Source organism: Cyprinodon tularosa, unplaced genomic scaffold (assembly GCF_016077235.1).
Source record: "Cyprinodon tularosa strain WSP-4 unplaced genomic scaffold, ASM1607723v1 ctg5, whole genome shotgun sequence".
Classification (NCBI taxonomy): Eukaryota; Metazoa; Chordata; class Actinopteri; order Cyprinodontiformes; family Cyprinodontidae; genus Cyprinodon; species Cyprinodon tularosa.
In genome coordinates, this window is record NW_024039229.1 from 2,663,656 (window position 1) to 2,807,025 (window position 143,370).

At 38.3% G+C, this 143,370-nt stretch overlaps 7 protein-coding genes across 11 annotated transcripts in view; 3 read left to right on the forward strand and 4 right to left on the reverse strand.

Moving 5' to 3' along the window:
* Positions 1 to 1,820: 1,820 nt before the first annotated feature.
* zbtb22b (zinc finger and BTB domain containing 22b) lies at positions 1,821 to 10,179 on the reverse strand. The gene is made up of 5 exons (XM_038302844.1): positions 10,021 to 10,179; positions 7,001 to 7,216; positions 5,406 to 6,113; positions 5,038 to 5,316; positions 1,821 to 4,024 (listed from the first exon to the last, which is right to left on the reverse strand). The coding sequence occupies exons 2-5, from the start codon at positions 7,214 to 7,216 to the stop codon at positions 3,047 to 3,049; spliced, it is 2,181 nt and encodes a 726-aa protein (XP_038158772.1). The 5' UTR covers positions 10,021 to 10,179; the 3' UTR covers positions 1,821 to 3,046.
* A 2,360-nt stretch (positions 10,180 to 12,539) lies between these two features.
* On the reverse strand, positions 12,540 to 21,777 carry kifc1 (kinesin family member C1). Of its 2 annotated transcripts, none has more exons than XM_038302850.1 (17): positions 21,659 to 21,777; positions 19,988 to 20,077; positions 19,355 to 19,454; positions 19,216 to 19,269; positions 19,021 to 19,095; positions 18,599 to 18,797; positions 18,351 to 18,516; positions 18,021 to 18,188; positions 17,778 to 17,891; positions 17,603 to 17,689; positions 17,304 to 17,501; positions 17,050 to 17,214; positions 16,815 to 16,953; positions 15,523 to 15,662; positions 15,361 to 15,434; positions 15,141 to 15,216; positions 12,540 to 13,545 (listed from the first exon to the last, which is right to left on the reverse strand). In XM_038302850.1, exons 2-17 carry the CDS (start codon positions 20,069 to 20,071, stop codon positions 13,501 to 13,503), a joined length of 1,884 nt encoding a protein of 627 aa, XP_038158778.1. In that variant the 5' UTR covers positions 20,072 to 20,077; positions 21,659 to 21,777; the 3' UTR covers positions 12,540 to 13,500. The 2 variants fall into 2 exon arrangements, with proteins under 2 accessions (XP_038158778.1, XP_038158779.1); XM_038302851.1 differs by having other exon boundaries at positions 21,664 to 21,729.
* A 1,596-nt stretch (positions 21,778 to 23,373) lies between these two features.
* znf384a (zinc finger protein 384 a) lies at positions 23,374 to 36,947 on the reverse strand. 4 transcript variants are annotated; one of them, XM_038302847.1, is made up of 11 exons: positions 36,783 to 36,946; positions 35,142 to 35,209; positions 34,195 to 34,519; positions 32,271 to 32,393; positions 31,903 to 32,057; positions 31,746 to 31,822; positions 31,436 to 31,660; positions 28,076 to 28,243; positions 27,474 to 27,552; positions 27,225 to 27,383; positions 23,374 to 25,175 (listed from the first exon to the last, which is right to left on the reverse strand). In XM_038302847.1, the coding sequence occupies exons 2-11, from the start codon at positions 35,202 to 35,204 to the stop codon at positions 24,768 to 24,770; spliced, it is 1,782 nt and encodes a 593-aa protein (XP_038158775.1). In that variant the 5' UTR covers positions 35,205 to 35,209; positions 36,783 to 36,946; the 3' UTR covers positions 23,374 to 24,767. The 4 variants fall into 4 exon arrangements, with proteins under 4 accessions (XP_038158775.1, XP_038158774.1, XP_038158777.1 ...); XM_038302846.1 differs by lacking the exon at positions 36,783 to 36,946 and adding an exon at positions 36,434 to 36,619; XM_038302849.1 differs by lacking the exon at positions 35,142 to 35,209 and having other exon boundaries at positions 36,783 to 36,947.
* Positions 36,948 to 38,889: 1,942 nt separating this feature from the next.
* On the reverse strand, positions 38,890 to 48,439 carry flot1a (flotillin 1a). Its single transcript, XM_038302866.1, has 13 exons — positions 48,285 to 48,439; positions 47,780 to 47,843; positions 47,447 to 47,522; positions 46,799 to 46,889; positions 46,032 to 46,175; positions 45,831 to 45,950; positions 45,654 to 45,749; positions 45,321 to 45,473; positions 45,050 to 45,231; positions 44,656 to 44,701; positions 44,090 to 44,227; positions 42,157 to 42,318; positions 38,890 to 42,067 (listed from the first exon to the last, which is right to left on the reverse strand). Exons 2-13 carry the CDS (start codon positions 47,820 to 47,822, stop codon positions 42,047 to 42,049), a joined length of 1,272 nt encoding a protein of 423 aa, XP_038158794.1. The 5' UTR covers positions 47,823 to 47,843; positions 48,285 to 48,439; the 3' UTR covers positions 38,890 to 42,046.
* A 2,386-nt stretch (positions 48,440 to 50,825) lies between these two features.
* Positions 50,826 to 61,450, forward strand: LOC119795039 (tubulin beta chain-like). The gene is made up of 5 exons (XM_038302864.1): positions 50,826 to 50,986; positions 54,002 to 54,110; positions 54,982 to 55,092; positions 55,298 to 55,542; positions 59,083 to 61,450. Exons 1-5 carry the CDS (start codon positions 50,930 to 50,932, stop codon positions 59,893 to 59,895), a joined length of 1,335 nt encoding a protein of 444 aa, XP_038158792.1. The 5' UTR covers positions 50,826 to 50,929; the 3' UTR covers positions 59,896 to 61,450.
* A 2,489-nt stretch (positions 61,451 to 63,939) lies between these two features.
* On the forward strand, positions 63,940 to 106,390 carry LOC119795033. The gene is made up of 10 exons (XM_038302853.1): positions 63,940 to 64,336; positions 71,572 to 71,631; positions 71,927 to 71,947; positions 72,026 to 72,301; positions 73,076 to 73,163; positions 75,250 to 75,476; positions 82,091 to 82,378; positions 84,740 to 84,918; positions 100,164 to 100,256; positions 104,432 to 106,390. The coding sequence occupies exons 2-10, from the start codon at positions 71,586 to 71,588 to the stop codon at positions 104,861 to 104,863; spliced, it is 1,650 nt and encodes a 549-aa protein (XP_038158781.1). The 5' UTR covers positions 63,940 to 64,336; positions 71,572 to 71,585; the 3' UTR covers positions 104,864 to 106,390.
* A 21,419-nt stretch (positions 106,391 to 127,809) lies between these two features.
* Positions 127,810 to 143,370, forward strand: part of tcf19l (transcription factor 19 (SC1), like) — a 15,908-nt gene continuing 347 nt past the window's right edge. The window contains exons 1-6 of the mRNA XM_038302852.1: positions 127,810 to 128,023; positions 131,390 to 132,251; positions 136,304 to 136,473; positions 137,803 to 138,190; positions 138,272 to 138,785; positions 141,641 to 143,370. The exon at positions 141,641 to 143,370 is cut by the window's right edge and continues 347 nt beyond it. Coding sequence (XP_038158780.1) covers positions 131,975 to 132,251; positions 136,304 to 136,473; positions 137,803 to 138,190; positions 138,272 to 138,785; positions 141,641 to 141,971 — 1,680 coding nt within the window. The 5' untranslated portion in view covers positions 127,810 to 128,023; positions 131,390 to 131,974 and the 3' untranslated portion in view covers positions 141,972 to 143,370. The remainder of the gene's footprint in view (positions 128,024 to 131,389; positions 132,252 to 136,303; positions 136,474 to 137,802; positions 138,191 to 138,271; positions 138,786 to 141,640) is intronic.

Below are 143,370 nucleotides of genomic sequence, written 5' to 3' on the forward strand. Positions count from 1 at the left end.
TTCTGTTTTGTTTTATTATTGGATCGGGCTTTAAAGGGATAAGAAAATGCCCTCTTGTGGATCAAACAGTAAAACAATAAGTTTATTACCAATTCTTGGTAAAATAAGAGAAAGATCTGTTTATGAACAGATTCCTTCTTATTTTATGAATAATGATTTTAATACAACTTTTCAGCATGTATATAAAAGAAATGAACAGCCGCTGCCCTGACTCAGATAGTTGATGAACGGTTCAAGGAGGAGAACTGAATTAAATGAATGCAGACCAGCCTGGTGATTTTTAAAATAATTTATTAGTCCATTATTTCAGTAAAGAGATTAATATTGATGCACTGAACCTTTTTTTTTTTTTTTTTACATGATTAGTTCCACGCCTGTTTTCTGTACAACAATCATCTGGTCAAACAGAGGACGTCTGAGATGGAGCCGTTTCATTTACAAACAAATGTTTTATGATTTTTAGAGGCAGATTTTAGCTCCAGAAACAATAATCTACACATTTATTCTCACACAGTTCTTTTAACAGGGGGACCAGGACTGCAGCAACCTTAAACTAATTAACTTAGGATCCATCTTTGGTTTAGGATTCATTTTCCTACGATTTCATTTTTGTTTATTTAAAAAGACCCTCCATGTGTTGCAAATTTGGAGATAAAATTTTTAACTCTCATTCGGCTGCAGACATTGTGTTCAGACAGAAACTGATGCTCCGTTTTATAGAAGTGACCTGGTTGCATCATTTCTCACATTAATCTCTATGCAAATGTTAAGAGCATAAGAACTCTGAGATGTTCACTCATCAGACACATTTTAGACATTCAGGTTCTTCTTCTGTGGAGAAAAACACAGATTAATCATCCTTTAGTATTTATTGACTGATGCTGATCTCCAAACCTGCAGGTAAAACATTCAAACTAAACCTTCACAGAAGGCAAAACACAAATTAAGCAGCTCCAAACTTAAAGCATCTCTAAAGGCTTTATAAGGGTTGCAGAGGTCCTGGATGATAAATGTTTGGTTTAAATAAAAAAAGATATTTTACATTCAAATTTTAGCTAATAAAATGATTTATTTAAATAAATACTAAACACAAACATAAAAACGGCCCCTTAACTTTGTGTATGTGATCTATAAATGGAGAAAATCCAGCTAAACCTGACAGGTGTTCACAACAGTCATTCGACTGAATGATAAACAGCACCCTCTAGTGGACAATCCACAGCGCTACAACTAACAAAAATCAAATCTAGTTAAAATAAAACAGACTGTTGCCATGGTTACGTGTGATTTAATGTGCTGATATAATAAAAAGTCTGATTTAAAGATATGAAAATATCCAATTAAAGGTATGAATTTAATTTGTGATCCTGTTACGATGTGTGATTTATTAATGTGGGTATTAATTAAAAACAGATTTTCAAATTAAAAGATACAGTAAATTCAGTCATATTGTTTATACTGTAACTTTTTTTTCAAAAGAACCTGATTACTGCAAACTTTGATTTAATTTTAATAAGTGACCTTTACACTTCAAACAACCAACTTTTTTAATATGGTCAAATATGGTACCTGAAATCAAATTACACATTTTTCAACAAACGTTAAACAAAATAAAAATAAAAAAATATGGTGCAAAAACACTTATCGATTCTAGTTTATATTATAAATTAAGTTATGTATATAAGAAAAGATACAGGAATCTATTTAGACTATCTCTAATGAGGCCAAATATCAGTCGGGAAAAAAAAAACTGCAAAATATTTAACTGCTAGTATTCTGGAAACTGTCTGGTTAACTTTTGCTCTTTAATAATTTTAGATCTTTTTAAGAAACATAATTAATCAAGAAGATTAGTTTAAAAACCAAAATATAAACATATTATTTTCTTCATACATCTGTGCTGCATACATGCCTTTTATGATAAAATAACTTTTATACTGAAATACAGTGTTAATGATGTAAACCAGACCCTGAAAACTCATCTAGGATCCCAGAGAATCCTGGATATAAGAAATAAAAATAAAAATACTGAACAAAAACAGATACATTTATAGTCAGAAAAGCCTTGGAGAGCATTCGTTTTTATTTACTGATGATTTCTGAACAGATGCATCCAGCTGACTTTAATAAATCACTTCCAAATAATTAAATATGAGATCAAAACAGAAACTGAACAGTGAACAGCTTATAATACAGATTTAAATATGTATAAAATTAAGATAAATATTCTTTTTAAGTAGCAAAAACATAGAGGACTGTAAAGAAAAAAAAGGTGCTCCGTCGCCCCCTAAAGGTTAAAGATAGAATTATTCTGTAAGATTTTATTTCTAGCAGCGATTTATCTTAATGTAAAGTTGGAATATTTAGACAATCAACATTAACAAAGTGATTCTGTGAGGAATATCTGAAGTTTTTGTTTAATTAAAATGTGTAAATATCTCAGATGAATCATAAATTATTCATAAACCTGAATCTCAGCCCCAGTGTGACCAAAATCTGTTAGGAAAATCATCAATATGAACCCTGCTGTCCTGTAGTCTCTTATAGAAACATGAATTTTTATATTTTTCTATTTCTAATCACTCTAACAGACATTTATCTGAACACAGCAACAGGTCATGTTATGAACTGCAGAGAAGTTACAACATCTGGACCGTTTCTCTGCTCCTTCTGGAAGGTTCCCGCAGAAACCAACAGTGCTCTGGTTTCCTCACAACAAACAAACGCTGTTTTAACAAACAAAAAACGTCTTAAATGATTCAAACTGAAGGCGTACTGTGAGGCAGCAGGTCCGATTTTCAAATCTGTGCAAAAACTTGATGATTTGAGACAAAGTGAAACTGAACGGCAGCAGTTTTAGTCTGAATCTAGAGAACTGATCCATCTGGAGAGTCTGGGTCAAACAGAAGCTCCAACAAAGTGCTCTCTCTCTCTCCCTGTTTTGGAAAATATTCTGGATTCTCCCAGGTAATAAATAAAAGGCAGTAGGAATCATCAGAACCATCAGAACCATCAGAACTGAGCTCCTGTTGGGTCAAACTCAGCTTTAGGTCACGCTGCTTTCATCTGCGCTGACTTCACACACATCTTCCTCACACACACTCCGAGCCAAACCCAGACCTCCAAAAATCCCTGACACCTGATCTGGACCCAGTAGCCCTCCTGCAGCGGCCATGTTGTTTCCATGGTGACTGCTTGCTGTGGAGGAGGAGCCGCCGTGTTGCTGCGTCAGAGCAGCAGCAGAAACAGAAGCTCCTCCTCTGGTTCCGTCTCCCTGCCCTTCAGGTGCAGACAGGAGGAGGTGGGTGGAGGTGCTAAAATCCGGCCCCTCCTCTCCTCCTCGTCTCCCTGCGTCCCCGCCTCCGTCCTCCCCCGGCCCGCTGCGCCTCTCGCAGTGCGAGCGGTGCCTCATGAAGCTGTCGCGCCACATGAACTTCTTGCCGCAGCTGAGGCAGTCGTAGGGCTTGAGGCCGGTGTGGGTCTTCATGTGCTCCGTCAGGTGGTGCTTCATCTTGAACTTCTTGGAGCAGACGGGGCAGTGGAACGGCCGCAGGTCCAGGTGCATGTTGATGTGGCGATCCCTCATGCTCTTATGGGTGAAGGTTTTCCCACAGTGACACATGAACACCTTGGTCGTCCCTCCGGAGCCGCCGCCTCCACCTGAAGCGCCACCGCCGTCCGACCCATCCGCCCCTAACCCGGTCTGCATCTGGACCGCACCGTGCTCCAAACTGGGAGCCTTGAAAGAGGCTCCGCCCATCATTCCCAGCGGAGGAGTAGCGGGATCCAGGGGGAGCCCGGAGGCCTGGCTGTAGAGCAGGATCTGGTTCCCCTGCATGTCCAGAGGGAAGAGCTGAGCCCGGGCCGAGGCTGCAGACTGGACCTGACCCAGCAGAGCCGACACCGCCCGGCTGGTACTCTGGTTCTGACCCGCAGCGTTGTCATGAAGGTGCTGAGCTAACGTCTGTTCGATCAGGCTGCCTTCAAACTTGAGGTAGTCCTCTGATGACTGGCAGTAGTCCACCTGCAAAAACCAGAACTCAGATTATCGCAAACAGACTAAATCAAAGAACTATTATAGAAAACTGTCAACATGCATCAAATAAATGATAAAACAATTCAATTATTTTATTCTATAAAATAAATACTTTTAATTGCATCTTCTGTGGGTTTATTATCATTGAAAAAATTATCATTTTGCTAAAAATTTTTCCTGCTATGACCTTTAAACACCAAAACACTGAAATTGTTGCTCATCATTTATTAACAGCTGAAGTTTAAACTGATTCTAAGGAATCATCGGGGGCAAAGTCTGTTTAGTTTTTATATTAACTTCATTTCCTTTATTTCTGCATTAATCAATTAATCATATTGATGTAGATTCTCAGTCAACCTGGACAAAATACACATTATTGCATAAAAGGAAACTGAACATCATGTGCTCTTCATTAACCCATTAGTCAATTCAATCCCCCCATTAGTGGAATTGATCAGATTACAGCTAATAAATCTGCTACTTTTCTGAAAATTTGGCAAAAATATCTCCATGAAACAAGAGAAGAATTTCAGTCATCTTCACCTTAGAAGATAGAGAGCAGCTGTAAATAGAAACATTTTTTCAGCCTAGCTAAAGATTCTCAATTAGAGCTAGGTCTGGATTAGGTCTGAAACAATTAATCGGATAAATTGTGATTAATTGATTATTTAAATAATCTTTAACTAATCTAGTAATCATTACCTGGAGTGTAGAGACTCTGAGATATTACTTTTGCTGACAGAGCAGCAAGATTGTAAAAAATATTTAAAGATTTTGCATTTGAGGTTGTGAAAAAAGTCAGTTAATCGTCTATCAAGAACTCAAGTGTTAAAGTTTTAGATTCACCAGGTTCAATTTTGTGAAAAGTCTTCTTTAAGGGATCTGGCTATGCAATTATTATTTGGAAAAATCAAATCAAGAGAATTATTTTTAAAATATACATTTTTAAGGGGTGTGAAAACTAAAACTAAAAAGACAGAGAACCTTCGTGTTCTCCTCACCTGTGAGTCCATGTCGCTCTCCGCTCGGCTCGCCAGCTCAGCCGAAAGGCTCCTGATGTTGGAGATGTTGAAGTTCCCTCTCTCCCTCTCTCGCGCCAGCTCCATCTCCCTCTCATCTTCGTCCTCCTCATCCTCTCCCCCCTCCTCTCCTGACACCACGATCAGGTCGTCGTCCTCCGGACGCTCGGTTTTCACCACCACCCACTGTTTGCGCGGCATGATGCTGGGCTGGCTGTAGGTCGGACGCTTCTGCAGCGTCTCCTCTGAGTCCTCCCCGTCCTGCAGAAGGATTATTATGGGATAGAAAGTATTTAACTAAAATTAAACAGTTTAATATAAAATTATTTAATAATTAGAGAGAAACGGACCTGATAGGAGGAAACCCCAAAGCTGTCGCTGACACCGACTTCCTGCTCCATCACTGAGCTCCCCTTCTTCCTCCTCCCGCTGCCTCCTCCTCTTCCTCTCTTCCTCTGGTGGTACATCACCTCCTCTTCCTCCTCCTCTGCCTCCTCTTCCTCCTCCTCTATCAGCAGGGCCTCCTCTCCTCCTGATGGCATGCAGTAGCTGGGGGTGTTGCTGGCTCTGCCTCCATCCAGAGACGCTCCTCCTGCAGCTGCTCCTCCTCCCAGGAAGCTGCCGCCGTCTCTGGGGCTGAAGTAGTTGGTGCTGCTGGGGGACTGGCTCTCGCTCACTGAGGGGCGACTGGAGGGTTGGGGGGCTCGCTGGGGGTCGTTGGGCTCTACCGCCGGGGCTCCCCCTGAGCTTCCAGCTCCATCGTTACCAGAATCGGCATTGCTGCTGCTGCTACACCTGGGATTGGTCGAACTCCCGCTTGTTCCAGCCTGCGCTCCTCCGCCGCCTCCCGCCGCGGCCGCTCGGCCCTCCCTCAGCAGCTCGGTGCATTTGTCCACTATGTGCCACATCTGCAGCACGCTGCCCACCGTGAGGTAGTTAACGATGTCGTCACGCAGCATCCGGAGCTGACCGGTGTAGGCGCAGCTCAGGACGCTCTCGAACGCCAGCGGGTCCATCACTGCGGGGATGGAGACGGTCGACATGTTCTTCAGCAGAACCTGGATGAAGGAAGGAAAGGTTACAGGATAAAAACCTCAAAACCTGGATCCCTTCAACCCTCCAGACCACTCAGATCTTCTGGCTCCAGCCTGCTCTGCATACCTAGAACCAGAACTAAACATGGAGAAGCAGCATTTAGTTCCTATGCTCCACTTATCTGGAACAAACTTCCAGAAAACTGTAAAAGTGCGGAAAGCCTGAGTTCCTTTAAATCAAGACTAAAAACACATTTGTTTGGGATTGCCTTCGACTGTTCTAGTTAAACAGTTCAACTAAAACATATTTTCTTTAGTCCAACTGTTTTTAATATTTTTTTTTGTTTCTGCATTTTTTACTTTATTTATTTATTTTTTTTTTTCCTACTTGCTTTGATTCTGTTTTATCTTCCTGTATTTTAATCATGTAAAGCACTTTGCATTGTCTTTGTACTGAATTATGCTATACAAATAAATTTGCCTTGCCTTGCCTTGCCTAAAGAATTAAGAGGGAACCTCCAGGTTAGAAACATAGATAATTAACCACTTATAAAGCGAAGTCTTAAACACTGGAAAAACAATCTAGAAATAAGTAAAAATTTCTTAAATTAAGTTTACCCTTAATTTAAGTAGGTAAGTGAGATAGTTTGCCAATGAATTAGCATTTTTACTCTTAAAATAAGTAAATTATATAATATGCACTTGAAATAAGACAATATAATTTTGTTTTCCTATTTTAAGTGTACATTTTCTTGTTCCATTGGCAAAATGTCTAATTTACCTCCTCAATCCAACACAATTGCACAAATGCACTTATTTTAAGAAAGAATTACTTATCTAAATTTTGATTTTTTCCATAAATCTGCTGCTTATTAAATCCTCTAAGAGCTCTGCTGGGCCGTATCGCCCACCTGATCATGGAAGTACGGCGAGGACGCAGCCAGGACGCAGCGGTGGGCCTTGAACACGTGTCCCTGGACGTGGATGGACAGATCGCAGAGACTGCCGTCCTCCCTCTGTCGGTTCAGGCTGTCCAGCACTGAGGTCTGAGCGCTGGGGAAGCTCACCTCCACCACTGATCCACCTGAACTGCTGCTGCTTCCCACCTCCATGGCAACCGACTGCATCTGGATGGAAGGAAAACTTTAGGATCATCATACTGCAGTAATTATATCAGTCATACTTCAAACTAAAACATGACAACAAACAAACAGCTGAGGACAGTAAAATGACTTGGTCATTTAAGGCTTTATATGTGAGAAGGAGGATTTTAAATTCTATTCTTGATTTAACAGGAAGCCAATGAAGAGAAGCCAGGATAGGAGAGATATGATCTCTCTTTTTAATTTTCATCAGAACTCTGACTGCAGCATTTTGGATCAGCTGAAGGCTTTTAACTACAGTTTGTGGACTTCCTGATAGTAAAGAATTACAATAGTCCAGCCTTGAAGTAACAAATGCATGGACTAGTTTCTCAGCATCACCCCTGGACAGGAGATTTCTAATTTTTGCAATGTTCCTCAGATGAAAGAAGGAATTTCTAGAAACCTCTTTGATATGGGATTTAAATGACAGGTCCTGATCAAAAACAAAACCAAGATTTTTTACTTTAATGAAGTGACTGACTAATCAGCTTCTTTTTCAGATGCTCTGGTCCAAAGAGTATAATTTCTGTCTGCATTCAGACAAAATAAGCATTATAAGCATGAACGATTTTATTATTACTACTCTATACTGTCGTAGGGGATACCACAAGGCTTAATCCTTGGTCCTTTTCCTTTCTACCTGCTCTCACTTGATGCTTTTTTAATATTTGCAATATTTGACCACATTTTTAAGATTACAGCTACAATAATCTAATCCTCTGCAGAAAATCACCAACTGTTCTGATCACCCTCAGGCTAATGCTCATAAAAATTAACTTCAGTTTGATTAATTAGGCGTAAATAATGTGGTTTAGGTCAGACTGGAGTACCTGGGAGGGCCCACATGAAGATGTACAATCAATGACAGGAATTAAACACATAATCTTCCTGCTGCAAGGCAACAGCGTGACCCAGTCACCATCATGTGCTCTGCTTAAATCACTAACACTAAAGGTGTCCAGATTCAATGTTAATATCAGTCTGATACTAACCAACATCTAACATTTGTTTATATCCACCTGCATCTAAAATCATGCTGATAAAAACACTCTGCTTATCTTTAAAGTCACTGTGCTTTCATACCTACTGCTGTTGACTATTGTTCTGTTTTAGTATTCTAACTTGATCAAACCATTTCTACCATTCTACAGAGAAAAATAAGCAATAAAAGCTTGAATGATTCATACCGATATTGTATCAGGTCTATATCGTTATTGTACTGCCATTTCCTAGAGATTCACAATTATGCCTTATTATGAAATCCTTTAACAAAACAGGGAGAGCTTAAAGGGGTATGAACACATTAACAAACCCACAGAGAAACTACCTCATAGTGGAGGTCTCAGAAATATGTCTATTCTTTAGTAAAAGGACAAATAACCGTGTGGGAAAAAGCACTGACTAATGTATAAATACTACTGACTGAATATTTTCTTTTAATTAATTACAAGTTAAATTGTATTTGTCCAATTGTAAAAATAAGATTTTGCCTTAAGTGATACAAAAAACTTTAAAACTGACTTTCAAAAAAAAAAGAGAAAATACAGCAATTAAAGCAGAACCTAAAACAATCAACAGGTACATTTAAAATCTAATAAAAGAGGGAAAGATGGCAAACGTTTTTCAAAACAAACAGGGCTCCAACTGAAAAGCTATTCTTCCTGCTCTTGATTTTCTTTCTATTTGGTTGAAGCTGCTGTTGTTTTCAATATTTATAGAATTAACAAGCCCAGTTGGAGAAATTATAAACAGATATTTGTATTTAAAATGAGTGAGTAAGAGTAAAAAGCAGGGGGATTTACCATTAAACAATACTAGGCAATTTTCTAGGGCCCCATGTTCCTGGGGGCCCCATAAAACTCTGTGTACATGTATGGTTAATAAAACTATTCCTTCTTTGTCCACATTAATTATGTTTTTGATAAAAATCCTTTCACTCAAGTTCCATCAGAACGCTTATAATATTAAGTGTGTCTCTTTTTTTGTTGTCTTCTTAATTCAGAGCCCCCTTGCCTGTCTTTTAGTAAAAATTCAGATTGCAGTTTTGCTTTTTTTCCCAATATATTGTGCAGCAGTAACATCTGTTTTTCAATCTCTAGCAACACATTTAAACAATCTCTAAATCTTTCCACAAAATAGTTATTTCTTACTTATTGAAAATCAAACATAAAACGTGAATCATAATTATCTAACTTAAGTGTAATTGAATTAAGTTTCATTTCTTAATTTTCTTTTATATTTTTGGGAAAAACAATAAATGCAGATTTTATTTCCAGTTTATTAAACCTAACCCTAACAGAAACAGTTTACCTGCTAATGGTTCTTTGTGTATTTAAGGCGATCAGAGTTTAACTATAATAGTCTGCAGATAATTTTTCTCTGTCAAACAGACAATCAGACTCATTTCTTTCTCTCCAGGTGTTTCCTGACTCTGCAGGCAGATCAGTTCCTCAGTGAAGCTTCAACCATCAGGTTTTCCTCAGTGACCTGCAGCTTAGAACTGGTTTAACAGGTTGACTCTTCTGAACATCTTCTCTGTTTTCAGTCACAGAAAACAAACATATAAAACATTTTACAGCAAAGTGCATCAGAAAAGCGGCACCATCCAACAGACAGGCTGAGCATTGATCACATCCTGAGGAGGCAGTGAGCCTCATTCTGACCGCAGACAGGGAAACATCTGTGGAGCATCTGTATCACCGCCAGGCTCCATCACAGCTGTGGCGTTAGCCTGTTAGCCGCCGTTAGCTCCCAGAAAACAGCGGAAAGCAGCAGCTTCGGCTCACCGTTTCAGTCCCTGCGGCCCTCAGAGGTCCGGTCGGTGGGGGGGCTGGGGGCAGGAACCGCTGCCAGGTCGCTCCGAGCCCGAACTTCCAGGCGCATTTTCCCCGAACCGTCAGTCCGTCAGATCCCTGCGGCGGCAGACAGCGGTACTGCGCCTTTAAGGCCGAGCCAGACAGGCGAGCCAGACTTTAGCCGACAGAAAATCAAATACTGGAAAAAGCTTTAAGAGAAGGACCTGATGGAGGAGGAGGAAGGTTTTTATTTATTTATAAAATCAAATATTGAAAACTTAAAGATGATTAATTTATATTTCTTAATGCAGTATATATTTAACACCAAAATATTAGAATATTTATATTAAAATAACTATATATATATATATATATATATATATATATATATATATATATATATATATATATATATATATATATATATATATATATATATATATATATATATATATATATATATATATATACATACATATATATATATAGTTATAGAATATACTGTATAACTATACTATAGTATAGTGTAGTATAGTTTTATATATATATACATATATATAGTTATAGAATATACTGTATAACTATACTATAGTATAGTGTAGTATAGTTTTATTTATATATATATATATTAGGGTTGTCACGATACTTTTCAACTCGATACCGATACTAAGGAAAATATTCGATACTTGATACCATTTTCGATACCACAAGGATAAAACAGACTCCAAAATTCAACAGAAATATTTTCATTAACAAATAAAATACAATAAATAAATACAATAAAGGTTGTTTGCTGTGCACAATATCAAGCAAGCTTGATAAAAAACTTATAAAATTTAAATTAAGTGTTCCTTCCTTGGCTATGCTTTGCACACATAACAATGACACTAGCCAAACCAGTTAAGAAACAAAAATAATTCTCAGCAGCTGCACCTCTTACAAAAAAAGTGTGAAACTGAAAAGTGCACAGAATGAATCAATCCCACAGTGTTCAGAAAGTGCATTTTCCTCTATTCTGCACTTAAGATGAATGACTGCTTAGGTGCCACAGGTGGTGGCACTGTATCAATACTTTTAAAAACGAGTATTGTATCCGGATACAACATTTCAGTATCGATACTTTTTTGAGTATCGATACTTTTGACTACCCTAATATATATACTATAACTATATATATATATGTATATATAGTCATAGTATATATATGTATATATACTATACTATATATACTAGGGCTGAAGCTAATGGTTATTTTAAAATCGATTAATCTGTTGATTATTTTTTTGATCAGTTGATTAATAATCACATGGCCAAACGTGCCTTAAAGATTTTTTTTACTAAATTAAACCACTTGAGAAATTCTGGATAGAGCATTTTGATGGATGAAAACGTTTTTATCTTAAATGCTAGATGTTTTATATATTCTTATAACATTTTTGGTAGAATTGCTGCTCTAAGTGGATTTCTCTGTCAGCTAAAAGCATTTTTTAGAGTCTCTAGACTCCAGTTAATAATTAATTGGGTACTAAATCAGTGGAGGATTAATTTAATAATCAATTGATTAAATACATTTGTTCATGAAATGGATATATCCAAGAGATTGCACAAAACCCATCTATTTCCCTCAAAATGTTCAGAAGCAGTCTGAAGCATTCTAGGTCATCTCATCTTTTAAAAGATAAACTGTGTAAACTCCAGACTGTTTCTCACAGCACACACCTTGACCAACCATCCTGCATTTGAACCAGAACATCTTTTATCATCACAAGTTTCCTGGAGCCAAAGGCAGAATGTTAATGTTCCCAACTTGCAGCTGCAAACAGTATCTGACTGTATGCAGTTACTTTCAAGGCCAACTCTTATCCGTCACATTGATAACAAACTTTGTGTTCCTGCAAACAATGTTGCACGCATTTATCAGCTACATAGAGTAAAATGTTGTGTTTTTTTTGCAATAATTTTGTGACTTAATCAAATAGTATAAATTCTACATGCATCTTTTCAGTGGCAGTTCTAGACTACTTTTACCACATAGTCCAGGGTTTTATATGTGGGCACAAGCAAAATAATGAAATTAACAGAGCAACATGTTTTGTATCGAGACAAAAAAAAAAAAAAAACTACTCTCAGCTCTGCAGACCCTCATCTTGCAGAGTTTGACTGAGATTCTTTCTAAATATGGCTGAAGCTAAAGGTGTAACACCTTCATTTTTAAATCATTGCTAAAGTAAACCTGTTAAAATTTAAGTTATTGCTCAGTGCATATCATATATAATTTGGTATTAAGTCTTTAGAAGGCCTATTAAGGAGCCAGATCCAGTTCTATAGGCCACTGGCCTGTTTGCTGCTCATGCAGTTTTGCTCTGATCCCCATTTATGACATTTGATTTTTGTCTGTCCAGAGTTGACTCTGGGTACCAAAGCACTCTGAGAAACCTTTTTCTGCTGTAATGAATTTATTGGGAGTTATAACCACAGTTACATTTCATGTGAAACAGACCTTTCTGCAATTGTCTCTGGTTTTTAGGTTTTTAATCAGGGAAAAAAAAATCAGACAATCAGAGAAAGAAAAATGGAAAATATTTCTATAAAACTATGAAGTTTTGGCATGTTTAAATACAATTACTACAAAGCATGACCATATTATGGTAAACATCCACCCATTTTCCGTCACACTTTATCCCTGCTGGGGTTGGGAGGGGTGCTGGTGCCCATAGACTGTGCCCTCCGACAGTCTATAGGCGAGAAGCGGAGTCCACCCTGGACAGGTCGCCAGTCCATCGCAGGGCAACACAGAGACAAACAACCATTCACACACTCCCCCCTAAGGAGCATTTAGAGAAAGCATTTAATCTAACAGTCATGTTTTTGGACTGTGGGAGGAAGCCAGAGTACCAGGAGAGAAACCATGCATGCTCAGGGAGAACATAAACATAAAATAAAAATCATTTATAGTTTAATAAATGTTACAGAGGAAGCAAACCTTTAGGTTATCGTTTCCGTTATATTTTACAGTGAGACCTGATAGAAAAGTTCTGGGAACTAAATTACAAGAATAAAAAGAAAAGCACCACGTTTGTTTGCAGTCACTCTGCATTTATTCATACTGACAATACAGGATCAAGAATATATGGATAATATGGATGTTTTTCCCAAACAGACATGAATGAATGATATCTACTGTATGAGTAAAAAACTGAAGAATTTAAAAAAGCCGACAAACAAATATGTACAGGTACACAAAGGCTTGATGTAAAGAAGACGGGTGAAAAAAACCCCATTAAAATACAAGTTTTAATGATTTGTAATCAGAGCCTGAGAATTTACAAAAAAATCTCAGGACTAAGAAATTTGGCCCTACATTAAAGACCAAACTCCACAGATATTACAGGTTCAAAACTTCACATGGTGTAAATGATAATAGAAAAAAAAAAAAAAAGTTTGACATGGCAGTTATCCAAAAACTTGGATCTACTTCTTGTTGGAACTCGCTGTCCCGATGACACAATCATTCACCTGGAAGAACAGAAATAAAAAAAGGTTTAAAAGGTGAATCTGAACGTTTGGATCTATTTAAACAGCTATTAAAGGTATAGAGGAGGATTTTTGCAAAGTTTGGAATTTGGAAAAGACCCGCCGTCTCCACTTAAACACTTAACCCCAGTATGTATTTATAGAAATGGCCAAAACATGGTCACATGGCGTTTCATCCACATGCTTTTCAAAATGGGTCTTTAAATTTTCTATAACATGTTTCAAAATGATTTTTTCACCAATACTTTTTTTTTTTATAGCTGTGTAAACAGATAAAATGAGATTTAAAATTCCATCTGACATGTCTGACTCTGCTAGAGTAATGCAACAGCAAGTATTAATTTTCAACAACACCCCCTAATGGCTGGAATCATTGGAAACTAGAGGCTCAGATCTTTCCACGTTGTTTTAATGTGGGTAATAAACTACTTTGTTATGATAAACTACTTATATTTATTTTTATAGTCGGAAGGATGTCCTGAAACCATTACAAATACAGCAGGCCAAGTCCCCTGCCACGGCTGAGACTTCATTCTCTTCTAGGTGAGATTTCTATTCTGCAAAGATCTGAATAAATACATATATTAGTTCTGATGTATCATAATTTCCTTAGATTTATATTCCTATTATGATTAGAAGTTAGTGTCAAATACAGCTACAGTGTTATTGTTGTTTTCAGAGGAAATATATTTTTCAATACATATTTCATGATTGCCAGCCACCTTCCAGGCTGCTATGTTCAGCCTCAAGCCTCAACATTGGAAAGAACACAAATGAAAATGCAGACAGGATAGTAGCTGGCGGAAAGAAAATCAAATGGTCACACCTCACAATTGAAACATTTTTAGCAATTTTTTTCTACATAATAACAATTTGCAAATATTTTGCATATTTTCTTAGCAGAACTCTCTGATTCAAATTAATTTTTACATTTTTGTACAGTTTTCAGATTTCTAATTCTGTTTTTCAATAAAATAAAATGTTAAGTAACAAAAATTAAACAATTCATCTTATTTTCTATTCAGCAGGCTTTGCCTTATGCAGAAGGTCTCCAATAATGTACATCAGCATATTTGTCGGGTCAGATTCCCTTTTATGAGTGGAAAAATGCATTTGGCACAATTTGGCCACTTCTGACTAAAAATCCCATTTCCATCAAACACAATGCACACTAAAACCTTTGTGGAACAAACATGCTTCAACGTATTCAACCTAAATTTGCTTGAGTTATAGTCAAAATTTGGATCTATAAAGTCTGAGTTTCAAAAGGGGTTTCATGGTGTTTTGCAGTGTTTATTTTGGACAAAAAATTAGCAAGACTAAAAATGTCCTCTTTTTTCTGTTTAATTACCTATAATTTAGCCATGGTGACATTTACAATTGTGGTTCCATCTGAAAAATATTCCAAAATGCCTTTCTGTCAAACAAATATAACCAATTGGGTTTCCAATTTATAGTTTGGGAGCTGCACTTAATTTAATTCACATATGTCATTTCAGGCAGAACTTGCCCCTAAGACCCTCTGTGCTTAATAAAGTTGTATTTATTTCAGACTTTATTAACAGACACATACTGACCTTGCTTGCAAACCTCAGAGAGTTCAGAGTTTCTCCAAAGCTGTCCGGCTCAGGGGAAATGTTCACAAACATCAACCTAGAGAATCAAAACCACAAAAATCATTGGAAACTTAACAGATTCTGAGAAAAGTGACTCAACACGAGTTTTGAATCAGGATTTGAAATAAACCACGCTTTAAACAGGTGAGTGCATCTATAGGGGATCCGATGAAGGACTCACGTTTTGCTGTTTCCTCCGAGGCAGTTCTGCAGCAGGTAGGTCAGCTTAGAGTTCCTGTAGGGAATGTGGCTCTCCTGAAACGGTTTTTAATGAGAGACAGGTCAAACACCAAATTAATGCAGCTTTTCAGTCATTCGCTGTGAATAGATCAGCCTCACACACCTTATTGGCCAGAGAGGTGATGACGATGCCCAGGTTGGACAGGGAGCTGTTGATGCAGGTCATCTCTTTGAAGCGCTCTCCCTGAGACTGACTCTTCAGCATTCGCTCGCTGCCGGCCAGATCCACCAGACACAGAGTGGCTGAAAACGTGGAGAGCAGGAGAAACAGTCAGGAAAAACAGCTGCTTCAATTAATGTCACAGCTTCTTTATAATCCATGACTTTTATAGAAATCCTCATGACATGTAACTTATCTCTCTAAGAGTCTTTGGTTATATTTAGGTTTCCATAATAGCAGCAAAGGCGACAGCAATGCACCAAGGCTTAGGGGTCACATTTTAAACTGTTTGTAGCATCTTATATTAACCATTAGCGCAATTAGCACAGCTAGCGTTGAAAAAAAAAAAAAAAGGTTTTTGATAGACTTGATAGAAACCAAATCCATCTTTTGGTTGATTTAGGAAAAAGAAACAAATGGAGGATTGGTTACCAGGCATAGAACCATGCAGCCATCAGCTCCTTTGAGCTCTGGAGCCGAGCACCAACGTTCTCAAAGTACTTTTAATATGAAATTATTACATAATGTTAAATAAATGATAAGTATTTTTAATTCAGAGTAATTTTCATTTGAATGTGCTTTACTGGAGGCATCCATGTTTGTCAAAGAACACTACTGCCACCTACTGGTTTGTGACGTCACGGTGCGGTATCGGCTGTTGATCAAGTCCCAGTGCTGTATCTGGTGTTTGTCACAACGCGCTATTATCCAAGTCATCTTGAAAACATTCTTCTTCCAAATGTTGGCTACATATTACGGGTTTTTTCTCTGGCCAGAAGTTCGATGGCAAATCCTCCCTCTTCAAGTTGGCGATCCAACGACCAACCCGTCCGTGGAGGATCAGGAATCAGAAAGATGAGATAAGTCTTTTTTTTTTCCTCTTTACTTTTACCCGATGTATTAAAACATCCAACTGCCATGCACGGGGGCATTGTCAGTTTAATGGTGAGGTCCTCTGGAAATCTTCAATAATTCTTGGTGATTGTCGTCTAGTAGTTCACATTGATTTTGTAAAGCGGGGAGAATCATCCCAAAGAGTGTTGTTACTGGTTGTCTGTGGGTGTGCTCAATGACTGGTAGTATTTTTCAGATCTGAATGACTGGTTTTAGTCATCCGCTGCTTTCTAAGCATATCAGTGTTTAACTAAAGTTCTGCTTTAAATGTGCAGTAAAAGATGACCGTCCAAACAAATCAAACCTCAAACCAGCTCCACTGTTCATGATTCAACACTCACACTTGCATTTGATGTCCCTGCCAGCGTTGACTCCCTCGATCTGCAGCTGAAACACAGAGTGGGAGCGGGAGGAGCGGTCGTTCTGGGCCGTCATGGCGGTGGAGCGGTTCTGTTTGGCCAGAGCGATCAGACCGAGAACCTGCAAGGAAAAAAAAAAAAAAAAAAAAAAAAGGAAAAATGAGTCTTCACTGCGTCATTATGTGGTCTACGATGGTGGAGCCTCGGGAAGCCGTACCTGATCCTCAGTGTAGACCTTTTCGTAGGTCAGGTTGGTGACAGACACCTCGTTGTTGGCCGTCTTCCGGATCTCGTGTTCTGGTCTCTTGCTGGCCTTGCCCTTGTACAGGAGGTCTCGCAGGGTCTCGTTGTAAATCTCAACAAAACTGGCTGTGAAGGTGAACTGAGACGGAAACAGTTCAGATGTTAGATTTGATGCAATCGAGGAGGACAGAGCCTCACAAGGTAAAACCTTTAAGCAGCTGAACCAACCTCCCAGCCTTGTGACTGCAGCTTGTCTCCAGCTTTAAAGATCTGCTGCACGGCTCTGGGAATGACGCCCCTCGTGTCGTCGATTTCCTCCCCCTCCATGGTGTAGGTTTTCCCACTTCCAGTCTGACCGTAGGCGAAGCAGCAGACGTTGTATCCATCCAGAGCCGACTGAACCAGCAGGGAGATCTCATCAAAGATCTGAAAATACATTTTCCAATCAGGCTTTTTCCTCTGTAGCAAAAATAACACAACAGATATAATCACAGTGACTGTTCTTAACGAGCACAGATTTCATTAACCTCCTGCTGCGATGACTGAGGCCCAAACACCCGGTCGAAACTGAAGTGATAATTCTTCTGAGTGTCTGCAGATTTCCCTGTATGAGACTGAAGGGCAGAAAAGGCAGATCTCAGTTTAAACCAACAGCCTGATGGTTTTATTTGAACCATGACAGCATTTCAAAAATATTCCCACCTCCTCGCTTTTGGCCAGCATGATGGACTTGTTGTCGCTGGCTGCCAGCTGGATGTGTTTACTCAGGCCTCCATCCTCTAGAGGGCGAACTCTGCAGAACACCCTGATATTACCCTGGAACAGAAAATTATTCCCTTTTTAATGTTCCTGAAGATTAGAGACTGTGTCCAGTCACAGATCAGATCTTTCAGGGATATATCATCACTGGGCCATGAGGAGTTGTGTTATCATGCAGGGACCCACCTTTAGCTCTTGGATGGTGTTATGGAGGCGCCGGCGCTCCATCTCCCCGGCGTGAAGCTCGTCTTTCTGCTCCGCCACCATCTCTTTCAGAGAACTGACTTCTTCTTCTGTTTCCTTCAGGGTGGCCTGAAGTCTGGCCAAAGTCGACTCCTGAGCCGACAGCTTCATCTGCAGGAAAACATTAAAATGAAGGGAGTAATTATTCATTTCTCTTTCAGTAGGCAGGAGATTGGATTCATCTTTAATAAAGTTCTTAGCTAACAGGTCTGGCTGCTGTCAGTCGTTTGGACCCGTGCAGAACCAGCCGGTCTGAGGAGGAGAGCGTCTGACCTTCAGAGTCTGCAGCTCCGTCTCCTGGCTGTCCCTCAGAGTCTCGATAACTTTGTATTTCTGTTCCAAGTTGGAGAGCTCCTTCTGGAGAACGTTCTTCTCACTCTGCTCTTTCTCAAGCTCCTTCTCAACTCCAGATAACTTCTTCAGCTCCCCTTCATATTCACTAATCCAGCAAGAAAAAATATAAAGTTCAAAACCACCAATTTTGAAACCCAACTCATTCTCCAACAAAACAAACTTCCTACCTGATCTTCCTTTTCTGGCTCTGGACTTCTCTCTCCAGTTCAGCCACTTTAGTTTGACTTTGTGCCACGGATCCTTTCAGCGCCTCGTTCTCCTCGTTCACAGACTTGAACTTGGTCTGGTAGGTGCGGATCTTACCCTCCATGTCGCTGACCTTCCCCTTCAGGTCCCATGGCTGACGACGGGTGGCCCCAGTACCGCCTAAGCACAAAAACTTTATTAGCCTCAAGATCCTACAAACAAAACTAAAAGTGTGATTTAAGTCCACTAATCTTCAGGTAATTTTAAATTGTATAATGCAGCGTCACCATCTCCAACTAGAACATCAACGCTCAATTGTTTTGCAAATTACTGCAAAAACTGGACCTAAAACCGTTTTTCGATGCTTTCATGTCAAAGATGACTGAAGATAAAAGTTTCTCACCAGGTTTGGTTGCTGCAGCTTGTTTGGTGTTTGAAGCTTTTGGAGCAGTAGAGGCTGCAGTCGGCCTCAGGACTCCTGGCAGAACAATACAAAACCATTAAGCTACGACATGTTCCTTCAGAAGCACCAAGTTTTATAAACAATGAGCTATTGGGGTCATATTTAACCCATCAGGCCGCAGAGAGGGCATCTTACCTCTGGAAGGAGCAGCAGCCACAGTAGCAGCTCCTGCACCTCTGACTGGTCTATCTGTGAGAAAAAGAAAAAAATAATATTTTTTTTATGCAATTGAAGCAGAAATATGATCTGCTTAGATGGTTAAAACATGACGTACAGAGAGACGCTCTGGCTGCTGCAGCAGGAGGCCGCTTGTCACCAATGATTGTTGCAGCAGCCTGAGGTTTATGTTGATCCTGCTCCTTACGCATCTTCTTCTGCAAAATTACAGTGCAAAGTGTCAGCTTCTGATTTACATACAATAACTTAAGTGCAAGAGAAGGGAATTCACCTGAGATTCAGGGAATTTAACTATAAAATTTTAACATTAATTTGACTTAAAGGACCAACAACAGACGGTCGCCTGCTTCAAAAGTCACAGGTCTTATACCTACAAGGAGCCCAGCAAAGGTACAGATGTACAACTTCTCCAAAATGGAGCAAAGCTAAAGTAATACAGAAGATGATCATTTCTATATTATCCTCTCCTCCTGCAGTTCTTTTTTCTCAGACTCAACATTTCACAGTAAAATAATATCTCACAGAAAACAGTTGCAGTAAATTAGTGCTTCTAAGAGGATCGGCTTCCTTCCACTGATCTGACCAGTATAACATGCTGACTTTGACGCCCACAAGGCCTTCCTCTGCTGCAGCTGCTTCTTGGTCTTTGTCTGACTTCATCTTATACACAGCGTAACACATCTTTATGGTTACAGAATAGAAAATATCCCTATGTGCTTTTATTACAAACCTGCATGGGAGCCATTTCCTGGGAATTCTCAGAGCTGCTGCTAGTGAGAACCCTTTTTGTTGACATGACTGGTAGTCTGGACATATTCAGCTGAGGAGAGAAGAAAATGAAAGGGTCACAAAGACAGTAAACCAAAAAAATTAACGGTGAACAGAGGAATGTGGCCCCTCCCCGATCTGTTGCTGCTCACTCCTAGTTGGCTTCTGTTTTCTTACAACAAAGATGCACTTGCATACTTGACATTTTTAACACCTAAGAAGACATTAACTTCCATTCTTTAAGCTAAGGAAGAAGCACACCTCACTGTTATAGTTGTGAAAGGTTAAAAGCAGCCTAAGAAGATGAGACTGATTTACAGTGTTGCACCGATACCGGACGAGGCCCCAATCCAGCACTAAAATGATGGTATCGGCAAGTCCCAACAAAAAGGGCACAGATACCATTTTGAGAGTCAAACATGTATTCAACTATTTTCACCCATTCCAGGTAGGCAATAAAAAGTTCTACTGGATTCACTCTATGGTAGTCTTTTTCCTGCTTCACAAAGGTAGGCAGCAGCTTCACAAAGCCATGATGGCAATTATTTTAAATCCAAGTAGAATGCAGTTCTTTATATACACACACATATCAATTTCAAACAGATGGTATCGGACGATACTGCACAGCCAGGTATCGGGTATCAGGACCAAAAAATTACATCGGTGCAACACAATTTACAGCTGATATCAGCTTCTCACTGTTTTGTTTTTCTGCAAAGAGCTGAAATCAAAGTAACTAAATGTAGTCAGAGTTCATCCTACATGTCTACTTAAATCTTGACAAACAGGGTATTATATTGTTAATAAAACTATCATGGATAACATCATTGTAATATCATTGAATAATCAAAGTATTGAAACATTCAAGACACAATAATCAATGGTGTTTCCATGTTTCTGTGTAAATGTGAACAAACATGCTATCAGTTTAGAGAGAAACTGATCAAGAAGCTGATCTAAATTCATCTTGAAATAGAAATACCTTTATTGCCCCACAGAGGGAGAATTCAGGTAAGAGACACAAAACAAACAAAGCCTACAGGTACAAACAAGTCTGAATAATATGGAAAACAGTAGAAAAAGAGAACAAGAAAACATCAGCTTTGTATTCTGAAATTAAGCCACAAGGTAAGAGGTGGAGTTAATTTAAAGTTGAAAGTATAAGTAACATACTTTGGAAGACACTCCAACTTATATAGGCTAAAAATAATATAATAAAAGATTAGGCTAAAAGTCCCAAATCAAGGCTAAACATGCATATTAGCAGAAGAAAAAGAGCATATCGCGATATCTCCAGACCAATGGGACTGGGTTCTATTGTTTTAGGTAGTTTTTAAGGTTCATTGTTTACAGATGGAATTTAACTCAAGTTCTGTAAATCACACTGTTAACTTGTACATGCATCAACTCACTCTGAAACATTTCGATTTTAAATTTGCTCGGAACTGATTATTTGTTCCGTGTAATCCGTACGAGATTAGCAACCAACGTCCGCGTTGTTGGCGTTCAGCTTTTACCCTGAGTTAAAACTGCGCAGCTAACATAGAAAGCGACTATATAATAGTTTAAATGTGATTCTTAAAGGGATATTAAAAAGCTTGGATGATTAGAGTCATCCTTTTAATACTAATACCTTACAATACGTCAGAGTATTCGCTGAATGTCCTCCCGTTTCGCCGTCTCAGTACGTTTGAATTTGAAATCAAACTGTTTTGGTGAGCGCTTCGGATTCTCTACCGTGATTGGCTGAGAGGGTGTAAACCCCGCTTCCGGTCGTGTGTACGCTTGTTATGGCTCACGGTCTGTCTTGCTTGGGCGGGATACATAGTCTTTGTATGGTAAACTCCGCCCCAAGAGAGATAAAGGTTTGATTATTTTTCCTCTAAATTCTTTTACCCACAAATAACACATGTCCAGGGTTTAAATTGAAGTCTGGCAAGGCATAGAAAATGATGAAATTTGTTAAAGAAATCTTTGTTTAATTTTCAAAACAAAAATGTGATATGATTTTGTGAAACACTTATATATATATATATATATAGGAAAGAAGAGATTGAAGTTATTCTAAACACAAAGCATAATTTCGACACTAATAAACACAATAAAAAAGTATTGAAAGTTAAGAATTCTGAAACAGAAAATCTTAAGGATACCTAAGGGTGACATTATTTAATAGAGAATAGCTTTATTTTGACCATAGGTGAAAACTTAAATTAAGACACGTTTAAAAAAAAAAGAAGGTATTTTTACTTTGCTAATGGCATTTGATCGATAGGATGTACGCAAACACTGAACTAAATTGACTTTTGCACAAAGCATGAAATATCCCATGTATTTGGATTTTCAAATCACATTACAATGTGTTGTATTCCAGCGCAAAACTAGAAAGCATTTGTATCATTGCAATAAAACATTTTATGCAAATAAACAATTATTAGATTTTTTCTCACCTGAAACTGAGAACTATCAATTACCGGTATAACATAAATCTGAAATTTGTCCATAAAAGTAAAAACCCTGCTGATTAGATTTTAGTGATCAGTTTATCAAAATGAGCTATTAGTTGATTATTCAGAACCATTCATTGGGCCGGTGTTGATCAGGTTTTCTGTTTACATTTATGCCCGCAGCTTCACCTGATGAGCTTTTTTCATGTCCTTATATTTGCTGATTAAAATGATTAAATATTTGAAACTTAACCATACAAGGATTTTACAATAATAAACCAGTCATAGCCTTTTTTCATAAACAGTTTTTGAGTTTTATTCTCCATAAGGGAAGAAGAAACAGTCTGTTCCGATGTGTAAGAGGTTTAACTGTGCATACAGTATGCAAGAGTTTAATATAGGACAGTAAATAACTGTTTACCAGGAGCATTGCTAGGTTACTTTTTCATAAAAACACACAGACTTACAAAGTTGAGCATACATAAGGACTGTTGCTTTGTTGTACAGCCTGGTAGGACATTTTGATTGGATAGAGACAGTGTCCCAGGTCATCATATCATTTAATGCTATATCAACAGGTTTAGGTCAATTAGGAGTCTGACTGCAGCGTCTTTATTTTTACACAGCACCATTAAATATATTAAAACAATCAAAACAGGCCAATAGATGTCTTGTAAAACAGGATATTTCCTGTTTTTGTTATACGACTCATAAAAAATGCTTTAAACTACCTAAAAACAAACAGTATTTGTTCTAATTAGATAGTTTGAGCATCTGTCGTTATATTTAATAGGTCAAAAAGATTTATTTTGGTTACACAGTAATCATTCATCTGCTCCAAAACATATTTTTTTGTTTTAAAAGCTGTGACTCCTTATAATTATTATTTTTGTTTGCAGTGGTCTGGACCTGGGACACTGTCTGGGATTTGGATCTGTTCTCATAGATTCTGTACACAACACATACTTCCCTTTTACAGATGAAAAAGTCTTTTCTATCTATTGTATGTACAGCATACTGCAATAGCATAATGCCTCAGAGTGAATATACTGTGGATAACATTTGCACTACAGGTTTAATGAAAGTAATAATAATAATATGTATGAAAAGTTCTTAAAAAAAGGTTGATAACAGTACCTGTCAGCCGTGTTAATCACACAATCATAATTTCCCATCAGCCCCCCTGATAGCAGCCGGGTGGGCTCTCATCACTCGCAGGAGGATGCTGCTCTGAATAACCAAACTAATGAGATCTTTCTGTCACTATCATGCAATCACTCTTCCTCTCTGTATGATCCTCTGTCCGTAGAAAAATACAAACATGATTTATAGGTTTAAAAAAAAAAAAAAGACAAACAATGACAAACATAGGCGTGAAGTACGAGCTTCATCAAGTGCTTTCTGTAGGACTCCACCGTCCTGCTTTTCTCCAACGTGTCGCTCTGCTGCGGATTCCTCACGTTTACTACATTCTTGTAGAACTTCTTTTGTTCCGGACAAAACGGTTCCTTAAGTCCTCGATCCTCTGATGTGAGTTTAAGGAGAACATGACTGCCATCTGTGAATGAATCCTTTGAAATTTCGATGGAGAGTTTCCTCACTTATAGATAATTTCTCCTTAATTCAATGAAATGTTTTCTTCAGCGTTCAGATTAATTAAGTGGTTCCATTTTGGTGCCGGTTCCCAAAATCTTTTTTCACTCTTCCTTGTGTTGGCTTTGCCAAATTGCTGGAGCTTTTTTTTTTTTAAGGGGATTTAATCTGAATACCAACAAAGTTACCTTACTGTAAAGAAATCAGGTTGAATCATCTTTGATTTTACAGATAATTTACTGTGATCTCCAAATCGTATTTTTGAGCAGGGCTGTTGATTCAAAACCTTTTTGAGACAGGAAATGTCCGAACCCCAAACCAGCGTTCTCACTTTGAGGTTCCTTAAATCAACACTTTGTAGATTATCTGTAATCCAAGCACGGATCTTTAAGCTGATCTCAGTATTAAAGCTCCAGAATCTGGTGATCTAAGCTTGTTTCTTTGATTGTTTTGCAATATCTCACTGATCCCTTTCTAAACGTCCTTCAGAGCTACTTGACAGTGAATATAAGCACAGCTCTGCTGGAGTCGGTGTCAGAGCCGGATGGCTGATGAGGATGGTAACAGTTTCTCCTTTCATAGCCGTGTCTTTGTTTTTTTTTAGTTTGAAGAAGACTGTAAAGATGAATGACGCTGAATCAAATGGAGCTTTTTACACTGCAGATTATTAGTAATGTCCTAAACGGAGCCGGAGGACGCGGCCTACGAGTTCATGTGCTCCACCTGGATGGCTGACGTGGACACGGTTAGACAGAGGTCCTTATGGGTCACCGGCAGGTCGCCAACAGCGACTGGTTTGTACTGAATCTCACTGGCCGACACCGTCTTGTACTGGTGCAGATCGAATGGACAGGGAACCACGCCTTCAGAGGGTTGCTGGGTCGCCTGGTAGCTGCCTGGGGGTCCAGGATTCTGGTTCTGATTGGTGTTGTTTGGGTTGTTCTGGTTCTGAAGCTGGCTTCCTCTGCCGCCGCCTCTGCCTCGACCGCGGCCTCGGCCCCGGCCCCCTCCTCCCGGGGTGAGGCCCTGGGCCTGCTGGGCGGCTACTGTGGCTGCCACAGTCAGCGGGTCGGGGTTGTGCTTCCGCATGTGTTTCATTAGATACGTCTCCTGGAAAAAGACGAAAAACAAAACATTATTTGTTAACTTTTAGAACAAACCGTTTTAGGGCCCATTTTAAAGGCCATTATAAGATATTAACACTCGCTACCAGTCAAAACTTTGTACTCATCTTTGTCATTTATTGGTTGTTGAATGAGGACATCAGAAAATTATAAAATAACCTGAGCTTCTTCAGGTCGGCACCTAAAATGCTTTTCTGAAAATCTGACAGATTTTGCCAGAGCATCAAAGGTAACCACAGAGATGGGGGATCTGGATTTAATAAGTCATCTCTATGTGATTTATTTGTTCAGCTTAGCCACAGAACAGGGTGAGTCCAATCTGGTTTGACCAGTGCAGATTGGGGAGATCAAAGACATGACATAGAGATGACTTGTTTACTCCACATCCACCATCTCTGGGTATCCAGACTTTCACTCAGTTTATGTAAACATGTTTCATCTCCCTTCCAGAAGTTGGTCAGCCTTTGCAAAGTCGGCCAAAAATCTGCCAGACAGAAAAAAGCAGCTTCTAACAGCCATTCCACATGTTGTCACAGTAGCTGAGAAACTCTGGAGAATCTTCTCACTGAAACTAATTCCTGAAAAATTCCACAAATGGTTTCATTGGGATCCAGGTAAACAACTGGAACCAAACAATAGACTCTAATGACCCATTGGGGGGAGAGGCAGATCGTTCATTTGCATCCGATTCAGAACACTCTATGGAAAATGGGAATCCATGTGTTTAAAAAAGCAGCTCGAAACTGCAGGTTGCCAAATAATCCAATAGATGTAGCAGTGGGATGTTGAGGCAATCAATGGATTCATTGATGGAGAAACAGTAAGATGGAAAGATTCAACTTTAAGACAACATGGAGTCTAGAAACAGCTGCAAAGTAATATCTCTACATAATCCAATTTAAATATTCATTACAATTAACCATCATTTTCCTCACTTTAACATCTTGATCAGTTAGATTTAAATCAGATGCAGTCATTCAGGACAAAGAAACTATCTGAATGGTTGAATATATTACTGGTTTGGATGAATGGCACTTCAAGCATTAAAGATAACTGAGTACTAAGGCTGGGTGATTAATCACATTTCTTTGTTTCTAAAAAAAATCATTTGTGAAAAATCTGCTTTTTTTTTCTTCACTAATACACTTATTGGTCTCCCATAGATAAAAGTGAAATCAGTTCATCACTCTCTGTGTTTAGATATGTGCCAATCCCACTAACTGTACATATTTAGTTATATTTTCATGGTTTGATGTGAAATATTATTTTATGAAGAAAGTTTGACAGCTTAAATTTTGTTCCAGGGGGGATTTGTCATATTTTATTATTGAACTTTAAAAATGAAATTAAAATTAATTGAGATCAGACTTTTAAGCTATATCCCCCAGCCCCACTGTATACTGCATCCAAGCAGCCCTTAACAGTTAAAATATCACAATGATAATGTGAAAATCACTTCAATTTGTCCATTTCTAGGGTAATTTCTAGGTTAAGGTAGAAAATTAATATGGTTATATAAAAAACATAAAATACGCTAAAATAAGCTTCATATAACCGAAAGACCATCAGGAAGGAATGAGTCATTCTGCTCTGAGAAACAGTGGAAGACTTTTCCTAAACAGAGAAACAATAAAAAGTTTCCAAATGTTTAAAACATTTTCTGAAATAAGTTTTAGACTGACGAGAGAGAGCAGGAGAGTAAAGTTAGGGCTTTGTTCAGTTTAAATATTTTTAGAACCAAATGGCAGACCTATTGAAATCTATTGGGGAAAATATGTCACTGCAGAAATGAACAGAGGCAGCAGCTACGTAGAATCATTGCTGGTGAATTTAGGCACAAATGAAATGAAGGGAATTTTTTACTGCATCGATATTTTAATTATCAAAGTGGCTCTGATGTAATTTATTATAGTGAATAATGTCTGTTTTTAATTGCCATGGACCAGAACCAGAACTGGAAAATCCCAGCCACTGACAGAAAACGTTTGAAAGCATTGATCGTCTAAATCTTAGAGCTGAAGGTCTGAAAGCGTACCGATGTGTAAGATCTGTTGCAGAGGCCGCAGGAGTACAGCTTGGCATGTTTAACGGTGTGCGTAGACAGGTGTACTTCCAGACTGGCAGCGTCTGTGTAACCACGGTTACAGTTATGACACTTGAAGGGCTTATCTTTGTTGTGCTGCCGACGGTGAGACTGTGAAGAAAGAAAGACACAGATTTAACCAAAAACACGGCAGAGAGTCAATTTTATGCCTGGGAGCATAAGAGAAATGATTTCACAGACCTGTAGGTTGGACAGCTGAGTGAAGGCTTTTTCACAGCCCGGATGGTTACACTTGTAAGGTCGGTCACCAGTATGGATTCTGGGAAAAGAAAACAACAGATTAGTCCGTTTCACTTGGATATATTTACAAGATTTTTATACAAAGTACGATACAAAGTAAAATGTAAGAGCAGATTTAACTCCTCTAAAGTCCAAATGAAAACATTCGTAAAGCAGCAGTGATGGGATTTTGTCCCTTCATGTCTAATGCTCATGTTTCTTCTACTTTCACTTCCACAAAACGTTTATTTTTGGTTCAAGGCTGCATGACCTACTCTGATCTTTGAACTGGACGCCTGCAGATTCTGGTCTTTAACAGTTTTAGATGGATCATTCATCCAGAAACATCCAGATGAATGAATCAATCATGATTAAAGTCAAATTTATTGTTATGAATTCATAAAGAAAAATAATAAAAATTGAGTTTTCCTGCCACGCTGGAAAGATTCCAGAAATAATGACCCTTCACAACGACTTAACACTCGATCTCCACCAACCTGCTCCAAACATGCACACATAAGAACCCAGTTGATGACTGGAAACCCAGCCCCCCATCCCAGTACCGTGTGTGCTGCTGTAGGTGACTGAGCTGCCTGAATGTTTTCTGGCAGTAGGAGCAGGTGTAGGGCTTGGCCCCCGTGTGGATGCGGATGTGCTGGGACAGGTAGCTGGAGTTGGCAAACGACTTGGAGCAGTGGGGGCACTTGTGGGGCTTGGCCTCAGTGTGGTTTCTAACACGGAAAACCGGGATCGGAGGGAGATGGAGGGGAGGGGGATGGAGAGAGAGAAACACAAGAGAGAGAGAGAGAGAAACAGCGAGAGATTTTTAAGCTACAGCATGACCAAAGTTCCCAACGAACCCATGCGTTAGAGGATCTCCAATCAGCTGCTGATTGGAGATGGTTAAGTTTGACAGTGTGCTCTTTGTGCTGCGTCTGAGTTGTGAAAACACAGAACAAACATACAGCAAGCACAGTCACGCTTTCCTTTCTCTCTCTCTCTCTCTCTCGCTCTCTCTCTCCGTTCGGTGTGTCCTGCAGTAAATGGGGTGTATTGCTGTAATATGGATCGAAACGCAATGGAAACGGGTGGCAGGAACAAAGACGGCGATGGAAAACCAAGAGCAGAGCAGCGAGTCGCACAGAAAAATAAATGAAGAGGTGAAAAGCTCAAACTAAAAATAAAAACATCCTTTTGAATGACGGCGGCATGGATGAATAAAGGTGGTTTTATTTCATGCAAATTCATGCAAAATTAGTAAAAAACATTAGATTAGTAGCTGTTAGCCTACTGGTTTAGTATATCAATCATGCATTTATATCAAACTAAATGTGTAGACACTGGGAGCTTCTTTCACTGCAAAAAACGGACCTAAAATTAAGTAAACATAAAGTGTATTTGCCCTTAATTTGAGCAGGTAAATACAGGGTTTATACATAAATAAGTAACTCTTATTTAATGCTTTTTAATGCTCTTAGAAATAATCTTAATGCCATCAACAAGTACCCATGACTTATATATATATATATATATATATATATATATATATATATAAAAATCCTTCGTCATCTTCACCGTGGACAGGCTGCAGCCATGTCCCGAGTTCCTCGTTTTCCCGCCATTTTGATTCAAATTTGCATTTTTCCCCCATTCTCTAGCCTTTTCTCCGCCTCAAGCTTCTTTTCCGAAGCATTTTAATGCCACAATTATCAAATTTAATTCATTTTAATGCCAATTAAGGCCTTAATTAAAAAAATTATAATTTAATGACTTTTAATGACCTGCAGAAACCCTGAAATAAGAATAGCTGCCAATTAAATTAGTGTTTTTGTCCTTAAAATAAGGCAATCATTAGATATTATGTACTTGAGATAATATAATGGGGTTGTTTTTTTCTTTTTTCAAAGGTAAATATTCTTCAGTTTGAAAACTGTCTTACTTACCTGCTCAAAACAAGGGAAAATACAAATGTTGCTGTATTAACACTAGCAAACCAAGTAAAAAAAAAAAAAGTAAATAATATTGTCGCTTGAGGCTCCAAGTTAAGGACAGAAAATACTACTTTCACTTTTGAAATTCTAATTTTAAGTCTCTTATCAACAGATCTGCACCATGAGACCAACAGCTCAGAGAGATAAGGACAATAAATGTGCCTTTTAATCTGTTTGGTTATGTAACAGAGCCCAAACGTGTGAAATGACTATTTATATTTGTGAATATTAAGAAGGATCTATAAGTGCTGAACACATCAAGCAGCAGAGATTATTACCTGGAACTGAAGTCATGAAAATCCTGATTAGACCATCCTTGTTTTCTTTTTCATTTAAGGTTATAAATTTGTTATACACACAGAATGCAATGACCACAATAATTAAAATAAATAAAACAAGGGTGCTCTTTTAATTCTATCCATGATCATGTTTGTTCTGTTTTAATATCATTAAATTAGTAGCATAAATGATCCATGTCGGCTGTAGTCACCACTGAAAATAAAGCTCCTTAGTGCTTAAAAGCCAGATCTCTGCTCATCTCGATGGATGGAAAACTGCATGAAGGAACCGTCTTTCCCCGATTTGCAACCGTAAGTCACCATTATCGGCCCTTAAAGACAAACCTGCACTTTTACAGATGTTTTCCTCTAAATGAAGAGCTGAAAGAGTCCATCTTCAATTTAAAGGACAATTTGAGTTTTTTTTTTTTTTCATAAAGAAGCATAAAACCAAGGAGTGATGTCTGAAGTTTAGTCAGGAAAGAGATTATAAGGGATGACCAGATAGATTCACTGTAAGGATTAAGGTCATTGGATCCATTGGGCCAAGTCAGCTTTGATCTAAGTTGTGTTTTTCTGCCGTGTCCTAAAAAATGTAGCAGGATTATAAGAGCAGTTTTAATCTGCAGAAATATCCCCAAAAAAACTAGCAGCAGTAGGAAATGACTGTTTGGACAACATGAGCTACCTAACATGTTTCTGGCATCTGGAGACCAAACTCCACATTATGGACTAATATTCAGCTGCAGCTGAAACAGAGTCCAGAAATCTTCAGGTTTCACATGGTGCAGGAAGCAAATATTAGTAACACGAGTGAGGAGAATGTGGGTTTATAGCAACTGATGCTGACCCTGCAATATTTCCCAATAATAGTTGCAATTAAATTATGGAACTGGATGGAACAGAGCTTCTCTTTATTTTTAAAGATGAATAAGATACTTCATAAGGAGCCTAAAGATTGAACTAATAGTTTGAATGAATTAATCCTACAGGATGTTGGATATTCCTGCTGAACATAATGGTTCAACATCCAGCAACAACGTCCTTTATCTGATGGGAGCCAGTTCTTCTACTCTGACAGACGATGTTAGGAAGTCTTTAGGTTAATATCATATCACTAAATGCAAAGACAGGCCTTTTCTGTTTGCTCTGTAGGATCATGCAGGAAAAGTAAGAAACTTAATGAAAGAAATTCTAGTTTGAAGTGTGGCCTGCATCACTCATCCTTCAGCTCACACGGGCTCCTCCAGCCCAGCATCACTAAGTGACTTTCTGTTACAGCTTTGATGCATTTATGGCGTGCTGTTTGCAAAGATGTGAGAAAATGAAAGTATCAGATCGAGAAATCTGCATGAATATAAATGAAGGCATGCAAAGCAGGAACATACGGCTGCTGCATGATGGTACAGCCTGATAAACCTCCTCAAACAGGCCGATCTCCAGAACATGAACTGTTTTATCAATCTAATCGGAATTAGGTTTACTGTGAGCTTTGATCATGATGGTTGGACTGTGCATAAAGAGCTTCACACTGTCAAAACTATTCCAAGAGTCTAAAGCTGACCCCCCCCATTTCTCTGTGGACTCATGGTTACACAGAGGGAACAGAGATCAGAGGCACAAACGGAACCTCTCCATCTAGGCGGCCCAGTACCGTGTGTGCTGCTGTAGGTGACTGAGCTGCCTGAATGTTTTCTGGCAGTAGGTGCAGGAGTAGGGCTTGGCCCCGCTGTGGATACGGATGTGCTGGGACAGGTAGCTGGAGTTGGCAAACGACTTGGAGCAGTGGGGGCACTTGTGGGGCTTGGCCTCAGTGTGGGACTTGGCGTGGATCTGCATGTCGGACTTGCTGAAGAACGTCACTGCACACATCCGACACCTATTTAAAAAAGATCTGACTGTAAACAGGAGCTGAAGGAATGAGGACAGAGTAGTTTTCTCTTTACTAAATATCGGTCCAGTACCTGTAGGACTTGGGTCCATCTTTACTGGTATGATCATCTTCATCATTTGATAGATCATAAGGGTCAGCAGAGTGGTGCTGCGACACATCAAGAGAAATTTATGAGAATAAAAGAGAATTATAAGTCAATATTTGCATGACAATCCAAAGAAGCTCACCTGTCCACCAGCAGCAAGATGAGCTAAAATTAACGCATCACTTCCTGGAGGGAGAATCCCGCTGACTCTGCTCATCGCCTGTTTGCTCTTCCTGCCCCGTTTTGACGGGGTCTGCATGACGATGGCTGGAGGAAGACCAACATCATCCTTTTTATCTGGAAGAAAAGAAAGAAGAGCTTTTATTCACCAATGTTTGCTTGGAAGCAGACGCAAAAACACAAAAAATCAGAAGCTAATTCTTTGAAAATGTATTTCACAGAAAAATGAAAGAGAAAATACAAACAAAACTAGAGCAAAAAACAGAAGACAGATGAAATAAATCACTGCCCATTAATAAACCCGACTGAATAACTGGGGATGAAGTGCACCTGTGTTTGAGGGGTGCACAGCAGACACTATCATGGTGGTAGCAGTGTGGGGTCCGCTCACAAATGACTGCGTGGAGGCGGTTGGTACCAGAGTGCCTTGAGGGGTGGTGATCACTAACCCCGCTGAGACGAAAAGACAAACAGTAAACAAGCAGTTTATTCAACACCATTAAACACTTCTAACATCTGCAGAGACAGAAAACATCTTTCCTAAATTACAGCTAGAGTGATGTTTATGTTTTTAGCTTGTTAAATCAGATGCTATTAATGCCAAAAAAACTGACCGTGGTCTCGGTAGGTTCCTCCAGAGAACAGATCATGATATGATCATTTAAGTCATAATGGAAGCATTTTGTCCTTGCAAACAATCTTATGCATACATAAAACAGGTGATTGTCACAGAGAAAGTAAGCTCTCAGTCTCTGCATTGTTTAATTTTATTTAGTATTTAATAGAAATGTTATAACACAGGATAAACAAGTTAAATATGCAGAAACTACATTAAGAGCACGGTTTATGGTTTGGTGTGGACATGGCTTCGAAAAAATTGTTTGGATTTTCAGTATTTTCAGTAGGGAAAGCTGTTTGTAAAAAGTGCAGAGCAGTTTGGAGTGAATAAAACTGGTTTCACTGGTGATTAGTGTTGGACGACATGGCAAAAACTTATATCACGATACATTTCGTAATTTCGGCTTATTCAGCAAAATTCCTATATTCATATAAAAGAAAGAATAACAAAAAACCTCAGAAAAACAGAAAGAAATTCCCATAACTAATACCTGTACACAGTTATGACATTTCTACAACACATTTTAGAAATATTTGCTTAAAAAAAGAAAAACACATAAAACCCAATAAACCTACTAATTAAGTAAATCACTAATGCTGTGATAATAGAGCATAACATATACTAAAATATAAAAAATTTCCTTAAAAATCATTAAAATAATTAACTCATATCCTGATATTGATATATAGCCATACTGGCTTCAATATCTAGGGCCCTATAATTTCCACGATCACGGAACCGCGGATGGAATTGCGTAATTGGCAAATTAACGCGTAATCTAGTGTAAACGAGGAATTTCTACATTTGAAATGAAATTCTGTTTTTGTGTATGGGGACATATGTTCATATGTCGGGGGCAAATGCACACCGGGGGACACAAATCTGGGTGACATAACCCCTACCGCTCCATCATTTCCGCTCACCCTCCCCCATCAAAACATTGAAAAAATGGCGAAGGCTCTCCACAGCTCCGCTTTCGGCGAAAAAGTTGAGAAACACGACGCTAAGCCCTAAGTACAGAGCCGAGCAGTTCCCTCGTGACTTTTACGTGTCGGGTGAACTATTGTTTTGCAAGTTTTGTCAACATTCCATTCATTGGAAGCGCAATAAATACATACATAAAACGGAAAAAAAATTAATTTTAGAAAATTAAAACGGAAAAAAAAGGAATTTGGGAAAAAATAAAACGGATTTTATTGGGCCCTAAATATCCTGAATGTCAGGAAGTCTGTCTTTGTGATGGAGAGAAACATTCAGCCTGTTGGATGAAGTCTGATTGCAACAGATACCTGCAGGTTTGCAGTAACAAAGATGATAAAGTCTAAAGTGTTGGAAGCATTGTAAGAAACGAAGATAAGCAATATTTGAAACATTAAGAGTATATTCTAATATTACGCTGCTGTTATACTGATATCAGAAATGTCAAATGCACAGCAAATGTTTTTACTGAAAGTTATAGAAGAACCAGAATCAAAATTCTGCTCCTTCTCAACTCTGAGATGCTAGAGCTGTTAGACTGAACTAACCAATCAATCGACTTTAAAACACTCGACTTAAAGGAGTTTGAAAAAAATAAAAGGATAGAAAGATGTAAGTTTGGGTCCAAGTGAGAAAGAAGCAAAAACTTTTTCTCACCTGCGGTCATGATCCCAGTGGAGGGAACAGGCACGACCGTGACGTTCTGGGAGGTGTGTGACTGGTGCAGATGTCCCCCGACTCCACTCAAGCTTCCATTACCGCTGTTGCCCCCCCCTCCTCCTGACGAGTTGCCACCTCCTTCCTGTTTGGGGACCACCCGCACCCCAGGCCCCGCGTCCACTGAACCCGGGATGGCGAGCACAGCGGTGGGGTAGTGAGGGGATGAGGTGGAAGACGTAGAGGAGTGAGGGAAGGGAGATGCGTTGGCCTTGTCCTGACCCAGCTGATCCTTAGTCTTGTTGAGGAACATGGCGTTCTCAATCTAGACAGTGGTGGAAAGTATAAAAGGTGGAGTAATAAAGGGGCGAGGTGGTATGTTGAAGGTAAAATGGTTCATGAGGGATAATAGAGGAGGTGAAAATAGAAGAAGAATGAAGAATGGTGAAAAAGGATTTATGGTGCACAGTACAACCAAAAAAGTTCAGATAAGAGTAGGAAGTTAGTAAAATTTTTAAAAAAGAGGTTAAGTATGAGGAGGAGAAGAAAAGTGTGGGATGTGAGGCCAAGATGCCACAAGGAAAAGGACAGAGGAGGTGATATAAATGATAACATTCAGGTTAAGAAAGGGGACCAACATGGGGAGGGGGTTAAAGGAACAAGTGATTGGATTAGTGAGGAGAAAGAGAATCAGAGAATGAGAGAAAAAAAGAATACAAAGGCATGGTGAGATGCAAAAAGTAAAGGACCAATGAGAAAATAAAGAGATAAAAGAGGAGAGGGACAGGAGCGACCATGTGATCAAGTGAATGCATCAAGAGATGTTACAAAAAAAAGTCACTGTTCTTGAATTCATTCAAGAGAATCCTTAAAGAAGCAGTCAAAGTGATAACCCCATTATAACCATGTGCATTTCAAGACATTTCCAACAATAAGGTTGTCTCTACCTGTCCTTGTACAGTGGGGACGGGAGACCAAAAGTATGATGAGTTGAAATGGGAATCGTCCATTATTTCTGTAATTAAAAAGCAACACACTTAGAAAACACCTGTCCTTCCCCTCTTCACTGATTTCTTTTCTTTCAGTGTTACATAAAGGGAGACCATGCATGGCTGTATTCCCTTCAGTACATCCTCTCCTCCAAAGACTTTGATACAAGCATATACCTTTAAAAGAAACTTAAATATAGGGACCAGCTGAAAAACAAATCCATCTTCTTACAGAAAATTTTATACCAAACTAGGTGATGTTTTAAGGCTGATTTCAGCTTCATGATCAAATTTGCAAAGAGGATGTGAAAGGAATCTAAGCAAAGATGTTCATCCCAAATAGGGATGGTGACAGCAATAATATAAGGTTAGCAAATCAGCATGTTCTCATGTTTAGCACCACACCCCCCCATGCACTTCTTAATTTATCTCTTAAATTTGTGTTGCTGTGATAAAAAAAAAATACAATATTGGACAGGTTATTATGGAAATTAAATGTGTAAGTTGTTAAATTATTTAATGCACGTGTGTGATTTTCTTTATTGGTAGGAAAAACCTTCTTTCCATTAAATTTGTCAACACACCATGCATTTATATGCTACTTAGCATATATAATGTTGCAGCAGAGTTAGTTTTGAGGCACAGCTTTTTTAAATGCATGTGAAGAATTAAAATGCCATGCAGTCATATATTACCTCCTTTCACACCTTAGCAAAATGCATGCAATTAGTTACATGTTAGTAAAGCTTATCCCTGTGGGTTATAACAAAAAAATAGTTTCCAAAGAGGCTGGGAAGCCAATGACAAAAACCCCACCATAACAAATCCTTGGCACATTTCATGCAGCACAAGTCAGGGTATGTTTGTTTTTCATGTGCCACCTCTGATCTCTGCTGCAGCTAATTAATAAAATATGGGGAGAAACCAACAAGCCAAATCAATTCATCCGCCATGCTCTAAGTGATCCACACATCCGCTTTAAAAACAGAGGGGCTGTCACAGCGCTGCAGAAAAGTCGATGTTTCAGTGCTCTGAGAGCCATTTTTGAACGACCGGGCACAAACTGGCTCCAAACTGTGGCTAGCGGCGGGCTAACGTTAGCAATGAGGGAAGCTTGCAGGGATAAAATCGGTGTAAACTCGTATTAATTCGGATGAGATGTTTGAATGTTCTGGTGTGATTTGCTGCAAGCTAAAGCGGGCTGAGGGTGTCATCGGAATAGCACACAAACATGGCTAACGCTAACTTGCCTCCATTAATTTTCTCCTTTTGTTCGTTGGCTTGTTCACTCAAGCTAAAACTAGAGGCCTGGCTGTGTTCAAAGGTTTGACCTGAGAACACAAACATCATCCGTCCCTACGCCTCCATTCCTCACTCCCTGCTCATCTCTCTCAGAGAAAATAAAAAAAAAGAAAAAAAAGTGTCGAATAAAAAAAAAAAAAAAAAAAAAAACAAGAGAGAAAAAAAAACGTCGACGCCGTAGCCTCTGTTGGAGACGCAGCTTCATGCAGACTTCCGGCGAAGGGGACGACGGTGCTCTCAGACACACTGAAAATAAAAATTGATTTACAACCGAATTATAACTCCATAGTTAATTACCGGTGAACTGGACTCCCTTTCAACCCCCCCGAAGATTCCTCGGGACGGGAAAGTGGGGAAACTTTGTCCAAATCCGCCCCTCAAAGCTCTCAGTTATGCCTTTTTTTCCTTCGTTTTTTTTCTCTTTTTTTTCCCTCCAGTTCTTTTAGTACTAGCAAAGCCGCACCATTTAACTGCTGCGTTTCCGGTCAAATCCTTCAAAATAAAACAGAAACGGACGCGTATAAAATACCTTTATTCCGTGGAAGTTGTGTTTTTTTTCGTAGGTTATTTAGGATTTTACTTACATACTTTTTGATAACTGAAATCCACATACTTAGGGTTACACATGTATTACATGGGATCAAATTAATAGGAGAATAAATTATTTTTAAAACATTTTTTTTTACTTCCGGTAATAAAGCTGTACTAGATACGGATACATTTTTAGACGGTGTTTCCCGTTTATCTTTATCCCGCACCTCTGCAGGACTCTGGCTTGTATTAAGACATATAACATTACAAACTGTTTATTATTGAACTGTACAGTATTGTTAAAAAATATCGATGTACTGTCTTAAAATATTCTATTTATAATTAAATGCTTTCATTACCAGCCTTTATATATATATATATATATATATATATATATATATATATATATATATATATATATATATATATATATATATATATATATATATATATATATATATATACATATATATATATATATATATATATATATATATATATATATATATATATACATATATAAATATATATATATATAGCTTTTAATGTAATTATTATTGGATTTATTTATGTTTATATATATCTATATATATCTATCTATATATATATATATATATCTATCTATATATATATATATATAGATAGATATATATAGATATATATATACACACACAAATATATGTATATAAAATTATATAGATTTATTTATATATATATATAGCTATAGTAAAAAGCTATATATATATATATATATATATAGCTTTTAATGTAATTATTATTGGATTTATTTATATATATCTATATATATATATATATATATATATATATATATATATATATATATATATATATATATATACACACACACAAATATATGTATATAAATTTATATAGATTTATTTATATATATATATAGCTATAGTAAAAAGCTATATATATATATATAGCTTTTAATGTAATTATTATTAGATTTTTTTTATCTTTATATATATATATATATATATATATATATATATATATATATATATATATATATATATATATATATATATATATATATATATATATATATATATATATATATATATCAACCAATATTTAAATAATTCCTAAAGTTCTAGTTGATCATACATCTGAAAATGGAAAGGGACAGGGATACAAAGCACATGTTTGAGAACTTGCTGAAAGGAAAGCTATTCATGGCCAGAGTTATGTAAAACAGCCAAAATAAAATGTTTTTCCTTTATGTTATTTACTAAATGTGTAGCAGAGACCATGCCTCACATAATGCTACAGGGAAACTTTTATCAGCAGTTACAGGAAAGCTGGGTGGCTGGGAAGACAAATGGTGGTAAATACCAGCTGATTCCAGAGAACAAGCTGGTTGTTCAGGCTTAATAAATCTGTGACAAAAATTGATGTTCATAAATACTTTCCATTCAATGTGATACAACTTTAGCAATTGTGAAAAACAGAGCAAAAATGAGCAAAAATGAAATGTCCCTCTAAAGCTATAAAAAACAACTTTTCTTTTAGTCTTTGTTTACATCTTTGAGTGCTCATATGTGATGTATCAAATAACATGATTACATTTTCTAAGTCAATTTTCCATTCTGATAGAATCAGAACATTGTTTTGTACTTTTGATGTAAAATGTTGAACTCAATTATCCTCAGAAACACAACTGAAAAAGGACAGTTTTGAGTTATAGTTATACGGTTCAAAACATAGAGGGATGCAGATAATTCTAAGACTTATAAAACATAAAACAAGGAAAATGAAACAAAAGAACCAAAATATGTACAAACCAGACAAAAAAAAAAAAAAAAAAAAAATCAAATTAAACAATAAACCACAAACATGCAAAAACGTATGTGTTTCCTTTAGAAATTTATTCAGTGTTTTGGATACAGGACAGTAGATTTTATTAAAACACAAAATACCAGAAATGCTCAAACAGCAATAATATTTTCCATTGTGATTCTATCTGATCTTTTTCACAAAAAAAGCCAGAACATAAATAAACTCAGTATAGATTTATTACATTTATACTCACACATAGCTTATCTTTAAAGTTAGTAGAGTTACCCAAAGTCAACATGTGAAACAGACAATGCTACATGGACACCGTACCAAAGATAATCTGCATAAAGTACATATAATCCTCACATAGTGCCTCTTCTATACGACTGAACTGTGAGCATGAAGCAAAAGAACATTTCCAGGAAACGTTTTAAATCCACAGTGACGCTTGCCAGCTGTGTTTTAGCTATAAACATAGTTTCTAAGAATACAATACAGTTCAATTCAAGTGTTATAGGTGTTGATGCATGCACTAAAGCGACAACATAGAAATAGAATATTCAGTTGAAGAGCCATTTGATTTGGTTTGGCTTCAGTGTATTCAGCAGTGCAAAGTTTACACAGAACAAGAAGAGGCGTCAGGACTGGAGGGGAGGGACAAAGAGGCAGACATATTTGGAATACATTTTGCATACAGCTCTTTTAAACATAAATTTACGATATAAATAGGAAGGAAAATTGCAAAATTAAGAGAGCTAGAAGCTAACAGGTTTTAACTTAGAGAATGCATTAAAAGATGACCATACATAGTTTAGTATTTCATGCAACTGGTTCTATAGTTGAGGTAGAGGCTGACGGTCAGACAGGTTTATGATTTAAGGCATGTCAGCTTATCTGTCATGACTAAAGTGATGTTTCAGGATTTTCCAGGGGTAGATGCACTAAATAATAACACATTATTCATTTAACTCATTTAAACTAATTATTGAAAACATTTACAGATCCTCATTAAAGAGATGTTGGTTTCTCCCATTAAGCTGCAGCACATGACCGGTTTATCACTTTAGTCTCATAATTCAGAGTCTGGGCTTCACCTCTGTGGTGATTTTAACAGAGTTAACTTTAATTATCAATGCAATGCTCTAACATCCACATCACATATGTTTAATAAATGCATCTTTTGTTTGTGAGGATCCAAATGTTTCAGAACTGCAAAATAACTTGACCTTAACTAGAAGTTCCTCCTTTGTGTTCTGTAGATTAGTTAAACCAAACTGCAGAAAAGTTAAAAACTGATGAATGTCTTAAAAATAAATATAAATCACATGTCCAAATTTCTATTTGTTTTTTTTCATTTCTGTTGCTCAACCACAAACATTTAGTAAATAAATCCTATTCCAAGTCATTTGTAGGGTTTTCGCCATAATTATGTTTTAAACAATATTAGAAAATATTCAACCCTGTAATACCATAAATTAAAGAAAAATGTAACAAATTAAAGGTATTAAAACTATTTTTTATCAATATGAGTAACTTACTTTTTCTCACTCTCAAAATCACTGAATCAATGTTCAATAACAGTGCAAAAAATTGAAATATAAATAACTCCGACATAAAACTATTTGATAACATTTTAAGGTTGTCTTGGGTATTATTTAATAATCTGCAAATAATCCAGGAATCTAAAATTAACAATATATAGCTAAAATATGCAAAAATCACCTATTTAGTTAAAACATCACTTCTAATTATTGTTATATCCAGAAACAGCTTTTGAGCATTGATTCTTTTTTAAGTTTTTTAAGTACCGATGTTTCTGACAACCTTTCATTTTTTCTGTTTGATTTTTGAAACGAGAAATGAATTTCCTGAACTATAAAATGCTTCTTTAATAATGGTTTTGAACAAATAACATCTACATTAAAGGAAAACATTAAGGTAATGTTCCTGATTATTACAGAGTTTCTCATCAAATGTCTGGTGGCAGGAAAAATCTTGCAGAGAATACGATATTTGCATCGTATAAAGTCTGATTGAAAGTGCAGAGTTTTCATTTGAAGCTTCGGTGAACCTGGAGGAACTTATTCAAACAAATAAAGAACAAAAAGCAAACAGATCACAAATGATTACAGACTGACTTGAACATTTCTGTTTAACTTTCGGAAAAACTTAAATGAGTAAATAAATAATTCTGACCATCAGAGAAAAGATTAAAAAAAAACAGCTGAAATTGAGAAGAGGATGTTTTCATGTTAGTATGAGACGTCCATGCTAAGATGCACTTAAGGTTTGGCAGCAAGGCAGTAGACAGGGAGGGGGGGCAGTGTTAGAGGTAAACACACACAGGCCTGGTTTAAGCACATAGAGGGGGCCGAAAAACAAGCAAGTGGCAGAAAATGAAAGAAAGAAAAGAATCTTAAAAAAACAGAACTTTAATGAGCTACATTTGTTGAGTATTCCTTCATCACAAAGATCGATTAATCAGAAAAGAACAATAAAATCTGCAATTAGATTAAATCTATCATGATAAAAGTGTTTGACAGAAGAGAGAAAAAAAATTGCATATTAAGATGGTAAACATATAAAAAGACGTGCTGTAAACATAACCCTCTGAAAATAAAGCAGTAAAACAGCCCTGTGAAAAAGTCTGAGCTACCCTTTATTTCTATAAGTTCCATTTATGAGCAAACAGACCTTAGAACCGTCTTCATCAACCTTCTGAAGGTTCTTCTTTGGATTTCTGCAGTTTTCTTTGACTCTTTTTCAGTCTAATATCTAAACATTTACAGATTAATCATTCTCCTTTCACCATGAATCATCCACAAAAATAAAAACTAAAGGTTTAACAGCTTTAAACTCTTCTAGAAATGACTAAAAAAGTAATTTTTAGTGCTGCAAACACCTGAACAGACCACTAAAGTGTCTGGATTCTGTAATCTAACAAAGTAAAGGGTAGTTACAGACTTTAACACAGTGAAGGAAGTTTGCACCATTTGCCACTTAAACCATAAACATCAGCTATAAATGTGATGCCAGTAGTTTAATCATTTATCTCAGATAAAGCTCGACATCATTAACCATAATATACAGGGGGAAAAAAAGTTTCCTAAATGATCAACATGATAAACCAGGAGGGATGGAGCTACAGAGGATCAGAGTAGGGGATCAAGACAGATGCAGACAGACAGAAATCAGATCTGTAAGCAAGGTCATCGGTTTGATTCCCTTCAGCCTGTCCGAGAAGTAACCTGGATGATGGAGAAGAAAGGAAAATATGGGAACAGCTTATAAGTTAGTTCTTCATGGATGGAGGGCAGCTTATGGTTGAATGAGTCACCTGAGAGATGTTGACTCCGGTCAGTTTCTCCACTGCTGCAGGGAGGCGAGTCATGATTTCCAGAACCTCTCCAGACAGCTTGGCTGCTCCTACATCTCCTCCACTGGACACCATGGTCACTTTGTTGGCCTCACACAGAGGCCTGCTGATCTCCTCTGCCATCTGGTGGAGAACAGATGTCATAACATCTTAAAACTGAAAATCATCAGAGGTTCTAAACCATATTTCTAATTTCCATGGAAAAAAATTATTGACCCAAAGTACTAAAAAACAAAAAAACAAAAAATAAACTTTCCAATATCGATTAAACAGGAGTATTACAGCAGTCCAAAAAGCATTAAAGGGGAACAGCTTTTTTTTTTACATTTGGCCCTTGATTTTACGTTATTACATCAGTTTCTACTCTCCAATATGAGTTTTGTGTCATTTGGAGCCGTTATGGAGATATTCCGTTAGGTTATATCTAAGTAATGTCTTCCTATGGGCAACGAGTTGAAGGCACAAACTAAACTGTTCATAATTTATTCTTTATGGTACGCCAGCATTCAGAATATGTAGGCGAATAACTGTCCCCCACACAGCCACAGTTAGATTTTTAATATTTTTTATCTTTTAAAAACGAAGTGGCGCATGTATGACATCATCAGCGCGCCGGCTACCGTTCATTCATCCTGTCCGCTGAACTGCTGCTAGTTTTCCTCACATGCCTGGAAGATGTCTACACTGGAAATATGATCTAGAAATAAGTAAAAATGTCTTAAATTAGGCGTATTTACTCTTCATTTGAGTAGGTAAATAAGATAGTTTGGCAATGGAATGAGATCTTTTACTCTTACAATAAGATAATTCGATAATATGCCTTTGAAATAAGACAATGCAATTGAGTTTTCTTATTTTAAGTGTAAATTGTCTTGTTCCATTGGCAAAATGTCTTTAACCTCCTCAATTCAAGAACAAATTTTAAGAAATGATGACTTATCTAGATTTAGATTTTTTCCAGTGTAGTGCTGCTACCACAGATGATCTCGCTCTCCAAATGGAATCGAACGATTCAGATTAGCTCGCCGAATGAATAGAAGGGGTAGAGCGTAGCCGCCTGTGGCCCGGGCCTCCTGTTAAGACTCCAGTGCGCATGCGTGGCTGACATCAAACACACTTCGCTTTGTTTTTAAAAGATATAAATATAAAAAATGTAACTGCGGATGTCTGGATGTCAGTGATTCACCTACATGTTATGAATGCAGGCGTACCATAAAGAATAAATTATGAACAGTTTAGTTTGTGCCTTCAAGTTGTTGCCCATAGAAAGACGTTACCTGGATATAACCTAACGGAATATCTCCATAACGGCTCCAAATGACACAAAACTCATATTGGAGAGTAGAACATGATGTAATAACGTAAAATCAAGGACCCAATGTAAAAAAAAAACGGCATTCCCCTTTAAGCTCCTATATATATTGTTCTAGAATTGTTCTAGAATAGATTAGTATAGAAAATCTCTTTTTTTCCCATAAAGGGGAAATTCAGGTGTTTCCAGCAGCAAAAGATTATAGAAAAAATTGTCACACAAATGTGGACCTTAAAAAATGTATAAGAATAACGTTCTAGTGAAGAGTTAAAAGATAACCAATAAAACACTGTACTGCAAAGTGTTTTAACAATATAAAACTGACATTTAGCTCTTTATAGCTTAAATATGCCTTTCCATAATCATTTAGTTACTTTTTATTTGAAAGTATGAAAAATCTAGCTTTATTTCTATAAAGCATCTTGTTGATATGTGACCTGAAGTAACCCTGAGTCTGGAAATCACTTGTTTAATAAAACAAAAAAGACAAAGTAAGAATAACTGGGTAGAGCTACATAAGCTATTCAAGATGTTTTAAATTAAAATCATTTTAAAGATGTTTAGAAGAAATGTGTGTTTCACCAGAGGCAGTTTCTCCAGCAGCATGTCCACCATGGCTCCATCTTTATACTGGCTGAAGGCCTCGGCCTTCTTCGCCATCTGCTCCGCCTCGGCACGACCCTTCGCCTCGACAGCGAACGCCTCGGCCTCACCTTTAATCTGAACAGGTAAACAAGAAAGAGAAACTTACCGACACAGAATTTAACTGAAAAACACCTGAATCTGGAAGAACGGATCAATAATGGACAAAACCTGAGTTTAATGAAAGAAAATCCCACAATTGAGAGGAAAACATTGGGCTGTTCTGAAAGGGCCTCTATGAGCCCTGACCTAAATCCTATTGAGTATCTTTAGAAGGAGCTGAAACCGACCATCTAGAAGAGACACCTGGATCAGTTTGCTCATGAAGAGTGAACCAGAATACCCTCTGAGTGGAGCAAACGTCTAATTGACGGTTACAGGAATCGTTTGATTGCAGTCATTGCCTCAAAAGGTTGTGCAACTAAATATTAAGTCAAGGGTACCATTATTTTCTAAGAATCTGCCTGCTGTTGCTGGATGTCAGCGAGTGATGATCAGTGACTCACCCTTATAGACTCAGCTTCAGCCTCTGCCTCCATGATCATCTTCATACTGGAGGCGAGAAAAGCATAAATGGTCAAAGCGGCAAGTTCAGAGATCCTGCATTACTCCCAGTCAGAGGAAACCAGTTTTATGGCCCATAAACACGTCAATATGTGAGATCTATCAAATAATAATAATAATAAAAAACCTTTTGACAGATTTGATACAAAAAAAATCAGTAGGGAATTACTTTCCAATCTTAAAAACAAATACTTTGACTTTTTTTGGTTCCTGTTATTACAGTGAAGTTTGGTGCATAAAATGCAATATTTCAATATTGCAATATCTCTGATAAAAACCTGACCGTAAAGTCCGTTTCTCTCCAGCAGGTTCTGTTAGAATAAAGCTGCTGCTCACCGCTGAGCCTCGGCCAGCTTCTCCAGACGGTACCGCTCAGCCTCTGCAGGTTTCTTCACCTTGGCCTCAAGCTCCTTCTCCCTGCGGATGATCTCCTGCTCCTGCAGCATGATCTGCTGCGTCCGCTCCACCACCTGGACCTGCATCGTCTCCTCCTCGATGCGTTGCTTCGTCTTCGCAACCTGGAGCAAAGAAAAGAAGGAAATCAACATGCATTCATATGTAATATGTAATAAACTCCATTTTAAAGCGCTGCAGATCTCCTTCACACCTGAAGCTGATACGCCATCTCTGACTCGGCCTTCTTGGTGTTCACTTCCATGTCGTAGGTCGCCTTCTTCAGCTCGTAGTCCCGCTGGGCCTTCGCCATGTCGATCTCGTTCTTGTACTGAGCTGAGATCTTTACCTGCATAGCGTGAGCCTCCTGCAGGGGAGATGGGAAGAATCAACAGGATGTCAACAACAGGGGAGAAGGAATAAAAGGACCACCATGTTCACAGCCTTTAGAAACAAGCCGACCAGAAGGCAGAGAACATCCATCACATCTTCCATCATAATAACTCTGAGCAGTAAGGATGAAGCTGCAGGCGTGCAGTAATCTCACCCTGATCACTGCGTCTCTCTTGTTCTGAGCTTCTCCAATGCGGGCGTCCTTCTGCACCTGAGCGGTTCGAGCTTTTCCCAGCGAGTGCAGATAATCCTGTGGATCCCAAATGTTTAGATGCCGATTTCCTCTGATTAAATTTCAATATTTGGTCAAAAGGAAACAGAAGTTTGAAACCTGATCATCGTGGACGTCCTTCAGGGTGTAGCTGACCACGCTGATCCCCATGTTGAGCAGATCAGAGGACGCCACCTTAAAAACCTGCTCTGAGAACTTCTTCCTGTCCTTGTAGATCTCCTATATTAGGTCAAGTTATTGTTATCTTAGGAGCAGAGGTGTTAAGTAAAAAATAATTAGATGAGGAACAGGTTGCTTTACCTCCACAGTCAGGTGGGCGATGATGGCCCGCTGGTGTCCTTCCAGCGTCTCCAGGGCGATCTGAGCGATTTCAGCCTCAGACTTCCCCATGAACATCTGACAGGCTGCAGCCAGCATCTGCTTGTTCTGGCCTTGGATCTTCATCTGCAGGAAAAAGTTGGACATTTATTAAAACAGGAAGTAGATCATTAAACAGAAACTCGGCTAACAGTGACATTTATCCTCCTAAAGATGCAGATTTTGAAACAGCAATTGTTTTTCTATCCTAACTTCCATTAACTGCTTTAAAAGATATTACAAAACTTAATATTGGGTCATTTTTAGAAACAAACTCCTCTACTAGATGTAAACATATTGAACTGATTGCTCCGATGACTGATAAAAAAAACACCTACACTGGAAAAATGACCTAGAAATAAGTAAAAATTTCTTAAAATAAGTGTATTTACCCTTGATTTGAATACGTAAATGAGATAGTTTGCCAATGGAATGAGCATTTTACTCTTAAAATAAGATATTTCGATAATATGCACTTGAAATAAGACAATGCAATTGTTTTTTTTCTTATTTTAAATCTAAATTGTCTTGTTCCATTGGCAAAATGTCTCTTTTAGCTCCTCAATTCAAGAACAAATGCACTTATTTTAAGAAAAAATGACTTATCTAGATTTGGATTTTTTCCAGTGTATAAGAAGGTTTAAAGCTGTTTTTTCCTCCTAAACCAACCTACTGTGCTACATTGCGCCGTCTGAAACCCCCTGACTGACCTGAGCGATCCCAGTTACAGAGATGGGCACCCCGTGGCGGGTGTAGACCTTATCGCTCTTCACATTCAGAGTCAGAGTGTTCAGAGAAATCCTGGAGGAGCAGACAGAGGAAACACTGATAGAGTGGAAGTGGCTCTAATGGATGCTGTTACTGTTGTTCATTTCCGCTTCCTTTCTGCCATTGGTGCTAACAGGCACTTAGCAGATGGAGATAGAAACCAGCTGCCACACAGAATATTAAAATGATCTTTATGATTACATTGTGAAATATGTAAATGATAAATAAAATGGGACAAAATGTGAAATATAGACCTCCAGACGCCTATGGGATCCATTTCAACCATCATTTTAAAGGAGGAAATACAGGGTTGATAATAACAGTTCAAATAAAGATGGATGTTTTAATAATTACATAAATACAGATTGATCCTATACAAGGCAGGTCTACCACTTCTAATAGAGAATCAGTCCATATTTTATCTTTAAAATCAATTTATTTTAGAAGTTGTTGAATTTTGTGCTTCATTCAAACTCTGTACCGTTTACATCCTTTCTGTTTGAATTGTTTTAGCAAAGACCAGTGATGTTTAATATGAGTTTAAGACACGTTAACATGAGGAATTTTATCAAAGCTGAGTTTATTTCTACCTCTGTATCTTTTGAATGCAGGGGATGACAAACACTCGGCCTCCAGGGATCATCACCGGAGGAGAACGGCAGAAACCTGAGAGGAAACAGAATTATAAATCATATAAAAATATACACAGATATTAGGTTATTTATGAACAGATTCATCCTAAACCACAAGTTTTATCACCTTTCTGGTTCTCTAATATTAAACTTTGAATAAAAAAAGGAGCCAATAAAACCACTTTAAGTCAAATGTGTAAAATAATTAGATTTATCCCACAGGAAGGAAAAGACAGCTGCGGTTCTATTAGAGGTAATAAATATTCATGCAGACATAGATAGAGGTGTTACCTGACACCACCATGGCTTCATTGGGACCACAAGTGTAGAACATGTCTGTTGATCCTTTTTCTGACTAAAAAAGAAATTAAATAATAAAAATAATCCAAATTAACTGGTTATCTTTAGACATGTCAAAGAAAAAGCTGTTGGAATAACATTAACAGCGATAATCATTGGTTTTAGCCAATATTTTAGCACTAAAGGCTTCAGAAATGATTAATAGATGATGTTTTCTGAGCAGCATCTCAAAGGGAGGAGCTCTGATGGGAAACAGAACAGACACACTGGGAGGAAATCTAATTTACGCAAAGGTTGCGGACAAAGACCAGAAATAAGTGCAAAGAAAAAACATTTTTCCTCACTTTACAGCCACAGATTGTAAAAAAAGAATAAACGTTGACATAATAACCAATTTCTTAGCAGCTAACGCGTTATTTATCCACCAAATCCATCTATTTTCTTCCATTGATTTCTGTAGAACCGATAAATGATGCAAATGTGAATAAAAACCTACCGCTGGTGGAAATAAATGATGTTTCTTCGGTAGAGAAGAATCAAATCGCTGAGCAGGAATCAATTGTTTGGTTAAATGTGATATATATATTATTGGAACCTAATGTTTACTAGAGATGATGGAGTAAAGCTGCAGCTCAGCGTCCGAAGAGCAACCAGCCAACTGCGCGCGCGCCATCCAGTGGCACGGTGGGGTACTGCAGCCTAAAAGCTTGTCTCATAAAACAGCACAAGTTAATTTGTTTTCCTTAAATCTGTTTTTCTTTAAAGAGGAAAAAGTATTTACTTTATTTAGCTTTCAAAATATGTTAAAAAAATTAAAAGAGTAAAAATAAAAGTAGATTTAATAACGTAAAGTAAAGTAACTAATCCAGAACAAGACATTTTCCAACATAACAGAGAAACAATAAATAGAACAAATAATTGATATTTTTTAAAATGGACAATAAGTGAAAAGAACCTGATTGTTAAAAGTTAAAAGGTTTCTTTTTTTAAATAAATTGTTCAATTATTTTGTATAATCTTAAAAACTTTACCTCTTAGTCTAATTGTTTTTCTTCAATTTTCCTTGTGATATAGAGCTACTGCTGTGCAGTTAAAAGTTTACTTCTGTACCAGTTTCTCATTAGTTTTGGATGCAACAAATAAAACTCTATTAACTTAAAAAATTAAGTATAAGTGATATTAAAATATTCCTTCTATCAATAAAAAACAACAAAAAACAATTCTGTTTTTATGTAATCCATATCTTATATATTTGTAACTGACATCTTCTCACCAGTTTTTATTATTTATCTATTAATTATATATTTTCTGTAACGCTGAAAGATACATTTGCCAAGATTGGTGTTGCTGAAAGGAAGTAAAGGCTATGTGGAGAAGCTGTATGTTTTAGAAATCTTTTATATTTTACCCTAGTCCTTTTATAGATGTTTATTTTTTGTTTTAAATTGTGCCAACAAATTGAATTTGTTTGAAAATGTAATGCAATAAACTGGAATAAATCAGTTATTCCTGCCAGACGTACAATTAGAAAGTAAAGAGACAAAAAGACAAGGCAAACGCAATCATAAGGATAACAGTGAAAATAAAGGGGACAGTAATTATCAAAGCACTTTACTTTGAAAACAACACCGACCTCAGGCCAAGACATGCTCCTGACATCTTTAGAAAAACTCAAAGTTGAAGAACAACAGAGTGTCTTTGGTCAAAGTAGGTAAATTCACCAGTTCCATTGCAAGACAGTCTGTTAAAAAGATCCTTCCTTCTTACAGCCACCAACATCTACAAATTTTTGAAAAAAGAATGAGTTTTACAACATTTAATTACCTTTGGCATTGATAAATTTTTCATTGTGGAACAACAATGTTTATATGAGAGGTTAAAACTGAATTTAGGCAGCAAAGGAAAAAAATTTGTTATAGAAACACTTAATTAAGAAGCATGATTTATACACATGTGACATTGTTAAAAGACTCAGGAAAATACTTCTTGAATAGCACTCAGAGCAAACAATATGTGCCTTAAATTAAAATTAGTTTTGGCTTCTAATGCAAATCAAAAATGTGGAATCTGGAACACATAAACATAGATTCTATTCTATTCTATTCTATTCTATTCTAATGTAGACACTGAATGCTTCTGGTGAATAATGACGTTTTTAAAACAGAGATGGGTAGAGAACATAACAATTTTACTTAAATAAAGAAATCACCATATGGATATATTTTACTCGAGTAGAAAGTAGTCATCCAATAGACTGCTAAAGTAGGAGTAAAAACTACTTGTTAAAATGGCTACTCAAGTGCTGAGTAATTGCTAGCTCTAACATCTGATTTAATGTTGAAAATTATGAAATCAGACTGAAGTTCCTGCAAAAAAATCCAACTTAATGATGTGGTCACAAAACAAGGAAATCATGCAGAATAAACAGTTATCTGAGTAAAAATGTTTGGCAGAGTAGAACCACTTCTAAAAGTTTTTGTTTCTAGAAATTACTTAAGTTAATTTAATTGAGTAATTTTACTAGCTACTACTAACCTGTTTTAAAACAAATAAAATCAATGAACATACTGTTTACTTTTCATTTAGAATTGTCATTGTTTGTAACATAAAACTTTGGATTGATCTAATAGCTAACCCTTTAAATTAAGTTGATCCTCTTAACAGCAATATATTTATTTTTATTTGTTTAATATATTTATAAATCACCATTTATATTCGCTCCTGCTATTAGAAATAACAGCCGCTGACTGACTGCTGGAGCAGAACCAGCGGTTCCAACGGGGCACTGATGACAAACTGATTTAGACCCTTGCCTAAAGGACAAGGAAACCCCTTAGAACCCATCCACAGATTCCAACGGGGCGGTAATGATGAAACGGAAATGCTTATTCTCCGGCCCTTGCCCGGACGACGTGGAAACCCCTCATTGACGTTTCCTCCAATCAGCATCAGGCATACAGCAACATCAACCAATCAGAAGGGGTCGTTCCGTATTCTGCCCCGCCTAGCGCTGAAGTCCTCCTGTTGTATTCAGGTTTTTCAACAGTCTCTTTTCTCCGGCAGACCGGTCCGGTCAGTAGGTCAACCTCAGCTCAACAGTTTCACCCTTTAGTTCACATTCATCACTGCCTAATATTAACCATGAGGGAGATAGTTCACATTCAGGCTGGCCAGTGTGGCAACCAGATTGGAGCAAAGGTAGGAAAAAGTTACAAATTAAAAGTTGGGGTTAATTTTTTAAAATCTTTTGTTTTGATATGCTAATATCCTATAATTCCAATGTTATAGACATGACATTTTATGTGTCTAAGCGTTATCTAAAACATTATGTAGAGTTTGAAAGAAGAAAATAAATCGTTATGTATGTTGTTTAGATTTTTATGAGCTTTTTTCCTGCTAATCTTCATTATTGATTGCAAATCAATCAGTTATTTAGAAACTAATGACATCCATCCATCCATCCATCCATCCATCCATCCATCCATCCATCCATCCATCCATCCATCCAATTAGACAAACTGCCATAATTCCATGTATAAAGTGACATTCAAAAATTAAAAAAGCTGTGTAATTCTGGTGTAATTATTTGATTTATTAAAGCACAACAAGTTGCACTCAACCTAAGATCTATCTTTGAATTTTCTTTTATTCTTTACAATAAATCAGTTTATTTAAAAGCTTAACTTAACTAAGTTAGTATGTTTCTTATTGTCAGTAGCTTTCATTTAGTAAACATCAATAGAGTAAAAATTCCCTTTAAATCCTTTGGGAAACCCTGACAGAAGCCATGGAGCGATGATTAATGAGTTTAGTCAGACTAACAGGACCAGCTGCTGTCTTTGCTTGTTGGTGAGATTTTGGTCATTGAAGTGGGGGGAAAATTATCTCATTATAGGGTGGAAAAGGAGGAAATGTGCTGAGACAGAGGAGAGGAACGCAGTAGGAGGAGGGCGGACAAGTGGTTCAGTGTCTGCTCTGGCTGAGAGATGAGCTCATTTAAATCTCTGCCTTTTCACCCACTTTATCAGATTAACATATTCAGGACTCTGGTCCTCACACATGATCTCTGTTCAAACAGAGATTCTGTCTTTTGTGCAGAAACTTTAAACAAATTGCATTTTATCTTCACTTCTTCCCACACATTTATCCATAATCTATTTAGCAGAACATAACCTTTAAACCTAACACCAAGCTATCCCTTTAAAATCTTGTGTGTGGCCTTGGTTCTTCTTTAAAATCAGCTTGAAAGCTGATAGATAACAGCATCAAATAATAAATGCATTCATTCAAAGGCTCGTTTAGCTACAGGGAAAGGCGTTGGAGCAGCATATGGTGGAGTAGGAGGCCCTCATCTCTTAACAAGTGTATTTACAGCAGACTTAGTGTGGCTGAGGTCATTAATGTTTCACAGTGGATTAACTGCCGGAATCCACTCGCTAAACCAAAACCTCTCAGCTGTCGGCTCCTGTTATCAAAATACAATAAAACAAAGATTTACAAAGTTGAAGAAACAGGTGATTCACGTCTAGCTAATAAAGATATAACTCACTCCATACAAATAATCTCACTTTAATTAGTTTATTATGCCAGTAAAAAGATATTCAGTTCAAGGTTCCTGCCTGTAAAACGATTAAACATCATTAGTTTACTTTCGTTTTGTTTTAAAAGTACTTAATGTGAAGATTTAATTTTACAAAAACTGAAAGAAAATGCTCTGTTTATAAATGTATATAATTCTGATCTGTAAGCTTCAGTTTTATTCCACAGCCACTAATGTAGCCTGTAGTTAAGATTAGGGTCAGCCGGCTGAGCTGCTGTGACAGTGGCTGCTCCTAACTGGGTTTGGCAGCGACGTCTCAGGCGCCAAAGATGGAGAGGAGCGCTGAATCCTGTGACAAAGCTCAGCTGATCCCTGAAAAAAGCGCAACACTCCGGCTTGGTTCCTAAAGAGGGAAAAGCTCAGAACAGAATCACATTTTTCATCCTGTCACTTCAAATCCCACGTTTCTCTCTACTGAGCCTTCGCTCTACAAGTTTAGTCAGTTTGTTAGAGGCCTGCCCTGCTAACTGAGTTAGCATTGATGCTGTCATGGTGTCAGAGCACATCTTTAAAGTAGGACTCAAACGCTGAAGGCTCTAAAGATCTGTAAAATCGGTTCCTTAATGTTTTTATTAGATACTTTGTTAATTCACTGGTTTATTATGGAGCTTTTATTCTTCATTCATGAAGTTAGTTTATCCCTTTGCTGCGATTTAGATCAAAGTGAGAGTTACTGAGGATTTTAACAATCTTTGGATAGAACTGGTGTCGGTGTCACACCTGATCCATCCCGTTGTCTTCGATTTTATTTTGTTAAAAAGACCTAAATGACGTTTTCCCTCCACATAAATTGTTAAAATATTAAAATATAATGTGTTAAAGGTTAATAATGTATTACCTGAGAAAATAAATGCCTTAAAATCCTTTCTGTTTTATCACTCTCTGCTCTTTCTGCACCAGAAATTGGATCCAACGCTACTTCCAGTGGCTAACTTTTTCGGTTTTGGATTTAAACATAAATCCTTTTAGTTTTATGTTTTCCTTTCCTTTTAACCTTATGCTATAATCTAAAGATGCTATAATCTAAAGAAAGAAACAAAAATGCAGATAAAGATGGTTTAATCATATTTTTGCCAGACTGCTCTGAGCATGATGATGATATCAGAGAAGCAGTTTAATGAAGAAAATGTAAAAAGCATCAAAATCATCTTACAAAAGTCATAGAACATTTTTTTAAATATGTATATTAGCATTATTTATTAAGTGATTTAAGGATAGAAATAAGTAATTTTAGTACCATAATTACATTAATTGCTCACGGGACGGATCGGGTGGTGACAACATGTTTGCAGCTTCTTCTACTTCTTCTGCATTATTAAATAAAAATGAATCAAATTAAGGTTGTTTATACTAAAAATAGCTTCTGAGCAGAAAGTGCTTTTTACATCTTAAAGAAAATAACATTTGTTACAGACCTGGTTCTGTTTTCAAGTGGTCTTGTGATGCCATCATGTAATTAACTTTGGAACCTCTGAATAGAACTCAACTCTGTTTTGTTGTTATTTTTTCTTTAATAAACTCCGTACCGACCCCATCAGCTCACTGACTGTAATCTGATTCATCTGATTCTGATGTTTTCTGCGCCTAACGGTGACACGTTTGTCTGTCTTTAGTTCTGGGAGGTGATCAGTGACGAGCACGGCATCGACCCCACAGGAACCTACCATGGAGACAGCGACCTACAGCTGGACCGCATCAGCGTGTATTACAACGAAGCAACTGGTGAGTTTTTTATTGATTCTGTGGGTTCATCTGTCCAAACTCTGCTTCATGTTTAAGATGATGGACTGATGTGGCCCCCTTGTGGAGAAACAGCTTCACTGCAGCAAAGGATTAGAGACATGCTGTATAAACACTGAGCTGAATTTTAAAACAGTGACTATAAATGTGAAATACATCTTCATATGTTCACATTAGATCCAATTTTAAGAGTCATTCCACTTTAAAAAAATCCCTTTTGATTTTTTTTTATGTGTGTAAAATTTGAAATCTGATTTATAGAGAGATATACTTTTGCTCTGCCACACTGAATGTACCACACATTCAGATTATAGCTATATGTAACTTACCACTTTAAAAAATATATTTTTATGTGAACAAATGTGCTTATAATCCAATCCTATCAATCTATTTTCTTACTATTAATTTTTGGTTAAAATCAGTATAATATGGCAGTATAGAGCATGGCAGAAGGCCCCATAAAACAAATACAGTCAAATATTGATTAAAGTCATACGATTAATTTTAACCACCCCTGCTGGGAATTCTTTATTTTAATGAGTGGCTCCATCTTGTGGAAAAGTAGGGTATTACATGAGTTCAACAGGAAAATGTGGAAAGTCAATTCTCTTTGTTTCTTTGGATTTTTTTCCCTGCAGATTAAGGTAGCATTAGTTTAAAACTGTCTGAATTAGTCAAATATATAAAGAAAATTTATAGAAGAACCTTAGTCTTGAGCATCACCAGTTCTGTATTAAGCCTTGCTGTTTTTTTAGCTGCTTAAACTGGTCTATTTAATACAGAACTTCTTATTTAATGCTTTATTGTTTATATAAATACCTGAAACATGCTTTATTTGTTTATTTGTGTTCAGGAGGAAAGTATGTACCCAGAGCCATCCTCGTTGACCTGGAACCCGGCACCATGGACTCGGTCCGATCGGGACCCTTTGGCCAAATCTTCAGACCTGACAACTTTGTCTTTGGTTAGTAATGAGGATGGGTTGTCATTATGGGACCATTTTTATTTTAGCTGATAGATCAGTTTAGGATCATCCTCAGTGACAAACTTTCTCAATATTTTAAGGTTCTGGCATGTCTAAATATTTTACATGTTTTCCTTTTTTTCCCATATTAAAGTCACATATTATTAATTAAAAAATACCAACAACAATCCTAATTGTCTGTTAGGTCAGAGCGGAGCTGGAAACAACTGGGCCAAAGGTCACTACACGGAGGGAGCGGAGCTGGTGGACTCGGTCCTGGACGTGGTGAGGAAGGAGGCGGAGAGCTGCGAATGCCTCCAGGGCTTCCAGCTCACCCACTCCCTGGGAGGAGGCACCGGCTCGGGCATGGGGACCCTCCTCATCAGTAAGATCAGGGAGGAGTACCCTGACCGCATCATGAACACCTTCAGCGTGGTTCCCTCCCCTAAGGTAACACACATCCCTCTCCTATAATCTACAGAGATGGAATAGTCTCATACATAAAACCCTCTTTGCTCATATTTCATCTTCCATCAGCAGTTTATCAAATAAAATTTATCTGTAGATTTATGCTGGATGATTATTTTCCTCTGGTGGTTTAAATCAGGAATTAATTGCTTCATTATTTATGAGCCTTTCAGTTTATGCTCAATTTGTTGATTATTATATCGACTGAAGTATAAAATGCATTAGTCTTTTTGACCTATGTTGGTTTTTCACATCACTGATGGAGTTGAGGCAGTCATTAAAGGTGGGGTATATGATCCTGGATAAACGGTTCCTGCCAGCTACATTTTTGAAAATACACACCTTCAGCCCACCCCACGAAACCACGCCTCCAAATTACATGAACGCGCCTGCTGTCAGCGTCAAGGAGGATAATACTTTATAGTGCCATGATAGCAATCAATATTTCAGACGGAGCTAGTAAGCTAGAGAAACATGCTGGGACATTGCATGTAGTCGACATCTTTGACTTTCTCACTAATGTGGTAAATAAGAAGTAACCAAGTATTATCTCAACATATAAGAAAACATAACGTTGTCTTACCTATCGAGTAGAAACAAGGCCACCTTAGCATCCGTCTGTAGTCCCCTGTCTTCTTTCAGTTGACGCCAACGTTGGAAAGCTGTACCGATTACCACTCTCGTCCTGTTTCGTTCTTCTGTAGCTTTTATCCTAGCTGTTGCTTTTTCAAGCACAGTTTTGCCTTTTCTTTTCGAACCCGTTGTTGTCGTCTTTTCTGCCATAGTCAATATTCTCTCTGGCTGTGTGAGATAAATCTGTGGAGTTGGGCTTGATAGCTAGCTAGCTAGCTCTCTAGTAGCATTTGAAGTTCACGGTAGGGTGGAGTTACCTGGGGGGGGGGGGGGTGTCACGAGTCTGTGAACGCGCAGGGGGGAGGGGTGGGGAGAGCTCAGAGCTGACGGTTGATGGGCGTGCCAGAAACCAGTAGAAGTAGGGATGATAGTTACTTCTATTGGTTTGCGTTTTCCTCTGACTACGCCCTCTACACTGGACTAAAAGATTTCGTTTTTTTTTCCAAACATTCTATCTCAGTTGGCGCAATGGGCTCGTGAGGAGGTTTTCAATCAGTATGGTAAAAACATGCTCCAGAAAACATCACATACCCCACCTTTAAGTCTAGAGGCTCTATTTAACATTTTAGGGGTTAGCATCATGTTGATCCAACGTCCTGTTAGTTTGCAGCTTTTGCTGCTAAAATCAGAAAATCTGACCTCTTTAAAGCATTAAATGAATAACAGTGAAAGAGACGGAAATGTTTTAAAGCATGTAGAAATGCAAGATGAAAACATTATCTTTCATTTTAAATCCAAAGGAAAACAAAACAAAAAAAGACCTGCTAATGCTGCCAATAAGAATAAGAGTTTCTAGTGACAGAAACGAGGAGCATCAGGGTCATAACTAAAATCTGAGAGGTTTAGGATCCTGGTAAAATGATCGATCCTCAGGAGAAGTTATTTTGTCTGATATAATATTTGTTTTAAAGCTTTAATCTAATTTATGGACAGATGCTAACCCTTTCAATGGAGCGGTTTGGACGAGGAAATGATTTTATTCAGTTTAGAAAGGATTTTAAACATGAACCTTTTTATTTTCTTCAGCATTTTTCTACTTCAGCGTGTTTTGGGTTTTCCCTCTTTTTAAAGACAAATATTTCTCTCATAATGGTGATTAAAATTAATGTATGTTTAATATAAACCTGTTCTGCACAAAAAGAGTTTTTTAAAGCACTTCAAAAAACAATTAAGTAATAAAAAACTTAACAAGAAATTACTTTGCTAAAAGGGAAAGTCACTGATAAGAAAAACACTAAAATAATAGAAAATTATTCAGTTATTGAGAAAGTACTTGATATATTTATACATCGGAATAAGCAAAATACATTTTTTTCTCTTGTTTGAAAACAATGGGGTCACATCAGCTGGTATATTGAAGGAGCTGTCTATAAGAACTCATTCGTGTAACGAAAAGCTTCCACTACTGTTGTGTTTGCCTGAGAAAACTAAAAGTACCTTCTATAACTTTGACTTATACTAACTTTGTTGTCATTTTTTTTACACACAGCGTATACAAAACGAAATTTCGTTCAGTACAGTTTTCAAGACATTTCCATTTCTTAAAGTTCAGCAGTGATAAAATGTAAACATAAGACTGAGTGTTTCCAACATTCAGCGCTTTTCCACCCCGTTTAATTCAAGATAAGATATAAGAATACTATGAAATGTTTCCCTCTGTCAAAAACATAAAAAAAACATAAAGTGCATTGTATCAGCATCACTTGTAAGCAAAACAAAATAAATGTTACTAGACCTATAATGCAGAATAGTTCAGCAGTAAGTTTGGTTTATCAGCTTTTAAGGATCGATAAAGTGAAATATGTAGTGGTATAAATAACTCATCCATCTAGAGAAACAAACAAATGAACATTTCTGTTTTTAAAGATACACACTAAAAAAAATAAATACTTTGTAAACAAACTATGTTGTTCATTAGTGCCCCCAGCTAATAAACAATGTGAACCAGAACAAACAGAGTAAAGTTCTTCTTTGGTTTAAAAAAAAAATTCTTTCATGATAAATTCTAGTCATATCTGAATTTTCAGAGGTTTCAAAAGTATTAATGTTTATGAAAGCTCAAGTAGAGTAGAAATCCTACTGTTTAGAAACACTTCTATCAACTAAATAATCAACTTAAGCTTTATAATTAAGAAAAAGTGTAAAAGCACAATTTTTATATTTACTTAAAATATAAAAGTAAAATTTTCTTAGTTTTATAATTAATGGTAACAATGTTAAAATGTATTTTGCATCATCTTGGAAAACTATTTATTTTTGCTATGTGGTGAACAACAAGTTGGGACAGCACCGAGTCCAACCGCAAAGATATTGTCTGGGTGAAACAAATTATTTGGATGGATTTAATTTTCTTTCTTTTTTTTATACCAACAGGCCATAATGAAAACAAGGTCAAATGAAACAAAACTAATGAGTCTATTTTTAGAATGTAAGGAGTAGAAAGTAGAGTTAATTTAAAAAATATATAAGGAGTAGAAATAAAAAGTTGTCTAGAAAAGAATTACTCCAGTAAAGCATAGATATCCAAAATTTCTACTTCAGTAAGGTAACAAAGTATTTGTACTTTACTTGACACCTCTTTGAATTTGTAATGAGAAACAACGTCTTAGATTTTTTAGTTAAAGAAGTTAAAGTACACATTTTATTAATTTAAGTCTTGATTAAAAAATAAACAAAAAGAACTCAATAAAGTACAGATCGTCCAAAAATAGATTAACGAAGTAAATGTGCTTATTTACTATACGCCTCTGTGCATAAAATGAACCCGTTTGTTGTCAGATTGTGATAAATTCCCTTTAAAAAAAATAACTTCTTAACGCCAAAAGTGCAGCTCAGATGGTTTGGATTAAAAACTGAAGGTAAACTGTTCTTCTTTCGTCTCTTTCTCAGGTGTCCGACACGGTGGTGGAGCCGTACAACGCCACGCTGTCTGTCCACCAGCTGGTCGAAAACACGGATGAGACCTACTGCATCGACAACGAAGCTCTGTACGACATCTGCTTCCGCACGCTGAAGCTGACCACGCCCACCTACGGAGACCTCAACCACCTGGTGTCGGCCACCATGAGCGGCGTCACCACCTGCCTTCGCTTCCCGGGCCAGCTGAACGCCGACCTGAGGAAGCTGGCCGTCAACATGGTGCCCTTCCCCCGCCTCCACTTCTTCATGCCCGGCTTCGCGCCGCTGACGAGCCGGGGCAGCCAGCAGTACCGCGCCCTGACCGTGCCCGAGCTCACCCAGCAGGTGTTCGACGCCAAAAACATGATGGCGGCGTGCGACCCGCGCCACGGCCGCTACCTGACGGTGGCCGCCGTCTTCAGAGGCCGCATGTCCATGAAGGAGGTGGACGAGCAGATGCTGAACGTGCAGAACAAGAACAGCAGCTACTTCGTGGAGTGGATCCCCAACAACGTGAAGACGGCGGTCTGCGACATCCCACCGCGCGGCCTCAAGATGGCCGTCACCTTCATCGGCAACAGCACGGCCATCCAGGAGCTGTTCAAGCGCATCTCCGAGCAGTTCACCGCCATGTTCCGCCGCAAGGCCTTCCTGCACTGGTACACGGGCGAAGGGATGGACGAGATGGAGTTCACCGAGGCCGAGAGCAACATGAACGACCTGGTGTCCGAGTACCAGCAGTACCAGGACGCCACCGCCGAGGAGGAGGGCGAGTTCGACGAGGAGGTGGAGGAGGACGCCTAAAGAAAGAAAGGGGGGAGAAACGGGAAAGAAAACTGTGAAAGGATGGAGAGAAGGGGTCAGAACCAACGGAAGGGCCAAACTAAAAAAAAACGACCAAATTCATGTGCCAAATTTATCATTTATGTTTTCAATCCAGTTTGAACATTTCAAATATACAAAAATTTTAATAAAGTCTAAAAAAAATACAGAGATCAGAGGTAGAGATTAATGGATGAAGGTTTTTAAGGTCGATGCCGATAATTTTAACCTCATTCTAACTGATCCCTGCTGATTCTAATGGGTTCATTCTTTCTCTTCCTCCTTTTCCATTAAAAACGACACAATAACAAATTTCTACGTATCTAGTTAAAAATCCCCCACAAACAAATCAAGCAATTGAAAGCAACAATAAATGTGCCTTAGATGATCTGAAGGCATGGCTACTGAATGGACCAAAGCATCTAAACGAGAAATAATATCAGTTTACTGATGTATCCATCTGACTAACAGTCTCCTCATCTGGTTCTTCTGGCATTTAGGAAACAGACCAAAGTTTATTTGAATTTAATTGGCACTTTATCAGATCATAAAATCATGTTAGGCCTCCCTTGATTTACTTTACTTTTTGGCTTTAAAGGTGTAATAATACCTGAAGAAAACAGTGAGCAGGGCATTAAAACCTAAAACCACGCTGGTCTAATGAGCGTTTTCATGACTGAAGCGTGACATCAGATAAAAACCACAGATTAGTTAATCTTCATGGCAGAAAAGTTCTTCTCAGATCAGTTTTTCCATCTTTCTTAAAGTTTTCTGATCTTTTTCCTGTAATAAAATCAGAAAAATGTTTTTTTCTTTTCGTTTTTAAATCCCATTTTTATCAAAAATGTTAACATATCCCAGTTGGGAGACGATTCTTTTTGTGACGCTTTTAGATTTCTGATTAAAAGCATAAAAGCTTGTTAATCTCAAAGGGTCTCTTTGTTAGACGTCTGTATGTCTGGTTCTGATTGGATCGGGTCAGAAAGGTCTTCAGCCTTAAAATGAGCCCCAGAGATAAGAGACGAAGCTCCTATCAGGGTTCTGTTATCTCTGTTCATTGACGTCTTTATCTTTGAAGATCCGTGTTCTGTGGGTTTGGGTTGGAAGTTCAGCATGATCAGAATTCAAAGAGGAAAATGTTCTTTATGATCAGATCCACACGGTTTGTTCTGATTTTGTGAAAGTCTGGGTAAGATTAAAAAGTTCTGTTAACATCTCTGATCGTTTCACACATCAGTTCCAGTTAGCAAGTTTAAACCCTGCATGAATGAGGAAAACAGAACCTAAACATGTCCTGAAAAATGTGAAAAGTTTTATACTCCAGTTGTTTTCTAGTTGCACATTTTAATGTTTACTCCCTAAACCACTACAGTATTTTAGATCAGACATGTTTTTTATATTGGTTATAAAATATTCAGCTATTTTTGTTTCTGCTTTTTTATTTAATTTCCCCCAAAACCCGTTTGGCTCTGCCTGATTTAGGACCTTGACTGTGAAATATTTGGGAGAAATAAAAGGCTTTTGTTGGAAGGAGAAACTTTGTGTTGTCTTGAGTGTTTTTCTTTTTTATAACTTTTAACATGAATGTAGAATGTTATTTTATTTTGGAAACCTTTATGATTAAATGTACAGTTTTCCATCATAAACTAATCAAACTGATCAGCAGTCAGGTGGTGGTTTTCCTGTGTGACCATCCCAAGATGTTCAGAAGCAGAACCTCATTCTGGATTCACATCAGTTTTGATACCAGACATCTGAAAAATCCTGACCCATAAGTCTCCTTAGTAGAAGTAAATCCATACTGCTGATGCAATTTATAATGATTAAATCCATTAGATTTCCAACAAAGTGCTGGACAGGATCCAGTGTCTCTAAACCTAAGCTAATGGGTTAATAAGCTGTTGCAACATATACAATTTTCAAAACGTATTTTCTGTATTTTGCACCAAACACCAAATTTTGGGATAATATATTTAAAGTTATTTTCCTCTGGAGCCTCTCCAACATGATTTGACTTGTTGAAAAAAGAAAAACAAAAAAACAACTCTAATATTAGATTACATTTCCAACTACATTTCTAGCTTGTAGGTGGAAGAAATGCTGGTACTGTGGTAAGGGTTGGTGTGCAGGACAGACATCCATGCATGCATACATTCAGAGTAACAGTAGATTATATAGAGCAGAGGTCTTCAACAGGGGGTCCGCGACCCCCATGCAGTACCTCTGCGGACCCCCTAGGGGAAAGTTTTGGTCGTTTAGACTTTTCTTTTATATTCCCCCCTGCGATTATTTCCACTAATTGAAATGTCTTTAAATCCACATTAACATGAATTCAACACACTGTAGTTAACAGATAAATGGAGGCAGAAGATGTCTTTCAGTCATCAATGCACACATTCAGCAACACACAGGAGCTCTTTCTAGCTGGGTGTCGTTTCATTCACAACACCTGTCCCATCAACCAGGAATCAGAATCAGAAATACTTAAATAATCCTAGGGAGGAATTACTTTAGTTACATTACTCCATCTGTAATAGAGTGACTGTAGCGCCAGTTTGATAGAACACCATTTCCTACTAAATATAATCAGGGGGTCCCCGCTCCATCTGGCCATCAGTTTGGGGGTCCTTGGCCTGGAAAACGTTGAAGACCCCTGCTATAGAGAGATAAAAAAAAAAAAAGCAATATGACAAGGTTGATCTTTGGCTTTGGGAGGAAGCTGGAGTAACCTGGGAGAACCCATGCTTGCTAAAAGAGACCAAGTAAAATTCAGGCTTGATAAAAACCCAAGATCTTCAAACTGCAAGTCAACAATGTTGAGAATGAGGTCACTATTTACCATTTTTATGGATATTTGTTAAATGTTTGCTTTAGTTCACTAAGATATTTATTCTCTCTGTAAGAATGTCTGAATCTAATATTTGTAATTTGCAATTTGCAGCCTCGTCCTGCAACAGTAAAACTACTGTCTGCTATTAAATGCTTTTATATATCAAGGAGGTCTTCAACAGGGGGGGCGTGACCCCTAAGGGGTCCGTGGAGGTACTGCATGGGGGTCGCAAAAGTTTTGGTTGATTAGACTTTTTGTTTTATATTCTCCCCTGCAATTTTTTTCCACTAATGGAAATGTCTTTAAATACACATTAACATGGATTTAAAACACTGAAGTAAACAGATAAATGGAGGCAGAAGATGTCTTTCAGTCATCAATGCACACATTCAGTGACATTCAGCTCTTTCAAGCTGGGCACCGTTTCATTCACAACACCTGTCCCATCAACCAGGAATCAGAATCAGAAATACTTTAATAATCCTAGAGAGAAATTACTTTCATTACATTTCTCCATCTGTAAAGGACCAGTTTGATATAACGCAATTTCATATAATATATATACGTATTTAGGGGGTCCTCGCTCCATCTTACCATCAGTTTGGGGGTCCTTATCCTGGAAAACATTGAAGACCCCTGATATAGCAGGTTAGACCCTGCAAGGGTTAAAAAAACAGCATGTAATTTAATTAATGCTTTTCCAGGATATAGAAACCGTTTTTAAAAAGTTTGGTTTGGCTAGTTAACTTGTTAATATTGCTTTTATATAAAATAATACTTATCAAATAAAATATTTGTATTATGCTGCATTTATCTTTGGAAACTGGAGTTGAAATAATTGCGGCTCCAGTGATTTTAGTGTTTAGTTTTTCTTATCCTGTTTCATGTGATCATATTATGGAAACTGTTCTACCTCTGATGCATCATTAAGTCTTTGTAATTCTATATTAAATTTAGACTTTTTATGTCCAACAAGATGTAATATTCCCCGGTACAGTTATTTTTACAGCTTTTGGATTGGTTTGTGATTCACTACCCTGAAAATGAGCCCATTCAATAGCTGAGATTAATGGGATCCTTAGAAAAAGCGGCATGAATCAGAAGATCAGGACCCTGGACAGCAGCCATGAGCGCCGAATCTGAAGGACGGAAGTTTTTTTTTAGGTCACGGCCTACTTCATGCTGTGTGGTGGTGCATGTTTATCCCAAACAGCCATAAATAAAAGGGTTAAAAGTCTGCAGTCCAGCTGTGATGTCAGAGAAGGATTCCCCTCTTCTGGGTCAGAACATCAGTTTGCAGAAAGCTGTCATGGTGGCCTGAGGCTGAACCGCAGAGCTTCTCCTTCCAGACCGGCGATCCTCTCCGAAGTTTCCCGAAAGAAGCCGAGCCCCGGAGCCTCCACACACCCGCCATCAACCGAAATCTTCATCTTCACGCCGATCCCCCCCCCCCTCCATGAGTTGAAGTCTGCCGTGTTCGGGTTGGGGGAGGTGGGGAGGACGACATTCATGAAATACAGAAAAAAAATCGCTTTCCATCCATCCTGAGCCCCTCCCAGCCCTCTGACTGCCGGATCCAAGGCTTGAATAAAGGTAATTACCCTCATTTATTTATGAATCCATGTTCAAGCAGGAGATTTAGTCTAACAGGGAGGCGGTGGGTTAAATTCTGCAGCTTTTCTTTTATGGTTCTGGAGTATTATAGCCTGGATTAAGCGGCACCATTCGGGGGATTCAGGGCGTGAAACCATCAGGAGCAACATTTTCTGGGAATCTTTTCAAGGAAAAACCAGTTTAGGCACAAATGACTGAAAATCCTTTCATTTTAAGTGGGGAAACGCAGGAAATCCACTCAAATCAGTGGAAATTACGCACCGATATCTTATAACATTGAAGTTTATCGGATTTGTTAAATTAAACTTGTTTTAAATCCATTGTTTGATTTTTAAAATGCAATAAATCTGAGCTTTTCCCCCCTACGTTCAGATTTTTCAAAGACATGGCGGGTTTTCATGTATGTTTGGGATATACCCACCCCTCCATTGGGGGGATTTTCTGGTCCATCCTGCTGGAAACGGTTACGCAATGCACTACGGCACACATTCAATCTGCTGACTAAGGAGCTTATTTGTTTTTAGAGCCAAACGTGAGAAAAAAACGACTAATAATATTGAAAGAACATTGGATGGAAATAATGATCAATGAGAGGTTTTGTTTGCAAATTAGAATAAAATCAGTTCTTATTGATTTTCTTGTAATCTGATGTAAAAACGTTTTATTTTTTCTTGCTGATCATCTGTTTAAGCTGGAAATGTGCAAAGCTTCGCCCACCATGTGTCTGTGGAGGATTGAGAACCTGAGTAGGAGGAGGAGAGAGAGACACAGCATGCTTCGCCTCTGAACACAAAATAAATGCAACCTTGCATTCTTCATTCATGCCCCTCAGGTTTCCGCTCCCATTTCCTCCATCCTCTGTCCACATCCACGCTGGTCACGACACACCCCTTTGCAGAAGGAGCAGCTGCTGCTGGATGCTTGGTTTGGGGGAAAGAAAATGGTAGAGGGGATGGAGGCAAAGCAAGGAATAAGAAAGGCAGAGGGGTCAAGTTACTAAGTATGAAGTACAGTACTAAAGCAGCTTTTTTTTTGTTCTTTGTACTTTAGTTGATTATTTACATTTACTTTTTACCAGGGGCGAAATTAGGAAATTTGGGGCCCTAGGCAAAGACAGACAAGGGGCTCTCTGAATTGAGAAGACAACAAATAAAACAGACCCATTATACAGATACAGAAATGTTAATAGAACAGACATCCATTATCTGTTCTAGGTTTTGTCCCTCTCTTCTTGTCCTTTTTCTTGTTGTTTTCCTCTCTATGTTTTGTACTCAGCTGACTTTTCATGATGTCTCAAATAGAATGAAAGTTTTTTTCCAAGCACTAAGTTCACTTAGCTGATTGCTCCTTCTCCTTCTAAAAGGCGGCGGTAAAATTAAATAACCCAGTCCTTCTTTTCAATGTAGACAAGCCATGATCTGCTTATCTGTTCTCCATTTTTCATTTGGATGAAATAATAGCTGCATGAATCATGACAGCAGACAAGTTAGAGGAGAGCAGGAGGCGGGGTTACCAATCTACTCGCTCTGGAGAGCAGAGTTCGCTGCTTTTAGATTTTGTTGCCAAAGTCTCCAGTAGTTGAAAAAAGTCGCTAGATTCAGCACTAGGCACTTTTTTGTAATTAAAGCGCTAGAGAGGTGGAAAAGACGCTGAATATAGCGACAAAGGTGCTAAGTTGGCATCACTGTTTCTTTTCAAATAGTTTGCTGCTGTCTGTTTGGATCTTTCTGAACGTGTGCAGCAAATTAGCTTAATATTATAAGCGCTCTGATGCCATTTTAGTGAAAGGATTTTTATCAAAAACATAATTAATATGCACAAATAAGGAATAGTTGTATCAATCCTACATGTAAACAGAGTTTTATGGGGCCCCCAGGAACCTGGGGCCCTAGGCAACTGCCTAGTATTGCCTAATGGTAAATCCCTCCCTGCTTTTTACTCTTACTCACTAAATTTATATACAAATATCTGTTTATACTTTCTTCAAACTGGGCTTGTTAATTCTATAAATATTGAAAACAACAGCAGCTTCAACCAAGTAGAAAGAAAATCAAGAGCAGGAAGATTAGCTTTTCAGTTGGAGCCCTGTTTGTTTTGAAACACATTGCCATCCATTCCCCTTTTATTAGATTTTAAATTTATTTGTTGATTATGTTTTAGTTTCTGATTCAATTGCTTTAATGCTGTAAATACAGGAGCGGCAAAAAGTATTCAGCTGTTTATAGAAATATTCAACGTCTAATAAGTTCAATCTTTGTTATTCTGTCTGAAATTTTATTTTTGCACAAAACCAGTCATTTACCAACACAGTCAGCAAAAAAATTAAAATTTACATATTTTCTGTATGTAAAAATGTTTATTTAAAAGTATGTTTTAAGTTATTTTTGTATCACTTAAAGCAAAAACTTATTTTTGCGTTTTTAAGTACAAATACAGTTTCACTTGTAAAGAAAAGTAGTATTAATACATTTGGTTATTTGTAACTTTATTAAAGAATAGAAGTACTTCTGACTCCTCTACTAGGAGGTAATTGGGGTGTGTAATTTCTGTACTATTCATAGCCCTTTAAGCTCCCCCCATTTTGTTAAAGGATTTCATAATAGGGCATAATTATGAAGCTCTAGGGAAATGAAACATGGCTCTAAAAAAAAAAAAAAAAAGTAAATCTAAAGTGTGGCATAGATTCAGATCACAGCCCCGCCCACTCAGTAGAACCACCTTTCACTGCCTCCTCTCTTTCTCTTCCATTTTAATTTTTAATTCTTGCATTGGCCAATTAGGTTTGGACTTTAACTAGGCCGTTGTGGCAGACTAAATCTTTACCTAAAGTACTGCTTTATGTCTTGGCTGCTGCTAGAAGTTCATCTCTTCTCTATACTTAAGATTTCCAGGGTTGACCTTCGCTCCTATCCTTACTAAAAAAACTCCAGAAATCTTGATTTATGCAGAGATTAAATTAAACACACCAAAAATCTGAACGTACTAAGTAACATTTTAAGGTTTCAATGCATTTTCTTTTGGAATATCTGTGTAAAGGAGCATAAATACATACACATTCATATCACTTTTATATTCATTTACATAGAGTAAACCATGTCCATCTGATGGATCATATAACATCCCACTACAGCACATTGTGGTTCTTTTTCAGAGGAAACAGGATTTTACTAAGGTGATATATTTCTGTTAAAACAATGCGTCTTCCTTTTTTTTTATTGAAAAGAGGATAAACAAATAAATCAGAGAAGCATTTCACGACCTTCCCTAATGCTTTTGGAACAGCTATGTAATGATTTTGCAAGAAGGAGACTAATCAGATTAGCTGCAATGATAGAAAGTGCTCGGTGCAAGGAGAAAGCATGTCAGAGCGTGAGCGACTGTAGAGGATATTTAATATTAGTCAAGCTTATCTCAAACCCAAAGCGTCAGACAGAGTGTCCTCTGAAGGACTCAGGAGGATAATTAACCCCAAAGAAGGGGTTTGGGAGAATAACGCTTGGGTTTATTGGAGGAAGATAAGAAATAAAGACAGAGAGCTGACGCTGTAACAAGGTTAGGATGGGAGCTGCATGTGTGGCTGCAGCAGAAGAGGCTCTTAAACCGATCGTTCAGGATGGACTGATGGGAGCAGACAGAAAGATGTAACCTCTGCGCCTCGTTGGACGAGGCGGCAGCTGGACGTCAGACACCTTTCTGTTCTCCACCGATCGGGTCATCTGAAGATACAACAGGATGACAGGAGAACAAAGGATGTTTAGATTCAGGGCCTCAGATGGAAATCACACCTGCAGACAAAAGAAGGAAGGTTAAAGCATCCAGAAGCTTCTATGGAAAGTGGTCCTCTGGAGCTGTAAATGTAACTTTAATTAAATCAGAACCACTTCAACACACCATCCATCTTAATTTCCCCTCGGTTCAGACTTCGTCCTCTCGCTGTGCTTCCTTGGGTTTTGTTTAAACTGCCTCTCTGTGACTTTCACTCAATTCATGTCTAATCTGCAGCTTTTTGCACCTTTTCCCATTTCCATAATCAGCTGCGACCCCTCATTTTCCCGTCAGACGTGGAGTTTTCTTTGTCAAAGACGTCAAACTTTTGATTCGCAGCCTTTCAAGCTCCCCAGCTTGAAAACTCTTGCAAGCAGGAAGCTAATGGCTCCATAGAACGTTAATGTAAAATGTATTCAAGCAGCTTCATAGGGCAGCGATTACAGAAATAAGCCAAGATTGCTGTGTTGCACCAAAGTACTAAGAGCCTCCTGAACAATATCAGGCTGTTATTTCTGTTGAGAATATTTAATGGCTCTTTCATCTAAAAATACTTTAAATAGGCTTTTTTTTATTTCCTGCTGGTCTATAAAACTTAAGCTTTGCTTTTCAAGTATTTGAGACTTTATTTACCCTAATAAACTCCACAGGTTGCTTTATTATAATATACAGGGATGGAGGAAAACTTTTTTGCCTCCATTGGATTTGTGGAGGAAAATAGGAGCTGGGTTCTGCTAAGTAAATGAAGTGGTACGCAGTGTGAGCAGCTGTACAGAAAACAATCAGGGTGGGAAGGAGAACAAGTCTGTAAATGGGGTTACTTAGTTTGCCCACATTCATTTTTTCTTTTTTTTTGTTCAATTGTGTAGATTTAAATTAGACTAAAAGGATTTCTGAATCTGGTTAGAAACGGATTATTTGTATAAAACCCTAAAACTGAAGCAGATCGAAGTCTTTTTCATTGATCTCTGTTTGTGCTCGAGAGTTTGGGTTCAATAGAAACTGTTTTAGCAGAACCGAAATAGAAGGGAGGCTGAGCAGTAAAAGGAAGGATAAAGTGTTTGAAGCAGTGAGGAGATGTCAGTTTACATGCAAACAGATCTATAGTTGTCCTTGATCTTGTGCAGAATGACTTGAAGTGTTTGAATCAGTAGTTTAATTTCACTCTAAACAATTAAAAAAAATTCAACATTCAATTTGTAAAATTGATTGAATAAAAAAAGAAGCTGCTGCACAATTACTGGTACAATCTTTTAATAGTTTTTATTATGCTCCCATTTTAAGATAAGAATAAGTTCTCATCTTGTATATTTATCTCTCAGAGATAAACACTCTATGAATGAGAGGTCCAGTTCCTTTAGCTACTGGTCTGAAGATGGGATACATATTGAACTGGAAATCAGGCACAGGAAAGCTGATGGACAGAAAATCCCCAAAGCTCCTAGTCAGAGAACTCTGATAAAGATTTACATCTTGAGAAGATCAAGCATCCTTAACTTCTTAGTCAGAAAAAAGCTTTTATTTTCTAAAATCAAAAGTATAAACATATAATGTTATCTAAACTTTACTTTATTTTGATCTGAAACACGGTGTACACTAAGTTTCTGAACAACAAACAGAAGGCAGGTCTGCTGTAACACAAAATATGAATATGTACAACATTTGAGTAATGTTTACTGTTAGGTGGTGGATCTATGATGCTGTGGGCTGGTTTCCCTTCTATAGGCTCAGGTAACGTCTGAGAATGCATGGCATCAAGACTCTGTTAAAGTACCAGCAGGATACTTTATAATAATGATTGTTTTAGTTACTTTTAATGGGACAATAATCCCAGACGTAGGGCATAACAAATATAGGAATGCTTTTCCAAAACTATGGACATTTTTCTCCCAGTCTACTTTAATCCAGATGAAATAGATTGAAGGGAAGATTAAAAACTTGAGGAGACAGAACAAAAGTTACAGTCCGGTCCTCAGAGGCTTCTGTCCTGCAACTTTCAGATGATCCAACACACCGTAATGAAACGGCTAAACTGTTTCCTCAGCATGAAGTCAGGTTCTCCCAAATCTAGCTAGAAATCTAATTTAATGGTACTAAATCCGAGACACATCTAAATGGAGTTCGACACCTATGATCTCCTTCTCTCTTCTCAGTAATCTTGTGAAATCTTCTAAGGAAAACACTAAGTGCTGATAAAACGTATAAAGAAGAAGGACCAGCAATTAATTCACAGGTAGCAGGAAAAGCATAGGTAGAAGCAAAGGACTTTCCGACTTTCCGCCTGCTGAATAAATGTGCTGAAATCATAGGCTGAACCTTTTAGAGTGAGATCATTCTGCTGGAATAACAGATGGAAACCAGTAGTTGAATAGGATAGAACTTTACGTAAGTCTCTATTGTTTTTATTTATACTCAGATTTTAAGTCACCTTCTTAAAGCATCAGAATGTTGGTTTTCTATTGGATGCATCATTTGTATTCATGTTAGCTGCTAGCAATGGTAACATCCAGATGGATTCAGAGAAATAACTTTGTTTAAACTGGTAAATTATAAAAGTGGTTCTTAGATTTGTTTGTATCCTATCAGAGGGTAAAAGTGTCTCCATGGCTGCTGCTTCTGTAGCTTCAAATTGATCCATCCTTAAGTTTTCTCTCTAAATGTCTCTTTTCTGTTAGGTTCCTTTTCTCCGCAGTTGCGGCATTCAGCGATGCGAGTTATGTTTTGTCTCTGCATGCAGCAGGAAGCCATGCAGTTCACCTCAACTCCACGCTTTAAGGACTTTTAATCAACTTTGCTTTAATAATGTATTGTGATTTGACTGAAGCGATAGATTTTGTTGCCAAAGGGTCCTGGCATGATCAGACGGTCCGTGGTGCAGAGCTAAATCTGCCAGAAGTAGAACAGACTGATTAACCTACAGTGCAGGAAATAAAGTATTTCCTTTTTTTTTTTTTTATAGCTACAGTAATTATTTCCTAAAACCTAATATATGCTGCTCTCAGTATTTACAGCCACTATAATTTATTTGTAATAAAAGACAGGATGTCTTAAATCAGTGGAAGTTTGTTTTGCTTTCCAGGATTGTTTCACTTCCCTTCTGCTATATATTGGAAGGTTTTCTTTCAGAATTTTTTTAAAAATATTAATTAACTTTTTATTTTAATCACTCAGACTCAAAATCATCATTTTCTTTAATTTAATTGAATAAACTGATTGATCAGGGTAAATCGGGGTAAATAAATCAGGGTATTTCTTTCTCATTTCACTGTAAAATATGCTTCTGTTGCATAGATTTTTAATTCACATAAATTGCACCATAACTGTTGTGTCAACTAATGAATACATCTCCAAAAAAATATATTTTTTTTTCTGAATGCGTTTTTAGAGCCAACCCGATGCTAAATAAGTCTTCATTTGCTGTTAATTGTCTTGGTCTTTCTGATTTGCAGAGAGGTAGAGCAAGATGAAAGCAATCGGAGCTGCGGTACTTAGCGCCGTGTTCTGCACCGGTAAGCACAAACAGAAGCAGTCATTTGGGAGGAAGTTTAGATAAATGAATGTTTGAAACAGACTTCCTTCGGAAAACAAGCTTAATGATTTAAGTAAAAAACTCTCCATTGAAGCTAAATGAGGTTGTGGTCTGTTTTTCGTTTCCTCTCGTTTTCTTTCTGTTGTTATGGAATATTGTAATCAGACTAATTTTGGGCAGCATTTACATTTCAAATATTTTCATGTTTAATGTAGAAGTTGTTTGCTTTTCAGAACAAAAGAGCTGATTATATTCTTTCTTTCTTTTTTACACAGTTGTGTCAGCATCTTCTAAAGGTAAAGCTGCTTGTTTGGATGATGATGCAGGAATAAAAGAAAACTTTTTAAAAGTTAACAGCTTCCTGTTTCTCGCAGTCAAAGATGAAAGCAGGACGGCCTTCTTCGGCGAGGACGTCCACATCGAGGTCTCCTCCTGGAACGACTCGGACGTGGTGTTCAAACCCAGGACCAACAGCTCCTACGAGGTGCATGTGCTGCGGGCGGGACGGGTGATGAACCAGAACAAGTCTGAGGTCAACTCTCTGGGCCACGTGGTGCTGAAGGACGTCCAGGAGGAGGATGAGGGGCTTTACATCATCACAAGCAGCAGGAACTCCAGCATGGTCAAACACTTTACCCTCACAGTCAGAGGTAGGCTTCCTGCAGAGAGAGGAGGCTGCAGGAGATTCTGCAGCTCCTCCAAAGAAACTGCACCTCTTCTGTTAGCATTCGGCTAATTAGGCACTAAATAAAGACATGCAGCTTCAGCCTTTCTGTGATTTAATCTGGATGATAAATACACCAAATTTTTTAAACAGATAATCCCCATACAAAGCTTCAGCAGTTAAGAATCGTATATCATTTCTATTCTCTGCATGTAAGAACATTTTTGTCAAAAAAAAAAAGTACAAATGCATGAATTTCTCAAACTCAACACCGTTAAGCATAGTTAGGGAAAATAAATCATGTTGAATAAATAATGTTTATATATTTCCTTGGTATTATTGTTAAAACAACCTTCTCTAACATCAATTAGGTCATAACTGTTAAAGAAAGACTATTATTCAAGTTAAACAAGTCTGACCTCTGCTGGCAGCTGATTTAGCTCAAAATTCAGAAAAGTTAGCATATTAGATAACTAAATAGTTTTAAATAACAGAACGACTGAATGATGAATAAATAAAGTAAATATAACAGAAAACTGTGTCAAATTAACATAAAAAAGGAAATTTTAATCGTTGTGACAAGAGTTTTAAAACAAAACATTTAAATACCCAAAGTACATCCATAAAGATGAATCAGTTATTCGTCATTTGTCAGACTGACCTTCAGCACATGACTAATTTTAATCCTTCTTTGACAATAATCTGTGTCTCTATCTTTAATCCTCTTATATTTATTAATTCATTTATTCCTGATGATCAGACTGCGCCTCGGAGCAGGTGGTGAAATATGGCGATACGTACATCATCCATCTGAGCCGCATCGAAGGCCCCATCACACTGGAGTTCAGGTACGTTAGGAAACCGAACCCGTAACAAACATGGACTCAGTTTGTTTTACATGTAAACATCTTAAAAGTTTGGAATGCATTTGTGTTCAGACCTATTTAGTTGATATTGATGACCAACGTTCTATAGGTGCAAAGGTCTTTATGAAACGACTCCAGCTCAGTCAGATGAGATGTGAGTGTTTGCTCTCGGTTTATTTATTGAATCTAAATGTTTTACTTTGAGTAGGCCTGTCAGGATCTGCAAGTTGGGTATTGGTTGTGATTTGTATGGGTGATGGCTTGCCATACATAGTTATTTTCTTTCCATTTGGGGTTTTCCGTACAAGTTTTTTTTGCTTACATGTTTTCTAGGTGTTTTTTTAGTTTATTTCTTTTGCTTATTTTTATGTGTGTTTAGTTGGTTTTGCCTTTACTTTCACTAGACTTTATTTCAGTTATTTAAAAGATTCTCCTTGGTTCCTTGTTTTATTTTTTTACTATTTAATTATTTCTCTCTCTGCCAATTGTAGATTGTTTATTAGGTATCATCATCTTGCTTTGCTGCATTTGAGCATCTAACTGCATTCTGGTCCAAATCAATGATTAATTTATTTGATATGAACGTTACATGTACATTGGGTAACCAGATGGACTGATTGGGTGTGTTAGCACAAGCGCTACTTTTCAACATTAGTCCATAGAGGGGCATTTAGGACATGATCACAGTTACACTATATCTAGAGAAAGAAAAAAACATTTTAAATTTATATTAATGTGAATAAATCTGTCCTGACCTTAATCACTGTTTTGACGCTCTAATAAAGACGTGACATGGCCATTCTAACACATTTTTACTCTTTGCTCTGAACCAGTCCTTTAAATATCTGGCTAATTACGAAGGAGACCCTCTGACCCGCTTTCATGTCTTTAGCAGCCTTTGTCGTTTTCCACCAGGATCTTCTTGTTTTTTTGCTCCATTTATCTTCCCACCAAATCTGACCTGCTTTCCATTCTCAGCTTCCCAACATCATGATGCTGCCATCACCCTGTTTCACCCTCCATCTATTCTTCTGCACAAAGACAATGGCTGTCTCCGAATGTCCACCCTTACCCCTAAATCCCTCAATCACTATATACACTGCAAAAAACATCTAGAAATAGGTAAAAAATGTCTTAAATTAGGTGCATTTACTCTTAATTTGAGCAGGTAGATAAGATGATCTGCCAATGGAATCAGTATTTTTACTCCTAAAATAAGATAATTAGATAATATACACTTGCAATAAGACAAAGAAATATTTTTTTTCTTATTTTAAATGTAAATTGTCTTGTTCCATTGGCAAAGTGTCTCACTTACCTCCTCAATTCAACAAAAATGCACTTAATTTGAGCAAAAATGACTTGTTTAGATTTCCATAGGGGACTATATATTGGACTTTATAGTGAACTCAGTTAACTTACCGATCGGAAAGACGATCACTGCTTTTCGCTCCCCGTTGGTCACGTAACTCCTCCTCCACTGCGCGGTGCCTGCGCCATCTTTGTTATTTGCCACCGGTGTCAGAGACCAACTGCGGGCCGCTGTGGCAGCAAATCCCATAATGCTTTGCGAGGAATTCTGAGATATCTGCTCTTAGTGACCATGGATGATCACTACTTTTGAAGGTTCATTGTGTGAAATTTAGAGTCCACTACTTTTTCAACCCCTAGATGTTCGTGCACACATTTAAAATGGTGTTACCACTATATAGTGTCCTATATATAGTGGTTAGGGTGGATCTGCAACTCCACCCAGGTTCCTGCAGGGCTCTGAATGCTCTCTGTTCTTAGGTTGAATTTACAAACAGGAGGTCTGTTTTAATGAATTAACTGGCGCGTGACGGCAACTGGTTTAAGGGCACTTTATTTAGGGGAATCAGAGTAAAGTGGGCTTTAAACAAATGCACAAATAGTTTTTTTTAATCAAATTTGCACTAATTTGTGTTGGTCTGTCACATAAAACTCTAAGAAAAGATTGTTTAGTTTGTTTATTTCACTAATCAGCATATTTTTACTGACTGGTCTGTTTCGGTTTAAATATCCACTAAATGTGATTTCCTGTCTTAAGGCCCACTCTGGTCAGAATCAACCAGACGTTCGTTCCGTACACCTCTGAGCCCCCGCCTGTGCTCCTCTACAACAAAACCACGGTGCTGGGAGAAGATTACGTGGACCGCCTGAGGGTGTCGGAGAGGCAGGTGGTTCTGCACTCGGTTCGGATGACGGATGAAGGAAGCTTCACAGTTCTGGACCGAAACGGTCACACCAAGATGAGGAGCTGCCTGAACGTCAGAGGTGAGGAGGCGTCTGAGCTTCATCTGCAGCTTTACAGATAAAACCTGATCCTTAGTCTCATGTTTAAAAGATTAGCTGTAATAATCAGTGGAGAATTTTGCTCCTTAATTATTTTAAAAAGGTCAAGTTTCCAGATTTTCTTTTTTTATTTCAACTTCACCTAAACTAATACTGTGCCCACTTTAAAAAGGATGGGGCTAATCTCTAAAACTTTTTCTTTTCTCCGTTTAAAGTCGATCAGTAAATGTTTAAACATTTAAGCTCTAAACCAGCAGCTTATGGACTCATAAACAAGGAGAAACAGATTTCAACAGAAGAGAGAAACTAATTTATTTACATTTATCCAGAGATATGCATCAGAATCACACATAAACATGGAGGAATGATGGGAACAGCTGATGCTAAACAGGACTGAGCAGGTGCTCCATGGATGATGAGTCCCGTCCTGCAGGCACCCAAAGCAGAAGAGCAATAAACAGCAGGTACAGAGAGGGCAACACAAAGACAGGATGTTTGTCACAGTTCATCCACCGCTCAGCTGCTGCCTGATGATGTGGGCGGGTCACCCTGCAATTAGTCACATTATTCTCCTGTGAGGGGGGTAGAAGTACTATGAAGGCTTCTTTGTATCGATGCTTTTCCTGCTGATCTGAACTTTGAGTAATGTCATCTGAAATATTATATGCATCGAAATCTTTCAGTCTCATGTGTTGCATAAGATTATTTAATTCAGATGCATGAAACATTTTTTTTTCAGACTGAGCCTTAAGTACAGGTATATTTTTTATAAATTCAGTTTCATTATATATGCACTGCAAAAACCATCTAAAGAGAAAAAAATTCTTAAATTAAGTGTATTTACCATTAATTTGAGTAGGTAAATAAGATAATTTTCCAATGGAATCAGTATTTTTAGTCTTAAAATAAGATAATTAGATAATATTCACTTGAAATAAGACAATGCAATAGTTTTTTCTTATTTTAAATGTAAATTGTCTTGTTCCATTGGCAAAGTGCCTCAAATACCTCGTCAAATCAAGAAAAAATGCACTTATTGCAAGAAAAAAATGACTTATGACTTATGCACTGGAAAAACGACCTAGAAATCAGTAAAAAGTTCTTAAATGAAGTGTATTTACCCTTAATTTGAGTAGGTAAATGAGATCATTTGCCAATGGAATTAGTATTTTTACTTTATTTTTTTTATTACAAAAAAACCCAAAACAATTTGTGCTTTTTCTCTTCCATTTCATTTTTGAAGAGTGCAGAATGTCTGTTATTTTGTCCAGAATAATGTTGCAAAACATGTTTCTGTGCTCTACCAGCAATAAATATTCTCCTGTCAGAAAACGGAAGCTAAAAAATAACATTGTTTAACCCTGTGGGCTGTGAGTATAAGAATAAAAACTAGTTTTAAACAGAACTATGACTGCATGGAGAACTTTTGTTGAACGAATGAAATGGCAATTTATTATTCTGGATGCTGTGTTGTTCAATCAATATCTCCACTGGAGCTTAAATCAATCAGGGATTTATGTTTTTTTAGTCCTTGCCTGTAAAACCAACTTTTGAAAGTTCCTCTTTATCACTTATTGCTTTAAAACTAAACCTAAAACTGTTGTTTTCTGTCAAAAATGATGGAACAGATCAATGTTGAACTTTGTTATCAGATTTCTTTTCATGTTGCATCATTAAATAACTAAATTACTTATCACTGCTGCCAGATTATTCATCAGTTCTGACTAATTTACATCTAAATTAAGTAAATGTTAAAAAAAGCTGGATTTATGTGAATTGTTTTGCAGCTTTCTTCATGTTTACACTCAGTATGTCATGGTCTTAGTTCTGCCATTCTTTACTTTGCTCCTTGTTTTCTAGATTTATTGGTTTAATTCCAGTTTTGTTGTATTTCTAGATTTATATTAGTTCTCATGTTTTCCTGTTGTCCCCTTTTGCCCTCTTGTGTGTGTGTGTGTATGTTCCTTTCCCCTTGGCTCCCTCGTTGTCTCCTCTCACACCTGTTCCTTGTCTGCTCGTTAGCCCTCCCTTTGTCTCTCTCTCCTATATATGCTCTCCCTCTGCTCTCACTCTTTGTTGGTTCCTTGTCTTTGCTGTCCTCCCGTGCTGTTGTCCACATTCCTCGTCTCTCCCTGGCTCCTCGTGTTCGGTTTCCCCCAGATGTCTCCATAGTTCTGATTTGCTTTGATTATTAGTTGGATTTTTGCATTCCTGCCTTTGTTACTGTTTTTGCCCCCATTAAACTTCCCAAGAGTTGTCCTCAGCCTCTGCCTCTGCATTTGGGTCCAAACCACAACTAAACCCTGACAATAGGAACCAACCACAATGGACCCAGCAGAGCCCAGTCTGGACACCCTAAGGGACTTTTTCCTCAATCTAGGCAATACTCTGGACTCAATATCCAACCTTACACCGCCTTGGAAGAGGGTGAGTGCAACCAGCCAACTTAAACAGATTCTCCTCTCAAACTCCACACTCATTTCTCCCCCAGTACTATCTGAACTGTTTGAAGAGTTGGAGTGGAACCACCAAGCAGCCAGCGCCCAGCTCTTCAGCAGACCTCCACCACCGAAACCATCTCTTCATCTCCTCCCTACCCTGCTGTCAATCGCCTCCGGTCCAGTTCCACCATCTTCACCAGCTGTTGGTCCCCCCATGCCGTCTGCCTCCTCCAGGCGTAAGCGCCACCGGGGGAGGAAATCCACTCCCTCTCTGGCGGGTCAGCCTGACGCCTCCACTCCCTCTCCGGCGGGTCAGCCTGACGCCTCCACTCCCTCTCCGGCGGGTCAGCCTGACGCCTCCACTCCCTCTCCGGCGGGTCAGCCTGACGCCTCCACTCCCTCTCCGGCGGGTCAGCCTGACGCCTCCACTCCCTCTCCGGCGGGTCAGCCTGACGCCTGCTTCAATCCCACTCTTCTTCAGGTCAGTTTCCCCTATGGCCTTGGCCGTCACCTCCATGACCAACAGCTAGCCCCATCCTTAAAGAAACTCATTATTACACCCCCTACAGTCAGTGCTCCCCATATTGAGGAGTCTCAATTATGGACCTTCTTTTATGGGGAGAGGGAGGATCTATTCCCTTTCCTTCCACCTCCATCAGTTCCCTGTCAGCCAGCACATCTCAAGCCCTTTAGCGGGCCGGTTTCCCTAGCTCCAGAGCCCTTTAGCGGGCCGGTTTCCCTAGCTCCAGAGCCCAGTAGAGGGCCGGTTTCCCTAGCTCCAGAGCCCAGTAGAGGGCCGGTTTCCCTAGCTCCAGAGTCCAGTAGTGGGCCAGATTCCCTAGCTCCAGAGCCCAGTAGTGGGCCAGATTCCCTAGCTCCAGAGCCCAGTAGTGGGCCAGATTCCCTAGCTCCAGTGCCCAGTAGTGGGCCAGATTCCCTAGCTCCAGTGCCCAGTAGAGGGCCAGATTCCCTAGCTCCAGTGCCCAGTAGAGGGCCAGCTTCCCTAGCTCCAGTGCCCATTAGAGGGCCAGTTTCCCTAGCTCCAGTGCCCATTAGAGGGCCAGTTTCCCTAGCTCCAGAGCCCATTAGAGGGCCAGTTTCCCTAGCTCCAGAGCCCATTAGAGGGCCAGTTTCCCTAGCTCCAGAGCCCATTAGAGGGCCAGTTTCCCTAGCTCCAGAGCCCATTAGAGGGCCAGTTTCCCTAGCTCCAGAGCCCATTAGAGGGCCAGTTTCCCTAGCTCCAGAGCCCATTAGAGGGCCAGTTTCCCTAGCTCCAGTCCCCCTTAGCGGTCCTGTTTCCCTAGCTCCAGTCCCCCTTAGCGGTCCTGTTTCCCTAGCTCCAGTCCCCCTTAGCGGTCCTGTTTCCCTAGCTCCAGTCCCCATTAGCGGTCCTGTTTCCCTAGCTCCAGCTTCCCCAGTGCCTGTGCCCATTAGCGGGGCAGCTTCCCCAGTGCCCATTAGCGGGGCAGCTTCCCCAGTGCCCATTAGCGGGGCAGCTTCCCCAGTGCCTGAGCCCATTAGCGGGGCAGCTTCCCCAGTGCCTGAGCCCATTAGCGGGGCAGCTTCCCCAGTGCCTGTGCCCATTAGCGGTCCAGCTTTCCCAGTGCCCATTAGCGGGACAGCTTCCCCAGTGCCTGAGCCCATTAGCGGGCCGTTTTGCCTAGCGCCAGAGACTCCTGAGCCCATTAGCGGGCCGTTTTGCCTAGCGCCAGAGACTCCTGTGGCCATTAGCGGGCCGTTTAGCCTAGCGCCTGAGACTCCTGTGGCCATTAGCGGGCCGTTTAGCCTAGCGCCTGGGACCCCTGAGCCCGCTCAGAGTCATCCTGATATCCCTGAGCACACAAGTAAAAGGCTCTCTAAAATAAAGCTCAGCGGGCGCTCCAAGCCTCCACGGCCCCTCAGCGGGCGCTCCAAGCCTCCACGGCCCCTCAGCGGGCGCTCCAAGCCTCCACGGCCCCTCAGCGGGCGCTCCAAGCCTCCACGGCCCCTCAGCGGGCGCTCCAAGCCTCCACGGCCCCTCAGCGGGCGCTCCAAGCCTCCACGGCCCCTCAGCGGGCGCTCCAAGCCTCCACGGCCCCTCAGCGGGCGCTCCAAGCCTCCACGGCCCCTCAGCGGGCGCTCCAAGCCTCCACGGCCCCTCAGCGGGCGCTCCAAGCCTCCTCTGAGGCTGTTCCCGTGCCGCAGTCGGCGGCCCCCTCTGAGGCTGTTCCCGTGCCGCAGTCGGCGGCCCCCTCTGAGGCTGTTCCCGTGCCGCAGTCGGCGGCCCCCTCTGAGGCTGTTCCCGTGCCGCAGTCGGCGGCCCCCTCTGAGGCTGTTCCCGTGCCGCAGTCGGCGGCCCCCTCTGAGGCTGTTCCCGTGCCGCAGTCGGCGGCCCCCTCTGAGGCTGTTCCCGTGCCGCAGTCGGCGGCCCCCTCTGAGGCTGTTCCCGTGCCGCAGTCGGCGGCCCCCTCTGAGGCTGTTCCCGTGCCGCAGTCGGCGGCCCCCAAGGTTCCTGCAGCTGCGTCTGAGACGGCGTCCCCCAAGGTTCCTGCAGCTGCGTCTGAGACGGCGTCCCCCAAGGTTCCTGCAGCTGCGTCTGAGACGGCGTCCCCCAAGGTTCCGGCAGCTGCGTCTGAGACGGCGTCCCCCAAGGTTCCGGCAGCTGCGTCTGAGACGGCGTCCCCCAAGGTTCCGGCAGCTGCGTCTGAGACGGCGTCCCCCAAGGTTCCGGCAGCTGCGTCTGAGACGGCGTCCCCCAAGGTTCCGGCAGCTGCGTCTGAGACGGCGTCCCCCAAGGTTCCGGCAGCTGCGTCTGAGACGGCGTCCCCCAAGGTTCCGGCAGCTGCGTCTGAGACGGCGTCCCCCAAGGTTCCGGCAGCTGCGTCTGAGACGGCGTCGCCGGTGTCCTCCAGAGGCCCTCCTCCGTCCTCCAGAGGCCCTCCTCCGTCCTCCAGAGGCCCTCCTCCGTCCTCCAGAGGCCCTCCTCCGTCAGAGACGGCGTCGCCGCCGGCGTCCTCCAGAGACCCTCCTTCGTCAGAGACGGCGTCGCCGCCGGCGTCCTCCAGAGACCCTCCTTCGTCAGAGACGGCGTCGCCGCCGGCGTCCTCCAGAGACCCTCCTTCTTCAGAGACGGCGTCGCCGCCGGCGACCTCCTGGGGCCCTCCTCCTTCAGAGACGGCGTCGCCGCCGGCCCCCTCCAGAGAGCCTCCTTCGTCAGAGACGGCGTCGCCGTCCTCCTGAGCTTCTGCCTCGCCTCCGGCCTCACGGCCGCCCTCCAGAGACTCTTCCTGGCCTCCGGCCTCACGGCCGCCCTCCAGAGACTCTTCCTGGCCTCCGGCCTCACGGCCGCCCTCCAGAGACTCTTCCTGGCCTCCGGCCTCACGGCCGCCCTCCAGAGACTCTTCCTGGCCTCCGGCCTCACGGCCGCCCTCCAGAGACTCTTCCTGGCCTCCGGCCACACGGCCGCCCTCCAGAGACTTTGTTTGCCCTCGCCCACCTTGGGTGGGTTGTTTTGGTTTTGTTTGGACTCTGCGTTTGGTTTTGTATTTCGTGCCCTCCTTCCTGGTTCCCCCTCCGCCCACCCAGGGTGGGTTGTTTTTTGTTTCTGGACATTTTAGGGCGTCTGGGATCCGCCCTTAAGTGGGGGGCACTGTCATGGTCTTAGTTCTGCCATTCTTTACTTTGCTCCTTGTTTTCTAGATTTATTGGTTTAATTCCAGTTTTGTTGTATTTCTAGATTTATATTAGTTCTCATGTTTTCCTGTTGTCCCCTTTTGCCCTCTTGTGTGTGTGTGTGTGTATGTTCCTTTCCCCTTGGCTCCCTCGTTGTCTCCTCTCACACCTGTTCCTTGTCTGCTCGTTAGCCCTCCCTTTGTCTCTCTCTCCTATATATGCTCTCCCTCTGCTCTCACTCTTTGTTGGTTCCTTGTCTTTGCTGTCCTCCCGTGCTGTTGTCCACATTCCTCGTCTCTCCCTGGCTCCTCGTGTTCGGTTTCCCCCAGATGTCTCCATAGTTCTGATTTGCTTTGATTATTAGTTGGATTTTTGCATTCCTGCCTTTGTTACTGTTTTTGCCCCCATTAAACTTCCCAAGAGTTGTCCTCAGCCTCTGCCTCTGCATTTGGGTCCAAACCACAACTAAACCCTGACACAGTATGTTTATTTTTGCTTCTCTAGATCATCACAGTTTCCTGCATTCTTCCTACGGAGAGAACCTGAAGATGAAGCTCTACCAGCACTACTCCAACCTCAACGTGGTCTTCAGGTCCAAAAAGGACAACCAGGAGCGCGTCATAGTGAACCAGGGGGCTCTGGTGACGCCGCTGGACCCTCAGCTGGAGGGACGGCTAACGGTGGACGGCTCGGTGCTCGTCCTGAAGAAGATCCACAGCACAGATGAAGGAGTCTTCAAAGTGACGGACCTGGCTGGCTTTTCTGTGGCTGATATTTACATCAGTGTAGAAGGTAATGAAGACGTCTTTTATCAGTTCTTATTAAAGCCTCATTTTGACTTGATATTAATGACGATGGTTCGATCTGAAAGCTTCAGCTGCGGCAGATTTAATAATTATGAACCTCTCTGGTCTAATAAAGAAATCACATTTGCACTTTGGTTCAGAAAAAAATATTCTTTACAGTGCTGATAAAAAATAAAAATCCTTACTTAATGTTTTATTCTTCTTCTGTTGTTATGGCTCAGAAACAAGGGGCCCTAATGAATGAGAAAAAATCATTAAAAATGTTAAATGCTGCCAAAATTTGATCATTAATAAAAACCTAGAATCAAACATTAGAATAAAAACAGAAACACGAAATTACAAAAAGATAAAAACAAAAAAACAAATCCAACGGTCCTATGCCACTATGTCACGACAGCATCTTGATGAAATCACTCCATTGTTATGGACCCCTGATTCATGCTGACGTCGTCATGGGAACAGAAAGGTTCCACCATCTTTCCCTAACAGAACAGGTGTGATAAAAACATCCTACATACCAAATGTGACCCGTTCCAATCGGCTGGGTCTGAATCTCAGTCACTTCTTAGGCTTTGTTGGTATTAACTAGTTAAATTCATTTAGACTTAGCTTTGTAACTAGTATAAGAAAAATGGCTTTTAGGTGTAATTCTTTACCATACTCCATCTACTTTTCTTTAAGATACATTTTTGTAGGAGTATTGCCTGTGAATAAACTTACATTCTACCATAAGTAACCTCTGAGATCAGGTGAATAAACAGCAACAGTAGACGTTGCTGCACTGCAAAGAAAGATAAATAAATCAGTTTTTCTTTACGAAAGTGTATTTTTACTTCTCTTGTGTAAGAAAAACAAATTCCCGATGGAATAAGAACATTTATATTTTAAATAAGAAAAAAAAATATCTTGTTTGTACTGCATAATATCTCATTATTTTATTTTAAGTGCAAACATGTTTCAATTGGCAGGTCATTTTTTCCCTTCTCAAATTGAGGGAAAATTTTAGGAAATATGTACTTTTTAAAATCTTAAAATCACTGTTAGCATTGTGGAAGTTCTTTATCCTTTCCTAACTTTTTGATTACATGCTGTAAGATTTAGAGGTTTAACACAAAGAAATATTTGTTACCTCTTCCAGAGATTTTTTAAAAATCGTTTTACAAGAATTTGCATATAACTCATTGTCTTATTACATCATGTGAAACATAATACTTTAATTTAAGAATAAAATAAATGTATTTGCCCTTAATTTTCCAAAGGATTGAGTATTTTTGCCCTTAGAATAAGAGAATTCAACACGCTGAAATTAATATGAGATAATGGAATTGTTTTTTTGTTATTTCAAAAGCAAATGACGTATTTCATTGGAAAATAGTTTGCGTCAGTGAAATTATATATTGAGTTTTTATGCATTAAATCCCATATTATGAGCCAGAAAAAGCTTTTATTTTAGCCATTTTACTCTTTAACTCTTGAGTCATTCCAGATTTGCTTCTCTTTCTGAGTAAAGCATTTGGATAGTCTACCTACCTCATGCTGCAGGACAGACTTGCTGCTTGTTTTCAGGCCTGATGTGGGAACAAAGCCACGTCTGTTCTACCTGCTCTGTATTCCCGCTGGATTTTATTTCACATCACAGCAGAAAGGTCACATGAGTGCAGATTTATTATATTTCCAGCCATCCATCTGGATCTGCTCCTTGGTTTTGTCAGTAACTGTAACCCTGTTGGTGTGTCCGAGCGTCCTTCGTATCGACTTTGATTATATTCCTCTGCAGTCAAGGACAGCGCAGCCATAAAAATGACAGATTACAATATGGCTACAGGGGTTATGTTGTATTGATTAATGCATGAAAAGGAGCAAAACATTTGTCTTACATCTCTTACATAACTCCTCATCATCTTACCTTTCCAGACTTTCCTCTGAGACATTTCTCTGCTCTGCATTGCAATGATTTCTCTATTGCAGCCCTTAGATGCTAACTGACCACTGCGGCTCCTCATTAAATACATACAGTCCCTCTAAATGCCAAAATCAATCCTGCAACAGATGCATTTGAATCTGTGGCCTTTAATTATCATGCATCTGATCATGCATCTCAGAAGCCCTCATGATCAGATGTCACCTTTCAGGTCTACATGCAAAATAAATAAACTCAGACTTTCTGACCTCAGAAGAAGCTCAGGAGTTTTGTTTTGTTTTGCACCTTGTCTACAGCACTGATGAATAGAGGATCTCCAAGTGTGTCCTGTTAAAATGGATTCCTCTTGTGTTTATTTCCAATTTGAAGAGCCATGCTTGCAACTGCTGAAGCCTCATTATTTCCCCTCATGTCTCTAATTTCCAGCCTACCAGCTGCCCCCCGTGGCTGTCGCCATCCTGTCCATGCTGGGCCTGATCGTCTTCATGGTGCTGGTCTGCCTGCTCTCCTGCCTTTACAGGATTCATAAAAGAAACGAGAAGAACAAGAAGCTGACGCTCATCGCTCAGCAGGCCGGGAAGGGAGACGGAGAAGCCTTCAGACAGGTAATTTTCTACAGCTGGGCTTTATTTTTTTACTGTAGATTATTTTTAGAGAGGGATGTAAGACGCAGTTTGATGGTTTCGGAGGAGCTCAGTATTAGCGCAGCTTGTTATCCAAAAAGAGTGACGTGTGTGACAGTTTGAGGGGGATTAAAGATAGAGGACGGTTCTGCTCCTGCTGTGGCAGTCAAGATGGTCGGCTTCCTCGCCTGCAGAGCCGGTCCTGATGAGAGCCGAATTCAACGAAAACCCCATGAGTGACGAAGAACCATGGGGACATCATTATTCCTTCAACCCTCACGCCAGCTCAGCTAAGCAAAGCTCACATTTTGGTTCCTGTCACACCCAGGTTCAGTGAGGCTGGTTGCAGAACAAGGAAGTGGAGTTTTTTTTAGGCTGCAGTCCACTAAGGGCTCAAAGCCATCTGTCAAAGAAACTTCCCTAGCTCCTATATTCAGATCTGAGCAAAATAGAGTGAAACTATTGTTGAGCTGGAGGAGTATCAGCTGCTGCACTTAAATAACTCCTTTAAAATGAGTGGAAAGCAGGACGGCATCCTGTCAACACATGAACAAGAACGGCTTTAAAAGCTGGATGCTGTTCTGGTGCTTTTAAAGTAAAAGCCACCACAGAGAGTGAGAAGAAAAGCCTCATGATTTGATTAGTAATCTCCATAACAACTGAAAGCCTTTGCATCCCACATGCATTGGTGAGCGCTTCATCTTTTGGACCAATTTTAATATATATTTAGCATTACAGACTGAAGGCAACCAACAATAACTACAACTTTGCAGGTGCTCTTTAAAGCATAACCTTTCACCTTACTGTCACTAAATTTGAGATGTATATATATATTTTTTTTCAGGTCAATAGGTTTCAAAGCTCAGTGCAGACTGACCTGAAAAAAAATCACCATGTTACCTGAAAGCAGCGATGTTTTTAGAAAAAATCTACCTGGATGGGGCTGGTGGTTTTTCATAAAGGCAAAAAAACAACAAACAAAAACAAAAGAATGAAACAAAAAACAGGAAAATAATGAATCTTTTAATACAGTGAGTCTCAGAGTTAAAAGGCTGCAGACCCTAAACTAGCACATTATCATGTCTTGATATGGCAAAGGCAAAATACATCACTTTCCTCTTTGAAGGATGGTTTAATAAAAATGCCAGAGTCTAAAATGAAATGTTTCAAAGGGACCAAACAGATATGGCTTCTGTGTCAGTGAGTCATCATTAATAACAATTGAACTTTATTAATCTCCCATTGGAGAATTTTACCTCTACATTTAATTAATTAATTGATTGATTAATGGATTAATTGTAGGGTTAAGGGTCTTGCTCAGAGACCCAGCGTGGCAGTCTGTGTGTCAAGTGTTTCAGTAACTGCACCCCACCGTTGAAAGTGGTGGACCCATGACTTTAAGAGTGTAGCTGGATTTACTCAGACAGAGCAGTAGACACTTTTTCCATTCTATTTTTTTTTTACTTATTTCCCCATTTTTGTCTTGAGGTAAAAACCTCAGGACAGAAAGACAGTTAGGATGATTAGTGAACACAAAATATAGGACACACAAACTATAAATGGCTTCAGAATAATTTAACCAGTCTAATCTCCATATATACATGACAGAGTTTTACAAAATGTTGCACAATTATTGCATCTTGCCTAGACATTTAGCCATAAATACCATATAATACAACCCCATAAAGCACAACATTAGCAGGTCAGTGCAACACGGTGGGAATGGGGTTCGAAATCAGAACCTCAGGATTCCAATCTCTATGCCAATCTCTATTCCAATCTCATTGTCTCTCTTATTGCTTTAGTATTATGCTTACTGTAGAGGTGCCATAGCAGAGATGGGGAGCTATTATATAGGGGCATTGGCCCCTGTTGGCCCCTGTCTAGAACCACCCTTGCTTGACAGGGCCTAATCCGTCACTGAATGAGTCATGGCACCCAGAGTGCTGCTTTACAGCAGCCTGAGCTCCTCCTACACACGGCAGCTAACCATTAGAAGTTACAGTTCTCCATTTTTTCTCCTCTTTTAAACGCCTTAAGTATGTGGACAAAATGTCCATCTTTTAGCATTTCATCCACAATACTGTGGCTCATAGTTTCCCCAGTCTACACAAACAACTGCAAACAGTAAAGGTCAGGGTTGGCTCCTTTTCCTGAGAAGAAATATGTGGGAATTACTGCGATAAAAGAGAAGAGGAACAGTTTGACAACATCCAATATATAACAATAAGTATAAGAAGGATTAGGTTTCATTAAATCCCAGTTCAAACTATAAAGAATATTTTGAGTTTAAGTTGTTTATTTTATAGCTCAGCAGCTAAAAGTTAGCTGGACTCTTTTGAGACTTTTTTTCAGGGATTTTCTATTATTTTCATAGCGGCTCACATTTGCACACTTATAGACTCTGATCCCAGTTCAAAAAGCTTAAAATTAATTCTTTGTTTCTCCAAACTAAAACCACATGAATGCCATCCACTGTAGGTGGAACCCATTTATGATACTATTAATAAAAACTCCAAACAACCCCTTTTTAAAGGATCCAAACTATATTATTAAGCTTTAAAATTCAGCTGAACTTGGCCTTTTTGTGACTTTAGCACAAAGAAATGTTGTTTCTTAAACCCACATTAATAAGCCTAGTTTTGTGTTTCTTTGTAAAGATTTTTTTTCTTTTCCACTACCTGAGAAAATCAGCACATTTCTGCCTTGAGCATCATGATTAGCTGACAAATTACCATGCATTTATTCATTTAACTCCTACCAGGAAACATTTGATTTGTACTTTGTTCTATTGTTCATGACTGATTATACTTTTATGCTTCTAATCAGCCTTTGGACAAGGTGTTTATTTAAAATAATGAACTATGTTCTACAAAAGAGCCTTTTTTTTAGGAAATTACAATTTTTTATCCTTCTTTAAACATGAATTTTGAATAAAACGACTTATTATCTGTACTATTGTTGCCCTGCTTTATACCGGCTGATTAACTGATTTTGTAATGTGAAGTTAAACCTGATTATTCACCAAAAATAACATCTGAATTTCAAATAAAAGGCTTACCTTTTAAAGAGCACCCACACATTAGCTGCATAAATTATTCATTATTCTGAACAATAGACGCGTAATTCTGACATTATGGGCTTAATTAGAAACAATATACGTCTCAATCAGCTGTAGACTGAATAAAAAGGAATACATATGGGATCCGTTCCATATCTTAACATCAAAACGCTGCGTTTTGACATTAGAGATAATTAGCGGGAACTATTCTCTGAAGCTTTTTGCTTAATTTTGAGTGTCATTTGAAGTTGATGTTCCCCTCTTTCCTCTAGCAGTCTTCACAGCAAATGTTGCTTGAAAGTAATTGAATCTTCAGAGCAATTAAAACGCCACTGCAGGCAGAAGAGTCGCTCATCATAAACAACAGCCGCAGAGACTGATCGCTTTGCAGGGATGATTAGGTTATACCAAGTGTTTGCAGTAATGATATGCCACATCACAGGCTGCGATTATTTATGCCTCACTTCAGGTCACAATTGTTCTGGGATGTAAGTTAATAAATGTTTCAGACTTTACGTACGGGAGGCCTGACGGCGCTCTTACTACTAAATCCAACAAATTTAGCCGTTTGACAGCAAAGCAGATTCTTTACATGAATATCAGAAAAAAGAAAATTGTTTTCACTTACCTAAAATTCTTCCTGTAGTCTTTAAGTCTACAGGAAATATGTTAATATTAATTCTGATGGAAACGGCTTCACATGGTATTTCAGCCTAATTTTGTTGCTTTAACAAAGTTTAAAGGAATAGTACACCCAAAACATGATTAGCCTTCATTTTCTACTCACCTCCATGCTGAACAACACTCTGGAGTACTTTTTTGATATCTCAAATGCATCTGGAGATCTGGGAGGCTTCTTGCTGTCTGCTGACATTCAAATAATGGAGGTCCATGGCGCCCGAGACAGGTCCATAAAAGTCCACAAAAACGTGTCAATATTCCTCCATACTGCTCGTCCAATGTAATCCAAGTGTCCTGAGTGGGTAGCATCCAGAATTTACTCGAAACGAAGTCATTTAGAATGTTTTTAGAGCATAAACAGTAGTGTATAGGATTACCTAATAGCGCCCCCATGCGCGCTCGCGATTCTACGGAAGCCGGCAGACCAAACCAGCGCATTCAGCTCGGCAAAGAACTCATGCTCTTCCTCAACACTGAAGTCCTCAGACATTTTTCTTTCGTTTCTTTCTTTGCACAGGTAAACAGCACATTTCTTCTTCTACGCTTGCATTATCGGCAGACCAGACGCTGAATGCGCACTCTCTTCCGGTTTGGTCTGCCGGCTTCCGTAGAATCGTGAGCGCGCATGGGGGCGCTATTAGGAAATCCTATACACTACTGTTTATGCTCTAAAAACATTCTAAATGACTTCGTTTCGAGTAAATTCTGGATGCTACCCACTCAGGACACTTGGATTACATTGGACGAGCAGTATGGAGGAATATTGACACGTTTTTGTGGACTTTTATGGACCTTTCTGCCTCGGGCGCCATGGACCTCCATTATTTGAATGTCAGCAGACAGCAAGAAGCCTCCCAGATCTCCAGATGCATTTGAGATATCAAAAAAGTACTCCAGAGTGTTGTTCAGCATGGAGGTGAGTAGAAAATGAAGGCTAATCATGTTTTGGGTGTACTATTCCTTTAAGATAATTTATTCCATGTTAATTTTTCTTTTGGTAGAAAAGCTCACTTAATTCACTTTTCACTACTAACTTTTATCAATGTTTTTTTTACAAAGTTTTATTCGATCTCCATTCTGTGCAGAATAAAAATCCATAGAAATAACAGGCAATCTAATTGAAGAATTCAGCAATGAACAATAGAAAAACTAGGAGCTTAAATGCCAAAGCAGAAAGATAATAAAGGAACCAGATCGGCTAATTAAGGAAATATAGAAAAGCTGTGCCTGAATAAAAGCAGAGAAGCTGAGGGAAGGAGACTAATTAACATGAAGGGAGCTAAATTAAGACAAAACGAATCCACCAACTGAGAGGAAAGACTAATACAGGTATAAGATAAATAGAAACACGTCTAAAAACTAAAGAAAAATTAATAAACAAATATGGGAAAACATGAGTACTAATAATAGGGAAATAAACAGGATATGGCAAGAACTTTTGAACATAAATGAACAACAAAAAAATTATAAAAACACAAAAGAAAACCAAAGTCAAAATACCTTTGGATAATGACAAATACTGAACAAAAAAAATAAGTGACATAATGAGATGCCTGTTTCCAGAAGTACAAATAAACTTTTTATTCAGACAAATATATTATTACGTCTTAGAAATATGTTGGCCATGTTTGATTTTGAGGTTCAGGTTGGTTTGGAACCTCTGCGCTTCACATTATTTTAGTCCTGTTTAAAGCTGTGAAATGGCAGCTTTGCAAAATCAGGGTTAGCTTCATTTGAGATGTTTGTGCAAATAAACAAATAATTTTATTTTGGCTTTGTTGTAAATGTAAAAACATTTCAAATATAGATATATAAATATAGATATATATATATTTATCTTACGAAAAATAAAAGTATTTTCTAATATTTTAAATCAGCGGTCCCCAACCACCGGTCCGCGGGTCATTTGGTACCGGGCCACACAGAAAAAAGTATATATATATATATATATATATATATATATATATATATATATATATTCTCTCCCAATTACATCAGTCGGTGCAACTGTGCCTCTTGACACAGGTTAAATCAGGTCAAGACTCATCCTATCTATAACATCCTATCTTTGTGAAGCGGGATTTTCTGCGGTTACAGCGACCAAAACAAAGCTACGGAGCAGACTGGACATCAGGAGCACACTTAATGTGCCATTGTCTCCGATTACGCTTAGATGGGACCGGCTTGTTGTTTTATTTTTAGGCTGTTTGTATTTGATCCGTGAAAATATTGTCTGACATACAGCGGTCCGTGGTGCAAAAAAGGTTGGGGACCGTTGTTTTAAATCATAAATATGTTATAAGAGAAGGGTGAGGTTACATTAATGTAACTATTGTATCAATTGGATCCCTCTGGAACCGTTAAATGTTCATTAAAGGGACAGCGTGGGTTTAACAAGTTTCTGTAAGTAGCTCCCTATATCACCAATATGGGTATCCAGGATGTGTGGGGTCTGCAGAGATGTTAGCAGTCCTTTTCTCCAGCCTAGATTTGTGCAGGTATTGAGGGAAGGTCAGTCCTCAAGATCCTCAATGTAGACCTAAAAAATAAAAGAAACAGATTACTAAACTATTAAATATCTACACATTTTTAACATTATCCTGATAACAGCAATAACCAAACTTCCTTCACTTTAGCAGATCCTCTAGTGAGAAATATTTTCAGTTCTTCAGCCGACGAACATTTAATCTTCATCTGTCCAATCTGCTCCAGCTTCCTCAGCAGATTATTCAGAGTTCTTTGAGATTTTATCATTAACTTTGCATTTTAGAAAAAAAATATGTAATTTCTCTTGTGTTACAGCTGTTCATGAGCATTAATGACACCTCTGCTGCACAGTATTTCAGTTCATTCTTCTGTCGAATCTTTCATTATTTCTAAATGTTAGAAACTTCGTTTTGTTTTGACCATCAGATGTGGTTAAACTTCTGTTTACTTTTGCAAACTTTCAAATCTGACATGGTTAATCTACTGTCATTGTTTCTGGAGTAGAGGCGTGTCTTTCACACAGATGGATGTTTCTCATTTTCAAGCTAACAGTGTTGCATGTGTGTTACTTTCCTTCTTCTAACAATAAGGAGCTTCAAACGGCGCCTCTTCTTGGTGAGAGATTCCTATTCTGGCCTCCTCTTGTATCTCCTCCTTTGTTTTTTATACGCAGGGAGTTGTGCTGTTTATGTTGCGAAACAAGTTCTTTAAGTCAAATCTTTCTGTGACAAACCTTCTGGTGGCCATTTTCAGAAATGTGTGTGTTCAGTATCTTTGAGACTGTTTGCGATAACATAAAGCCATTAAAGATATCGAGCACTTAATGACTCCTGCAGAGCCAAGAGAAACTGCAGCCATCAGACCTAATGATGGAGCAGATGTTGATTGAAGACCTAATTTGACAAAAAAGTCAATGAATTACTTCAAGCTGATCGGAACCAAGACTTAAACAAAGTGTCTCTGTTATCCTTATAGACTTGTCAGGATTCATGTGACTCGGCTGCAGCTGGAATCAGCTCTTATTTCATTACAGGATGTACAATAACCAGCAGCAAGGGATAGAAAACAAAGTTGGAAATGAGTTTAACTTAAATGATTTGATATTAAATAATTCGGACTTATGTATCTTGGTTGATTTTTTTTAATTTTTTTTATAAGAAACCAGCTGCTTTCTCTGGTCCAGACATTTGTGTTTTAGTGCTGATAAAAAGGATAGAATCACTCCTGGTGAGTCTGGTGGATGTGTTACTTTAAATTAGATTATTTCATTTTGACGAAATATAACAAAATTTTTTAAAATAAAGTCATCAATGATCTGTTGCAAAAAAAATATCAACACCTCCCAGGGTTATTGTCCTACTAAACTAGTTTTAGAAAAAAAACTTGTATGATTAATATTTTGAGAGTAAAACTTCAGTAAAAATGAATAAATATTCCTTAAAAGATTTCTTAAAATTTGCAGACTTTTCAAGTTCTTTTTAATTCAACTCTGAAAAAGTCACGAAAACAAATTTAAAGCACATGTATTCTACTTTTTTTGTCAGGCTTGTCAGAACAGAAGGACCCAATTTTCGAGGCGAAAAGAGAGTTAGGTTGGACAAAACGTTTATTTATGACTGAACTGTAGAGAACAAAGTATGCGTCTAAGGCAGGGACCTCTGCAGGTAGAGAATGCAGGTTAGTGACCAAGTCTATCTGACAGAGGATGATGAAGAACATGCGAGTCACTAACCTGGTCTTAAAGTTCAGTCCGTGCCCTGAGGATGAGGTTGATACCAGCCGGTCAGCTACCAACATGTGCCAACATGCGTTGGAATTCTGGAGGTCAAAGAACAGGCAGGAAATCAAAACTGGGCAGAAAAAGGAAGGCAGGATTATCCAGAAGTTGGTGAAGATTCTCAGTTTTCCAGGTCATAGTCATTCCAACAAAGTCAAAAACATAAAAAAACAAACCACTGGACTTTGTCTTCCAAGCCGAGACGTTTCACTTCCCATCCAGGAGGCTTTCTCAGTTCAAAATGTCTGGAGTAGCATTGAGTTCCAGGCTTATAGAATGGCACAAACAAAGCCTGGTTATTATTTTTACTGCCTTGCTCACGTTCCAGCTCTCAAAAACCAACAACACAGCGATAGTTTATTCCTTCCCGCTATCATATCGCCTCATCGCCTTGCAGGGGGCCAAAACATCAACAATGACCCTAAAGACTCCCTTTTCAGCTGCATGGGCCAGTATCAATTGTTGCAGGCCAACAACAATCTCAACGACTCCCCATTACTAAGGGGCGGACCAGTTTTTTTGGTTCAATTTGCATGTTTTCTAGGCCATAACAAGGCTTTTGTTTGGGCTACTGTATAAGCCAATGCTACTCCAGACATTTTGAATTGAGAAAGCTTCCTGGATGGGAAGCGAAATGTCTTCACACTTGGAAAACTAAGTCCAGTGGTTTGTTTTTTAACTTTTTAACTTTGTTGGATTATCCAGAGAGCACAGCCAAAGCCGGTTTTGAAGACATGCTCAGGATTCAGAACCAGGAAATCAGAGATCCGAAGAGGTACCGAAGGGAAATTCAGAACGGTGTCAAGAATCACATCCAGGTTCGGTACACAGGCAGAATCCAGCAGGAGTTCGAGGACAGGTCAGGCAAACAGATCGGAACAGGGACAGGCAGGCGCACAGAGGTCCAGGGTCCAGGCAATCAGAAACACTCAGATACGGTAGAGAAACTCTCAACAAAGGGTCGAATAATTTGGCCCTAATGACTGGATGGAGGGCTGGCTAAGTAGAGGCTGAAGCAGGTGGAACAGATGAACGGTAATGAGAACTGGGCGGAGCTAAGCAGGAGATTGAAATGAGTAATCAGACCAGACATCAGAACCCAATATTATGACACTTTTTAAAGCCTTCCTAAGTAAAAAGCTGCCTCACTCGTTCGGGTGCCGCTCATTTTATTTTATGACGTCAGTGTATCACACCACTTTTAGAGGCACAACAAAGATGAGAAAACAGATATTAACGACCCAAAAAGAAAAGATAAAAGTTGCTGCCCTCTGCAGATTTGCAGATGCTTTTAGGCACTGTGAAGCAGTCGGTTCATGTGCCGAAATTCCCCTTTTCAGGTCACAAACTAGTGCAATAAAAGCTCAAAATACTAGTCTGAAGGTGCTTCTCTTAGGGGGATTTAAAAAGGTTTCTGAGCAGCAGCTCATCTCAGCTGTGTGACATTTAATGCAACAATATTTTATCAGTGTTATTTTTTCATCATATATACTGTATGAATTTATAATGAGAAAAGGAGTCATAAGCACTTTAATACATGTTTTAGGTTTCCAGCACATGTAGGCAGGAGGGGCAAAGGAGGAGAGGAAATGGGTTTTAAAGAAGAAATATAGAAAAGCAATATCCACATCAGCAGAGGGGAAATTGATCCTTTGGGAAAAGGTTTTGCAACTAGATGGGATTAAAACCCAACAGTAAAGGTATGTACATAATATTCAACTCGGTGTCAAGGTTTCTAGAGAAGAAATATTGCTCTCCAGGATGAGGTTAGGGCCATGCGCCTGAAACAAATGAATAATAGGGAAGAGATTGTGTGAGAAATATCAGTGAAAAATGTTCTTATTAGTTTTTAGAAATATAAAACCTCCAAGGAGAGGATGAGAAATAAGATGGGGGTGGTCGGGCTGCAGGAATGCATTCTGAAAAACTTTTTAGGGAACATATTGCAGCTGGGGATTGAGGAATTTAACAGGCCTCTGTATACTTTTGCTGTTTCATCTAAGAAATAGTCCATTTAGACTTTAGGATGATTTCTGACCCACATGATCATAATATTCTGTTAAACTGGAAACACAAAATTCAATGTGTTTTTTGTCCTTTTTTATGAAAAACAACAACTTTAAAGTCAAACACTGCAAAAAAATCTAAATCTTGATAAGTCATTTTTTCTTAAAATAAGTGCATTTGTTCTTGAATTGAGGAGATAAAAGAGACATCTTGCCAATGGAACAAGACAATTTAGATTTAAAATAAGAAAACACAATTGCATTCTCTTATTTCAAGTGAATACTAAATAATTTATCTTATTTTAAGGGTAAAAATACTGATTCCATTGGCAAACTATTTCATTTACCTACTCAAATTAAGGGTAAATACACTTAATTTAAGAAATTTTGACTTATTTCTAGATCATTTTTCCAGTGAATCTTTTGTTTTCTATCTAGAGTTTTAAAATCTTACACTGGAAAAACGACCTAAAAAAATCAGTAAAAAGTTCTTAAATTAAGTGTATTTACCCTTAATTTGAGTTGGTAAATGAGATCATTTGCCAATGGAATTAGTATTTTTACCCTTAAAATTACACATTTAGATAAAAGGCACTTGAAATAAGACAATGCAATTGTGTTTTCTTATTTTAAGTGTAAATAGTCTTGTTCCATTGGCTAAATGTCTCTTTTTCCTCCTCAATTCAAGAACAAATTCACTTATTTTAAGAAAAAATGACTTATCTAAATATCGATTTTTTTCCAGTTTAGAGAGTAACACAGTTCTCCCATTAAATATCAGATTTTATTCATTCCTTCAGACTTTTCTTTCCCTCCCTGCTGAATGAAAATTATCTTCTTTCTTTAAAGTTATAACTGTCAAAATTAAAGGTTTCATTTCCAGATAAAAACATTTGGTTCGGGTCATTCTTTGTTCCTTTGCACACATTTCTCTCCTCAGTGTTTCTGTAATAAGGTAAACCATGATGTGTGTTTATGTCTGAGTGGATGTGCTGATTCATGTTTTCTTATTAGGGTCATTTAAGCTTCTTGGTTTGGTGGAAAATCAAAATGTCTGTTTGTTTTTATATGTGTGTGTTTGTCCGTGAGACGTGTTCATATTGTAGAGTTATTAAATGTTAGGAAGTAATAAAGTGAAGCCTGCTGCTTTCACACTTATTGCTACAAACTCATCAAAAGAGTTTTTTTTTTTGTCCTTTAAAAGGACTCAGTATTTCTCCATCATAGTTTAAAAGCTTGTGTTTCTCCAAAGTAAAAGGTTGTTCACAATGTTCCTCTTTTTTTTTTTTTTTTTTTTTTTTTTTTACACGTGTACAACCCATATGCTTTGCAGAGGAGGCTCAGGGATGGTGAATGTTTTTTAAATAGTTTCCTTTTAGCTCATATCTCATATTTTGCTGCTCGACGCATCTTTAATTATACATGGAGGCCGAACACGGAAGGAGCAATTAACAGTGCAATGATGCAGAGCAGTCTGAGCAGCATTTAATAACCAATCTGTACGTAGTAAAATAATTTAAGACCTAACAAATTAGGTTCAAACTTTTTTTTAATCTTTAATTTATTTTGAACATATTAAAAGCCAGAAAGTATGTGTTTATTCAGCAGTGATATTTACTTTATAAAAGCCACATGTGAAAAAATTTTCTAAATTCCAGACACAATAAAATACGGTGGGAGAAAATTAACATTTCTGGGATGTTTTCTACATTTGTTAAAATGTAAAAGTTTATTAATTATCCTAACCGAAAGTTACTCGATAGATACCTAAAAAAAAATGCCTACTACTTCTGCATACTTTGTGCTATTTCAACCACTCAACTTTAACAATGTTCAGATTATTCAAAACATTCCTGCAATGACTTGTGGTATTTCTAATCTTTATCATTTTTTAAATATTCAGCTTTTTCTGTCTCTTTTTTTGTCCCATATTAATGAATGGAAACCTCAAAAAATACGGCTAAAACTTCATTGTTTTTTGCCATTTAACTACTTCCACATACTTCCAGTTTGAAACAACATTCAACTTTTAAAAGAATTTTGCAACCTTCAGCTGTTATGGTATGTAAATTATTGCTCAGACCACAAATCGATCACTATGTTCAGCTTTTGATCATTTTGATGTAAAGTTTTTGAAAAGTTTCTAATTGTTTTCATCTCAGAAATCAAGAATTTACTTTGGATTTATTGATCTTCCAGAGTTGCTGAAGTCCTCCAGAACCAATGATTTCTACAGCTTAGATTCCTCCATTTTCCAACAAACTTTAAATCTTTAAAAAATTGCATCACAGCAAATTGTTGAGTTTTATGAGCAGAGGTGAATGAAACACTATCTGCATTAAAAAGTCACTTAATGAGCTCATTAAAAATGAGAAATGTCAGAGTCCATTATTCAAACTTTAAAAAGAAAATAAATAGATTATTTGTTCAAACTCCTGAAGCTATTGCATTGCTACTTTCAGTGGAGTGGACAGGTTAAAGTTCATCAATAATCACTTTACAAAAAATCCTTCAGTACTGTAGGTTTTCCCGATCCTCTATTAGAAATCTAGCAAACATTATATTCAGATGAAAGCAGCCGTTTCTCTGAGTGGCTGCAGATTTAGGGCTGAAAGGAGGATGGATGACTCAGAAGGCCAAGGACGACTGTGCTGCAGAATACAAAGTAGTTTGGAGAACTTAAGACCTGGTAGATAAACAGAATCCAGGAAAGGCTGATGACTAGGAAGCAGCTAGGCACTCAGGACTTAATGCAACGTAACATTTAATGGATAAACACGATACAGGATGACGTGGATTATGTGGCGAAAGTGAAACAATAGAGCATCCATCCATTAATCCATTAAAACGCCGCCCCGTCAATGGGCCCAGTAGAACACAATAAGTTAGACTGCAGAATAAAAACAACTGATATGAAAAAAGAATGGGATATATTTTAATAATTGGTTTTCATTATTATAAACTAATAGAAGCAAGAAAATTAAGTTCAGTTTTGAAAATAATATAATTAAAAAGTTTAATAAGAAAAATTGAGTTTATTTGATTCTTTAAGTTGCCTCAAATTGCAACAAATTTGTTTTGGCCATTAAAGATTATCAAAAAAATAAAAACACCTGAGTCAAATATTTGATTCCCTCAACAGGATCTACTTATTGACTTCAAGTCATTCACAAGATTTAGCTGAGTTAAGGAAGGGAGGCATCTAAAAACCAAAGGAAAGACAGAGGCGCCCTCTATTTAATGATTTTTAAGATCTCAGAATCCCTTAAACCAGTGATTCTAAACCCTGGTTCTTGGAGTCAACTGATCTGCTGGTCTCAGATGTCGATGCTTTAGAACATCTGACTGCATCGTCTCTTCAGGATCCCACCAAGTCCTGCAGAAGTAACATTCATTCAATGGAGGTGTGGGTCAGCAAGTAGAAACCTAAAACACAGCACAGTTGGTTCCTCTGGACTAAGCTTAATGTCTTAAACTACATGTAGATATTCAGAAAACTTTTAACTTCACATTCCCAACATAGATAATATTAAAAACCTTAAAAAAAAAACATTAGTAAATCTAAAAAAGTGATTTAATTTGCTAATTTGATCAGTTCAGCCTCTTTTCCTGGTTGTTATAACTGTTGAAATAATGATAAAAAACTAATTTCTGTTTAAAAAAAATCTAAATAAAATAAATAAGTGTTAAAGCTGCAGGTCTTCCCCTCTTTCATGTTGTCTGTGTCTGGTCCTCATGTGTGTGAGTGCGTTCCTGTTTTCTTTAAATGTCACTTTGTTATTATTGCAGCTTAATATCTGTTGTATTGTGATGGTGGAGGCTGAGACGATGAACGCTGCTCCTGTTCTTGATTTCTCATAGATCCTATAAAAAAAAAAAAACTTCCTACATCTTATTTAATTGTTTTTATTTTTCTATTGTATATACTGTGTCTAAACATCCTCTATTTTCTTGTATGTGCAATTTTTTTCCTGCTACTGGAAATACAATTTCCCGAAGGGAGTAATCCCAAGGGATTAATAAAGTCAAGTCTAAGTCTAAGTCTAAGTCTAAAAGCGACAGAACAGGTTGGGGCATTAATCCAGAGACATGAAAGTCCAACCAGTCATTTTCCACCTTTAGATGACTTGCATTAGGAGACCTAAACACGTTAAAAAACTTCTGAGGTATACATAAAAATCCTTAAAGTTACTAAACATCTTCTCAGACAGTTATTCTTTGAAGTGTGAGTTAGTCCAAAGTTTTATCACATAGCTCCAAAGTTCTGATGTACGGTAATCTGCTATGAGAAATATTTATATATATTGTGATCTTGTTTTGGTTTATTTTGCAGCGGGTATAACAATCTTTGCTGGTGGTTGAATGCTGCTCTGAAATGTTGCATTCACTCATTCTTTAACCTTTTGCTTCAGGATACTTTGGTTCTGCTGCAGAATTCCTTAAAAATGAATGCTTTGGGGTGGCCTAGTCAAAGTCCAGACTGAAATTTAATTGAGATGTAGAATCAAAAACACAATCAAAGCGGTAAAGAATCCTTTCAGTATTTTAGACTAACCAGCAGTAATAAAACAGACGTGTTATTCAGTCGTTTGAGGTTTGGAGGTGATTCTGTTTTCACTTAGATGAAGGTCGAGCTGGACGGCTTTTCTTCTCTTAATGAGGAAACTGCTTGTTGGGTTTGCTAAGGTTATCTTTGATATCTATTTTTTAATGATCTAAAACATTTGCATGTGACAAAAAAATGGAAAAACTAACAATCAATGCAATCACTTTGATCACAGCGCGGCCGTTCCTCACAGCTTTATTACATTTGATTGTTTTGAAGCTGCATGGGGATTAAACCGCTAGAAGCTAGAATTTTATTTCTTTTTTTACACAAATCTCTAACTCTCAGTTTTGTTCCAAACTTGTTTTAATGTTTTAGAGCAAACATTTTTGAGTTTATCTGAACTGTGATGTTATTGCTTCTCCTGCTCCTGGAGAGAACAAACATTTCTGAAATGCTGTGTTCTCCTCTCAGCCTCCACTCCATCGCTGCAAACATGACCGGTGTAATGTCTGTGTGAAGAGCTAAATGTGATCATTGTGTGGGTGTCCACATGTTCTCTGCTATTTCTGATGGCCAGCTTTGATTTAAACCTCATCTGCTGCGGTGTTACGCTGCTGCGGGGCAGATCTGCTCATCCTGTTTGAATGTGTGTGTTTTATTGTGCAGGTGGTGCAGGAAGCTTACAGCAGGTTCACAGAGGAGTCTCTGACACAGTCTGTGTGTGAAAACCCCTCAGAGGCCACCGAGGTCACCATCAAGGTAAAACCTATGATAAAAGCTGAAATAACTTAAAAAAACACACACAAAGGGAGAAACGGCCTCTAAATTATTATAATAGGAATAACAACAATCATATAAAACCCTCAACACAATAGACTGAAATAAAATAGCAAAAACTATAAAACCTTACTGATTATACCAATGTAAAAAGACCTTTTTAATTGAGATCAATTGTTTATTTTGTTTGTGTAAGTTTCTTTATTAGGAGAAGCAGCAGCTGCTGCTGTTTCCTGAGTTTCTCTTGGAAACTTCCTCCTGAAACACGTCAATTAAAATCCAATAAAAGACAGAAGAGTCATGAATCATCCCTGGGATTAGTCAGCAGAAAACACCTGCAATAAAGTGCCACCAAAGTGCTGAGCCTAATTAAAAAGCAATCAACCTTAGACGCTGCTCTCAGCAGAGAAGTGGATTAAAGTTTAAAGGGAGGACCTTTTGTCAGCCGAACGAGGAGCAGAGAGGTGAAGTGGTTTTCAGGTTCAGGGAGCTTTTGGAGTCGGATGATTGGACTCCATCTTTGAGGATCAGGTGGAAACTACAGTTTTAGATTCTGGTTCAGTTATTAATCAGAAATGTTACTAATTTATGCTTGGAATCATTTACAAATAGTCGTAAAACATATTTTATCCTAATTTAACAAATTTTTCTTCACTAAATAGTTTTTCTATGTATATTTTGTTTTGCTGTGTTGGACATGATGCACTTTACTTTTCCTGCTCCTTTCAGAACTTATACATAAACCAGATTTATACATACTCTGGATAAAAAGAGATCTAAACATTTTATTCTCAACATCTGAATATTAAAATAAGCTAAAATGTTTCCTGTTTTAAGATTATCCAATCCAACTTTATTTATAAATCACTTTAAAATCCCCAAAGGCCCAAATTGCTGTTATAGTGAAAAGAAGCAAAACTGACACATAGACACAGAGGACTTAAAAACAATAAAAGCATAAAACACATAACAAAATAAATGTCTGTAAGAAAAAAATACTTAGTATCACAAGCTGACATCATCATCTCATGTTGTTTTATAAGTCAATGCAAAGACATGAGTTTTAAGAAGTGTTTTAAAATCAGACATAGAGACTCTTTAATACGCAATGGAAGGTTTTTCCACATTTTTGGAGCTGCCACAAAAAAAGCACAGTCCTCCCTAACTCAAGAAGCAGCTGATCAGCTAACCAGCTCAGACAGATAAGATGGAGCAAGACCATAGAGAGATTTAAAAACAAGTAAAATAATTTTTAAACTAATCCTAAAATGTACAGGGAGCGAGTGAACTGAGTCTAAAATGGGAATAAATTGTTCATGCTAAAGAGTTCCAGTTATAAGATGTTTTTTACTCTCTGGAGTCTAGCAACGTTGGAGTCACTAACACCAACATTAAGTGCATTGCTGTAATCCAGTCGAGTGCTGATGAAACCAAGGATTACCATCTCTAAATGTTCTCTGGAGAGAATGGGCTTTATTTTGGCCAACTTCCTTAATAGAAAGAGACTTTTCTTAACAGTTGCTTGAATATGGCTGCCAAATTAAAGATTAGAATGTACAAGGCTAATATAACTTACTTCCTGTACTGGGATAGGTACCTTAGGTCAATAGAGACAGCCTAAGATGTTCTGCTGAAAATTACGACCTCTTTACTACTCTCATTAATTTTAAAAATCAAGGGCCACCCAGGCCCTCATTATTGTGCCAAGGGGGAGTAGATAAAGGGGGAAAATAATAGGGCCTAAGACTGAGCCCTGTGGCACCCCACCAATAAGGGAACAGAGGACGATGGATACTCACCAAAGGAGACGGAAAGGTTCGTTTCTAAATATGAGTTTAACCAACCGCAATCCATTGGTGTATCCCAGATGCCAACCAACTTCATTAAACGAGAGAGTAAAATTCTGAGGTCTGCTGTATCAAAAGTCACAGTTAGGTCCAAGATAACAAGAATCACATAACCAACTTAGACTTAGACAGATTTATTTTGTCATTTTGTATACACCAGTGTATACAAAACAGCTCTAGACAAATACATTTTTAAAGTGCAGCCTTGAAAACAGTAATAAATACATAAAAAAGTAATATAAACAAACATATGACTGTATATTTAGAGTTATATTTAATTATATTCAACCTCAATCTGTTGATTAAAAAAATATCATAAAACCCTTAAAATAGCAGATTTAGTGCTGTGCAAATAATTAAAACAAGATTGGAAAACCTCTAAAATAGCATTTTCTTCTAAAAAGGCCTTAAGTTGATTATATAACCAGCTTTTAAAGAATTTTTGAAATTAATATAGTATAGTTTGAAAGAATTATGGGATCAAGAGGTTTTTCTAATAAAGGGTTGAATCACGTTGTGCTTTAAATTTGTAGGAACTATGGCTGAAGACAGATCACTGTTAACAATGGAAAGAACAGAGTGACCCATAGTGGGAAAAAATTAAGGAGGAGCATCATATTGAGAGCCAGCAGGCTTTAAACAACAAACAATCTTATTTAAAAAAGTCACAGGTTCAAACTGGTTAAAAAAGCAGTAACAGAGGTTGGTGGGTCAGAACTAGAAAAGGAAATAGAAGCTGTTTTTTTAATAACATTTTTAGAAAACTTTCACAAAAAGTAGGAGATGCTTCAATCTGAATTTTTCCGGGGAGCATTTAGAATACTGCCTATGGTCCTAAATAAGACATGAGGACTCTAACGGTTTTCCAGGATAATGTTTAAAAAATGGCTTCTTTTTGTCACGATTTGGCTATGGTTAGATGACCCAAAAGCAGAGGCAGGGAGGCAGAGGTGAATCTCTTGTGGATTTAATAATGACTTAACAGAAAACAGAGGCAGGTTATTCAAAAATCCAAAAAGAAAACAAAGTCCAAACAAACATGAAACCAGGAGTCCAAAAACATGAAAACAAGTCTAAACGTACCAGAAACCATGGGGACATCAGGGGAATCGCTATCATAAGGAGGAATGCTCAGAGAGAATGAGTTGGAGCATGTTTGAGGGTGTTTGACGAGGACCCAGCAAAGAGGAACTGAAGAAAGAGGGCTTTTTAAAGGAGACTGAGACAAAAAGAGGGCTAATGAGGAAACTGGGAGCAGGTGTGCACAGAACAAGACAGGGAAAGAGCTAGGGAAGAAGGAGAACATAAGAGGGCAGCAGAGAGCAACAAATAGAAACCTGGAAGACTGGAAATAACAACAACATAATAATCAAATAACTAGGACTATAAAACATGGAGAAAAGAAAACTAAACACTAGAAAACAAGGAGTAAAGTAAGACTGAACACTCAAAATAAAAACATAACAGAAACAGAAACCTGACACTTTTAGCATTTCTCAAAACTGTTTGACAATTTTGCTAATAATCTTTTAACATCTGAAATAAAACCTGTAGTTTGTCCTTTTATCACTGAATTATTTCTCCTTGTAAGGCAGCAGAAAAATAATAAGAAACAGACTATTCAATTTTTTTCATACAGATATTCTGATATAAATATTTAAACCAAGCATTTTTACAAACCTTTTAAATAAACAAAATAAATAATTATAGAAAAAAAACTATGTGAAAGCTGACTCTTCCTGTCTTTTTGTACCAACAAAACTCAGTTCTGTAAAACATTCAATCATAAGTGTTTTCCCTGTCTGTTTAAATGCATAGAATGGGGCAGAACGTTATTTTATATTATTATCAGCTTCTTTCAGTAAACATTCAATTAGCACAAAACAAATGTGATCGTCTTGCTGTTTTTGAGACTTCCAGCTAGGGCTGCATGCTTTGTTGGATTTGGATGTGGGCGTGATGTCACACCCACCTTGGAGTGAGTCAGAAAAGCAGCAGGATTATATAAATACATTGATTTTCATTTAGGAGATGTTTTAATCCTTAGTTTCTCCCTGCATTCTGGGTGTATCTACGAGACTCTGACTTTGGAAGTTTGGGTTTGTGTGAACTTCTTATTTCACTGAAATAACCCATTGATAAGTATTTTGTTCCCAGTTGATTGTGGGTACATTTTGTGATACTTTAAACTGAAGTAAATTAGTTTTATGAATCATGGTTTAATTAAATCCACTGGCTGTTTAAGGACTCTCTACATTTTAAATTGCACACAGTTGATCCTATTTTAAACCTCTTTCCTTCTCCCTGTAGGGACTGGAGGTTTCCAAACCAGGCCGCTACCACACTCTCCCCTCTGACAACTTTCTGGAAATGAGCGACTCTGGAGTCGAATTCACCCACTCTGGTCTCCCCCTGGACAGCGACACGGAGGCCGTGATGACCTACGCCTCCCACAAGCCCCTTCTGAATGCCGCTTCCCCTCCAGCCGTGACGGAGCAGGTCCACACCGACAGCCTGGAAGCCACCGCGCCCCTGGATGGAGACCTCAGCACCGTCCGAACCCCTGACTCTGCCCTGAGCGCCAGCCCCGCCTCCAACCCTCGCTCAGCATCAGCCGCCACCCCTGATGGCAGCCTGCAGGGCGCCGCGTCCCCAGCGACGGCCTCTAAGAGCACCGGAGAGTCCGACTCAGCAAAAACAGAGGGAGGGGTGGAGGGCGAAGAGGTTGGTCAAAAAGAGTAATCTGGAAGAACCGGGATGCTTCTGGATCCATTTATGACCCAAACACAGACAAATCCTTTTTTTCCCTACGTCCGAAACATCACAGCTGACATATAGCAAGGATGTAGATGTGCTGGATGCAAACAAAACGCTCTACACGGGTGTTTAATTCACTTAGTACAGAAAAAAATAGAAGGCAAAACAACAACAACCTCACTGTCTATGAAAAGAACAAAGCCATCCAGTGCATAAAGATGCATGCAGTTCAGGTAACCATAAAAGACGAAATCTAGACGTTAGAGTAGACTACCTGCATGCTTTTCCAAATGAAACACTCCCTGCACTTAAATCATATCAAATCATTTCAACGCCTGTCAAAGAGGTTCAATAATAAGAACATGACAAAGGTTTAAGGGTTTGACAGACAGACAGATGGTATTTTTCAAGGAATCAGAGCGGAGCTCCATACAGCGAAGAGCTTCTCACCTTCCAGCTGAATCCCAGCGTGTTTCCTCTGATGGCACTTATGTCTCCTGTCTCCGAAAATCACAGCGATGATTGCATTTCAATCCACTCCCACTCGCTCTGTTATTAACAGTACAAGCATGTCAGAAAACATCACTGCATCTTAGATGAAGCAGTTTGTTTCAGTTCACTTGCAAGGATGAGCTACTCGAGGTGTTATTTCATATTTAAAAAAAAAAGAGATAAAAAAAACACCCAGGAAGATGAAACTAGTTCAAGTAGACTGAGCAGCAACACCTCTCTAATACAGCTGACGGTTGTTTCAAATATTTGGTGTCAAATCTGCTGGATGTGAAGGATTTGTCTGAGGAAACCTGTCAAAACGTCCACTTTTTTCACTACGCACCCTGTCAAAAAAATCCTCATCTCTGTTGTTGTTTTCTGCTACTAGTGGAGCTATCGTCCGCTCGGTTCCAGGAAAGGAAAAATTCAGGGAAAACTGAATGACATTTGTGTGAGTTTCAGAGCAGCTCTTGAGAGCATAATTGGATTCCTGGTCTTTTTGGAGACAGACCAATTCACGGACAGCGTGGAGTGAGGGCCGGTGATAAAAGAGATGAGAGAGACGGGAAAAGGGTGCGATTCGGGGAACAGATGAATGACATCCAGGATTCAAAGCCTATTTTCATCTCGGCCAAGAATCCACCTCGCAGAGCTCTCATTATTGTAGCCCAGTTGTTTGGCAAAATGAAGTGACTGGAAAGATAAATCCTGATGGGGTTGTGATAGCGATTCAGCCATCAGGTTCAGTAAAATGAGCGGTTATCAGAGAAGGTTTTTTCGAGGAGGAGAGGGGTGGCGGAGCTCTAAGCTATTCAGCCGACACCATCAGACTCTGGATAGAGACATGAGTCTGTTTGGATAAACGTCTCTATGGGGTGAAAAGCTTGAATTGAAGCTACAGTTATTATCACTGACATAAAAATAACCATCACTAGTTCTGTGAAGCCTATTCCAACATATAAGAGATGGGAATAACAATAGAAGTGACACCGTCTAAAAGTTTCTCACTCAGTTTCATGTGAAACACCATAAAATGTACAATTATATAAAAAAAACTGCTGCATATTATATTTTGACAGCTGTTATTATGGAAAAATTCTGCACTGCATTTTAATTTCTTCATGCATACATTTTTTTTTTTTTACAAGAAATAAGAAAGGAAATTTCAAGAATATTCAGGAAAAAAAAGCTGTTTTGTGGGTAAAATGTCCAAATAAAGGTGCTGCCTTTCCCCCAAATTATGTAAAAACATTGAAAAAGCTCTAAAAATAAGTAAGCAGAAAGATGCATTTTGATGTATCAATGATAAATATATCAAATGGGTGAAACAAACCTTTACATTTATAACATGTTTTTGTCAATGCCTAACTAAGACAGAACATATATTTTAAAAATCGACTTTTCTATGCTTGAGACTAAATAAAAAACAAGTAGTTGTTGACCTAAATTATCATTTCATTGATGTCTATGGACAATAATGTCTCAAGCTTATGTTAAATCCATACTCTGAAATTGTAAATACCACATCTTAAGTCCGTTTTAAGATTAAAATCAAACTCAAAATGTCTGAGAATCCTTCCCAACTTTACAAAATCCAATAGAAAGACATATATGTGAACACAAGTTTTCAGGATTTTAACACATTTTTTGCTGTTTAGCATTTGTTGCTAAAACCTCAAACGGTGTTTTAGTTCAAATTTAGCTTAATACTTCCATTTGCTACGTTTGGTTGGGCACTGTCACTACCCAATCTGTCCCGGAAACACGATACGTCCTGCGCATGCGACATCAGCTCATATACATCCGGGTCGCCCTAGATTTTAATTAATTAAAAAGACCTCCCTTCCCCAACAATAGCAAAAGTACTTAAATATAATGTGTGAAAGGTTAATAATGTATTTCCAGAGAAAAAAAAGGCCTTAAAATCCTCTCTGTTTTATCACTCTGTGCCCGATCTGCACCGGAAACGGGATCCTAAGCTAAACATAAATCTAGTCTTTTAGAGTTTTATGTTTTCGTTTAGTTTTAACCTTATGCTGATGAAGATTCTCAGTCATCCAGGTCATAGTCATTCCGTAAAAGTTTAAAAAAACTTTAACAAAAAAACAAAAAAAATTTGGTTTCAGTGGAAACCAAATCCAGTGGATTGTATTTTAAACTTTTACGGGTTTTAACCTTATGGTATATAGTGCGTAATCTAACGAAAGAACCAACTAAAATGCAGATAAACATGGTTTAATCATATTTTCCCGGACTGCTCTGAGCATGATGATGATGTCAGAGAAGCAGTTTAATGAAGAAAATGTAAAAATCACCAAAATTAACTCACAAAAGTCCTAAAACATTTTTTAAAGATGAATATTAGCATTCTTTAGTGAGTTAAGGAGAAAAATAAGTAATTTTAGTTCCATAATTACATTATTTATAGACACCCAGATGTGTATCTGTTCATGCATGTGCAGAACGGATCATGCTTCTGCGACGAATTGGGTAGTGACAGGCACCATTACCAGGCCAACTGGCTTTTTAAAATGTTTTTATGTTAACTTGAAAAGCTGGAGACAAATTCAACATGGCTGCCATGAGTAAAAAAGTGAAAGCTATACTAACAGACGTATTATTAGCGTCTCTGACAGTGGTTAGTGATTAACACTTCCTAAGTGGCATATCTGCTTATTTTACCTTGTTGCTTAAACATGTGTTAATGCAAAGATTTGCATGAATTATTTTGGCTTGTATAGATTAGTAATTAGACCGATCTCTAAAGACACTAAACTTGGAATTGGAGTGATACCCACATCCAAGTTCCAACATCGTTCACAGACTCAGCAACTGCCTTTGACTAATTAGCTTTTCTTTCTAGGTGTGAAAGAAGCTAATTCAGGTCACAGGAAACAGATTTCCACCCCTAAGTGGGAGCAAGACACACAAGTACACCCTATTCTTCACAAGTCCACCCATTTTGTGTAAAAGGATGCAGCATTAACTCCATCGTCTGACACATAGGGTCCAAAACGAAGCCTTTGGGTCCCAACAGTCTCATTTGTACGTCAGTGTTACCGTTCCCATTGGGGTCTGTTAGCAGTATGGCTACCTCATGCTGTCACTGAACCGATGCTATCCTGACAGACTGCACGATTTACCTAAAAGCAGCAACACAGACACCGAAGTTCTATTATCAGAAGAGAAAAGCACAATTTTAGCATGAGATTGTTTGTGATTATGAATATAGTTCACATTTTTATTCATTAGAAAAAGAAGCAGCTATTGTAAATACAGTTTACTGAATAGCAAAAAAAAGGAAATTCTTTCAGGAATATTTAATTGTATCATGTTTAAAACGCCTTGCATAACACACACGAGAGAATTTAAAGGCAGTTTTATTAGTGAATGCTTAAAACCCACACAAGGGGAGCTGGAGGACTTCTGAAATGGACTCTGTAGATCTGTAAGTATTAGCTTGATGTAAATGAGCAGTGATAGATCAATTTGGTGGACTAATAACAGGGTATCTGCTGAATATTTGATGACCTGATGCAATATTTATGACAAACGCACTGAAACACCACGAACGCCCTCTATCTGAAAGAAAAACAGACGTAGCACATCAGAACACAAGCCTGCGGTAACTCGTCTGTTTTCACCGTTGTAAATATGACAATAATTGCATGTGAATAATCTTATAATATTTATTCATTTCTTACTACAAGGCTTATGCAAGATTTTTTACTGCAACGATCAATAAACCACACATCCAGAGTAGGTAGAAAACTTTGCCTTCAGCTGGGAAGTCCCCCGTGTTTACATGTTTGAGTCTCATTGATGCTTGGTGAAATCCTTTCATCAGGGCTGGCCTCAGCAGGGGGTGAGCTGTCTGTGCCTGCAGGGCGCGCTGACACATCAGAGGTGCTGATGGTTTCAGCAGGTACAGTCAGATTCAGGCTATGCCTCAAAGGCAAACGCTGACAAACAGAATGAGGAATCTGCAGCACGAATCCAGCGTGTGGAGAAAATAAAACTTTTACAATATCTACATCACTGCGGGATTTAATCTTAAACTACTTATTGGATAAAATACATGTTTTCTCCTGGATCTCATCGTTTTAAATGAAAAAACAAGCATCTTTGATTTGATTCTGTTAGTTGCATGCATATGTTGAGTGTGAAGCACTTCTTGCTAAACGTTGACGATACCTACAAGGTCAAAGGCTGAATGCAAACATGTAATCAAACAGGTATTTATTGTGTCAATGCACTCAGACTGCATATATTATTTATATCATTGATTTTTTTTCATGCTTACCAAAGAGAAATGCCTCTAAACTATCTTTTTTTCTTATTTATATCCTCAATCCATGATGCACAACCAAAAAAAAAATTAAAGCTTGTTTTAAACCTCTAAAATGAATCTCCTGAATAAATCTCCAGTGTTTAACCTTTAAAAATCGTGCTTCCCCTTAGAAATGTTGAGTTTTTCCACATCCCCATCATACATTTTCCTGCTTTAATGCATTTGCCCTTTCAAAATAATAAAACTAGACACATATGACATGCGGAACCAAACATTAGTAAAGTTTAGCGCTGAAGATGGATACGAGATGTCAAGTTCAATGTTCAGTTGATCATCTGTACAAGTCTGCAGGATTTCTTTGGGTCCCTCAGGCAGACTGCAGGCAGATGACGATTTTTGCAACCAAGCTGACTGTGAATGAACATATGTTGAGTTTTGGCTGCTGGAGACTGACAAAACAGTATGAGCCAAAATGTCACTTTCCTGACACTTAAAATTATGTAGAACCCTGAAGCTGTTAAAGAAACTTGTAAATTGGATGTTGGTTTACCACTAGGGGGAGCTCTTAGAGAGTCAGGTAGTGGGTTTTAAAGTGCAGCAAAAATGTTGTTCTTAACAAGCAGGTGTAAATTTATCTGCAAAACATTTCTGAAACCAAATAAGACAAGTTCTTAAAGTAATAGATGTGCACAGATTAGAAATAATTTGGGAATTAACACTGATTATCTCTACATCATGGAACCTGATGGTTTTTAGGCTCAGAGTTAACATTCTGCTCTTATAGATGATGAATAAGAAGCATAGATAATGGACAAGTTTTAATAGATAAGTTTGGTCGGAACCAAGCTGTGATGTGAGGCTGTTTGTGGGGAGCTGGCAGTGTTGCTATCATTGATAGCGGGTAATTGGTAGCCTAAGGTCATTGATCAAAGGTTGATCCAAGTGATCCAATTATACCGACGGATCACTGTAGCTCAGCCTGGTGAGGAACTAAATGCTGGTTCTGAATGAAAGCTGTCTGAATACTCAGTGCACAGCAGGTGGTTGCATAGAAGCTTACATAGCTGCAGCTTGGATCAAAAGAACCGATAGAAGCCATGTGAGCATGAAAACTGGACCATAGAACATTAGGAAGAGGCTATCTGATCACATGAACCATGTTTCCTTTTCCTGGTGACCGAGGGCAACCATAGAACCAGGATGCACTATGGGAAACTGGTAGAAGAAGGCTGCTTTGGTTAAAGGACCTTTAGGCAAGAAGAAGAATGAAATTAAGGAGGCTGACTCGGCTCAGAGATGTTCCTCACAAACAAGTCCTCACAATTGTAAAAACTTAAAGGTTCTGCCACTATCATCTTGGTCCCCCATAGCACAGCACACATTCAGATGTCCAGTGGAGGCCGTACGGAACGACCAACAAACCAATACATCCTAATATTCTGTCTGATTGGTCTTAATGACCTAAGCTTCGGAATATCTTTCTTTCCAGCTGCTGAAATGTGGCTTATTTTACTTTTTTAAGGTGTTAGATAAAAGGATCAAGCAGAGGATCAGACCTCCGTTAAACATAGAAAGCAAAGATGAAAAATGTACAACTATAGGTGAGATATTAAGCTTTATCATAGACTATTCAGGCTTTAATTTTACCTGATTAAGGTCAGATTAGGAGCTAATTACTTTAAACGTAACATTGGTGCTGTAAATTAGCCACAATGGGATTCAAAGAGTGTCCAGGACTTTAGATATGGCTTTCATTTAAAAGTTTTCACAATATTCATTTATACTACGTGGTTTATCCGGTCACTTTTCTTTAAATACACATTAAAAAGAAAATTGGGCAAAAGCACACTATGAAATATGATCAGAAGGCAGTTCTTAAAGTGACAGGAGGAGGATTACTCCTGGATTCTTTTTGTTGAGGTTAAAATATCTGGCTTTTACCTTTAAAACATGTTGGAAACATGGGTATACTGTAAGCAAACAGTGACATTTATGTAAAAGAATGATTGTAAATTGGGTTAAATTGAAAACATTATAAACCAGGGATAAGAGAAATCGGTTTTACTGAAGACATTCAGCTTAAAGAGCAGAAGTCGTTTCCTTTTTTTCCCCCTAAAGTCAGAATGTTAACTTAGAGCCTAACTTTTTTTCAAACGGTCACCTTTTGGTTTGCATCTCATATAAACGCCCCATATGTGCAGATATATGCCCCGTCTGCATGAACTGGCAGATGGTGTTAAATGAAAAGATGTTTGGTGTGAATTTTCTGCATTTTTTAATTCAAAAAAAGCTCTGCAGTTGTTTTCTTTCTTAACTTTTGGAATAAAGTCATTTTAGAAAGTGAGGATTAAAAAAAGTTATCCTTCATAAAATAAAACAATAAACAGAGACTCATTCTGGGGCCAATTTAAAGCTCTATGAGGTGAAAAGACGTGGACTTTATTCGGCCTCCAGCAGTAACGTCTAAATTCAGGCAATCACAGCTGATGGTGGCTTTATGAAAGGATTTCACTTTGTGCCATTCACCCTCACAATCGTGTTTTCTGTTTCATTACACGTCTGAGCTGAAGTCCAGAAAGCTCCTCATTGCAAAGCTGCTGATCTATGCTCCGGCTGAAGGAGATTTAATAAGATGTTCGTTCAGCCATGATTCCTTCTAATGTTAATCTATCGTTCTCTGAAATTCCAACAAAAATAAAGAAAATGGCAATTTGATTTAGAAATCAGCTTTAATAGAAAACTTTAAGGGAGCGTTCCAACTCAGATCAATTCATTTTCCTTCTCTTGAGCTTAAATCAACAGCTTTCTTTGATTCATGACGAATAATTGTTGAAACTAATTGCGAGCCGCTTATCTTTGTGACAGTAAGCTTATTCTGCAGCAAAGTGCTTTATAGTTATTACATTTTCCCAGTAATGAACACATGAAGCGAACGACACGCCTACTTTCAACGCCTCTCCTCATTGTTTCTAACCTCACCTCCTTCCTCACAGCACTGGAGAATGTTTTTATACTAAAAAAAAAGCTGAAATTATTTTGATATAGTTTGTGTTCAAATCAATGATGTCATTCCGATATTTAAAAGAACCACTACAACTTTGAATGAACATTTCAGTGTTTTTGTAGCATCGCATTTAGACTTTAGCTGTGTTTAATACTCCTTCCTGCTCTGTTATAGTGGAACCCTGCTGTCCTGTGTGTAAGTAAGAGTTAGAGTAGTTGCAGCATGCTGGCCTGTAGATTGCTTGTGGGACGGCAGGCCTGAAAGCCAATAATGATCACATGAAATGCACCTTTTTTTTGAAGAACTGATCCTGATCTCTGGTTTTTTCCATCAGCCTCCTGAGGCTGAGAATCACCGTATCACTGCTGGGACTCGGCAACAGCAAAATAAAACTGGAGGATCTCATTTCTAATTTGATATTAAATAGAAATTAAACAGCTGTTTTGTTTTAAAACAATTATTTGTCATGTTCACTGCTGTGCAATCTAAACGGATAATTATACGTAATCTGCAAACCGAAGCCCTCCTGTCTTCTTTGTGTTTTTAATTTTTGAAATTTGTTTTGTTTGGGATGAAAATGTGAATATAAGTGGATAATGTTTGAAAAACCAGTTTTAAAAGCGACACTGCTTCACCTTCACTGGCGTTTTATCTGTTTCCATCCCTCTCAGTTAATGTGCTTTTCTCTTTTTTCCTGCATTTAATGGGATGTTATTGTTCTGTTTTATGACGCAGTGGTTTGGGTTAACTTGCACAGTTTTCATTTAATCAGAACCGCGTCAGTTTTGACCTTCGGAGGGGAAATAAAAATACCAGCTGTCTTTGTTTTTTGGAAACCCAAATAGATTTTACTCACAGTTACAAAAAGATCTGTTTCCCCTTTACATTTGAAACAGCAAACCCAAGGTGGAAAATGGGTTAAATGGGCAGTTACCCAGGGCGGCTGAAAAAAGGGAGGATGCAAAAGCACCAGATAATAAAAAAAAAGTATTGAATTTATCTGTTAGTCTTACCTTGGACAAGTTTTCTATTACTTTAATGATTGCAAAGAAAATTGGGAATTATTTCCCCTCTTTGTTGGGTTAGAACCTCCAGATTGCTGCTAAAAGTAGTGCAGCTCAATTGGGTACTTTCTCTAGACTTTTTTTTCCCATCCAAAAGTTAAGATTTACTTTATTTGATCGCCTGAAGGTGGAAGATGGAGATCAAGGCTTCATTCATGCATAACTGCCAGTGTTACACATGTAAACACATGCTGCTGTGAAACCCAACAGTACAGATGGATTACTGTGAATCACACAAAGATGTAATAGTTTTGACAGATGAAAAAAAGAAATTTCATAATTTGTTCTTACAGAATTATGGCATGATATGTCAGGAACATTTTGCATGGACTGCACTTTACACCCTAACAGAAACCACTAAATCAAGCAAAATCTCACACAAAAAAAGAAAAATCCTTTAAAACGAACTAATTTATTCAGTATTTAAATAATTGTCTGAAACTAAATCACCTCCAAAACAGTTATTAACTCCTATGCTTTTGATAAAAGCCCTATTTGCCAAAATATCATTACAGATAGAGCTGATCTTTGAACTTTCCTCTTTTAAAGTCTTTCCGCATCATCCAGAGACTTCCCACATGCTCCTCTGTCTTTAGCTGTAGATTGAAAAAACAATGCAACAGTTTTTGGCATTTAATTAATAATTTTTAGTGACTTTAACACAATTGTTTCATGTTAGCAGGGTAGGACATAAAATAATTGTGTTAAAGTCACTAAATATGATTAATTACATGCCAAAAGCGTGTTTGGTTGCATTACTTTTTTCAGTTTAGATTGTTTTTTTATTATTCTTTTTTAGGATTTATGGTATGCAGAGACTATAATCATCATAGGTTAACAAAATTATTTCTATACTCTGCCAGGATGATATTTTTCTGTGACTTTTTAACTTTCTTCAAACTTAGTAGATTATTCAGAATTGAAGTTTAGAGGTGTATCTGTTGCATTTAAATCATGTTTTAACACGATGTTCTTTCTCTATGATACATCTACCTTTTAAATAGCAGCAGTCTAACCTGAAATTAAACACCTCCACATGCAGCCTCTCCTATAATTTACAGGCTGTAAATTCTCCCTCTTTTTTCTCCAAATGTAATGATGGTCATTTTTGCAGAACACTTCAGTTTAGCTTCATCAAACTACTGAATATGTCTCCTAAAATATGGGAGCCGTTTTTATATTGCATGTATTTTTTTGATCTAACTTTTGGTGCTACTTTTGAACGTATAACTTCTTCCTCTCGGATTAAATCTACAAACATCCTGGACTTTTTTTAAACGATGTGACTTAAAGGGATAGTTCGGTATTTTTGACATGAATCTCTATGGCATCCCCATCACCAGCGGCATGCAATCACACTGACTTACCCCTGGCAGCGTCCTGTGAGCAGAGTTATCGTCCAGTTTTGGTCAAGCCAAAAGTAGTCCGGCAGGTTTTTAGGAACAGCGAAATAAAACTTTTCTCTTCCCAAAACATTATGTGTTCAAAAGAGCGATATTTTTGCATCCCAAAAACATTGTAGTGGGAAAAAGTCACACGTTGTTATCAATTGGTCCTATTTTCTCTCTGTTCGTATCAGTGCGCGCCGTCATTCAGACAGCGAGCCCAACAACAGCCATGTCTCCCTCCGCGGCGGAAGGAGGTTTTTGGGATGCAAAAATATCGCTCTTTTGAACACATAATGTTTTGGGAAGAGAAAAGTTTTATTTCGCTGTTCCTAAAAACCTGCCGGACTACTTTTGGCTTGACCAAAACTGGACGATAACTCTGCTCACAGGACGCTGCCAGGGGTAAGTCAGTGTGATTGCATGCCGCTGGTGATGGGGATGCCATAGAGATTCATGTCAAAAATACCGAACTATCGAGCGGCCTGTTTGAGTGTAGCCTTAAAATAAATCAGCAGATGGGGTTTAATGTATCTTAAAGCTGTAAATTAAGCAATCAGAGGCCTGCAAAGTCATGACGTCTCTATCACCCAGAATGGTTTAAAGGTAATCTGAGGATTTGGAAATTGTTAAAACAAACTAGCAATGAACAAAAATGAATATTTTGATTAAAAACTGACCTTAAGCACAGAAGTTTAAGTTTTATTCATTGGAAAACAGAAAGAAAAACAGGGTTTTGCTTCATTTTACATACAGTGTTTGTAAATATCAGCCTTTTCACACATTTAACCTTTCTTTAACAGCAGGTTTATTCTCTGTATGTGTAAATAATCTACACATATTTCTACTTGTGATTGTAGGACAGAAAATGTTTTCCCCTGGCATCAAACAAGGGCTGGTCATATAGCTGCCATCTGGCTGTCGTCATGGAGACTCAATGTTAAGCTGGCACTCTTTGGAGATTTTGTTTTTGCTCCTTTTCCATCCTTTTAAAAGAAAATTATGAATTTAAATCCTTATCTGATCCCCCTTATATGGTATAAATTTAGATTAAATTAATTATAATTCATTTTTAATATAATTCATATAATTAAAAAAATTTAATTTAGCTATAATTGTGATAATATTGCCAATATTTTTTCCAAAAGATATTTTCTGTGATGTGGAAGAAATGAAATCAGATCAAAGGTTGATGTTTTATGCATAGATTTTTTCATTGGAAGATGATACTATTGCAACAGATTCATTTTAAGGATTTTTTTTCATAGGTGTCAATAAGCAAACAGGCTGCTGCAAATGTTTTTGCACGTCTGTGACAGCATTTTTAATTAACCACCATCTGTTCTTATCGCACGGTCATATCCAGTCATTGGTTGGTGTCTGTACACAGTGTCTGCCAAAATAAAGGAAATAAAAATGTGGAATGTAGAAATGAGCTCTGAATATTAATGAATAAAAAGTATAAAGATCCACGTCTGCTGGGAAAAACTGAAACATGTTACTATGCTTTGGTTTGATATATTATACCTTCTCATTTAGAGGTCCATTAATGCTTTATGCTTTTTCTTTCTGTTTTAACTCGTTATGTGTTTAAATCTGCTTCTACATTTTCTATTACTCCTAAATTCAATCTAAATGATTTATTAGATGTCTCCAAACTGACACACTGGAAAACATTTTAATCTTTATAAGTAATTTTTTCTTAATATAAGTGCATTTTTTCTTTAATTGAGGAGGTAAGTGAGACAGTTTGCCAATGAAACAAGATAATTTACATTTAAAATAAGAAAAAAACAATTGCATTGTCTTATTTCAAGTGAATTTTATCTAATTGTCTTATTTTAAGACAAAGCAATTGGCAAATGCTCTTACTTACCTACTCAAATTAAGGGTAACTACACTTAATTTAAGAAATCTTTCCTTATATTTAGATTGTTTTTGCAGTGCATACAAATGTACAGTTAGGTTAAAGTTTAAATTTGCACATATTTTTAAAAAGAGGTGTCAAAAACTGTGGTCTACATTTATGTAAAACAAATATTAAAAAAAATTCATTGTTTTTATGTTTTTTTATTTAACTTTGCATTGAATTTCCTTGCATAAAATACCAAGAAAATGCACTTAGATTTGTGAAAAGCTGAATGCATGTTCATTAAAACATTTTCAAGGCTCCTGATCTGTGTCTAATTTTAATTATTTGAGTTTTGAAGAATTAATGGGATCATTTCAAATGTGTTTAACTTTGTTTATGGTTTTGTTTTTTATATTCTGCTTGAAAAAATTCCAGTTTTAAGTAATATGCTGAGATGATAACAGATGTAGTAAAAGTTGCAGAGGTGATCAGAGAGTTAATATAAGCATGTATGAAGAGTGTATTTTGTACCTTTGAATGATCTTATTTTCACTGAAAGTGTTTGATTTTTAGCAACATATCAGTGGATTTGTTGCATGAACTAATATAATTGATTTTTTTATAGAGGTGAAAAAAAAAACTATTTACTGTTATTTACCCTGAAGAAGAGCTTCACATTTATCACAGTATTTCATGTTTGGCTTGATGCATATGAAAAATCACAGAGATTCATTAAACATGCTAAAAAATGAACTCCTTGTGTAAAATGTTTCTACTCGTGTTACACTGTGTTTGTCTTCACGAACAAATGGAATATTGTTTTCACTATTTTTCACAATTTTTAATAATTGATTTAAATAATCCTTTATTGACAGGCCATAAGAATAAAACACTGCTTGTTCAAATGAAGAATGAGACCTTTTAGTGCACAGACTTAAATAAATCATCTTTATCCTATTACATTTAAATAAAAACAAACTAATTTGCCATCAAAAGCTAATAAAAAGGTTTCTTTTGTGTCATTGCTTATTTTGGGCACAGTTTCCCCTAAAAATGTTTAAAACTAAACTGTTTTTTCCAAGTGATTAGCATCCTTACTAATGAATCGGTACACAAACAATGTCCTTTAAACCCAAATGTTCAGCTATATGAATTTACTAGATGAAAAAAAATTCATAAATAAAGGTTTCTAGATTTAATTATTTAGCATATTTTCCAACTCTGTTTGACTTTTAAATGCGACAAACCAAAGCAAACTTCAGTGGAGTTTCCACATTTATCACGTTAATAAAACAATTACATTTCTTTCCTGGTAGTTAAAGCAGGTAAAAAATGTCTTAAAGGCAGCCTTGTTTGATTTGTGAGAGATTTTTTTAAATGAGAAGATTGATACATAACTGTATTAACCATTAAAGGGATTTTTTTTTATATGTAAAGACAGATGATACCAAATTCTTTGTTGATAATTGAGATTAAAATAAAATAAAATAAAAACTCCAAGAAATGTAAAAGATTGCATTTACTGGATAAAAACAGACTTTTAAGAACAATGATCACCTAGAATTAAGAAAACAACAGAAAAAGAAGTGAATCAGAAATATCATAAATTACAAAAAGCAAGAAAAGAGCATAAGGTCAATCTGTCATCCATGAACTCAGAGCTTCAGCGCTCCATGAAAACAGCTGCTAACATGAAGCCTTCAAGAAGCCACATCTATCCCAGGGATGATAAAGCAAAAGAAAAATAAACTGCGTGCTTTCTATGGACGGTTTGATCGTCAGGTTTTTCTGCTAAAAATCGCAGATTATCTAAAGAGTTTGACAACATATCTGACAATAAGCTGCTCAAACAGGCTAATGTCAATAAGACCACAGGCCCAAATGACATTTCCTGCAAAGAAACAAACAGTTCAGGCTTTTATTATTATAAAAAGTCAAGAGAAATTGATTATGATCCCTCTGGAGCTAGATATTTGCCCAAAACTGGACATTTAAAAGTTTGCTGATTGTAACAGAAGCCCTGATCATGCCTGGAATGACATGTGGAAGACAGTTCAGCTTTCCTCTCCACCGCCATCGGACAGCTGAACTGTTTAGAAAACTCTAAATCATGTCACAGACTCTGCATCACACTGACAACACCAAACCAAAATACTGCATATTTGCACCATATAGATTTAATTCTCTGAAACTTCCATATCAATGCGTCGGTTTTTTTTTGCACCATGTTTTTTCTCCCACACTGTTTACATTTGAGCATTGTTGCACTTTATGGAGTGGAAATATTCTTAGATCTGTACAGAACATTTAGAGGTTGTCTATGTCTAAGTCTAAGACATCATCCACCTGGTGGTCTAATATCTAAAGTTGGGGCCCTTATGGGCTCCTTGATCAACCACAATGGGGTCTTGAGATCAACTTTAACACTAACATTTATTTTTTAGTGGTTTAAGATTTAGGATCAGTTAAAAATGGACAAATATCAATTACTTTGCTCAGTGATGCTTTTTTGTAACATTATTCCACATGTGGTTCATTTATTCTGTAGAAGATCCTTCACTTTCTGATTTTAAAGACCCATTTTTGATTTTTTTTGAGATGTTGACTTTGTCTTACTCTTTTATTATTCTATTACTGCTTCTTAAAATTGTATTATTAATTTTACATACCACTTCATTTATTGTTTTATGATTGATTACTTTTATTTTATTATTGCATATAATAATTCTGTCCGGTTGGGTGTTAAAAGTGCTTTATAAATAAACATGGTATGGTATAGTAAATGTTTTTACCAACTGTTTCTGTCATGAGTCGACTCTGGTAGGTAGCATTCTGTGGGACAGGCTGAGTGTTAATCCACATCTATCAGATGGATCCACTCCTCAGCAATCGCTCTCAGCAGGTCAGGATTAATAAGATCCAGTCTGATCTTCTTACAGTCAATAAATGACTGAATCTCTAATTAACCCAACATGATTAAATTCTCAGACACGGCAGTCATTCTTGCCCTCACCTCAGTTTCATCAGACCTTTTAACCTTTGACCCAAAATTAGTCAGAGACAACTTCGCTTTAGTTTTTTCAAAATCACAGTATTATCAAGGTAGATTCATGCAAACAGCTGGAAATAGAAATAGACAAAAAAAAAAAAAAAGACTTCTCAGGTTACTGTGTTTACCTAAGGATCCATCAGAGACTGCACTATCTCTGTAGGCCGGGGGATTTGGTTTTAGTCAGAAGGTGGTGCTGCTTTTCTACCATGATGCAATAAAGAGCATCATCAATTACAGCATCTCAGCCTGGATTGGTAATCTGTCTGTCCAAAGGAAAGCTCAATTTACCAGCTTGTGAAAATTCCTCACTTAAAAAGCAAACAGAAACAATAATCAATCACCTCCAAAATTTAATTTCATTTTAGATCCCATTCACATCCCTAATGCAGAATATCAGCTTCTGCCTTCATGCAGAGAGTCTGCATGCAGATTAAGTAGATGTAGAAACTGATTTGTCCTTCTCTCCATCAAAGGCCTGTAAAACATTAAAAACTATAAAACTATGATTGCAATGGTTGGTAAGATAACTCTATTTTATTGTTTTTATTTTTTTAATTTATATATTGTTCTATTTGTTGAGGAGAAATGAATGTGAGAATGTTATGGGATTTTAAGGGCGGCCAGTGTTTCTACACAAAACAACATTCCTCTTGGACAATAAAGAAATCTAATCTAATCTATTTTATCTAATCTAATCTAATCTAATCTAATCTAATCTAATCTAATCTAATCTAAATATCTAAAAATATTCCAACATGTTGAACTTTTAGCTTATATAAGGTAGTGAAGGATGCAAATATTTGTCAAGAAACCACAATTAATAACATTTATTTGATTGGTCACTGATTGAAGTTTCAGCAAGAAGCTTTTATCTTTGAATAAATTGTCTGAACGATCAAATGATTTCTAAGTATTTAATCTCCAGCTGTACATTTAAAGATAAAAAAAAAAACTTTTTGTTGAGTGTTTCATTAAAACTGTGGACATTTATCCTAATCCTTCCTTCATAGGGGTGATTCCTGCTGCGTTAAGGCTCCTATGAGCATCAAGAACCACTGATGTTATAAGTGTTAACTTTCAAGGCCTCAGGACCCGCTGGTAGCATGAAATATTTAAGATCATATTTGATAGAATGCAGTTTGAAAACAAGGATCAAACTAAGCAAACCATGTGGTTTATGAAAAGGAATTTCCACCCAAACCTTCCAACCAGCTGAACCAGCCATCTTTTACATCACTGTCGGGACTTTGACCCAATCATATTGGCAAATTTGCTTTATTATACCACCTTTGGAGGCTTTTTAAGTATGAAGGACTTGTTTAAATTTATTGTGTTTAGGGTCATTGTGTCCTTCTGAATCAGGTGTAAATCCAAACTTTGACTAGGCCACTTTAAGATCTTTATGGAAAATTTCAGCAGTGTTGGGTGCCCAGTGGTTCACTGGAGTACCAAACCTTAAAAATAACTTTATAACTTTTTCAGCTGCCATTCTCTATGTAAGAATGATCATTCCTGTCTATTAGGGATGGAACGGTTTATGAAAACCGTCCGAACCGTTCGGTTCGACTGTCTTGGTTCGATTCGCGTGTGTTTCGTTCGGTTCATGCGCTGCTCCTTTTTCTCATAGGCGAAGCGATTACACTCCAGAGCAGAAGGTGGCGGTACTGCGACCAAAGCCAACCACCAGTAGTAAACAAAAAGAAGAAGAAGCGAAGCAGCGTAGCCGGGTGTAGCAGAAAAAAATCGATTGTTGTGGAGAATTGTGTGGGTATGGCGAGTGGGAAAGAACAGGAGTTGGAAGACGCGCCAGCAGCACTTTATAGGTCTGCTGTATGGGACCACTTTGCATTTAGAGTGACCTACGATGACGGCGGGAAGAAAGTTGTGGATAAAAGTGCAACAGTGTGCAAGCATTGTGCAACACGTTTTGTTTATGCTAACAGCAACACGACCAACATGTCAGCTTAGATATTTCCTAACAATCAACATTTACCGAAACAAACCGAAAAACCGTGACCACGAAGCCGTGAACCAAACCGAACCATGGATTTTGTGAACCATTCCACCCCTACTGTCTATATGTTCCCATTTTACTTCCAAATCGTCTGTCATTACGTGCATAATGACAGACAAAGTGTCCTACATGTGTCCTATCATCTGTATGCGGATGATCTGCAACTGTACTGCTCCTTCAAGCCCACTGAGCCACATAAACTTTGCGCTCTCACTACTTGTTTGGTCGAAGTGACAGAATGGCTCACTGAGAACAGCCTGCAACTAAACTCCAACAAGACCGAGGCTTTGATTGTTGCTCCTGACAGTGCTGTGCCCGGAATTAAGCAGCACCTTGGAAACTTGAGCTGCACTGTTAAAAGCAACCTGCGCAACCTGGGTGTCTTCATGGATGGAGCGATGTCGATGGAGCAGCACATAAATCAGCTTGTTAGGAGCTGCTTTCTCAAAATTCGGAACGTTTCTAAACTCCGTAAGATGGTGACTTATAATGAGCTTGAGAGGATTATTCATGCTTTTGTCTCATTGAGATTAGATTATTGTAATAGTTTGTTCACCTGTCTTAACAAGAGGGAGTTTGCATGTCTGCAGGTTGTGCAAAATTCTGCAGCACGCCTGCTCACTCGCAGGAGGGAACACATTACACCCATTCTCAAAAGTTTGCACTGGCTGCCTGTATTTTACAGGATGCACAACAAACTCCTGGTACTGACTTTTAGCGCTCTTCATGGACAGGCACCAGACTACATTAAGAACCTCATCCAGCCTTATGTTTCCATTAGGAACCTTCGGTCGTCCAATTTGAACTTGGACCCATTTTAAGACCCGAGGAGACAGATCTTTTAAAGCTGTGGCGCCTCGCCTCTGGAATGGGCTACCTTGTACCATTCGTTCTCTTGTTTGTATAGACACTTTTAAGAAACAACCCACAAGACCCACTTTGTTAAACTTGTTTTTTAGTTTAATACTGTGTTTTACTGTTTCTGTATGTTGTTTTAATTTATATAAACTTTTTATAAATTTGTGCAGCACTTTGTGACCCTGGTCTGTGAAAAGTGCTATAGAAATAAAGTTTACTTACTTAGTTACTTACTACATTACATAAACTGCTTGGGAAATCATTACCCGTAACACTTAAGAGGTAATATTAGAGGTTAACATGCACATTCATGAAAGATAATTTTTTTTTCCTGAATGATAGATGTTCTGGCGTTTCTCAGATCAGGTCATGATAGCTTAGCTTCAGATCTTTTAGGTCCTCCATGATGTCAGATCGCTCTGCTACATGGATGTTTTCCTTTGAGGGATTGACAGCATTTAGGTCAGGGTGTAGTTGGTCAAAGATTAACTTGTACTAACACCAATCGTCAGATCAATATCAGATAAGTTTTCACGTCAGCTGGTTAATAATCTCAACTATAAACTGGACAGAACACAGAGCAGTGATTTAGTTTGCAGGATGGATCAGAAAACACTGTCTGCTAAGGAGATTGCTGGGGAAACTCCTACAGACCGTCCTGACTCTGTCATTGCATCATCTATATACGCTGCAGTTTGCCAGACAGCTGAGAGCGATGACTGCAAAGACTGAAAAGTGGCCAATCACATTTAATCAAGTTATTATTTTACAAGAGGAGCCGAGTACTTTTTCACAGTATGACAGGCGGGGATGGATTGCTTTGTCACTTAATAAATAAAATCCTCATTGGAAAACAAATGATTTCTGTCTGGAATTAAAATGTGTTTAATGATCTGAAAACTTAAAGTACGACAACAGAAAAAAACTGTACAGCGACACATACTTTCTCACCGCAGAGCTGTACTTTAATTTACAGAGAATTAAATATCTCCTCCAAACAGTCTCTACCTCCGAAAAGAACAATATTTCAAGCAGCTGCAGCTAAAAGCTTAACTGCTTTCTTGTTATAATAATGAATACATTTGTACATCAGTATTTACACTGTGCTGACTTTGCTTTTTTCCTCTTCAGGCAATTTTCATCCAAAGTGTTTCCATTTCATTGTAAATGTTTTACTATTCATTGATCCAGGGCCTTCCACACCCCCTGAACACTTTAATGCATTTAAAGAGAATGAGGTTTTATTCTCTGCTATGCATTTGTTAAAAAGCTTCCATGCGCCGATAACGCTGAGCTCAATATAAGTTTGTGTTTTACTGGATCTTAAATTATTCCCTAATCTTATTATTCATGAGGATTTTGTCAGGAGGCAGAAAACCCTTAAAGCTGCTTTATGAGAAACAGAAACAGCAGCCTCTAAAAGCCCTTTTACAGCTCTGCTTTATGACCGCTGTAACCACACATGGTCTCCTGTCCCCGTGAAGTCTTTGTCACCATCTGCCACCCCAGCAGGGCCGTGTCCTTCCAGCAGAATGAGACAAACGGTGGCTGCAGAAATGAGCTCTGAAGTATCATCTCCAGGCGCTGAATCATATCAGCAGGTCTATCTCTTCGGTGCAGGAGACGAAACAGAGCTACTCAGGAGGTCAGAGTGAGAGATGACACGATATCCACCTCATGATGATGTGCTCCTGCTGACTTTAACACAGACCGGCTGCAGCAGAGACACAAACTCAGGAGGAAAGGACTGAGTTTGAAAGAAAAACTGTTTGTAAAACATAAAACCTTTTTTCTTTTTAGTCTTTCTTTCTGAACAGTAATATTCAAACAGATAAATCTGATGATGCAAATTGTAACAATGACCGATTGTTACCTGTATATTGACCAAAGTAGCAGCCAAACACAGCATCTGGTTTTCTACATTGGTTTATTTTTGTTGTTTTGGATGAAATGGATTTGTTTGGGTTGTGGTTCTTTGGTTGGCCACATCTTGTTTTCATTTTTGTAAAAAGGTAAATGGATTTCACTTTACAATATTTTGTTTTTGTTTAACTATTCATAAAAGCGAAATTCATGGATTAAGGAGTTAAAATATTGTGAAATACTCACCTCTGCTGTTTCACTTTCCAAGGAGGTGTGTGCAGGACTGCACCATTGGATAATTGAAGGGGGGGAGGTTGATCTGATGTATGGTGTTTTCTATATTGAGTTTGAGTATATGTTTGGATTGAATTAAAATATTAGTTTTCTGTATTTATTGGTAAAAGTATGTCTTAACTAGTTGTTTATTTAAACCAAATTTTCATTTTCTTCTTATTGTGAAGCTGAACATCCTTTTAAAAATGGTTTCTTCCAATCTAGTTCCTCCTCTATATAAGAAACATGTCTGCCGTTGATGTCCTGCACAAGAAAAAAAAAAAAAGTTTTGTCAGCTGAAAACCCTTTAGAGCGTTCTTCTCTCAACCAGTTAACTAATATCTGATAAATTACAATAAAACAATTTAATAGACTGTGTCCAAATTGTCACAGAAGCTTCTGTTCTTGTTTTTGGCTTTATTTTTATTTAACTAAAAGAAAACAAACTTTCTTTTTGTTTCTCTTTTCTTTAAAAAATAGTAATAAGGCAACAAAAGTCCATAGGAAAGCCATTAATGATGAAAAGCTGGAAACTGCTAAAAAAAATTAATATTTTGATAGATTATAAGATGATAAGAAATAAAGCTATGTTTTATTTCAGATACTTTTTTATTAAACAACTTTAGCCTATATTTGGCTTCTATAGCTGCTCCTTTACATGATTTTACCCTAACTTTTATACTTTATCTGCAAATCTACCCAGACATGGATAGTTATCATAACCTGTCAGGGTGGATAAGGAAAGCGTCCCACAGAGAATCAGCTGAGGGACTGTAGTGACCATGGATCAGTCTGAGAATCTTTTAGAAGGACTGTTATGAAATTAAACCTGATTTCAATATGGTGGTGGCAGCATGATGGTTAATAAATATATGAATGAGGATAGGCATGGGTAAACATATGTTCTATATACATACATTAATTTATTTGCTCACTTAATGGACTTCAGAGTATTGTAGACTAATAAGTAAATAAGGAATCGGAAACATAGTTGGTGTTAGACACTATAGAAAGGAGAAGGAGTGAGTTTCACTTCTTTACACCCTTTGTCAGACATAAGCACTAAATTATAATTATAGGGTAGATACTGTATATGTATCTTCAAGTACACATAATGTTTGCACGTGTTAAACTTTTAATTTTTACTACAGTGTGAAATAAAGTTTTTCATTCATTTATGGTCAGAGAAGCCACTCAGATATGAGGATGAATTCATCAGAAGTAGGAGATTAATTACAGCTTAATTAATTGTGGAAAAAAGAAAGGAACTCACCTTTCAGCAGGATGACCCTGCAGAGTCAGGCTCAGACTGTTAATCTGTGATACCGGACATTTGCCCGGTGGGCTGGTCCTAATTTCAGCGTGCGAGGGCCGGCCATCCTTAAATCACACCGGCCCCAACACTTACTCTAAAAGCTGAAGCACCTACCTGTAACAGTAAATAACTGAAGGAGCTCAAGAAGTAACAAAATGTTAACTACCTAAATGATGCATGCAGTATATATAACCCTTCCTTGTCATGCACATCTTTGTGACAGTTGGCATATGGCGTAATTTTCTATTTCTTCAAACTGTAAAACTACGATGTTCTTCTTATATTTGGCAAATTTGTAATTGAATAGTTTGCAAAAATATGTTGTGGTGCATAATGGGATTTTGCATCTAAAGGCTAACGTTTCCCGTCTTACCGTGCATTTTTGCCAGGTTGGGATGGTTCCCTATCTGGCAGTTTAAGATGGGTGAAAAAATGGGTAACAAACATTTTATTTATCTTAGATTTATGGCCTAAGAGATCAACAGACTTTGGTTTAAATTGTGCGAGAGTTCGTATATTTAGAAGTCAGTGACGGTGTTGTCCATCCATCCTTCTTCTAATACGCTTATTAATCCCAAGTGGGAGCGTGAGGGGTGCTGGAGCCTAGCTGCAGCTGTCAGTGGGCAAGAGGCGGGGTACACCCTGGACAGGTCGCCAGTCCATCGCAGGGCAGCACAGAGACAAACAGGACAAACAACGACTCACGCAAATTTAGATAAACCAATTAACCTAACAGTCATGTTTTTGGACTGTGAGAGGAAGCCAGAGTACACAGAGTGAACCCACGCATGCTCAGGGAGAAAATGCAAACTCCATGCAGATAGACCCTGGGCCAGAAATCGGACCCAGAACCTTCTTACTGCAAGGCAGCAGTGCTACCCACTGCTCCAGTTAACAGCCCGTGACGGTGTTGCATGTATGATAAATGGGACGGTGTAGATGGAAAAATGCCTAAATTCCCCCGTCCGAGCCTGTGCAGAGCTACATGAGAATGTTTTACATCAAAGCATTTTTTTTTCTGTGTTAGAATGAAAAGTTGTTTTGCAAAGAAAATATTACAACAAATTCAGTCTCCACAAACACAAACTAGGTGGAGAGACAAATTCCTCAAATTTCTGGAACTGCACTGAGCTCTAAGGTGCTGCATAAAAATGCATGCCACACTTTTTAGATATTTATCTTAATAAAGTTTCCTGGATTATTTCCATTTCAACTTGGAGTTTATATTGACTATTTTGTTTATTATATCTGTAAGACTTGATAAAAGCTCATAAACGTGTTTGTAATGTGAAAACAGTTGAATATATTCGAAGGTGAGGACAGCTTCCAGCTGTCAGCCCAGCCCAGAGAAAGTAGGCTTCGCTCCAGGCCCAGTAGGACAGACCGGTTCTCCTGCTCCCGCTAAAGCCGCCATGGCTCTCAGCCAACGGGGGAGAATCCGGAAGTGACGCAGCGCGCAGCTCGCGGAAGACCAGGGACTGGCGCGCCAAATTTCAAAGCACTTCCTCCCGGACGAAGGCGACAGTCCGCATTGAAAGCCCCTCAGAAACCTCCGCGGAGCCACGAAGACATGAAAATAATCCACCAAAGCAGCCCCAGCGGCGGTGTGAGCGGGAAGGTGTGAGCCGGAGGCCTGGAGGGAGCTCCATCTGCGGAGGAACCAACAGGAAGCCGCAGTGAAGGTCTGTCATTGTTAGAAGCTCAGCCTCTGACTCTCATCCTAACGAGGAACTACAGACAGCGAGCAGGAGCCGCTCTGCGGCCGCTTTCTGCTCTTTAATCAACCCGATCCGGTGGAAAAACTCCGAATCTGAAGGATTAACTATAAACTGTTAGGAAATAAACTTATTGAAGGTTTTAGATTTAAATAATTCTTCCAGTTTTCGCCTCCTGCTTTGTGCGCTGATCCCGTGATTTGGCAGCTGGAGCTCGAAGCACTTCTGCTTCTCAGGCTGCAGCTTCTGTTCCTGCAGATCTATGAACTGGATGGTTGTTTTTCTCTCATTAGTTATCAGCTGAAGTTCAAACAGACCCATAATGGATCCCTTATATACACATTTATACCGCAATTAACTTTAATTATGGCTTAAAGATGATAAAAACCTCACATCCAGTTTCTTAAAACAATTGTAGTACAGAACAGTTTATTGCCTCATCAGTGGGAAGATTGCTGACAGCCAAACAGTCACTGACTTCCTCCCCAGAGAGGATGAGACACTTTAAGGCCATTGTTAGAGTGCTGTACCTATAAATATCAATGGAAAGTTAAGTGGAAGGAAGAAGTGCTGCATAAATAGGTGCATAAGCTTCAGGTATAACTTTAGTTCTAAGGGGGCGAGGTGGGACTGCTTGACTTAAGGGGCTGGTTATCCTCCAGCAGCAGTGTGCTGCAGTGAGATTGTTGCAGATACTTTCGATTTATGCCCCGAGGTGTCAAGTAACAAAGTACAAATACTTAGTTACTGTACAAAAGTACACTTTTTAGGTATCTATACTTTACTCCATTACTTATTTTTCTTCCTACATCTGACTTCTACTCTTATATTTTCTTAGACTTAGACAGATTTTTTTAATTTTGTTTACACATGTGTACAAAAAAATAAATTTTATATATAAATTTTATCATTTTTAAAAGTGCAGCTTTGAAAAATAGTAAAAAGGACAGTTTAAAAAAAATATATAATGATAAAATGTAATAAATAATACAAGTATCTGTACTTTCTATTCCTTACATTTTTAAAACAAATACTCGTTGCTCTTGGCTTCGGTTTAATGTTTCTAAATATTTATTTCCCGTCATGTGCTCCATCCAATGCAGATCATTGGCTCCATCCACATCTAGTGAAAACTAGTGTAACTGGACGAGTCATAGAACGCAAACACTCATTGGTTAGCTAAAGGAAATCATCAGAAGCAAGCAGGTGTTCTTCAAACTGCAAACGTGAATTGTCTATGCCATGCTACAATGTCGGATTCAGAAAAAGATGTTGAAATGTCTGAAAGGTCGGACACAGGCGAGAGCGTATTGGGAGACGGAGACCAACAAGACCTCCCTCATCCTTGGCCCTATCTCAAAGAACTTTCCAAAATAGTTGTAAAATTGAGCTTTCATCATATAGTGGCATCTGGCTGTTTTTTTTTAATGGTTACTTTATACTTTTAAACTTTAAGTAGTTTTTGAAGCTCATACTTTTTCACTTTTACTTGAGTAAAGAGGTCAAATTGATACTTTAACTTTTATCAGAGTGTTTTCAATCTGCAGTATCTATACTTCTACTTAAGTAACAAATGTGTGAACTTTTGAAGCCACTGTTTATGCCCAAAAAGGGTCCCAGCGTTCTGGCGCACCTTGTTCTTCTATGTGGTCCATCTTCATGAGTCGTTTTTCACAATGGCGGTCATACAAACAAAAAAAGGCCAGTAAGGTACCAAACAGGAAGTACACATAGCGTAGAGCGGATGTAGATTTGACCAATCAGAGGCCTCCTGTCTGCGGTCACCTACAGTTTGGAAGAGGTGCAGCAGAGTCTGCGGAGACGCAGTTGACTTATTTTACAAAGTATAAATCAGCCTTTAGAGCTTCATGGCCGACTGTCCAGGATGTGAGCTAAAACTGTCTTCTGAACCATCAGAAGCATCTTACCTGAGACTAGAAAGAAAAGGACCAAAGTGGTCCATGGTAGAGGAGGGAGGGACTGAATCTAAGCGGACGTCCCAGCGGTCTATGAACCTTTTCAGCTGCTGGTATCGGTCCACTACTTTCCATCAGAACCAAAGCTTGTTTACTGATGTACCTGAAACTTCCTGCTTCTCTCTAATAATCCTTATAGAGCTGCTGATTTCATCCCAGATCACCAAATTTACCCATACCTGCTGGAATGATCATGTTATAAGCTGACTGTCCAGCCCCGCCCGTCACCATGACGACGATAAAACATCCCAGCTCCTCAGACAAGCTGAAGGCCTCATCCTGTCGCCCGTGTGACATTTTTACCTCACATTTTCCTTCCATTCAGTTTTCTTTTAATATGTTTGCAGGATCTGATTTATTTATGTTTTTATTCAACCTTTATTTAAGCAGGAAAGTCTCATTTAAATAATTAATCTCTTTTTCAAGGGAGTCCTGGTTAAGAGATCACAGCAACAGAATACATCAGATAATTTCATAAGACTAGAAGCAATCTTCATTTTATTGCTCACATGTCTTGTGCCAGTTATTGCCACAAAGACAGTAACTGGGCTCAGTTATTGTCGTTTGTTTTTATTATCTTTAAGCCATAATCCTCATAATCAGAATTAATATTTTAATCAGAGGAGCACCGATCAAACAACCCCAGTTTCCTGCTTCCTACTTCCACATAGAACTGATCTTAGCGACCATAAAAATCAGTCGCAAAACAGTCAAAACTCTAAACTTTTTGGTTCTATTAGAGGGCGACGCCTCATGTTCAGTTAAAAGACGTCTGTTTAGTTTAACAGATATGGATTCATGTCTCCAATAAAATAATAATTAAAATGGAAAAGATCAATCAGAATCAGCAGGTCTGAGGATCTGTGATCGGCAAAAACGTTTGAATCGGTGCATCGGCACTATAAATGTTTGGTTCCAACTTTTTAGACTAATTTAGTGCAACACATGAATTAATTAGTTCTCTAACTGACTGACATTTGTCTCTTTGTTTTTTTTTGTAATTCAAGTTTTTATAGAATTTTTCAATTTTTAAAACATAAACAAAACAAAAAGACATTACAATAAACAGTGAGGTTTAGTGCAAATCCTTGTTTTGCTGCCTTAAAGTCCAAATTAATTTGTAGACGTATATGTGCAGAAACTGTCCCATTGTTGCATGGCTGCTTCATTATTAGAATGTATTCTTCCCAACATTTTTTCACAAGCAACATATTTTCAGTCATTTTCTCGGTCTCTCTGGGTGTTTTTAATGCCTCTCTGTGTTTTAACCCATAATGAAGCTTTATGTCTGTAGTACTGGTTATATATTGATCTTTAAACATGTTTTAATTTGATGTTTTTCTTTGTTTTCTTGCAGATCAATCCGCTGCTTCAGCCTCACTGATTGTTGCCTCCATGATCATCTTGCTTTAAAGATTAAAATTCATCTATTTCAAAGTGAACTCCCAGCTGCAGAGTTTTTCAGCAGGTTATACGCGGCCGTTATCCGTCCAGCTAGTTGGACACTGTGACGCACCTGCTGTCCGCGTTCACTCGGCTCTTTATGTTTGAACTCGCAGCCTTTTAGTCTCCTCTCCACGGGGGATTTGATCTGTTTAAGCCGCTTCTCATAAAGCAGAGCAGGAGCTCGTTTTCTCCGTCTTATACAGTGCTCCAAATCCTCATTACTCATTCATTTATGCGCAGCATGACAGCAGCTCTGCATACTAATGGTAGCACCTGTTGCTGAGAGCTGCTCCACCTGCCTGTGACCTTCACACGGACGTTTTCATCTGCGTTCGGCTGTATGCCGGCTGTCGGCTCTCCCTGTTTGTTGGCTGCTCTCCACTAGCTCTGAGGCGTATCTGGAAATGGAGCGCGGCCTGCTGTAACTCAGGGCCGGTCACAGATCAGGGGCGGCCTCAGTGTGTGGGAGGGTGGCATTGGATCAGAGGCTGCAGCCATGCTGTCCGGGGCGCAGCCGTGCTTCCAGCTGCTTCGGATCGGCCTGTCCACGGGCGACTCGGCGAGGGATCTCTACACCTTCCGGCCGGCGCTGACCCAGTCCGTGTTCCGGCTGGGTCGGGCCGCGGAGCTGTGTGACGTCACGCTAGAGTCGGACTCGGTGTCTCGCATCCACGCCGAGCTGCACGCAGAGAAGGAGGCGAGCGGAGGAGAGGGAGAGTCGCTGCAGCAGGAGGAGGGCTGGAGGGTCCACATCAAAGACAGGAGCAGCCATGGTGAGACGGCAGAGGCGTCACTCACCTGAACACACCTGAACCGTCAGTCAAGATCAAACATGCCCACAGGAAAACACACCCAGATACAGGAAATACCACATTTACACAGATGGCAGGCGGGCTCTGCTAACACAGAACAATTCACTCCTCCTTTGTCACATTACAGATTATTTCACTGGAATATAATCTAACAAGGCTGCAGAAAGTGGAGCATAACTGTTAGTTGGAAGGAGAACAATTCTTTGTTTAATTTCTTTATGAAAAATATCTGAAAAGTGATTTACTGCATCATTTATACCTTTCTGCAATAAGATCTGATTGTTCTTTGAAAGCAACAGGTTTATTGGAAAATGTTAGAGAACAAAAGCTAAAAAAAACAAAGAACCCAACAGACAGGTTAGAAAAGAGGTTACTGAGAAGTTTTATAGAGGATTAGATGCCAAAAAGTCTTCAAACAATGAAACTTTTCATCCATTATCTGAGTAGGAAGTTTTGCATCAGATCTAAGCAGGGGCGTCTAGTTAGCCCCATAATTAGGAGGACAGCATGTCTCTGTAAACACAAACATCCACAATTATCAACCATCTTTAATGGTTTGATGTCTTATAAATAATGATTTCAATAATATTTCTCTCTTACAAGTGCAGGCGGTCGATGGAGACGAATGATAAACAATTTCAGGGCAATGGTTTCACAATTTTCATCAATTCCAGTGATGCTATGGGCTGAATTCCAAACGGCCCCTAAGCACTAACTAACCCTTCGCTCGCAGGTTCCAGCGGAGGGTCAGCCACATTAGGGCCATCACAAACCACGTAGTGGGTGGGGCCACACGACATCCAGGCCTTAAATAGCGCTAAATCAGTGCAGACTCGCTGGAATTTGGCAGCAGGTGTAACGACAAATTGCTAGCGGAGGAAACGCGTGCATTTAAATATAAGTTCCACTGGTTTGATTCCTCTTTATAACACTGATAGAAAATCACAAGTCAGGAAAAAGAAAAAAAGACATTATTGATCCCTAAATGGAAGGTTTTCTTTTAGTTTTATATGACTGGTTCGATTATTTTTTGTCTTTAAGAAAAATTGGCACATGTTTGATGTTATGTTAAACTGTGCCACAGAGCTACAACAATGCACATGCAGCATCACTGTGTTGCCATAGGAACGACTGTTTTCCTTTTGCGCTGGAGGGAAAAGGCCGTCCCAATCACGTTTATACGCCCCCACCTTTAATCCAAGCGCCTTCCACAGCTGTGAGTGTGACTTTATTGCGAGTGACACTTAATAGTTAAGGGTTAGTGGTTAGGGGACGGTTTGGGATTCAGTCCTGGACGTTTAGTTCAACTTTAAAGTTGAAAGTTTAGTTCAACTTTAAAGTTTTCTGTAATTAAAGCAGAAGCTTAATTTGTTGTCTCTCATTCTAAGTAAATAGATCTCAGGCTTTTTTTTCATTCATTTATTATAATCAGATCAGATCTACAGTTTCATGCATTAACACCATATAAAGATTCATTTCCTATTTATTATTCATAACCAGCCTTAGTTGTGCAGATTGACGCGTTTAAATGCAAAACTGTCATCATTTAAGTATTTAATATGCAGCTCAGTCACATCTAGATCTGTTATAAAATATCTACATTTAATAGATGATTTTCATTTTCTTTTATTACCAGGATGTCTGTCATCACAATTATTCCAGTTTGTTATTAAAACGTCAGAATATATGAGCATCTCCTGGATCGTTATCAGGTGGCGTCAAGTTAGATGAAGCTGATGGAGAAATGATGTGTTTGCTGCTTCAGGACCAGCTGGAGGTTCACTGTTAGACCTAAAGAACCGGAACAGCTGGCGATTTATTAAAGTTATGTCTTTATAGCAGATCAAGTGCATCTGATGGTGATTTTCATTTTTTTTTTTTTTTTTTAGTTCAAAGAAAAATATTTAGTTTTTTGATGGAAAAAGACCCCAGTTTTTGTTTCTAGTAAATCGTTGTAGGTTTTATCTGTTTTTTACACTTTGCAAAATAAGCAATTTATTAATTAAGAGAAAAATATTTGGTGTTCTTCAAGGTTTCAATTGAAATTCATGTTCAAAAATTATATTTTTTCTATAAATGTGGTTAGGGCCTCTGGGAAAAAAAAAAGTTAACTGATTTTTAAATTTTATTTCAGTTTAACTCGGATTTCCGATCTGATGTGATGAAAAGTTTCATTATTTGAAGACTTTTTTTGCATCTAATCCTCTATAAAACTTCTCCATAACCTCTTCTCTAACCTGTCTGTTGGGTTCTTTGTTTTTTTAAGCTTTTGTTCTCTAACATTCTCAAATAAACCTGTTGCTTTCAAAGAACAACCAGATCTTATTGCAGAAAGGTATAATTGCTGCAGTAGAGACTAAATTTAAATCACTTTTCAGATGTTTTTCATAAAGATATTAAACAAAGAATTGTTCCCCTTCCAACTAACAGTTATGCTCCACTTTTTGCAGCCTTGTTAGATTATATTCCAGTGAAATAATCTGTAATTTGACAAAGGAGGTGTGAATTGTTATTGTTATCTCAGAATTCTGGCTTTTTTCTCAGAATTCTGACTTTTTTCTCAGAATTCTGACTTTTTTCTCAGAATTCTGACTTTAATCTCAGAATTCTGACTTTAATCTCAGAATTCTGACAGCTAACAAACATGTTAGCATCAAGCCATAGCCATGTCTGTTTTAGAGACTAGCTCTCTTGTTTTAATGACCTTCTGCTCCTCCATTAATGAGGGGACCCCTCGGGCACGTAAAAAGTTGCCTAATTCCCTCATTTTCCACCAATGTGTCACTGGCCACCTCAAACAACTTACATCTTTGTCAGTGAAGCTGAGTGCTCCACATCTCTTCCTTCATAGTGCCCATCTACATTAAGATCCACAATTCTGAGATTAAAGTCGGAATTCTGAGATTAAAGTCAGAATTCTGAATTTTTTCCTATACTAAATTGAAATAAAATTTTAAAATCAGTAAACTTTTTATTTCTATTTTTTCCAGTGGCCCTAATCCTCTTCCATACTTCTGTCTTCTTCTCCTATTGAACTTATTTAAAAGTCAGAACCTTTGAAATTAGATTTAAAAAAGAAATATTTGAATTTTTTGTTTATTTACCAGTATTTTTTTTCATATTTTGACAGAAACATAATTTATAAAATGATCTGTCAGAGTTGGATGGTTTAAAAATTACTCTTAAACAGGGTGTGGATAAACTAATCTTAGATTTTTTTTTTTTACTTTTTAAACAAATATGATAAAATTTTAAGAAAATGTTTTTGGTCCAATCAAAAAATTTGAACTTTTAGTATTTTCTTTTTAACAACAAATATTGATGACTTCTATGTTTAGAATAATTAATAAAAGGAAATAAAACACACGTTTGAGTTTCATTTAAAGCTGCATCTTTGATTTTATCAAAAAAAGTAGTAAGTACAACAAACTTGAATCCAGTTTTTTGATAAATGTACAAATAATAACTTTTTTTAGCACCTAATGATTGGATGTGTGTTTGGTGGTTTTCATGCAGTCTCAGGTGTTTATTTGATCTAAGAAAGCATTTAGCGGTAAAGTTTGGCCCCAGGCCGGCTGGACTGTGACTGATGGACTCTGAATCTAAACTGCTCCCTTATTGTCTAATTTTTCAGGTAATTTCCCAGTCCGTTCCCCAGGTTTGCCGTCAGCCTGGGGTTTTTCGTATTCCCGCCACATTTCTCCTGCTGTCACGCCCGTTTGATTGGCTTGTAGCCTTCCAGCTTTTCGTTTGGCCTCCATTTCACAGCCTGTTTTACATTTTCCTCCAAAGTCTTGGAGCTGTAAACACATCCAGCTTCTCCAAACGGCTTTATTTTCTGGGCGCTGCTCTTTGGGGTTATTTCTTGCTGGAATATTAAAAAGTTGTGAGGATTTCTGGCCCCGGGCGACTTTTATCTGAAACTGCAACACTGTAGCTTATTGGTTTGGACTTCAAACATTTCCCTATCAGTGTAACAACCTCTGTTTACACGTTTTCTCTCTCATCTTCAGGAACGTGGGTGAACGACGTGCGCCTCCAGCCGGGCGTCCTGTGGGAGCTCTCCGACGGCGACACGCTGACCTTTGGAGGGCATTCGCCTCCGGGGAGCCCAGAGTTCTACTTCCTCTTCCAGAAGGTCAAAGTTCGCCCGCTGGACTTTGATGCCATCACAATCCCAAAGGTAACCACTGATGCTTTCAAGGGAATCTGAGGAGGAAGAAAACTTTCTCAAAGATACTTATAGGAATCATCATGACTACTGATGCATATTATATGGAGGGCCAATCCTGCTAAATTACAAATAAATTGAAAAATAATTATGGATTTGAATGTATGAATTACACGCACAGCTTAATAATTATCAGGCCATTTAAAGCAGAGAAACTAAAGAGGATTTGTTCAACAACTGATCAAAATTTCAGATATTTATTTTGATAGAAGTCAATCTGTTGAATTTCTCTGAGCTATTATTCTTTTTCTGTCTCTTTTTTTAACCTCACCACTTTTTATTTTTGTTTTATTTACCAGAAAACCAGAAAAATATCTTTTTAGATAATTTTTTTTTACCTCTATTAATTCACAGACATGAATATATGAATATATATTGATCAGCTGAGATTATTATTATTTTTTTACTACCTCGCTTAATCAGATCCTATGTTTGTCTTTGTTCCCTTTATCTACTGAGCAGCCTTACCTTTTTTTTTTTTAAATCACTTTACTGTGAATAAATTCTTATGAACATAAGTATCCTTTGGTTCTCTAAATGGTCGGCATCAGACTCCTATAATAGGGAAGGTTGTAAGCTGCATATTTAGACGTGGTCCTTCTAATTTAGGGGTCTATCTTTAGACTTTTAATAGAGACTTGATAATTTTGGTTAAAAAATTAAAATGTATAGAATACTAACAAACACTGCAGGATTAAGCAGTATTCCAATGTTCTTGATAATTCACTGAATTTGGACAACTGGATGACACTAATGTACTAATAATATTTTGTTTGATTTTTATTTTTGAACTTTTTTCCTTGTCATTAGGTTGAAAACAAATCACCTTTTACGCCACAAATTTTAATAGGAACTTGTACACATATTTTAATACTAAACCTAACAAGAAATGTCAGTTTGTTGAAACTTAATTACATTTTTTAAAAGTTAATATTTATCAGAAATGATTTTGTCTTTTTCCAGAACATCTAGTAACATTTGAGGCTCTAAATTAGTTTTAATAAACTGGACTGACGACCAGAAAGGTTGTAAAGGTTCCAGACTCCTGTTCTAGATTGTTTTATTCACTTTGTTTAATCTCAAACCTTAAATAACCAGTAGATTCATAGAGTCCCACAGCAGGATGCTGCCACCACCGTGTTTGACGGTTGGCAGCGTGTTCTGAGGTTTTAAACTTCATAGAGACTTCTTATCATTTTAGCCAAACTAGATTTTGTGTTTTTTCCAGAAAGTAAACTGTGTTTCCCTTTGCTGTGTTTTTTTTTTTTTTTTTCCTTTCAGGCGGGAATGTTTTCCTCCGACTTGCAGAACCGGATAAGGACCAACTTGGACCGAAAGTCAGTCAAAAACCTGGACCTTTCTGAGATGTCCATCAACCGGGCCACAGTCATCCTGAACTCCATTGGCAGCCTGAGTAAGATGAAGGGCAGTGCCTGGACCTTTAAGCGGAGCCACAGCCATGAGGGAACCGTTTCTGACCCGGGAACCCCGTCCTCCTCCTCCCCTGTGGGCTTCTCCTCGCTGATTCCTCCCTCCACTCCTTCCTTCTCCTCCACCACCTCGGCACCTTTGACCAAACCCCTCCAGACGGCGTCCAGGAGCAGGAGGAAGTCTGCGCACACGGTTCTCCTGGAGGACGACAGCTCAGATGAACCCAGAAGTCGAGGAGGTAAAGATCAGCTGACTTTTTAGACTTGGAAGGAAAGGAAAATGATTTTTAAAAACTATATGGTTCTATTTTCTCCTGCAGCTGTGACAGGAGGAGTGGCGGAGGATGTTCAGAGATCACGACCAAAGAAGAGGCGGAGACTCTATAGATCTGAGTCGGACGGTTTCAGCTCTCCTGCCCCTCCCCCAGTACAGACTAAGAACCACAGCGACATCCGGCGTCCTCTGGAGGCCAAACCTTTCCCAGTGGGCATCAGAACCATCGGCAGCTTCCACGGCGCCATGACCAACAGCCGGCTGAACCAGCAGCTGCTGCAGTCCTCCTTCACCAGCGTGGTTCCTCGCAGGCAGGGGGAGGTAGAAACCTCGCACCGGGTCAAAACCGTGGTAAACGGAAACATGGCTGCCTTCCGCCAACAGAAAGCCGCCCATGGTACACCGACAGCGCAGAGGGGCAGGCGGAGGGCCAACAGCTCGCCGGTCTTCTCTCCCCTGGTGGTGGGAGGGGAGAACTACAGCCTGGCGTCGCCGACCGTGAGGATCAGAACCGACGAGAGAGGGAGGGTCCAGTACAACCGATTCCATCATCAGACAGCGTAAGATTTCCTGACATTTGTCCTGCTGCTCAGGGGAGGAAAGAAAACGATCCACTGATCATTTTTTGTAAAGCCCCTGTTACACCTCCACCGTTTAGACGTTTGAAACATCTGGTAAAAACGCTTGCATACGTTATGGGTACGTTTTGCATAAGTTATGAGCACAATGGCACACGTTGACACATGGCGAGTACGTCAAGAATTTTGTGCATGCTCAAAATTTCCAGACATATGCCAGCGTATGATTATACATTGCCATAAATTACAGGTCAGTTATTTGATCGTTGACATACCGTAAATTCCGGACTATAGAGCGCACCTGGTTACGAGCCGCACGCTCTAATTTTAGAAAGAAAATCAATTTAGTACTTTTATAAGCCGCACCGGATTTTAAGCCGCAGGTTTCCCACGTTGTATGAGATATTTACAAATAAAGATATTACACGTGAGCATTTTTTTAACCTTTGATTTAATCCTTATGATAAAACAAACAAATACGGTACATATTACGAATGCTTTTTTTTTTTTTCAAACTACCTGTAACACATTTAAATATACGTATGTGTCGGTAGCACGCAAATAACGCTGCATATACCGGTACTTTTAATTAAACAATGCACAGAACATGGAAGCCGACCAGGAAAAGTCATTAATCACTTTCTTCTTCCCTCAAAATCCTCTTCCTCGGTGTCTGAATGGAACAGCTTCAGGGTGCAGTCACTGACTTCAGTCTCATCCTTGTCGCTCTCACTTGAGCACTCGCGCTCCTCTTCATCCCGCAGCAGCCCAGCCTTCCGAAACCCGCCGGTGATGCTGTCTGATTTACAAGACTGTAAATAACTGTGAAAGTGAGAATTATGTATCGCACAATTTCATTGCACCTCTGAATACTCATCAATTTTACCGGTCTGTTTTTCGTGCCATGAAAAAAAACATGTATTAGCCGCACTGCAGTGTTCAAACAGTGGGAAAAAAGTAGTGGCTTATAGTCCGGAATTTACGGTACGTTAAGTATAAGTTACTCATAAGTCGTGGCGTCTAGCTTATCCAAAACATATGAGAAACTTGTGCATAACTTATGTGTAGCTTATCAAGAACTTATCTCCAACGTATTTGTAGTGTTCAAGACGACCGCTGAACGCCGTTTTAACTCACAGCAACTGCTTAAAGGTGTATTGGCAGCGTTTTGCTATAAAAGCATGGTTCCCGCGGGTCCTTAAAAAGTCTCAAAAGGCATTGAATTCTTCAAAATAAAACTAAGGCCTTAATTGGTATTAAAATGTCTTAAATTAGTATTTCGTAGGTCTTAATTTTTAAAACATCATAAATATTTTTGTAATCTAAATAAAATGTAAAAATTGACAATTTTTTTTTTTTTTTTTTTTTTATAAAAAAAAAAAATAGCGGCTCGCCATTATTGGTTCTGTCCCGGTAGCGGAACCAATAAAAGCGTTGTTGCGGCCGGGACATTTGGGAGATGCACCATTAACTTTTTGTCTGGAAAATATGAGCAAGTGTAAATGTAACGAAAATTGTCTCCAGCCAAGAGTTTTCTCCATGGCTAAAACCAGGGAACATACATGAGGCTCAGTGGATTTAGTGCAAGAAGTCATTCAAGCTCAGAACGATGGGAATTAAGGCAGTGGAGTCGCACATGCGAAGCGCGAAACACAAAGCGTCAAAATCAAGTTACAGAGAAACAGCCGGTATTTCTCAGTTTAGTTCCACCCTTGTCTCTGCAACGCCTCCACTTAAATCAAACATACTAAGAAAACGATACAAAGAAAAATAGCTGCAAAAAAGACTTAGCACTGGTTATGTTGGGGCTTTAAAACTGATTTGTTTTGTTCCCTGCTAAAACAAAGTTTGTGAAATCAGTTAAATAATTGTTAAAATATATCTGTCATTTGTGTGTTTTTAGCTTTCTTCCTGTATGGGAAGCAGGTTTTTCTTGTGTTTCTTGTAAATTTGGTCTGAAATTTTTATTTCAAGTGGCATTAAAAAGTCTTAAAAAGTCTTGAATTTAACTTGCCTTATGCTGTAGGAACCCTGAAAAGAGGGTTTACAGGAGAAACTAAGTTCTCCTCCAGACTTCATCCCCATCATAGGGTGAGTGTGATGGATCCTTCCTGCGTTCACGGCCACGACCAACAATCTTTCTAGCAGACATGACGCTGAATCTGCTTCAGCTGCAAACCCCCTTTCTTTCTTTTTTCTTTTTATTTATTGTTTTTTTCTTTTGGTGAGCGGTAAACAGCAGCTAGGTGATAACGCGATCAAACAAATCTTTTTACGCAGACCGAGCTCCTCGGGTGCATCACTGCCCCCCTCAGGACACTGGCTTGTGACGTTTCATGGGCATTACGCTGCCATGTCTTATGCATAAGTTTGGCTGTCGTTGAACATAAGTTCTGGACTCGTTATTAATACTCTATGTATACTCCTAAGATTAAAAAATACATAGAAAGTTTAGCGTATTTCAGCGTTTTAGAAGATTCTGGGACGTCCGCATATGCTGGCTAAATTGTGAAGGTGTCACAGAGGCTTAAACAAATTAACAAGAAATGTCAAAGTTAGTTCATTTGATATTTTCTCAAAGTGATTATTTTGACTTTTGACTTCAGACTCTAACTTGGAAACCTAGAACAAGATTATCACTAAAAATATATTTTCTTAGTAACTGAATCATTCAAAACTAAAAGAAATAAACACCTAAAATATATTTTTCTCTGTTTGAAGTTGAAGGATTTCACTCTATTTCCTGCGAATAATAAACTTTTTGTCTCGTTTACCGGTAATTAAAGTTTCCTTTAGTTTATGCTTCTTTTCTTTGTTTGTTTTTTCTCTCTCTGAAGTAAACGTCGCGGCCGGCCCAGAAAACACCCCCTCCCTCCTCGGCCCTCCCTGCCCTCTCCCTCCTCCTCCTCTTCCTCCTCCACCTCTTCGGCCTCCTCTTCCTCCGGCTCCTCCTCGTCCTCCTCCGAAGAGGACGATGAAGACGAGGGCGCTGCGGTGAGCGCGGTGGAGCCGTGCGCCGCCCTGCGGTGCCGGCTGCCGCAGCAGGACACGGTGCAGTGGATCCAGTGCGACGTGTGCGACGCCTGGTACCACATAGACTGTCTGCACGTGGACCGCAAGAAGCTGCTGATGGACCCCAACGCCGACTTCCACTGCGGCTGCCGCTGACGGAGACCCGGGGCGCCGCCAGGACTTTTTTTACCCTAAAATATTGAACTCCTTTAATTATAAAAAACATGAAATGAAAAGCGGCTCTTCTGCATAAGCAGGCAGTCATGATTCCTTCCCCTCTAAAGCCTGAGATGCTCTCTGAGGCTTCAGGAGAGGAAACTAATGAAATGTCTGCCTGGATGTCATTAGTAGCAGAGGGTTCACTACTACTGACCAGATCTGCGTTCGGGAAGATTAATGAAATGTTTTTAACAGAATAAACTCCTCTGCAGAGATGGAGGCACATCAGATGATCAGACATTCCCGGGTGGAAGCAGCGAGCCGCTGCAGCTGCTGAAAGGTCCTCTCAGGACGATCATCAGATGTTTGAGAGCACTTCTGCAGGAGCAGCTGCAGGATTTAAAGAGGATTGGATTTTTTATTAAAATGCAAAGCTGCAGCTGAAATAATAGAAGATAAAAACAAATTGGAGATGCTCTCCTCTGGGTCTGATGGGTCAGGTGTTAATGTCAGAGATTCTTCTCACCTGTTTCTACCTTTACTTCTCCTCACACTACTGAAACTTTAGCCAAAGTTGGTCTGTTTTATCTTGAATGTATTCAAACTTCCTCTTATGTCATAATCTTTACTCCACTTTTATCTTCTGCTAAACTTATCTGGGAGGAAGGTTCGTCTAGCAGGGTTTCTTACAAAAAAAAAAAAAAAAAATAAGAGAAAATGTTGGGAAAAAAAGCATAAGCTTAAAAGAGAAAAATAAAAAAATATATATTTTTAATGTGGCTGCGGATTGAACCGCATCCAGTTCACCGACGTTGATTTTATCTGTTAAATTTAAAATTTTCTTTCTCAGACAATAAGAAGCAAAATGAAGTTTATATTAATAGTTTGCAGGTTTAAAATCAGCAGATTTTTTTTTATTATTCCTAAATATCTGTTGAGAATAAATTATTTAGTTGCCGAAAGGCTTAAAACGAATCAGTTTAGTTTCACTAACGTATCAGTAAATAGGTTTTTAATGAGTTGCAATGAACGTTCAGACCTCTCTCCAAACATAAGGGTGCCGTTCGTCTCCGGTCGCTCAGACGGTGCTGAAACACGTCGGTGTTTCTCTTCATCCTCCACTGATCTCACTTTGTTGGTTTGCAGTTGAATGCAGCAGTCATGTTTTGCTGCATTTTGATTTTTCAGACATATATAAGTATTTCTTGGTGCGCTTAGAGCTATTATGTAAACGCACCTTTGCCTGCAGCCGGTTTCTCTCCCTAATGTGGTAAATCTGACTGTTATTGATCCCTTTCTGTTGTTTTTTTGTTGTTTTTTTCCCCTCCAACATGTTTATAGTCAAAGTTTGAGATGCTGATAAATTGAAGCAGCTGCAGCGTCAACCACAGGAACC

Excerpts from the sequence above, each read along its gene's own strand:
- zbtb22b (XM_038302844.1), bottom strand. The coding sequence starts at position 7,216 with ATGCAGTCGGTTGCCATGGAGGTGGGAAGCAGCAGCAGTTCAGGTGGA. Across the intron at positions 6,114-7,000 it reads CGCCGTACTTCCATGATCAG|GTTCTGCTGAAGAACATGTC; the intron begins GTGGGCGATACG and ends TCCTTCATCCAG. Across the intron at positions 4,025-5,037 it reads AGAGCGACATGGACTCACAG|GTGGACTACTGCCAGTCATC; the intron begins GTGAGGAGAACA and ends TGGTTTTTGCAG.
- kifc1 (XM_038302850.1), bottom strand. The coding sequence starts at position 20,071 with ATGTCCAGACTACCAGTCATGTCAACAAAAAGGGTTCTCACTAGCAGC. Across the intron at positions 17,690-17,777 it reads TGCTGGCCAAAAGCGAGGAG|TCTCATACAGGGAAATCTGC; the intron begins GTGGGAATATTT and ends TCTGCCCTTCAG. Across the intron at positions 15,217-15,360 it reads CTCGGAGGAAACAGCAAAAC|GTTGATGTTTGTGAACATTT; the intron begins GTGAGTCCTTCA and ends TTGATTCTCTAG.
- LOC119795033 (XM_038302853.1), top strand. The coding sequence starts at position 71,586 with ATGAAAGCAATCGGAGCTGCGGTACTTAGCGCCGTGTTCTGCACCG. Across the intron at positions 71,948-72,025 it reads TGTGTCAGCATCTTCTAAAG|TCAAAGATGAAAGCAGGACG; the intron begins GTAAAGCTGCTT and ends TGTTTCTCGCAG. Across the intron at positions 100,257-104,431 it reads CCACCGAGGTCACCATCAAG|GGACTGGAGGTTTCCAAACC; the intron begins GTAAAACCTATG and ends TTCTCCCTGTAG.
- znf384a (XM_038302846.1), bottom strand. The coding sequence starts at position 36,533 with ATGATGTTTGTGTTCTCAGGTCAAACCTTTGAACACAGCCAGGCCTCT. Across the intron at positions 31,823-31,902 it reads ATCTTGCTGCTGGTGGACAG|CACCACTCTGCTGACCCTTA; the intron begins GTGAGCTTCTTT and ends GATGTGTCGCAG. Across the intron at positions 27,384-27,473 it reads CTCAGCTGTCCAACCTACAG|TCTCACCGTCGGCAGCACAA; the intron begins GTCTGTGAAATC and ends CTTTCTTCACAG.
- flot1a (XM_038302866.1), bottom strand. The coding sequence starts at position 47,822 with ATGTTCTACACTTGTGGTCCCAATGAAGCCATGGTGGTGTCAG. Across the intron at positions 46,176-46,798 it reads CTGTAACTGGGATCGCTCAG|ATGAAGATCCAAGGCCAGAA; the intron begins GTCAGTCAGGGG and ends TTTTTCCTGCAG. Across the intron at positions 45,232-45,320 it reads AGATGGCGTATCAGCTTCAG|GTTGCGAAGACGAAGCAACG; the intron begins GTGTGAAGGAGA and ends TCTTTGCTCCAG.
- LOC119795039 (XM_038302864.1), top strand. The coding sequence starts at position 50,930 with ATGAGGGAGATAGTTCACATTCAGGCTGGCCAGTGTGGCAACCAGATT. Across the intron at positions 55,093-55,297 it reads ACCTGACAACTTTGTCTTTG|GTCAGAGCGGAGCTGGAAAC; the intron begins GTTAGTAATGAG and ends ATTGTCTGTTAG. Across the intron at positions 55,543-59,082 it reads GCGTGGTTCCCTCCCCTAAG|GTGTCCGACACGGTGGTGGA; the intron begins GTAACACACATC and ends TCTCTTTCTCAG.